Here is a 144179-nt window from a genome sequence, read left to right on the forward strand (position 1 = left end):
AGCCAAGGATGTATAAGGACCGAAAACGTTGCAGAGCTATAAACCAAAAGGTCCTAAATAAAATAACCAAATCCATCTAAGGCCAACTTTGCCTGAAGGAGTTACCTTAGTTTCGGTATGATTTTTTAATTTATAAACGAGCAATTTAGATAGTCTGTTATAAATCATGTCAGTACAAGTTTCAATCAAGTGAGTCAAATAAACAAATAAAGTTGTCGAAATTTTCCTGTTACATGTAAGAATCCTAAAATATAGCTTTGGTTTATCCATAAATTCCAGATTTTTTCAAACTGAGCCCTGATTTTCCAAAAAGTATGCAGTTGCCAAATTAATGGTCATATTGTAACGTTACGAATTAAGACACATACAAAAAGCAGCGTATTTGTTAACGAATGATTATCTTCTGAACGTACACAATCTACATAATAATGCAATCAGATTAAGGAGACACACTTCTCTATAATTCTATTTAAAGGGCTTGACCGTTAAATCGCGTTATCAGAGGATGGCAAAACTTGTGACAGTTCATGCTGAGGTCAATTTAACGCGCATGTCCTAATTCGATGACACGGCATATCAATGGTAACAGCTATAGCACTCCTCATAATATTCTGAATGCACGGTTTGCTAGGAAGTTACTGAATATATATAAGGTCAGATTGTTGAGTTTATTGTATGCATAATTAATGTAAATACTTATCTTATTTATTTTTCAATTTTCAACATATTATTGATTGATTAATTAAAATCGGTCACATTTATAATTTATACATAAGTGGACAATTTACTAAAGCAAGGATTCTTATATTGTATAGAAAATCCTTTACTAAAGTTACTATAATACGAGCGGATTGTTTTTTTTTTATTTATGTTGGATTGTTTGATAAATGTTTGATTCACATAGTTTTTAATTCCAGTTACATTAATATTTTTGTAACTTTATCGAGGTATTAAATAATGAAAACAGGATTCCAGGTATTTGTATTCAATTAACATTTTGTAATGCAGATTATAATGGTACTGTTCCATTATCAGGTATGTTTACCTTTATATTTAATAATGGGATTGCCTTGTGAGACATTAACACCATCAAATGCAATTAATTATGGTACCATTTATTGTTCTTTAGCGTGTTTAGGACAGCATTAAATCGTATTTATATTTCAAAGTTGAACCTTCGTTAAAAGAAATTAGATGATAAAACTTTTGAAATTGCAGCTACAGTGTTGTCTTGATAACCGATTTTTTTTTCGGTCAGTCAAATAATTTTTCGTTGCATATATATTAATATTGATTTCAAATCATATAAAATATATATATGTTCATTTATTTTTCGTAGTAATGTCTTTATAACCGATTGTTTTTTTTTTTCGGTTATCCAAATTGCATTGCACATATTTTAATATTTATTTGAAAGAATAAAATGTATATTATTTAATTATATTAGTTCGTTTATTGGAAGGTTTACTGTGCCTGAGTAGAAAAGGCGTTGAAAGAGGTGTTACAGTTGGGGTAAAGAAAACTGCTTTAGCCACCCGAAATGTCAAAATAGCTACGCATCTGAAACAGAAACTGAAAATTTGTTATTCAACAATACATATGCAGGATTATTTCATTCATCAGCAGGACCATCTATATGTATGTCAGTCGGAGAAGCGACAGTATGCCTTTAAGGATGTTCGCTCCTCTTGTTTTTGAATTTTTGCCAGATATTCGGAATCCTCTGGTTTTATCCATTTAGAGCCATTAAAAATTTTGCCCACCAACCCCTACTTTTCTTTCCATAATTTGATTACATATAGTTTTAAATGTCATCTTTGAAAATCTTATAAAATCCTTGTTATTTTTTCATCGTTTTTGAAAGAAAAAAGGTGTCAATGTTAAATGTATGAAAAATCTAAAGAGAATTATTTCCCGCCAAATTTTCAATGGCTGATATCTCTAAAACAAGCACACGGACCCTACATTTTTTTCTGCTTTTTCAGTTCCTTTATTTATATACTATCAATTTATAATAGTCTTTTAAAAAGCTTGTTATTTTGAAACATAGTAACGAACATCCTTAAGTTATCTAAATACATTAATGACACAGGTACATTTATTATTCTTTAATCTTAATGTAGCTAATTCAGTACATGACATTTGTAGCTTTAACAATGATTTGAGTAGTAACATTTCGAGCATGATAAGGAAAACGATTTTAAATGGCGAATATTATATTGATCCGGATTGCTTTTACTATGAAAGACCGTACCACGAATAAGAATAGGATTAAGATTGATTTATTTATTGGTTTATTATCTATATATCTCATACAGATTAAGATAAACTGAAAAACATTTCAACATTGATTTATTTTATAATCACATTGATTTATTTTATAATCACACTATGGAGGTATAGTCCCGCAAGTCATTTTATATTCAAAGCATTTTTAGTATATGTACATATCACGAATTCGAAGGAACTTTTACAATTATTCTAATGATATCATTCTCACTACAAGTATACCTAAATTTGATTTTATTTTCATCTGTCATCTTTATAAAAGAAAGAACTATTCACTAATTTCAGAAACTAATTCTGCCCTACTTGTGCGAAGTATATACATGTATTTATATAAAAAAATGGTATATCGCAGCTATACAAAAATTCATCACCGGTAAATATCAATGATATCAGCAAGTACACTGATGCATTTTTATATTTGATATGTATCTAACAACCAATTTGAATTAGGCAAGAGAGCTCATCCAGTATATGAGCAAATAAGACTTGGAGCTAGCAGGGTTCAGGTCATAAGTTGGAAACGAGCAGTTTCGGTTAAAGAAAACAATTTCACAGTCTTGTAATCGGGGACAAGTCGATTAAGATCTATGGCTATTGTTCATGTACCATGATCACAACAAATTCATTCAGACCCTGTCTGTATTATGTATAAATAATGTGATCAAAACTATGGCTCTTGCACTAGGATAAACCGTCATTACTCACACAGCTTTTTTGCACACATTTGAATCGTGCTCAGAAAAATTAAATGCTACATGTAATGAACAAGATAATCAAATGTTGATTTCCAAGATTTCTATAACTATAAAACATTTACATAAGCTGAAAATATTATTGCCATCTATTTGTAGTTCAAGTAACGAATCTTTATTGTTTTTTGGGGTTTGTTAAGTCTAGCTTTTTTGTATTTTTCATATAGTGGAACTAGTAGCTATCAATACACTTGCGCATTATCACCTTTAAAGTTCAAAAGATATTAGTTTTACAGAAAACAATGTTTCCATTGGTCTCAAATTTTAGAAAACTGATCAGCAATGCAAGATAGTTTTACTACTATACTTGGAAAAAGTAATCGGTGGTTCATGTCTGTCATATTTGTTTTTCGTAAACTGTTTCGTTCTAAATTAGGCCGTTGGTTTTCTCAATTGAATTGTTTTATATTTCATGTCGGGGCCTCTTATAGCCGACTATACGGTATGGGTTTTTCTCATTGTTGAAGGCCGTATGGTTGCATATAATTGATTACATTCACTTCGTTTGAACTTTAATGGATAGTTTTCTCACTGGCAATCATACCACATCTCCTTAATTTTATATTAGAGAATTTTAGTTTAGTTGTTTTTTTTAGAAAATTCATTATCTTTTAATAAGCATTAATAACGAATAGAGAAGAAATAGTAAACACTATTCTGAATTGCAATTTACGTTTACAAACATTATCACCAGATGTGTATATCATTGATAAAATTTCGTCTGAAAATTGTTGATACAAATTTACAACCTCAGCGAGTTAATTGTCTGGGTTAATGGTTTTCTTAAATCTTATTAGACGTGTTAGGAAAGGGGTTTAAATACGGCGCTGATGTTAAATACCAATACCGATACAAGATTTAAGTGTGGACTTTCTCAAAATATAATTGCATTCAAAAGTATCCAGGCGTAGTATATTTTACCTTTGTGGTGTGTTTATACAATTTAGCGAACAGTTAACGTCGATTCCAAATTTTAAGACATGTACGGGCATTTCATATATACTGATATATGTATTTGTATTTGTTTGATTTAGGAGTGCAAAACAAAACTCTAAAATATATATATAAGGGGAAAAATTGAAATGATGGATTTTACGGCAACAAGAATAATTGGTATATGTAGAATAATTTAATAATCAAATAAATAAGTTTGTCTCTCTACAAGTCCAGCACATAGTTCTACAATTTGGTTTAACTCGTGCCTTGAATGTCTCCACAAAGTTCCAATAACCCTAAATATTTTTAAACGTCTGATGGCGTGTTCCACATACACTCTACACTCTGACATTCTTCTATTAAGTTTTTTACATTTTCTTTTTTCCCTTCGCGGCTTTTGTCTTAATTGGTGTCTCCTATATGGCGTCACAATCGGTGGACGGTTCGAATAAATCTTATCAGCCAAAATAACAGGATTTGGAGGAAAATCTAATTCCAGGTTAGTGCCAATTCGTGGAAGCAGATTGTATTGCTGTGCATCGTTTTGGTGTCCAAGAAAACCACTTTTAACGAGCCGTATGTGATTTTTATTATCTACCACTATCTGGGTATGAATGCAATATATATGCCGATGTCCCAAGTAAAATTGCTCCTGTGGTTCAACCTGTGGTCTGTATATGACATGAGAATTACCATCTATGGCTGCCAAAGCATTTGGAAGCTTCGGCCAGTTTCCACGTAATTGAACCCATTCTTCGCGATTAGGCCAGATTATATTTGGCGAATATATTTCCAATAAAATCGGTATAAGGACTTTTATATTGGTCGAAACGGTATGAGAAGACACGTCAAAAAGTAAACTTAAAAGATGATAACATGGGTAACTACGAAGCCACAAAAGTACTAACAGCAGACGATTAATTGGCGAAAGTTTGTGTGGTCTTCCAGAAGGACTGTCGTGTATTCGTGGTCCAATCGATCTTAGCATTTGTAGTATAGTTTCTGGTGTATCTTCATACGAGCGATAAAATTCGTATCGATGACTTGAAAAAAGGGAAAATATATCTTTTCCATGCCTCATTTCATTCATACCTTCTGAGACCCTATGATGAATTCCTAAAGTAGGCTCTGGAGGTGGACGAATTATTAACAGAATTAAGGTTACAATATTCTGAAAAATATTTGATGTGTCTGGTGGTGGAGTCACCAAATAAGGAATTAAAGCTGATAAAGTTGCAATGTCCATTATGACCTGAAACAATATTATAATTTAAGTAAGAGCAAAAACAAGAGTTTCAAGTATTCCTGGTAACGCTTTCCAAAATCCTATGCTGTTTTACATTTTGAAAGAGACACAAAAAATTGTAAACCTAGTGAAATCGTATTTTCGAGTGCGTGGCTGATGCAAACTTTGACTTAGGATAATCAACAATACATTTGTATTTTTTTATGTTGCATGATACAACTATTCTTTAATATTTGATAGAGTTACTGTTATAATACATTAAAAGGAATAACAGTAATCGCAGAGCGTACCACACAGTACTCTATATTATATAAAACACACTTTGGATAACAGTCGTGGACAGAATGCATTGAGTTTACCCCCTCCCTCTTTTTTCTTGTATTTGGGCTTCAATGAGCACTCTTAGGCGTAAAGCTACATATAAATCGAGTACACCGAATATTTTTTAAAAAGAGTTGGATTGCTGGAGAAAGTGAACGTTGAAACAATGGAAACAGAGACAGTATCTGCCAGGTATGTTTATAAGAATATGTTTAGCATATTTGATTATTTGTATATGTTTTCTTAATGCACTGCTGCTGGCAAAAATAGTTGAAGATATTCTCTGGAAAAAACGCATACTGTAACATATAAAAATAAGGAGATGAAGTATGATTGAAATTGTAATGTCCATTAACCTTTTTGTGACTTTTACACAATTTAGGGCTCTTTTCCAGTTTTTTTTTTTTATCTAAATGAATGTGATAGACTGTATTATAGGTATTACTTACTCTTATAGTGACGTTTGTGCGGATTGTTCGACGTGTCTATGTGACAGACTTTTGCTGAAAGAATGGTATTTGATATCACAATAGGAAAAGAAGTTCTATGTCATACCGTTATTTATTTTATTTTTTTGGGGGAGAATTGGGAATTAATGGCACATCTTTGATTTGTATTCAAACATGTATAGACTTGAGCAGAATAGTCTGCACTCCGAGTAAATTTCGTGGTATAAACCATGTGTACTTAATGGACACGACAATTTATTTTTGCCCTCCCCCTTTTTCCCAAATCAGTTATTTTTGTCTATCAATGTAGTTTACTATAATAATTTTATTACATATATAAATTTTAAAATCTTTATTTCAATATAGCTTTGTTTTTTTCATGTTATATAGTTTTTATTTTTAAACATTGAAGTTTTAAATGTAAGAGTTTCTCCTCTTACAAACAATTCGCATAATCAAAATATTACATAGTATATAAGTTTTATTATGTTTAAGATAAAACTAAATAGAGTTCGTATGTTGAAACTTTAAGATATTTATTTCCAGGAGATCAATTGACTATACTTGCTGCCAAAAGAAAAAAAGCCTGTCCCGATTTTGAAACCAGAAATAATGCTGTTATTTACAGCATACCTTAGCTATCAATGTTCCTGGCCAAAATCATCCGAAGCATGAGGGGAAACATGCAATATCTGTCAGAGGAAGTACAAGAGCTGTACAAAGGTGCTACAGAGAAACAACTTAAGACCCGGCTTTCCACTCAATTTGGTAAATTGGTTGCTACAACCCTGGAGATGATACCAGATATTGATATATATATAGTCTAAATGGAAAACAACGTTCAAACCTATGATTGCGTTGGATAAAAACCGCAATTTTTATACGTGTGCATGCAAAATAAATTTTTTGGTAGTGGGGTCTAAATACAGCACAAATCGTTATTTTTATTTTAATTAAAAATTCAAAGGTATCTGTGTTATCTCAGCTTATTTTTGGCCATGGCGTTGTCAGTTTGTTTTCGATCTATGAGTTTGACTGTCCCTTTGGTATCTTTCGTCCCTCTTTTGTAGTCTGTCGTTGTGTATGTCTATCAATACAATTTTCCTGTTTAAATCTAAAAAAAAAAATATTCTGTCCGCAAATAAGAACTTTTTTTTTTATTTTTAGAAATGAAGTAGAAAAGATTAAGAACATGAAACGGCCGATTGCGCAAAATTCTGCCAGTGTAAATGAGGCTTCGACAAGTTCTGACATCATATCTAAAATCCCAAAGATACCTGATGATGAAATCATTATTGCCGTGGCTAATGTTTTACAAACGCAAAATATGCCTGCAACGGTTCCGGTTAAACCTATTGCCATGGTGTCAGATGAAATGGAACACAGCATGATGTCAGATGAAATTGAACACAGCATGATTCCAGATGAAATTGAACTCAACATGACTGAAGAGGAACCTATTCTAAAGATAATTCCGGATGAACCCCGTGTAACAACTACAACTACCCAGAATAAGACAATTTTAAGGGAAAAACTTGTGGACGACATTTCATCGTCAGACTCTCAGACCAAAAGAGCACAACCACAGAAAAAGAAAAAGAAAACTGAAAAGAACAAAAAAAAAAAAAAACCACAAAAACAGAAACAAAAAACAAAAAACCATTTGGATGTGATTTATTTGCAATGTTTTTTTTTATTCATTTATTTTGATCATTTTTTTATTGCATGATTCTCGTCTATGTTTTGTGGAATAACATGCCATTTAAAAAAATCCTATTCAGCAGTTTCAAACGCACCCATACAGGTAACTATAATGTATGATTATCTGATCTTTTGAGATGGTCCCCACTATAGCCTGTAGTGGTATTGGTATTTAACATCAGCGCCAGATTCGTATTGACTTTCCTAACACGTCTATTTATATCATTACAGAGGTCAAGACAAGTTCAAATAGTAGTCTGCATTATAGCTATTTGATAAATTGATTTTATTGCTTTTGTGATTTAGATTTAATAGTAGCGTATATCTCAGATTGTAAAACTGCTAATTAATACGATTTTGTTATTTGAAAGAGAAACAACGAAATTGGGTTAAATACTGTGAACTGTTATACACGGAATATTATGTATATGCGTAGTTTAGAGAATATTAGTTTTTGTAAGCAGTCATTAATGATTTGGGATAACAATTGTCGTCGAACGCCATTCACATGATATGCAATAAAAAAAAAAAACAAAAAACAAAAAATACCAGAAAGCTGAAGGCGGCAAATATTCCATCGGCTAATTGTTTTGGAGGGGGGGGGGGGGGGGGGGGGGGGGGGGGGTCTGAACTGCATCTCAGTTAAAAAAGTTTTTGCCTAGGCAACATGATTCATTAACTAGTTTTAATTGGCTCTGAACTAGCTTTCAGTAACTGCGAGTACTCTTAGATGGGTACTTGGTGTCTTTAGTCTATTTGTTAGTTGTTCATTGTGCTTCGTGTCGATTTGATGAGTCAAACCTACCTCAACTTTGTTTTATGTTGTGTTGTTAACCACTGTTCCCGGTTACGGGAGGACTTTATTCTCACAAACTTGATGTTTGTCGCAGTCTTTTATACTTGTATTACATTTAAATTGATTTATACTTAACTATGGCCTTGATTTCTTGTTTGGATTGTTGCCGGGCCTTTTATTGCTTTTATACTGTATGTACTTTGTTCAATGCTGAAGGCTGTACGGTGGCCTATAGTTGTTTACGACCACGCCATTAAGTTTTAGGCTAATAGTTGCATCATTGACATTCATGTCAGATCTTCTTGTTTTTATATTTTCTGATGGTAAAAGTCAAAGTCAGTCATTGGAAATATAAAAAGTATTAATCATACATCAGATTACCAACAGAACAGTTGGCAAGTCAAATATCTTTATCTGTTATGATATAAATTTTAATTATTTGTTTATAATGTAAATTATCAATCTTGAGCTGATTATTGATTGATTGTCAATTTTAAGATCTTTCATGTTTTCAGAAGTGTGATATGATAGTGGGATTTTCAATCACAAAACATGACTTCGTTCGTGCTCGGAAGTGTGTAGTTGCTTATGCTTGTGTTCTCTTATACATTTTTGTATTTCAATTTGTTAGCAAGGTCAAAGTGATATGAGGTACTTTAATTAAAGAGATAAACTAATTGTATGCTCATTCTCGAAGAACCCCGCAATGTTAAGTAATCCACTAAAATGAACATGACATCGGACTAAGCGTTATATACGATAGGACTTAACTTATAAGAGGTATTGATTTTCTCCAAGATTTGTTACCTTAGTCAATTTGCTTGGTACCAATGTTACCAAGATTGTAATACAAGAACAATATTCCAAATAAGTGATTGAACCAAACTACAGTGAGAAGGAATAGTTTATTTGTCAGATATTGAAATTTATCTAATTTTATACAAGACTTAGACACAATTTTAGTTATGCTTTTATCAATTTTCACCATTTATTATCCAGTTAAGCTATTATCATCCATTTATTGTCCATCAAACGATGAAGTAGGTCATTGGCTTCGGGAATCTGATAGATAGTAGTTACTGCGGTCAGATTCTTGTTGTTACAGAATATTACAATCCGAGTTATATCCACTCTCAATTTATGGTACTGGTTAGCGGTAACAAGTTCCAAAACATTCTTTATGAAATGAATGTTTTTGAACTTGTTTAGTGGCGGATTTTATAGGCTGCACCAGTACCGATGAACTTGATTTATCACTATATTGTTATTTAATTTAGAACATTAATCCATGTTATCTTCATTTCCACCTCAAACGTAGTTTCTCATGTTGATTTTGGACATCTGTTGCCAGGGTTCAATTCAGCATCCCATTTTTTCAAAATTTCATTTCATTTTAGTTTTTCTTTTAATTTTGAATTTTATTTATCTATTTTATTTTAATGATTTGATTTGCATTTTGAATTTGCATCTAATTTACGGTTGCCCAGAGACCCTTTATTTATGGGTTGGTAACCGACAGAAGCCATGATCTTACTTCGCCAATAAAATATATTTTGACTTTAATAACGTTTTCTCTCTTGTGATTCGATTTAAAGGGCTTGACCGTTAATTCGCGTTATCAGAGGAAGGCAAGACTTGTGACAGTTCATGCACAGGTCAATGTAACGCGCATGTCCTAATTTGATTACACGGCATATCAATGGTAACAGCTATAGCACTCCTCATAATATTCTGAATGCACGCAAGGTCTGCTAGGAAGTAACTGAATATATCTAAGGTCAGATTGTTGAGTTTATTGTACGCATAATTAATGTAAACCCACCCATCCCTCCTCTTTTAGTTTATCGATACTGCTGTTTTATGTTTTATTTTACAGATTTCTGCTTGTCTCTAACTTCAACATAGAACTCCTGTCACGGCTTTTGGATTTACAACTCTTCGCCAGACTATAAACACAATTAACCACAGTACGACGTCCATCTGACGAGTGATAACGGATTAATAGTCATAGTGTACCGATAAATAAAGTTATGACAGTCTTTTAGCAGAGTTCATCACTAGGTCGGACTTTATAGGCTGCACCAGTACCGATGAACTTGATTTATCACTATATTATTATTTAATTTAGAACATTAATCCATGTAATCTTCATTTCCACCTCAAACGTAGTTTCTCATGTTGATTTTGGACATCTGTTGCCAGGGTTCAATTCAGCACCCCATTATTTCAAAATTTCATTTCATTTTAGTTTTTATTTGAATTTTGAATTTTATTTATTTATTTTATTTTAATGATTTGATTTGCATTTTGAATTTGCATCTAATTTACGGTTGTACAAAGACCCTTTATTTATGGGGGGAGGGGGGGGGGGGGGGTGGTAACAGACAGAAGCCATGGTATTACTTCGCCAATAAAATATATTTTGACTTTAATAACGTCTTCTCTCTTATAATACCATTCCGATTGATAAGTGTATCCGAACAGCCTACAGTTACAACATCACACTTGTTTAAATTATAACAAACAGATGCCTTACTATGCCTGTGATGTTGATTTAAAGGGGAATTAGTTAATATTTTTTATCGTTATGAAAGTATTCATTATACAAAATCCAAATGTTAGACTTAATAAATGAAAAGAAGTGATACTGTACAATGATTAAAAAAACAACTTAACACAGTATAAAATCGATATAAAATATGTGATATATATTGTAAAAATTTATTCAGAAAAAAACTAATTTTAAGCTCTTTACATGAAAATGTTTTGAGACGTTTAAATGGATAAAATCAGAGGATTCCGAAAATCTGACAAAAATAATTCCAAAACATGACAAGCGAACTTCCTTAAAACACTAGAGATTTTCTGGATTTTTACGATTTATTTCATATCAAATAATTTATTACTGATATCCGACAAACAGACATGATGAAACAATATTTTTCTTTATCATAAAAAAGGTTGTCGTATCATATTTTGATACATGTATGATAACAAATATTTGCCATTTGACGTCTTAATCTAATTACAATCACTTCTATAGTTAGAATAATGTTTCTTGTAATTATGAACTCTCCAGAGGAGATCAAATGACCAAGAAATTCAAAAAGCTATAAATCACCGTTCGGCCTTCAATAATGAGCAAAATCCATACCGTATAGTCAGCTATGAAAGGATCAGAAATACAAATTCACTCGAGAAAGAAAACGACTAGATTCATGTACAAAACAATGAACGAAAATCAAATATGATATACAGTAACAATCGACAACCACTCAATTACGGGTTCCTGACTGTTAGACAGGCACATGTAGAACTGGTTAAACTAGTTTGCTGGCACCAAACCAAATGGTTTTAGTGTAAAGACGTCATTTACAGTAAGAGAAAATAATGAATTCGTGCAATGCTGAAATACAGTTAATGTGCATATGTATATAACACTTATATTTAGTTTGGTTTTAATTTACTGATAACAAAATCAACAATATTCAAAGGTCTTGCCTTTCTTTCGATACGCCTTTGCCAGAGCCAAAGACCTCTTTTTAACGCTATTGGTATTATTATTCACATGGTCTCTGTGAGATTGTCACAAATAGACCTTTTTAGAAGATTAATAATACAATGGTCGGTGTAACGTAATATGAATAATGGCTAACCCTTAAATGTTTAACACTGAACATTATATTACGCTTACATTGTTATGAGACGAAGGTATTTGTTGAAAAAAGTAAAATCACAAATCGGGTTTTTACATTCATGAGCAACACGACGGGTGTCACTAGTTGAGCCGGATATGCTTACTCTTACAGAGCACCTGATATAAGTCCAGGTTTTCGGTGGGATTCGTGTCGTCAGTCTTTATATGTTGTGTTTTGTATACTGTTTTGTCTTTTCGTTATTTTCGTTTTTTTGCCATCCCATTGTCAGTTTGTTCTCGACTTATGAGTTTGAGTATCCTTTTGATATTTGTTGCCTTGGTTTTGAAATACATGTGAGAGTTGGACTTCGTTTAATGACAGATCAGACATATTTTTTTATTGATTTAATATTTGAATTTGAATATATTCTTGAAAAATATATAATTACATTTCATGCACGAAAGAATCCTTGTAATTAAAGGAATAAGAGCTAACCAAATAATTGCAATGATTACAATTTTGAGATATTTATCTGTCGTTTTTTTTTTATAAATGGAAATTACATGCACACCACTTAGACGGAATATGAGCATCTCGGCATGATCTATTCCTTGGAATTTTATTGAAAAGGGAGATACCTTTTTGACGATAGGTTTTCATTACATGCTGATTGTTGTCAAGATCAAGTAAATGTAAAAGAGTAGAATGTGTGTCAAAATGTGTCGTAAGTCTTCTTGCATTTGTTCTTAAATTTTTTAAATAGCTACAATATTTAGTTTTGAACCACGGAGGAACATATATAAACATCATTGGGAGTCTCTCCTCTAATTGGCCAATAAAGGTTGGTCTAACTTTTCCAGATCGTATACCATGATCCCCGAATAGAGCGAGAAATGTGTTGTTTAGTATGCTATTTTTGTGTAGTCTTTGTAGTGTCTTTGAAATTAGTTTGTCAATAGTTACAGCACGAGTTAGACTATCATGAATCATTCTTATATGCATCGACAATGAGAAAAAAGAATTGTCTTTCAAGTTTGACACTAAATTAAACATTCTTTCGTTGACGTATTCAGATGTCGATTTTCCATTTAAGCACAAATGCGAAAATAGTGGTTTACCCTGCTCATTAGCGTCATGGAAAGGCTGATCATAGTAATCTGTTGGTTGATATTTAAAGCCAGACATGTCCTTGGAGTGAAATGTGCCATATGCATCCTGTCCATAATGAGTTGTATAGCCTAATTTTGAAAACTCTTTCCAAATAAACGGACATTGATCAACTCCTTCTTTATTTTTAAAGCACGATAAGTTTTCTAAAAATTCTCCAGTCAACAAAGCAGCCATATTTGGTTGAGTATTTAACGCTACTTTGTTATATCCAAGTAGTTCTGTTGCGTCTAATGTTTCCAACAAATACTTCCTAGTCTTGCGTAAGTATCGACAAGAGTTAATTCGTGAAGTCGACTCTAACATTATTAGTAACACATTTAGACGGCTTTCTCGACGATTACTCGTATTCGTTATATTTTTCCTTTGTACCACATGTTTTCGTAAGTCAGCTGCTTTCTGGTTTGAATTTTTTATTACAAATACGGTGTGGAAATTCTTAGCTATGACTTTATTAGAGGAATCAAAACATTGAACTTTGATAAATTCATCTGTGACCCGTACAGATTTTCTGAAATTTCCACTGATTTTACCGAATTTGAACGAATTACTAATGTAATATATAGGTTTATATGAACAATATTCAACTTGGTTTCGGCTTTTCGTAAAATTGATATATAGAATGTTATTGTCAACATATGTTAACAAATTACTGTCATTGCATAAAGATATTTTTGGATTATAAGGTAAAAAATCTTTTATAGATGGGTCAAACGGATCAACACTACGTATTTTACAAACCTCTGACTCCACAAGAAAATTGCTTCTTTTGGTGAATTTAGAAACCATTTCAAGATTACAACGTGACACGTAGTCTTTTTCTCGAAAAGTGTATAACTTTTTTATTTGCATCCTTAACGTTGTACCAATTAGAAACGCAATGCACACAAATACAATTACACACAAATAAGAAAAATATATCTTTCTAACTATACGGAACAAACGAATCATCGTAACGTTCATGTTAGGTTTCAGAAAATGCAATAAAATATGTTTTGGTTAAGTAATTAACGAATGGATTTTGCTCAATTATGCTAACTCGATAATAATATGAATAATATTGATCGTAATGAAATCATGAAATCAATTCGCGTCAAACAAAGTTCAAATTAAAAGTTCAAACTGAAAAATACTAGGTAAACAGCAGGTAGCAATACAAGTGATATGTAGCAGGTTGCCTTCAAATGCGGTGTTGTAAAGTTTTTATTTTTTTATTTATTTTTTTTTTTTGATTTACAATACAAGTAAAACAGAAATATGAAAACTATTTTAAGTTATTACCTCTAGATCATTTAAGTGTAAGGACAAATATCTCATGTTTCTAGTAAAACTTTGTTTTAGCATCAATATGAAAATGGAACATTTGATAACCTTTTTTTTTTTATTCAATGCAAATTACTTAGAAGTCAATAACTGAACATTATATTGCATATGTATCATTTTGGACTTCAACACAATGGAACGAACAGCCCTTACACTTACATCTATCATAAAGATGCCATAACAACATCGCTGAAAAAATAGGAAGTTATAACTAGTTTATAGTTAGGTTTCTACATGTACATACAACCTCCTAAATCACCTTTATTTCTAAGAAGCTTTACATACCAATTATATTATTATTTTTCACACCCCATGGCCCTGTTTATATTGTGATTTTTTAAAATTTGATAACAATACATAAATTTATATTCACTAAAAGATACAAAATTATATATTATGAGTGAAATGCTATTTTCAGGTTTTTTACAGTATGTTGGTATTTTACTTTATCATGTTAATTGCATGTTTTGCAATATTTAGTTATTTGATATACATGATTGGGGATTGTGTTTTAAGTTGACAAATACTTAATAGCTGTCACACCCAGAATACATCCTGATACTCTTGGCATTGACAATAACTGTTATTGCATATATATGTACACATGTTCTATAAAGTAACTTGACATTTCTGTTGGAGCCTGAAAGTGCATTTTTTTATATTTGTATACTCAGAAAAACACGGTCTTTTATTTCCTTTATCATATTATTAAATTTCAGCAATTGAAGGACTGGTGGTTTCATTCAATAATAAATGTTGGACGTTCTTAATTTTCTGTTGCAAAATAGGAATTGTTGTTATCTTGTTAAATACAGTCATGACAACTCATGGAGAGTGTACATTGTGGATGGGTATGCATGTCATATGCCAAACTCTGTATCTCTTCAAGTCCTGATAAGTTCTGAATGATTAAAAACAGAAACAACTACATTTTATACATGTTTTTTTTATAATTCCTCTTTTCTGAAATGAAACAACGCATATTAAAAACATGACAGGATGACAGGTTTGTAATCACTTCCAGGCCAAAGGTCAGAATAGAATTATAGAATGAAAAACCTACAAAGAAAAAATACAATTCTGACTTTAATTTGTTCACGAAAAGATTTTACTTTTTCACTCAGTCTCTAAATAAAGCCCTGATTATATTTTTCTTAATTTTTCTTACCTTGTTATATTGCTACCTACATACACACAGAAATAACATGTTTGGCGAATATATGGGAAGCCTTTTTATAGAGTACCTTGATATTTCTATTTGTAATAAACATTTTCATAGGTATCATATGACAGTGAACAGGCGTTGTTAGATTTCAGTGTTCATCATTAAACTTCAGATACATAATATTTTTTTTAGTTATTGCATATATAAACATATGTAACACCCATTTAGAATGGAAACAAATCTTTAGTTCACAGATATAACTGACAATGGATCTTAACAAAAATTCTCTCAAAATGTTACTCTAGAATAGAATATATAAAACATGTACATTTTATACCCTGAATCTTTATAAAATATTTGTTCATGTAGATCTGAAAGAATCAGTGAATGATGAATCAAAAAGAAGTATTTATGTGTATTCAAGAATAACACTTGATTCTTCTTAGGAGATGTATGCATTGAAACAGTAATTTCTATCAAAGTATGAAAATATGGAGGTAAACATGCAATCAGGGAAAATGCTGCAACATTTTCCCCCTTCATTGCTGGAAATTGTTCACCTATTCTTGGGATCAGTATTTTTTGTAATAATTGACTGGTCCAAAACCCCTCACTTTATGTAATTATTTTTTACCACATACTTTTTTTTTCTTCTGAAGCTAATTGTGTGTAGTATTAAAGTTCAAAAGCAATGTATTTTTTTTCTAAACTGAATGTAATAATTGGCAATGTCCCTAACCATCTCCATGATTTCTAGATGATTATAAATTTTTTTTTTGGATTTTTCGATAAAATAGTGATTTACTAAGACAGACATACATTCTCTCACTGTTTAGGTCATGAAACTTGACAGATGCCCTCATTCATTATAATTAATTATAATTTCTAAGATATTTTTCATATTAACACATCTTACTATCGCATACGGATAAATTATTGGATAATATGCCCCAGTATTTTTTTTCAATTACTGAAATTGAGCGAAATGCTTATTTCACTAGTTTCTGATCAGCCATCCCTGCGAGATTTGGTAACAATAGGCATTTCATGTTCATAATATCAGAAGGTATCATCCCTCTTAAGGAAAATACGTTGCCATTCCGTGTGTCATTTCAATTTACATTTATTTACTGAGAAGTGTCACGGCCGCGGCACGTTTTTTCATCTTTGCCAATCAAATAATCAAGGAAATTCTGCATTTTCATGTTTTAAAGAATAACGTAGTGAAAGTTTGAAACCTGCCGTAACAAATGATATATTTGTTTGAGCATGGTGAATACTAAAAATATCTTTACGCATTCGATTTCGTGGCGTCATTGCCATTGCTAAAAAATGTAATTTTTTAACCGAAAATCACTTGACCAGAATAATTAAATCGACGCCATTATGAGATTTGCTGTCCGGCTGTTCGTCTGCGCACGGATCGCGTTAGGCAACTCATTCCAGAGTGTAGCTCCAGCATACCTTAATGAATGAAGACCAACATGTTTGCTGCTTTTAGAAAGAGTAAGTAGATATAAGAAGATGTGGTATGAGTGCCAATGAGACAACTCTCCATCCAAGTCAAAATTTATAAAAGTAAACCATTATAGGTCAAATTACGGTCTTCAACACGGAGCCTTGGCTCACACCAAACAGCAAGCTGTAAAGGTACATTTTAAAAATTTAATAATATCATGAAGATACACTGATGCCTCTTCGTGTAATATGTTCAAGGGTCTATGGCCATCGTTCGTAGACGTCTTATTTCTAAGGAAAGTAAACCAGACTTTATCAAAAAAGTTTCATAGTCACTACTAACATCTTCATAGATGAACTTCAAGGCACGTTCTTGTATTTTTCCATTGTATTTAGTATTACCATCCCTACAACCACAGGACAATAGTTGAAATTAGACATAATATATGAGTGATAAATAGTTAACCTTCCCAATTTCGATAGCTGTTTTCCAATTCTTGTTAGTACATGTAGCTGCCTTGATGCATTATTTGTTTACAAATTTCAGAAATATGAGTTTTAAAATTAAGTGGATTATCTAATATCACTTCTATGAGTGTAACCTCAGTCATGTCAGCGTTATGCAAATTGAATTCAATATCCCATTTTTTTTTATTCCCAATGGCAATAGTCTGATTTTTTTTCGGATTAACTTTAATTTTGTTATTTGCAAACTGATAAATTTAAACTGCACTTTCTTTTTTTCAAACATTTTACGAATCTGTTTAGAGCTGGTCCTGAGTGTGACAATGTATTGTCATCTGCATAGTTATATAATTTGTGTTCTTAAACAATATTGAAACTGTCGTTCAGAAAAATATTGAAAAGAACAGGACCAAAGATTTAGCAATGCGATACACCTTTATAGATATTTGCCCGGTACTTAAAATATTCTAATGACCTTTTAAAAACCAAGCATAACATAAATCAAAACGCATATAAACGCTGTATGCTCGTATCTCGTTTATTTTCTCTATCCTCCAAATATTTAAAAATAAATGCACGTTTACTATACATTGTAAAAAAGTACGACAAAAATAAACGAACTCAAAGTCAAATTCAAAAAATGAGAACTCCATCAAAAATGACAAAATCAAACACTATCATTTAACAGAACAATTGAATAAGAACTGCCATATTTCTGACTTGGTACAGGCATTTTCTGAAGAACATAGATGGTTAAACCTGGTTTGACAGGTAGCTAAACCTCCTAATGGTATGTCAGTTGTTTATACGTCCGTTATGTTGAACATAGTTGTGGTGAACTACATTAAGCGGTCCAAATAGAAATTTTTAATATCTTACCAAGCAAACGGATAATTATGATGTGTCCTTTCAATCTGCAAATAACGTGCTTTTACAACAAATACGCCTACGTTTACTTATTAAGTGCATTTGAATGTAGCCGCGCAGTTAATTTTTGCGTTAACATTTAAAAAAAAATACCTTTTCTAATACAAATTACTTTTCATGTTATAATTTGCATATAAAAACATAATGATTTACAAACACTTTTTATTCGATTATCGTGAAATGTTAATCCAGATTACAACTTTTCAAATTTCTTGACTTAAACTGATTTTCTTCATGTTTATAAACTTCTTCTCACCTTCAAAATGATAGAAAAAAAAGTGATGTAAAAAAAATACCAAACTCCAAGGTACATTCAAAACGTGAAAAGTTCATAAAACCTTACAAAATCAAACGCTCGACTATGTCGACCAATAAAACGAATGCAATTCAACTGTCATATATAAAGACAACAGTAGTATACCGGTGTTCAAAAGTCATAAATCGATTGAGAGAAAACAATTCCGGGTCACAAACTAAAACCGAGGGAAATACATCAACAATAAGAGGAAAACAAAGGAACAACAGGAACACTGAGGTGCAACAAAAACAAACGCCAACATATATAGAAACGACCTATTTGATAACAACTACCATATTCCTGACTTGGTACGTGACATTCTAAGAAAAAATAGTGGGCTTAACCTGGTTTAATAGGTAGCCAAACCTCCCGCTTATATGACAATGTTAAAAAAATCGCTAAAATGACAACACAACGTGACAGATTCCTGACATGGATAAAAAATTCCTTCAAAGATATTCATACCTGCAGACCATCAGCTCTCTTTTTTTTAAATCTGCTGTGGAAATAATTTTACAAGTGGACATTGATAATACTTTAGACAGGGAGATTTGCTTTTATTTATTAGTAGAAATTGGCTGTTAACTAGCTATATAGCTAAGAGTACTCTTACATTGGTGATTTTGTCTATTGTTTAACTTAGTGTTAAGTGATTTGCTTATGATGTTAACAGTTCTTCTGTTGTGCTGTTACAAAACTGCCAAAGGTTCGGTGGGGGTTGAGTGCTCTCGAACATGTCCAACCCCGCCACATGTTATGTGCCTGTCCCAAAAAATTAACCTGTAGTTCATTTGTTGTCGTTGGTTCATGTCTCTCATATTTGTTTTCCTTAAATTGTTTTGTTATATTTAGCCGTTAGTTTTCTCATTTGAATCGTTTCACATTTTTCATGTCCGGGTATTTTATAGCCGGCTGTACGGCATGGGTGTTTCTGTTTGTTGATGACCTTACGGTGGCCTAAAATTGCTTACATCAATTTTATTTGAACTCTGGTGGGTAGTTGTCTAACTAGCAATCATACCATATCTCCTTATTTATAAATTAAGGTATGTGGATTTTCCAGCACAGCAAAATAATGTATAATTTTGACAAGACATGATTTTTACTGTTTTTTTTAACTTAAGACAAAATATATAAATGCTTGAAATTGCAGATTTTAACATAGATACAAATGAGACTATGAACTAGTGTTTTTTTTCCTAAAAGTGCAGTTTCTGCAAAAGTGAACGACCGTCTATTTCTTTTTCATACGGTTACGTATCATATCTTTTTATAAATTAATCAGGATTGCCAATTTGTATGATGATGAGATTGTTGGTTCTCATCGAATATTTTCTCAGTTCTTTCAAAATAAAATAGTACCATGGCATAACAAGACTGCTAAAAGTGGATTAAAATAGTTAATTAAATTATATATAGCATATACGTTAATAGTAAGTCATTACAACATCATTTCATTTATATTTTTGAAAAATTAAGAATTGCAAATGGTGTTTATACATTTGAAAATATGACATATTACTTACAATTTTAAGAAGCAGATATGCTATTTGTAACTATGTTACTTTTCTGGGAAAAACAACTGTTTATTCGTTTTGACACATCATGTTCAACAACATACAAGATAATGAAAATATTCTACTTGTATATCTACACCTGGTTAAGATTTATATTGTAACAATTACATGAATAGAGTTGTGATATTACTAATCAACCACGAAAGAGATTAACAACAAAATAAGCAAGTATTGTCACAGAGCAGTATATCAAATCCTTTTATTCCCAAAGACATTTAAAAAAAATTACTAAACAAACAATAAAAAATTAGAATTAAAGATTGAAAACACAGGATGTAGTATAAGTAGTTGGAATTTCAATTTTTCATCCATCAATTAAAGACACTATTAATTCAATTTATGCTCATCGATATACAAAAGTCAGTATCACTAAATATCTTTTCAATCTTTTGACGTAAATGAACTTTTGATTAATATTTCAAAAATAAATAAATCAAAAAACAAAACGAAACGAAACGAAACGAAACGAATAAAACAAACAAAGAAAACTATCAAAAGAAATAGATAATAAAAAAAATGAAAGACGACATATATCATATGTATTATTGTATTATAGCAAATTAAAACGACACCATTCGTATTCAGAAAATAAACAAAAAAGTCACACAAATGCGAAACAATTAACATGATATAGTGGATGAAAGTATATTACAACTAAAAAAATATTACCACACACATATGGAAGTATATGGCATTAAACGTAAACAAGTATATTACAAAAAATACAGATAGAAGAGTATTACCACAAACAGACAAAAGTATACTACAACATGCATAGTAAAGTATACTATTCATGCTATTATTAATATAATTTCAACATATGAGTATTGGCCAATGTCTTTGTTATATATTTAATTACAACAACAAAAGAATTATCCAAACACATTAAATATACAATACAAAGTTGATGCTTGATTTGCATCAATTTGAAGTCAATGATAAGCAATTTTCCAAGATGATATATCATAATTTGAGAAGTTAAACTAACTCTTGTAGACAAATAAAGGTATACAATAACTAGCCTGACTTGCGTAGAGAAATGTGTACTCCGGGACCTCTCCAATTGTGACATAAAGGCCATGGCTAAAGTGAGGTGTCCAATTAACTGCACGGGATGTATAAATACAGAGCTACGTTCAGTCTTTATTGGATCCGATGCCTCGTATAAAGAACGAAGAGGTCTTTACAGTGTATGTGACCTGTTGTAAGGCAAATGTTCTGCACCTATCTAAACATACACTTATTTTTCAGTGGCTAGTCAAAATTGATACAGAACCTGGCTATTGAATGTTTGATAATTTGTTCTCGTCATGAAATAATTCTCCTCGGACGTAAAGTAACCAGTAATCAACAATCAAGTCATATACAGGTAATTTTAGTTCTTTCGAAAATTAAAATTTCTTGTAATCAGCCCATATCCCTTTCTTCATAAGAAGCAGTTATTGTATATCAAAGGCCCACAATAAGACATCTATTTTATATACATTACTATAGATGTACATATCTGTTTTTTAAACTTTTAATATACTGACTAGTACTTCGTGCATGCCTCATGAATTGATATAAACTACAAAACACGCATCTGCCGTAACAAATCTAGTCCTGCTATATGTGATGCGTTTCTTATAAAAATTCTTGGAACGTTATTTCTAAAATAGACCATCTTCATAGTTGTTAACTTCTATGTCATTTGGTCTCTGGTGGAGAGTTGTCTCATTTGAAATCATACCACATTTTCTTATTTTTTCACATCTTTACAATACTTAAATGCTATCAACATGATCAAATGACAATTCTAATATGACGTGCTTCTTTCGCTTTGAAAACAACACCGTGATAAAATTCTCGATATATCTATACTTAGCGCAGACTCAGGGATATACATAATAATGGCGGTTACAATATACCTTCCACGTAAATCCACATGTATCGTAACCTATTTTCAAACGCTATGCCATCTTCATTGTCAGTGTTAAATATTGCAATTGAAAACGATTACAGAACCTTTATTCTTATTCTGATGGATAACAAAAAGAATTAATGCATTAGAGCTCGGAGAAACGTACATAATCAAAATAAAATAAAATTCCGGGAAAGTCTATTGATGCTTTTGGCGCATTAAAGTGATTTCAAAACATGACGTCATACAAATAAAAACGCTTTAGTTGAAGGTTTTTCCGTGACGTGAACCATTGAAAATCGGATAATATTGCATTACAATGGACATTAACTGAATTCAGCAAGTCAACATGGCGGCTCCATAGTTACGAAATGTCAACTGTGGATTTGACGGTAGCTTACGAGAAAAAAATGTAAATTAAAAATAGCAAATGTTGGGATTGAGAATTAAAAGAATTAAACACATTTTTTTCGAGCGGTTATTTAAGAAATAATTCATGCAAGCTATAGAGTTTAGCTTTATCTAACAGGGGGTAAAAAAGAACTGCCACACACACGGCATACTCACCCTCGCTTCAGTTTTTTAAATTACTGTAATTGTCCTATTAGAATTGGATAACGCTCAGGATAAAATTCGAATATCACGGCCCAGGCCATGTGTAAATTTCCAACAAATCTGTGGCTTCCATGAATTATTTCTTAAACACTTTGAACATTAAAACAATTACAAATGGCAATCATCACTTTATGGTGTTTACTCTAAACATAATTTTTTTTTTAAATGACATCTATTTGGTTATTTTTGTTGGTAAAAATTTTAGCGGTTTAAGTTTTAAAAATATACGAAAAATGTCGGTGTTTTGTATTTTTGCGGATTCCAAATTTCTTAAAAACCAATTTTGGCAGATGCTGATCTGGGTTTTATCTAAAGGTTCTAAAACGGATCGCAAAACACTGAAATATATTTATAAATCATTGAGTTTTTCTATGAATAAAGAAATACGAAAGTTATTTTATTTTAATAAAACAAAAAGCGGCCTTTGAATGAGCATGCATAATGATATTTTGAAAAGGTGACATTCACAAAATGATAAAAAGTGCCATAAGAATATCAATGATACTTCTAAAAATTGTTAGTTCTGGTTCATCCTCTAAAACTAGCGAACATTAACATCATGTAAAAATAACCCGCTATACGGTTTACTTGTAATATATAATATAAATTCTGAAAACACTGAAATTTTCCTTGTAGTTTTTAATTTAGTTTTTTTTAACGGTGAAAGACGTTGATACACGAAAATATATCAACCGCGAATAATTAACTTTGAAGGTGGTCGTTTACTTAACTCGAAGTTGAGTGAAAGAAATAATTGTATGCAGACGACAACTGTATAAAAACAATCAATTTAAAAAAAAAAAACCAACAAAATACATTTACTTCAAAAGTACAAATGCAAAAACAGGTAGAAATGACACCATTTCTCAATGCCAAATAGTTAACAAAAATTCCCAAATTCAAGAGAGAGGGCAGTGATTGCATTGTTATTTCAACAATATGTTTTACCGTAAGTTGAAATGCATCAATTATTTTTCTTGGGTAATGATTACTATCGTGTAACTGTCACATAGATCAAACAAAGTACTGATTAACAGTAATTCCAACGGCTTTGATAGCGCCAGAAAAAAAATGTTCTTCTTCTCTTCAAAGTGGTTATGTATTTACAATTTAACTCCAATTGTTTTCAAAATGATATGAATATATGATATTGATCTATACCGTACTATGTTAAAACGTAAATGTAAAATGTACACAGTAATTAATCTGTGATATAGGTCCTCCTTCGACAGTTATAAAGTTTCAAAATATACTTTTAATTGGCGTATGCTAACAAAATACAAGCGCGCCATGCATATTCAGACCAACATTATCAACACAGGTCTGTGATGCACATATTTAGAATAACGAGCCCTGTCTTTAGATGTTTACAACAATTACGTTGTAACTACTATTTTCCAGTTGTCAAAACAATTAGAAAAATAGAGTTTATTGTAGTGTTTTCAAGGAGAGATTTTTTCTCAAGAAGATTTACTGCATCTGTATGCCCTCCTTCGCATGCCACAAACAATGGAGACCAACCACAGTTATTACACAGAGAGACATGGGCATTGTTCTTTAGCAAAAGTTTTACTCTATCTGTATATCCTCCTTCACTAGCAACATACAGTGGAGACCAATCACTTTTATTACAAAGAGAGACATCGGCATTGTTCTGCAGTAAAATTTTCACTATAAGTCCTCCTTAACATGCAACAAATAATGGAGACCATTTCCACATGTTACTCATAGACACATCAGCATGGTACTTAAGTAACAATTTCACTGTATCTTGATGTCCTCTCTCACATGCCACATATAAGGGAGACTTTTTATGCATGGTACATTTAGAGACATCAGCTTTGCTATGCATTAATAGATTCACTATATCTATATGTCCTTCTCTGCAGGCAACGTACAATGGAGACTTTCCAAGCTTGTTACACTGCGAGACTTCAGCTTTGAAGTACAGTAACAGCTTCGCTATATCTATATGGCCTCCTTGACATGCCACATACAATGGTGACTCTCTATTAATATTACAATGAAAGACATCAGCATTGTTTTCCAAAAACAGTTTAACTACATCCGATTTTCCCCTTTCAGCAGCTTCATATAAAGGTGACCTTCCTCTGTAGTCTTCCTTGTTGACGTTACATTGAATGGTAACAATCAGAAAATTAACTATATCAAAGTACCCACAAGATGCTGATTCGATAAAAGGTGTCGTGTGGAATGATTGTTCATGATCTGCTCCTTTTTTGTATCCAGCGTCTTAAATATATCTTTTGCTTCATGACTTTTCCCCAGAAAGTAAATTAATTTATCTCTAAACGACTGACGAATCAATTGTTTGTTATGGAATGTACAAATAATAACAAACTCTTTTAAATCACGTAACAATCTTTGTGAATATTCTTCTTCAATGTCTTCCGATAATGTAATTAGATCATCATTTTTCTTGTCTTCTGTTATAGATTTAATTATAAAATGATCCCGTATAAATATAGATGGAGCATGTTTTAAAAAACACTCTGTAAGGCGCTGACTACAGATAACAGCTGCCATTTTATATAGTTTGTCGTGTATGATTCTATACTCTGTATTTTTTTTAGTTTTAAGTATGTTCCATCTAATGTAGTAAAACCACATATTAAAGCATTTCTTGACAGTTCTTTAAATATGTCAATCTCAAAGAGCTTAACATTGTCTTCAAGTTTGCATTATATTTTCTCTGGAATTGATTTTAATTTTAGCCAATTTGTATCGAATTCATCATAGAATACGACATAGAGAATAAAAGCACAAAATTGGCTACTGTTTGAAGAAATGATGTCCTTTATGATTTTTGTAATATTATCCACAGGAGCTGTAAATTGTTGTATAACTTCGTCAGATGATTTGTTGTTTGACAATTTACAGAGCAATGAAAAGAAATCCACATCCTTTATGACTTTTATTGCATTGTTGATTATGTCATCTGGAATGTACTTTTGCGCTATAAACATTTTTCTTCTTGAAGTAGACACAACTCTGCTGACAATAAATTGCATTCCTGTCCTGATAGCGACGTTTAAAGTTGAAACTGTGAGTCTTTATATATATATATGTGCAATCTACAAGAAATCAGTAATTTTGGACTTGATAACTTTGAAACAGTGTCATCATTTTTATTTGCAACATCTCTTTCTGCAATTTTAATTTTTTTCTCCACTTTTTCTGAATAATGGATCCACAATTTTAATACCTGTTTGTTGATTGTTTCTTTTCTACAAATATCATAAACAACGAACGCTTGATTTTGGGTTCATTATAATAATTAAGAATGTCTGTTGGTCCTATTAAAACAGGTATTATCTCATATCCAAAACTGTCACGTGAGTGTAAGGCTGTATGGTGTATGTTTGCAGATTTACCACAACCTGAGCTCCCTGTCACAACAATACAGTTATTTAATGGTAAACAACCCAGTATGTGACGTGTTGCTCTGGTTTCAACAAAAGTAGTTTGGTCTTGTTTAAATTCGCTTATTTCTTGTCGATGTTGACTACGAAGAAAAAAAATGATAACCAATGATGCGTTGTTTTGCAAATTAAATTTTGATAATAAAGCATATTCGTTTCCGGTAAGACAGATTAGTATCACTCTTACATGAGTAATAAGAAATATCTCGTTTGATTTACAAATCATGGCTAAATAATGCGTTCAAAAACTCTAAGATCGATGATATTTTTTTTGGAATAGCGTAACTTGTTTTATCTTATGTAGAAATGTTCTGTGATAATAAAAAATCTTTGTTTTTGGCATAGAAATGAAACTTTTTTTTTTCCGAACAAAACATTCCATTGCCTGATAGCCCTAAAGTTTAATATACAGTAATGGGTGGAACAGAGTCCAAATCAGAAGGTACAAAACAGAACTCAAAACATGCCGAACAGAACTGGTTTACCTTTCTGTCAATCAATTGTGTTGGTTAGAGGAAGTCATTGCCTTCGACGATGACATATCCTAAAGTTAGGGAAAAAACAGGGTTTCAGTGCATACCACATGATTTGAACATTAAACATGGCGTTATCAATAAAATTTTTGAACTTCAAACTTTTAGTAAACAATGAAGTAATGCATGCAATGTATGTTTTCACTTTCTTCGTTTTTGATTTTGTTTCCTAACTGTTTTGATTAAAGCCCCACTGACAAATTTAATGTAGAAAAAACTTACGTCAACGTATTAAATTGTCTTTCGATTTTTACCCAACTACTAGTCATCCGATTGATCGATTGGTGTATTTTTGTTTTCTTAACGTGTAGTGGCCAATCATTCATCTTGTTTCAAGACTAAAACAAGTTAATCCTAAATTGGTAGGAGATCTCATGTAGGTCGACCGGGATGAAAATGTTGGGATAGGGACATACATATTGTATTCCTTGCAATCGGCCACAGTGGCGGATCCAGCCATTTTAAAAGGGGGGTTCCCAACCAAGGATAAAGGGGGTTCCAACTATATGTCCCCATTCAAATGGGAGGTTCCAACCCCCGGACCCCCCCCCCCCCCCCCCCCCAAACCCCCTTCCCCCCATGGATCCGCCACTGGGCCACATACAGAATTCTTCGAGATGTTGCATAGGTTCTTTAACTGCAGGGTTTGTTGCTCGTGCTGTGTGGATGCAGTAGAATGTGTCCCCGTGCTTGTGGTGTATGCCCTTATATTTTTTAATTATGGGTTGTTTGCCTGTGAGAGAGCTTTCACATGTTTATATCTTTGTTCTTTATTGTCAATTATATATTATGGTGTTTGGATGTATAAATACTCATCCACGCCTGCTATTTTTATTATTGCCCCCTGCTATGGTTTTACTAAGATTTCTTACAATCTCTGTTTTTGCCCTGTGTTTGTTATATGTCAGTATTGTAATACTTAAGTCTTTACGTCGGGCCTTTTATAACAGTTTCTGTAAGATTTCTTTTACTGCTTTGCCTATTATTTCCTATTCCGTAATTGTGATCCTTATTCATTGGTACAACCTCCGGTCTTTTTTATTTTTCCTATACCCCTATTTAATTATCATGATTTTACGCAATGGAAAGAAAATTATTAACAACACAACTTCTAGGATATCCACGTGCTTAAACAAACGTATTTGTAATGCCTCTACAGCCAGATTGTTTAACTAAAATGCGCGTGGATATCCACAAATTTTCCCGTGCAATGCCAAAAAGTGACTAACCTGTTTTAGAATAACTTCACAAAATACTGTACGGTCAACAGTGAACGGGAGAGCTTTTTCGCTCTCCTTTTCCTGTGACATTACCTGACAAAATCAAAACCTTATATATGTGGTAACTTGAACCCAACCTAAGTGTGGTATTCAATATGTGGGACAGACGGGACGAGCGTATTACAAACGAAATCAAGAACACCTTTACCGCATTCGTAGACCTAAAAAATTCAAAAGTTTGATATATCAACATTTAGATAAGCATAATCACAATCTAAAATTTATTAAATTCCAACCACTTGAAACCGTTCAGAAACAACCAGGAGAATCACACAAGCAATTTGAAAAATCACGTGAAGTTCGCGAATTATTTTGGATAAAAAGACTTCATACAGCTTATCCTCTCGGTCTTAATGACAAAATATTAGGACAAGGGAACATAACTAAAACTTCAATCGATGTCATTAATATTGTCGATAAACGACTTAGAAATAAAAGGTCTCATGGCAAATGCAAAAACCGTAATCAACGTATTAAACATCGTATAAATTATACACTTGCTGATCTGTTATCTATAATAAAAATAATGGCAGACATCAAGTATTATGCAAACTGGGTCAGATACCAATAAGTAAATTATATGCTATTTTTCTGGGGTGTGATACAATTTCTTTTTTTAGCCCAATGTATGAATACACCCGTATTATTACAGCCTTTTGTCATCATAGGCTATTTCCTAGTATCGATAAACCTGAAAATCATAAACGGCATTTTCTTAAATTAAAATATATAAATAGAGGTATTGATTTTATTAACTTATCTAGTATATTCAATGACTCTACCATCCAAAGCCAAATACCTCCATATTTTGATAATATAGAACCACCTTTTATTTCGTATTCTTATAAAAAACCAAGCAAAAGTTTGATTTTTAATTATACGTCAGTTACATCAGACGTCAATATAGAAAATAATGTTCCTTCCACTTGAGATTGTGAAACATCTAGTTTTAGATATGTTCCCTATGGTCATGTCCTTACAGGAGACCTCAACATCGTCGAAGACCGTGAGGTCATAACTTTTCTTAAGAAAGGACCGAAATATCGTCCTCCATCTAAAATAGATTGAAAACAGTGTCGTCAGATCATTAAAGACGCTCTGTCTGTCTACTGTAAAAATTGGTGTAAACGTGAAAAATCTGATAAAAAATCTCTAGACAGTTATTTGAATAAAATTATGAATACTGTTAATATTCGTATATCTCATTTTGAAAACAATTCTGAAATTAGTAATAGGGTCCATGATATTCCCATTTCCAAAATAAAAAATAAACTCCAAGTACTCGCAAAGCGGTTTGTGTTCGTACCGGCAGACAAAGCAGCAAATAATGTAATGGTGGTGTGACGCATATACTACACGGAAGTTCTCCAAAACGAAATTACAAATTTATCTACATTCAGGTCCGTACGCTCCACAGAGAGTCAAATTGTAAACAAGCATATCACTGCCACTACCCAGCTTAAAGCCTCTTTCGAACATTTGAAAGTCCCTACTATGTACTGGTTACCTAAATTGCACAAAAAACCATTTAAATTCCGTTTCATCTCCGCATCTAGTAAGTGTTCTACTACTAATCTATCAGTGCTTCTAACTACCTCCCTTACTACTATCAAAGAACTTGTTATTAACTTTTGTAATAAAGCTTATGAAAATAATGGTATTAATTATTTTTGGAGTGTTAAAAATTCTTTAGAGGTTTTAGATAAAATACATGCTTTTGATGGTCCTTTTAATTCTGTTGACAGTTATGATTTTTCTACTCTCTATACTACACTTCCACACAATCTTATCATGAAAAACTTTTCATATTTAATTAAGTGGTCTTTTGAAAAATCTCATTACAAATTTATTTGCTGTAACTCGTTTAAAGCCCTTTTCTGTTACGAAAAAGGAAAGTATGCTAGATACACTTACTGGAAATGTGAAGATATGATTGAAGCTTTAAATTTTCTCCTGGACAACATATATGTACGTTTCGGCGATAGAGTGTATCGACAAGTAGTAGGTATTCCTATGGGCACTAACTGCGCCCCTTTAATAGCAGATTTATTCCTGTATTGCTATGAATCTCAGTTTATGACCAAATTCAGTAAAGACACGTCATTGTTACATTTTGTTGATACATTCAACAATACCTTCCGTTATCTAGATGATATTTTTTCGTTAAACAATCCAGAGTTCTCTAAATATACTACCGAAATTTACCCAATAGAACTTACTTTAACTAAATCTAACATAAACAGTAGTAGTTGTCCTTTTCTGGATTTGGACATTTCAATCTCTAAAGGAAAACTCCATACGAAAATTTACGACAAAAGAGACGATTTTTCATTCCCTATTGTTAATTTTCCTTTTTTAGACGGCGATGTTCCTTTGGCTCCATCATACGGTGTTTATATATCCCAACTCGTTCGTTATGCCCGTGTGTGTAGTGATGTCATAGATTTTAACGAACGTAATCAATGCATCACTGGTAAATTATTAAATCAAGGATTTCGTTACCATAAATTACGAAAAACTTTTGCTAAGTTCTTTCATAGATACAAAGATTTGATTAGTAAATTTAGCTGTACTTGTAGAAAACTGATTAAAAACGGTATTTCACATCCTAAATTTTACGGTAATATTGTACTTAAAGCGCGGAAATCACTATGTGATCCGTGTAAACTCATCGAACCTTTAAACAAACTTATTAGTAAAAGTTATCTTACCAATGTTGTAATTAGATCTTTGAATATAGTTTACATTGGCACTAATATCATCAAATTAGCAAATAAAAAACATAACTAAATTTGTATGTTTTTCAAGCGGGATGTATAAAGACACACCCACGTTCGTTTAGATCTATAAAGAGGTTAAACTCCTAACTATCCTACTGTCTGTCGATACATTTATTTTTGGCATTGCACTAGTCATGTCTTCTTTGACTGTACATGACGTTAAAATACTAAATCCCTGGGATGTGTTTTAGTTGATTTTAGTCTCTGATGAATGATTTTTTATTATTAATTGTTTTGGCTTTTAACTAGCTGTCAGTAACTGCGAGTACTCTCAAATCGTACTTTCTTGTTTATTTGACCTGTTGATACTAATTGTATTGCTTTTTTGTTATTTAATGTTATTCAGGGTTATATCTGGTCTATATACTCAGCTTTGATAAGTGTTTGGTATAACTAAAAAAATTTCACTTCGTACTATGAACATCAAAATTATTTATTTTGTAAAAATATTTCCTTTCTCTATTGGTACTGTACACGTATACCTAACAACAAATTATTTTCATTTACTTGTGTTTAAAGTTTTTGCAAATGGCTGATATTTTTGTTCGAGCATATTGTTTTTCTTTAATTGAACATTTCTTACCGATATAACATGTTACTTTTATTATTCTTCCCTTAGTTTATTTATTTTGTATTTACATTGTGTCATAGGTCAAATTTATTTGGTCAGTGTATATTCAGTGGTGTTAATATGTCCTTTGATTGAGTTAAGCTATTTCAGTTGATATTTTATAGTGTGTCTTTCTACAGTGGAGATCACTTTTAACCTCTCACTAGAACTGTCAGAATAATCTGTCATAGAACTGTTCTAAACTGTCCTAGAACAGTTCTACCTAGAACAGTTCTGCCCTAGAACTGTTCTAAGTAGAACTGTCAGAATCAGTTCTAGGTAGAACTGACTAAATCAGTTCTAGGTAGAACTGTCAGTATCAGTTCTAGGGTAGAACTGTCTAAAACTGTTCTATGTAGAACTGTCCAAATCAGTTCTAACCGTAGAACTGTCAGCAGAACTGCCTAAATTAGTAAGGACTGTAGAACAGTTCTAAATGACGTCACTGCAGTTAGGGCATCTTAGAATTTAGAAAAAAAATCAGTTCCAATTACTTTACTGTATTATAGCAGATTTTCTATATTTTTGCTGATCAAACGTTACATGTAACGTACAAATATCGAAGCGGATAGAAAGGTTATCCAACTCATCGAAGAAATATTTTTATATGATTGCATGTACAAACATCATGGTTTACCTTACTACGTTCCCCGTTTTTAACAGTCTTCCTAAATATAACTCTGCATTTAATTCATGGAATTTTAATCGTAATTTACCTTGTTTGCCTTGGATTTACAATCATGATTTAAGATTCTTTTTTGACAAATGTTCAAACGAAAATTGTACAGTGGATGAATTATGGGATATTAATGAAATACGTGTTGTATAAGTATGTACATTTGCACCATCTCGTCAATTTAGGCAGACTTATCCATAACGATTATAAATAATATCTGGGAGTCTGGGACGTCAGAAAAATATACTCGATCTGAACATGAATGAAACATTTGCCCCTGGACGAAAATAGGCTACACACAAAATCAATCATTCTTCTTTGCCTTCTTCAAAATATATTAACAGTATACTATTCCAAGAAGAAAACTTCTCATACATGTACTTTTCATTTTAAAGTATATGAATCAGTCATGCAGGAACATATATACTGTTCCCAGAGTCATGTGAGTGTTGGATGATGCCGTTAAATAGTTTTGTTTAAAACAACAAACCATCATGAACCACTGACTTTAGTGACGGTTCATTATTATGGATACAGCATGTACAGAGAGGAAATAATGGCACTCTAAATTGATGTGGACAAACTTTTGTAGTCATGGTAGTCATTGTGTTACAAAATTGGTGTCATCTTTATCATACGATCCGTCCTGACATAGAAATATTATTGGTTCACAATGAGGCCATATATATTTACATGATAAAGTGTAAACACGTTCTGTTTTGGTTAATGCGGTCAAATACTTTTGTTAAAACGACTCAGTCTGATATATCAAAAGTACTGAAATTTGTTTACGATTCAATATTTTGAATAAAAAGAGGACATGCTGGTACTCTAAATTGATGTGGAATTTTTTTTGTAGTCAATGTGTTCCAATATTGCTGTCATCATGGTCATTTGAATTATACAATCCATCATGATATGTAACTATAAGTGATTTACTATGCGGCTATATATATATATTAAGATTTACATAATAAAGTGCAAATATGGTCAGTTTTGGTTGATGCTGTCACATATGATCAGTTTTGGTTGATGCGGACAAATAATTTTGTTATATGAGTCAGTCTGAGATATCAAAATTACTGATATTAGTTTACGATTCAAAATTTTGAATAAAAAGAGGACATGCTGGCACTATAAACTGATGCGAGCATAATTTTGTAGTCAGTGTTTTCCAATATTGCTGTCATTTGTATTATACAATCCATCCTGTTATAAAAATATAGGTGATTTACTTTAAGCCTATTAAGATTTACATAATAAAGTGCAAATATGGTCAGTTTTGGTTGATGCGGACAAATAATTTTGTTATACCAGTCTGTCTGAGGTATGAAAACTACTGATATTTGTTTATGATGCAATATTTTGAATAAAAAGAGGACATGCTGGCACTCTAAATTGATGCAAACAAAATTTGGTAGTCATTGTGTTCCAATATTGCTATCATTTGTATTATACAATCCATCCTTGCATAAAAATATCATATAAAAAAGAGCAAATATGGTCAGTTTTGGTTGATGCGGTTAAATATGGTTAGTTTTGGTTGATGCTGTCAAATATGGTCAGTTTTGGTTGATGCCGACAAATAATTTTGTTACACGAGTCAGTCTGAGGTATGAAAACTACTGGTATTTGTTTGGTCAGTTCTAGGTAGAACTGTCTAAAACTGTTCTAGGGTAGAACTGTCAGGATCAGTTCTAGGTAGAACTCTCCAAATCAGTTCTAGGTAGAACCATGTGAACTGACCAAATTAGTTCTAGGTTAGAACTGTTCTAGCTAGAACTGTCTAAAAGGTGTCAGGCTGACAGTTCTACTTACTGTCCTAGAACAGTTCTCCTGACAGATTCTGACAGATTTAATGAGAGGTTAGAAGTGATCTCCACTGTATGTTGTGATGTTACACTATTGTTTCAGAAAAAAGGGTGAAGGTTTGGTACCATTAAAACGTTTAAACCCGCTGCATTTGTTTGCACCTGTCCTAAGTCAGGAATCTGATGTTCAGTAGTTGTCGTTTGTTGATGTTGTTCATTAGTGTTTCTCGTTTTTCGTTTTGTATATACATTTGTAGATTAGACCGTTGGTTTTCCCGTTTGAATGGTTTTACACTAGTAATTTTTTGGGCCCTTTACAGCTTGCTGTTTGGTGTGAGCCAAGGCTCCGTGTTGAAGACCGTACTTTGACCTATAATGGTTTACTTTTATAAATTTTGACTTGGATGGAGAGTTGTCTCATTGGCACTCATCTTCTTATATCTATTTGTAGAGTGAAATTCAAGGTCATAACGCGTACGAACTTTTTTGAGCTGAATTTCAGTATTTAGGGAACATTTTTCTTATAATTTATATCAGTTTCCAAAACATGTTCACATGGTTAAGTAATACCAATTTAAAACTGTACATATTATTATTTCATTGCACTTCTTCTTCTTTTTCTTCTTCCTTTATAGTTCAGGCCTCCCATGGGAGTATTATCGTACTGTTTTATGTACATGTTCGATGTGAGAACAACAAATGTGCGGGTATGTGCGAATTATCTACAGTGAAACGGTGCTTCTTTAAAATAACGTTAAAAACAAGGTTGAACATCAAGCTGCACCACTTGCACACCCCTTTTGAATGATTCAAGGGTAATGCAGCTTACAGCTGTGGCAGTCCATTCCAGATTGTGATGGTGTCAGATATTAGATTATAATAAAAAAATAAAGTTACACAATTAAAGAAGGTATAGATGAAAAAAGTAATTTTCAAAATTTTTTTTTTTTAATTGTTCTAAGGTAGAAGAACGGTAAAAGTATAATTCTGCTATGTTTTTGCATTCAATTTATTCTAGGTAAATTTAAAAAAAAAACAAACAAATAACATAAGTTTAAGGAGTATATTGTGAAAGGTAAAAAAAGGGGAAGTAACTCAAATTGTTTTTAAAACAACTTTGAAATACACAAATTATTTAGGACCTAAAGCTAAGGTAATTGCTGTTAATTAACAGTGTGTTTGACACCAAAGCTGTCAAGTGAAGCCATGCACTGAAATGGGTCAGTTGATTTGAGTTTACACAGCTAGTTAAACTTCTTGTGCAAGAAGAATTACGAATTTGTCGGTATTTCAAAGGAAAATCACTTATGAAATCAGTCTGAAGGCTTTTGAATCCGGGTGAAAACGGGTCATTTTCGGAATTCCCGGATGACCCCTCAGATTTCGCAGGATACGGGTTATTTGACAAGTATGAAGACGTCATACTGATCGATTTGACAATTTTTTGTGTGAAAAAAAAAATAAATTTACAATCGTTCCATGTCTATATAGGCATATTTTTCAGAGACCAGTGACTACGCGTCGCACTATTGGGCTGTCGGAATATAGGACTGTCGGACTACAGGACTGTCGGATTATGAGACTGTTGGATTATGGGTCTGACCCCATTTTGCTGGTCAATATCGAAAGTTATAAATTGGAGTTCCCCTATTTTCTATAAAAAGATGGTACGATTAAATTCTAGCATCAAATATTCTGAAGGTATTAAATGAATATCACAACGAACTTAAATTCCGCAACTGTGTTCATTATATCATGGCGGTGTTTTTTTCACAAAATAACAAGGTTTTTAATCTGGTTGTCAAAAATATGAATAGTATACCATTACTGTGTTTTAATGAGGAAAATACGAGGTTTTATTGTCTTTTGAAAAACTACTTTTTACTGAGGTCAATGACCGAAGTGAATATTAGTTTTTTTACAGTCAATTTATTTATAACCACATATTTAATAACCGATTTAAAAGACAGTCTTTTATTATATTATATTATATCATTGTATTATATATTGATAGTTCGAAAACCGGATTAGATTTAAAGTCATTGCGTACCTTTACAAAGTTACACTAAAAACATGTAGACTCACCTGGTTGTTTTACGTTAACAATAATAAATGTACGGTATCGAACATAAATTTCGTCCTGAACATGCATAAAATATTTGCCGTTTAGCAACCGACAATCAATCAATCGAAATTGAATTACACTGGCGAAATTACATCTTTTCTTATCTTTATCCGATCTTCATTTAAAACTTCGGGAACATAAACAACAAAATGTAACCATTATAACAGGATTTTTCGCTTCCATTTGATTTTTGAAAACTCACTGGAATAACTCACATACTAAAGTCAATAACACTCATAGTGTAGATAATGTTCTTTTTAAAAAGTAAAATAACAAAAATACCGAACTCCCAGGAAAATTCAAAACGGGAAGTCCCTTAACAGATAAAAAAATCAAAAGCTCAAACATATCAAACGAATGAAGCGAATTTAAGAGAACCTTCAAAATGATGCAAGAAAAACAATTGGTTTCATAAAAATGGTTTACTAAAGATAATAAGACTTAAAAATTGGTATTCGCTGCTTCTCCGGTAAGCATGTGGCATTAAGAAGCAATAACAAAAAATGGTCGGCTCGGAGTCAGAATAATGCATCCGGTTAGGGTGACAATTTTTGCTGTGGACTGTTATCTGGTGAACTAGCACGTTAAAAATCCGGCTCATTGTGTTGGTCAAGTACAAAGCAGGGTTCATTATCATATTGCATTAACATGTCTTTGTCCTGAATAAGAATTTAATTTGCCACTGCATGGATAAGTAAAACAGATATCCATCCATCCATCAACTGAACAAATAGTAACTCCAATAACAGTATAAGGGATCGATCAACAATTTTGATCTGTGACCGTATTTGTAAGTTTAAATTTATAGATCAATTTTGTCTTTGTTATTTCTCTGTATTTACTATTTCAGGATAATAGACCAAAAAACAATAAATGGATAATTAACAGCTACGCTAGGAAAACAGGATACGAATGTCTTGTGCATATAACAATTGTTGCAATGATAAAGTTAATTATTCCATATTTATAGAACTTTAGTATGTTTTTCTATATGATCGGAATTTTGAATAAATAAGTATATTCACCTGCGGAAAAAAGTATATTCACCGCGAAAAACGTCGCGTGTTTTTAGGTGTATAATGATGTTAAAATCGTTTGATGTACATTTGGTTTTGGTAAATAATTGTCATTACCTACATTTCTCTCGGTACTCTCTCGGAATATGGAATAAAACAATTACTGTCTTTTGTTTCGGTAAATATGTGATGTAATTGACTTTTGAAAAACTGATAATCACTTCGGCCGTTGGCCTCAGTGAATATCAGTTTTTCAAAAGTCAATAAAACCACTTATTTACCTCATCAAAAGACAGTATTTGTATAATATTTAAAAGTCATTTGATCAATTTATTTGAGACTTCATTCACAAATCTTAACAACTGTAAAATTAGAATTTTTAATTTAACACAATTATAGAGTGTTGACTATAAGAGAAATACAGATCCCACCACTGCATCAAGTGTGTTACAATGATATTTCTCTAATTTTTGTGCTATTTTCACATTTCTTGATCGGTGTGAGAAAAATATTTCTCCTCACTAGTGAAATATCTGTTCTCGGCAAAAGATTGGTCGAAATTAATAATGACGTCAAATTTTCTTTGGTTTCTTCAAAATTTTCTATTGTGACGTCATGAAAAAAGGCGACCATGCCAGATGACGTCACATATAAAGAACACAACTTTCTGCAAATCTTTGAAAAGAAAGGATAAAAATCATCAGAGAAACAGATTCCACCGCTATAACTTGTGTATTACGATATTTCTCCCCTCTCTACAGTGAATTTTACTTATTTAAAAAGCTCGGCAAGCCTCGCGCTTTAAATAGTAAAATTTAACTGTCTCGAGAAGAAAAATATCGTAACACACTTGTTGCAGTGGTGGAATCTATATTTTTCTACTCGAAACAATTAAAATTTAACTGTTGAGAGTGGAGATATATCGTAATACACGAGTTATAGTGGTGGAATCTGTTTCTCTAATGATTTTTAGACGATATCTAAACAAAATTTATCCTTCCTTTTCAAAAATTTGCACAAATTTGAGTTCTTTATATGTGACGTCATCAGGCATGGTCGCCTTTTTTCATGACGTCACAATAGGAATTTCAGAAGAAACCAAGAAACTTTGACGTCACAATTGAATTTCGACCAGTCATTTGCCGTGAACAAAGTTTTCTCTAGAAATGAGAAACATTTTTTTTTTAAATTCACACCGATCGAGAAATGCGAAAAAAAAACATGAAAATTAGAGAAATAGGTTTTAACAACTCGTGATGATTAGATATCGCTTGATATCAACTCTCGTTATTGATTAACCTAAATAGCTGAAGGATCGTTTATTATTATGTTGAATTTAAATAACTAGAGTTGATATCAAGCGATATCCAATTGCAATTCTGAAAACTTATAATTAATGTCCCAGATTAAAGCTACAGCGTGACTTGTGAAAAAATACCTCAAATCTAAAGGTAAAAGTCCAAGAACTAAAATTTGAATGACAACCTGAAAATTTTAAAAAAGCAAAAAGCAAACCTTACATTAAACAACTGTGTAATGTTTCAAGTAAACTGACATAAGTATGGTCAAATTTAAGTACTAGTATACAGCATGGGATAAATTTACATTAATCTAAAAGTTAAAGTCCATTAACTCTGGAACAATTAATCATTCTGTTAAAGATCAAAAGGGAGATTCCTATGCAAATAGCGTAAAGTAAATGTGTAGTAGTTGGAAAATTTCTGTAATATATTATGATTTAAGACCAATAACTCTGGAACGACATGACAAACAATACCAACATCAAAAGGAAGCACTTTCCTCCAAACATCAAATATTCTATACTTGTTTCATAATGTTAGATTAAAGCATTCTCTATGGTTTTGTTTAAACGTGAACAGACGAACAGACAGACGGACAACTTTATATCATAATATGTCATGTCGGTGATGAACGTATAACGATTGTTATTCAAGGATAAAACTCATACTAGGAGCCAGTTTTCTGGTCACGTTTTGCCTTTTACAGTTTCTCCCTTCTTATTAGAACTATCAAGGAAAATGTCAAAAGCGCAAAAAATAATAAAAAATATCATCCAAAGGCAACAGCTCATTTAAGGAGTCGATCGACAATTTCAGTCATAAGACATTTTTGTAGATCTTTCCCAGTTGATCATTTTAGCTGTTACCTATAATAATGTTCAACATAATTGCAAATACATGTGTAAATTGTCAAGAGGACAAAATACGTCATTAAATGAATATACTAGGTGATTTAATGATAACTCTTTAACGGAGTTTTCTCGTTATATTAGTGAAATAGTATGTAGGTAGATCATGACATTCTAAGCATGTCCCTTTGTATTACAGTTTTCAAATTATTAGACAGTTACTTGCAATAACGCGTATGTTACATTTGCAGCCATGGCGGTCTTGTTAACTGATTGGCACGAACAAAACTAAACAAACTTAACACAAGGTACCCTAAGGGTCATACACTACAAGTCTGTCCATCGTGACATTCTAAGCATGTTCTTGATGTATTATAGTTATCAAATTATTAGACTTTAACTTATATATAATTACAATTCCCTTTATGTTTGTTGGCGTCTTTGTCAAATTTACTATCAACTACAACATCCTTTTTGTTGGCGCCTTTCTTAGATTTATTTGATTGTTTGTTTGAATTTCTTTGTCAGTTGTATTGTATGTCTGTAATGCATGTTAACACAGATTTGGCTGCTGGATCCCAATTAGTGTCACATTAACATATCCTGCTCACCTAATATTGTCAATACAACGGAACAATCATCAATTATCATACAAGTGGGAGGTTTAGCTAGCTATAAAATCAGGTTTAATCCACCATTTTCTTCGGAAAAGACCAAGTCAGCAATATGACAGCTGTTTTCCATTCGTTCCTTTGGTTGATAAAGTATAACGTTGATTTTGTCAGTTTTTATGGACTTTCCCTTTTTTGTATCGTTCAGTATTTTTGTTATACTTTTTTATATGTTTAGCCATGGCGGCCTTGTTGACTGATTGGTAAAAACAAAAATACATAAAATGTTTACTAGATACCCTATAGATCCTACAACCCAAGCCTGTCCAGCTGCTTTAGGGGAGAGGATATTAAAAGGTTTATGGTGACAGATGACGGATGTAGATAACAAAAGATTTTTTTAAGATAATGACGACAAATGACGTATGCTAGTGACAACTGACTTCAAATATAAATTATGATAATAGCCAACTTGGCCCATAAACCCTCCCGACATTTACCAAAAAGGAATCATCATAGGTCTGTTTGGAATTTCAACCAAAGATGAAGGTCTGAAACTTCCTGCATTGTATTGGATACATAAATTACATAAGTGTCCTTACATACAACGTTATAGTGATGAGTCTTCCAAGTACTCCACAAACTTCTTTCTGAATTATAAAAATCAATTCTATCAGCAATCAATTGCCGGCTTCAAAATTATAGTAAACCAACCTACATCACGGCTAAAAAAAAACAATAAACAATCAAATGACAAGCAACAGCATACAAAACACAACATAGAAGATTAAAGACTGAACAACACGAACCCCACCAAACACCTGTGGTGATCCCATGTACTATGGAAGGGAAAATACCCATACCAAGTCACGAATATGACAGATGTTTTACATTCGTTCCGTTGGTTAAAGTAGTCAAGCGTTTTTGTTACACATGATATCCGGGCCGACAATCAAACGGATATATATTTATTAATCTGAATTTATTTTTTATTAAATAGGTTTCAGATATCCAGTTTACCGTTTTCAAGAGTTAAGCGCTTTGAAATTCTTGGTTAACAAATTGTTATTTTTTAAAACTTTTTTTCGTAAAAAAAAAGGTTAAAGTCCCTAAACTGCCTATAAAAATTGTCAAATCAAAATGACTGTATAGAATTGTCAGCCAACAGGAAAAGAGTATCAGAAAATTTAAGTTCATAATGTGTAAAAATGTTGCAAAACTAAACTAAATGGTAAAAGTCTTATATAACTTCCACTTTTAAAAATTGTCAAACCAAAATGTCGATATAAAATGAGCTGCGTCGGATAGAAATCGACCTTATGCAAATGACTATCAATACATCCGTTAACTGATTTCGGTTTGAAAAAATCGCAATGCAAAGTCTGGAACTGTTTGGAAATTGAGTTGATATAAGAACCCTACAAAACCGACTAAAATTCATCTTTTATTTCGTATTTGAATGTTCCGAAATCAATCAAAGTCTTATACATGCACATGTACATACGTGCACTTGCATAAGTTTGATTGCTATCTGACGCAGCTCAAATGATAAAAAGAATATGATGAAACATAATACTAATATAAAAAGCTTTTGGCAATGGTGTCTGAATATTAGTGTGTTTTAGAAGGACGAACACTTGGAGAGGTAGACGGAGACTTTTACTATATCCACCACTGAGTGTGCGACGGACGAGTTAAACACATAGACGAGTACTCGGTTATTGACAAAGATATTTCTTAACAAACAATACTGGAACTCTTATATTGGGATAAAAAAGATGAAACATTATGAATGTTAAGGTTTTAAAAAATCATAAAGTAACTGAAACATGCACTTTTTGTTCCATGAACTTTCAACAGATTAGGACACAACTCTTTTTTTAAATATCATCATGATGTTTTGTGAGCAAGGATTAGTGAACCATTATAGTTTTCCATATTGACAACACCTCTCTTCTTAACAATTAGTTTGTTCTTTTTCAAAAGTATAATGTCGTTATTTTCTGCACACGAATATGATTCTGCTTTTTATTTCCTATTTTTCATGATGAATAAAATAAGCTTGTTGTTCTCCCTATCAACCCCAACATTGCTGAATATTTAATAGCCTTATTTTCACGTAAAGACTTGGGATTTTGTAAAACGTCAATTTTTAAGCAAGACAAAACTCTTAACAAATATCACTTGAATGAGGAAATCACGTACTGCCTATACTCAGCACTTAAAGAGGTAAAGTTTCATACATAAAACTGAATCAAATCACGTCACTTCACGTTCGCATAAACTACATCAGTTTTGAAGCCGTGGTTGCATTTCACCTGTGTCTCCAACAGCGAAATAAGATCTAGAAACCGCTCGACTCCGTTCGTAATTTCGTGCGTACGTCCAAATGACCTTGGGTAGAAAATTTTTGTCATAGTTTTCTTGGCTTCTGTGACAGGAATTGATTCTATATTTGATATGCAGCTTAATAATGTTAAAAGTTGTAGTGTGTAAGATTTTCAGAACTGCTGTGTAACTTATTGTGTTTGCCGATAGTTTGAAATTTTACAACACTCAATGTATGTACGATTGGTCGTCAACTTTTCTTGGCTTCTATAAAAATGTATATTTGGTCTGGAACCTAATAATGTTGAGTTGTAGCGTGAAGGCAATTGTTTACATCTATCGTACAGCAACTTCCTGTTTTCCAATAGCTTGTAATTTTACAACATTAGGATTGATAGAAGAAGGCTGGGTGTATAGTTGCTTCGCGTCAGCTTTGAATATCAGTGCATATTGAAGACGGGAACGTATAATGAAATAGAAATAGACATTGCTTTGTACTAGACCGATTGTCCGAGATGGATGTATGTGCTCACAAGGTAACAGTTCACACGAAAACGTGTTTCCGTACCATGTCGAACATGCATGCAACATTTGCCACTGGACGTTAAGCAAACAACAATCAATTAATCAATCCTTACCTTGTCACGTAATTCGGACTCTGTATCAAACCATTTTTTTCTTTTAAGCCTAAGTTTCGCTTTCTTAGCGGCGAAGCAAATACAAATTTTAAAGTTTTTGGTTTGACACGACCTGGGATCGAACCAACGACCCCGCCTTTGAGTTGATCACGCTATCAGGATGTCACCTATGCGGTTACGTGGTTTGAACAAAGAAGAATTATTGGAGGTTCAACATAGAGTTTTGTGTTCAAAGGAGTCACACATTTGATTTAAAATTATTTGAAAAAACAACACTTCAGAAAATAAAAAACTAATGCATGTAATTGTTTTTTTGCTGTACACTTCACTGCAAATATAATATCAGGCGATATAAGTGAACTATTTATTATAAAATGTTCTATTGGACAAGTTGAAAGTACAATATCTGCACATTTAGACTTTAGACTTCTGAACTATGTGCAAATTACTTCTTTTCAGTGTTTGTGTGAAATCAACCACGCATCGCCCATTAATCGGATAGCCTTTTCCTGAAATAAACAAAATGAGGGTACACAAATAATTACATACGATTGACAGTTTCCGTCGAATTCATTAACAAATGTGTTAGCATCTTGACATCTGGCTATATTGGAGACAGCGTGTTCCCCACAAGATCTATTTTGTGGGGTTTTTTATCGTTGGGTTGTTGTCTCATTAACGTGTATTCCACATTCTCCATTTATTAATGCCAATGAGAGTTAAAACTATTATGGACAAGGGACACTTGTTCAGTTCCATCTCCGGAACAAGTAAAGAAAAGAACAAATACGTGTTGTGATCTGTAATCAGATACAATAAAATCTTCCACGCTATTATCAAAAGTAGTTTATATTCATCATGTCTTTACCAAAAGTTGGCATACATTATGGTTTGGTGAATATATTAATTTAATTCCATTTTGGTATTAAAAAAATGTAATTAACACTTTATAAATTTAATGCGTCCGGAGCGCTTTTGTGGATTAACCTTCATTAGGAACACTCAAAGCCGAATATTTGAAAGCCAATGATGTATAAGAACCGAAACAGTTGTAGAGCAGTGTGATGAAAAAGGAACTAAAATAAAAGCCGAATCCATCTAGGGTTAACGTTGCATGAGGGTGTTGAAACCTTTGCTTCTTAATAATTTATAATTTTATCAACAGAAAATTTAAGAAAGGTTTGTTATAAATCATGTCAGTACCAGTACAGAAGTACTGACTACTAAGCTGATGATATATTAGGGGAGTAATAGTCCACCAGCAGCGGTATCGACTTAGTGCTGTAAAAAATGAAAGAAAAAAAACACCAAATAGATGTAATGCGTCCGAAGCGCTATTATAGATTCACTTTCATCAGGAGCGCTCAAAGCCGATTATATATTTGCAGGCCAATGATGCTTACGAACCGAAACAGTTGAGGGGATGAATTAGTTTAGTAGGCATTTTTACACGAATTGGATTTGAATAAAACAACACATTCACCTGAAGAAAAGTGATACCCATCGCGCTAAAAGTCACGTGAAATTCCTATAAAAATTATTCCAAAGTTCCCATGTTGAGATCCCGAATACCATATACATTTTGTACATGTAATATAATTAACAGTTTAGAATGCTTACTTGATATGATTGTTCTTTCGACATGATAGAACTCCTTCGTATTAAGTACTGAAAGAGAAATAAGAAATAAAAAAGCAACGTAACTATTAAACCGAAAGTATCTATGATATAATTTTCCTCGTCCTTTTTTGCTCAAAAATTAAAACCCCCAAAAGTGTGAAATATACTGTAATAAATGTTTCGTATGACCTAGCGTATATCATCTCTGCGGGAAATTAAACAACGCTATCATTCTTGATATTTGATTATGAATTTAATCATGTTGGTGCAATCGAAAAGAATGTGATTTATTTTAAATTTCAAAATTATCTTGTTGTCTTTTGTGTGTTTTAGGTTTTTTTGTGTTTGCTTGTTTTTTTGGTTTTTGTGTTTTTTTCAAATATCGCTATAATATTATTAACTTGACATGCTTGATAAATTTGAACTTCACATTTTTTAGCGGGAAATTAAAACCTCGTCAAATGTTATATGTTCAGTCAGCCTCTTAGATGATTAGTGAACATACCTTTATTAATACAATGGAAATAAATATTAGATGATAAAGTGCATACAATATAACAAGAGAAACAAACGCCCAGAGGTCAGCTGTACTTTGTGTGTCATTGTCATCTATTCTGGACAGTATACTGTGCCAAATAGTGCACAGGAACATGAATATCATACAAGCCAATATGTATTTATCCTACAAAGAAAATAAAGACATTGTTTGCTTGCTTATTTTTTTACCCTTCTGTTGATGTTACATACAATTTCATAGATATTTAAAAGGATGTCACAATATGATTAAAGAACGTTTTTCCAACTGATTTTTGTAGTTTTGTTCTTATGTTGTACTGTAACACCACTGTCCAAGGTTAGAGGGAGGGTTGGCGCCTTCATACGAGTTTAACCCCGCCACATTCTGTACGATGACATATAGTTGTTAATTTCTGTGTCATTTGGTCTCTTGTGGAGAGTTGTCTCATTGGCAATCATACCACATCTTCTTATTATATTTATGCGGAAAGCTGTAGACAAATCAGCTTACAATCTAATCATACAGCCCTCAAAAGCATCAATATTAAAAAATGCCTGAACAGAATAGGCAAAACAATCTCTATTCCTTTTTGTCTAGTTTCAGTACACTTATCGTTTAAACATTCTACAGTAAGAGACTAGGTACAATAACCTTAAAATATATATAAAGACATTTTGTAAAAGGGATCTGACAAATATACTTAATTATGCCATTGGATCGATTTCTCACAAAAGACGGGTGTTATATATAAAAGAGGATACACTGTGCTCCGGAAGTACCTGGTATGAAACTCTCATACTGTTTTCATTCTCATACTGTTTTCATTTGTACTTTTATATGTTAACTTTAATTCTCACAAGTGCTCATTTCTGTGCTTTTTGGGGGTGTTTTAAGTGTATCAGAGCTTATTACCACTTCATACATTGTACATGTAAATAAAAAATGGGGGGGGGGGGGGGGGGGGGGGGGGGGGGGAGACAGCCATTAGCAATAACGTTGAGATTAATCTCCATTTGTGCAGCCCTACTCACAATTTTGCATGTTTATCTCTTTTTTCGTAACTGTTAAGGTATCTCATATTTCTTTAATTGCTATTTGTTATGATTTTTTGTATATATTATCAAGGAATGTTTTCTCATATTGATTGAGATATACACTTTTTTAGAGCAAGAATAATTAAAGGTTCTGCATCTTCAACAATGGCCACTTTTTAGAAAAAAAAACATCATCATTAAGGGGGAATAACTCTATCAAGAGTTAACTGACAATTTCAGTCATGTTGACGTATTTGCAGATCTAATCCTGTTGATAATTTTTCCATTTTCAAGTGTCTATCTATCTATAATTATTCTTTTCAACATAATAGGCAAAATGCATTAACTTTTTTTTTGGAAAAATCGTTATTAAAGGGCAATAATTTCAATAAGGAGTCGACTTACGATTTCGATAATTTTTAACTTATTTGTAGATCTTGTCTTGCTGATCATTTTTTGCAACTGAAAGTTTATTTCTATCTATTATGATTTTCGTGATAATTGGCAAAAATTAAAAAAATGGTAACATTCGTCGTTGCATGGCAATAACTCCCATAAGATGTCATATGACAGTTTTGATGTCAATAGACAAAATGTTGATCTCATCATTCTGGACATTTTTCTCTTCTCTGGTTTTCTCTATCTATAGTAGTTATTAAGATAAAAGACATAAACTGAATTTTACCCATATGTTTTATGCTTAGCCATGTCGGCCATGTTTGTCGGCAGGCGTGTCATAAGACACTTTTATTAAACTAGATACCCATTGATGATTGCGGCCAAGGTTGGTTACATTTAGTCCAGTAGTCTCAGAGGAGATGATCTTTTGTAAAAGTTAACGGACGACGGACAACGGACACCAAGGGATAGCAAAAGCTGAAACTGGACCTTCGGGCCAGGTGACTAAAATATATGCAAGGTCACGAACAGATACGAATTGCGAGGTTTCAGACAAATGATGACATACAAATTTTCTTAGAAACTAAAAGAAATACTACATGCATACTTACAAGTGTTGTTAAATATGAAATTTTCGGTAGAACTTTATTTGTGATGAATCTAAACGTTACACCAATTAGTATCAGTAAAAATCCGAGGAATATCCTGTTCTCTATCAGATCACGACTTACTGCAAATATTGTCAATGGGAGACAACTAATAAAGGTCTGAAATATGAAGCGGAATTTCTATGTAACCTTTATGTCTGAATCTGCATTTAATTCGATAAAACGCAAAACCATGTACATATAAAATATCATTAAACAAAATTATACGGTTTGTGTTTTGTTCATTGTTGAAGACAGTACTGTGACTTGTATAACTGTTCACACCTTTGTCCTTTTTCCGTGGATTATTGTCTCATTGGCAATCATTTTACAACTCCATATTTTCTTAAAGACAGGAAACTGTCATCAATGTTTTTAATATAAAGGATTAGATATTCAATGTTTGTTTAAATAGTTTAAATATCATCCAATCGGAAAACTTAGGCAGATTTCAGTACGCTATCTTCAGAGGTGTGCCAAATGAAATATCTTTTTTTAATTATTTTATTGATCTGTTTGGTGTTCAAACTACAATGCATACATACATTGAAACATCATCATGGGAGTGAAATTAATCAGAATCGCATGAACTCTTAAAAAGTGAGACTGGTGCTTCAACAGAATATATATACACACCTTCTGCTTTGCGTGCCTTACCTTGAGAAAGACATCAAATTTCAACTAAATCATACTCCGTTGCGAATTAACATATCATCCTGAATATGCGTGGAATATTTCCCACTGGACGTTAATTAGACCAAATTAAATCACGTAACAATGTATATGTACAGTACATTGTGAATTGTAATTAAGCACCATTCGGCATCTGTGTCTTGCTCATATAGAACAGTATTTTCAATGTTTTAAATAACCCTTCTCTGTAACTCACCATTACTAAGAGTATGTTCAATATAAAATAGCCAAACTTTCTTCTAGCCAAAGTCTTCAGTTTTAACAATGGAAACGTTGCGGAAACGAAGTCTGAAATGTCTTTAGAAATTTCTTTGATTTCAGCTTCAACAAAATCTCTAAGTTCCCATTCATGGTCTCCAGTAAAACACGTGACTGTCAGAGAACTAATCTCGTTTTCATCTTCCAATAAAACTACTTCGTCTGAGGGATGTTCAGAGGTTACGGATACACTTATTTCCTTCAATTAGGTGAATGAACATAAGTTAATAAATATGTAACTGTACATTAGGGATATTGGTTTTGCAAGTTATGACCCAGTCCGTAAAAGTATGAAATGAACATTTAGACAGAGGACAAAAATTGGCTATTATTAGCCCATACAATTGTTTACTTGTTGTTTTTTTTTTTTAGATCTCTACAGAAGGCCGTCTCCCTAATAGTATGCAGTCATTAATTGATTATCCTTCATCGAAGAAGTGCAAGAACGCAAAATGCCTTTTATGTTTTTGAGTGGAAACAAGATAAATGATGAAATAAGATGGATTTTTAAGATTAATGCTACTAGTTCTGAATCCGTTATGCTTTAAGGACACTTTGGCCTTGCACGCATGTTGATTAATGCATAGACTAGAATGGACTTCGCGCGTTATACAGTACAAACCATGGTGAGTGGATCAAAAAAATGCTATTCAAGATGTATAAATAAGCTGCCACGTTAAGTCGAAATAGGGAAGTTGAATGCCCAGTGCTTTGTATTGGATTATTTCAACACGTTTGTGTCTTTTTTAATTTTATTTTGAAATGTATATGTAAACTGTTATGTAAACTGTTATGTAAACTGTTATGTATATGCATGTTTAAGAAACATAAGAAGATAGCACGGGAACAAACAATTAAAAGAGGCAGGAAAACTGAAAACACATCTGACAAAAGACAATCATTCTAGTTCAAAAGACAATCATTCTAGTTCAAAAGACAATCATTCTAGTTCAAAAGACAATCATTCTAGTTCAAAAGACTGAATAAAACATTAAAGATTACACAAACTGAAATTACTGAAATATCGATTGTTAACTCATGCGCCATGTTAGTCGGAAGGTATATGTAAGCTATAAAAAAAATGTTCATTATCAATATATCGTTTACCTGACAATAGATTTTCCCTAACAAAATACAAAATGATCATACATTATTTTTAAACCAGTATTTATATATATATTTATAACCCATATGAACATGCAATTAAGTGTCATGTCCTTGTTACTAGCTGAAAACATTGTTACTTTTGAAATTAGTTTCTACAGGTAAAACTCGAAGAAAAAATTACCACAGGCCTTTCAATACTAAATTTCACCACATGTTTACATGTACAAAAATGTAGATGTGCACATGTGTTAAGTGCAATTTGTTCTCCTGCAGTGAAATGTGTCTTTGAGATGCATTTTTTTCACATAATAAAACTTACTTGAAAGTCAAAAGGGAAATCATGCAATTCTTGTCTTTCTCTAAATGTTCCTTTAATCCGCCGTTTTTCTACAATGTAAGCCTCGTTATTTTTATCAACCGTAACTTCCTTCCATACATTGTTTAAAACACTATTCTCTAGATTTTGTACCACTAGCTTCGGACTCCAGTACTCGCTAAAGTTGACTTTATCCTGCAAAGTTATTATGTAAAAGAAAGACTTGTGTATTAATTATTTGCACGTATATGAAACAAGACAAATGTTATGGATGTTCTGCATGCCCTATCATGTAAATTCGTCAGTTGGTGAAAGTGAGAGATCGCCATGGCCATTACAAATAAACGTTTATAAGAAATAACTGTCTTTTTAAAAAATAACCAATGATGATATTATAGAAATGACATTAGGAATGCTTGCTTCTAACGTTTCCCTCTGGAGCTTGACTAGCATATGCATGTTGAAAAACTCAGCATGTCGGTCTAGTACAATTAATATTAAAGAAATAGATAATTTAGATACATTTAAGATCAAATGTTCAAACTATTTTCTATCTGTACAGAATGAAGATGCCCGAATCTAATGTATTTTTCTGCTTCTATTGAATGCATATTATGTACTTAATCAATGTTATATATAACTGTATTATGTATTTTATTTTGTTTGTTTGTTTGTATTTTTTTTTTCTATTTTTTTTTGTTTTAATAGTTTTTGAAGGCCTCATGGAAGATTAACATGTCATTGTTAAATGTGTTACCTTCGTTAAATAAAGAATTTTATTATTATTATTATTATTATTACATGTATACTACTAGAACCAGGAATGTAGGCAAACCAAGCGAATGCGTTTAGTGGCACGCCACACGGTTTTGTTCATATTGTGTCCCAAAAAGATTCAGTGGTTACTTTTTATTTGATGGCGATGGCAAAATTACTAGTCTTCGTTAAAAATTAATAAATTTCTAGACTCTGGACGATTTTGAACTAGATACGGTATGGACACTCGTCTATTATGTAAATCGTATAATTCCTTTTTTCTGCTTATGTTTTTGACATTGTGTCCCATTGCCATACAGTCAATCTCTGCTTTTTTCATATAAAATAAATCAATAAATCTTCAATGTGGCCCTATTTTATATTCAAAATTGTCATTGGGTTTTAGGACTTAAACTAGAACATTATATCATTTAGACAGGAAAATAAACTCAAAGGAGAAATTCCAAAAAAGGGTATTTAAACAAACGACAACAATTAAATCGACTAGTGAGAAGGATAGTCAAGCACTTTCGTCGGAAACCTTCGAAATAAAAACTCAGGAAAGTAAAAATTACAAAGGCCTTAATGTTACTGACAATTAAAAGTTTTTTATGATGAATCCTGGTGATGTATTTCACATTTTTCAACAAAGCAAATGTTTGTAAGCAGTAATAGATTTTATCGCTTTTTATAATTCCAATATTTAGTGTTAACCCATTAACAAAAGGTATGCAATCCTTTATCATTGATTATTGTAGAAACAATATTTGGTACAAACAATGCAATAAATTGACTAAAAATACAATTAACTCCGTATGCGTTCAATTAAGTTCACTTGTTACCTTGTGTCAAGAAAATACTACAAAATGGCAGCTACCGTAAAGATTGAAGAATATAAAACTACAAATAGTAATGGGGAAAGGAAACGAAAACCAAAGGTAGGCTCATAAGTCTTTTCTGATATTTTGTAATCTTATGGTGTCACACAGAGGCTTACATGTAAATATAGGTAATACAATATTTGGTCACATTTTATAAACATTTAAAGTCCGAGGCGTAGTCGAGAGTTTTTGTTAGAGTTTGAAACAAAATAAATCTAATTTTCAATTGATAACTGAAAAGTATCAAAGCGTTAATTTTGAAAATGCTTGAAACAACTAAATGGTATTTAAATAAAGTCTAGAATGTATGTCTAATTATTGATTAGTTTTACTAGTATACAAAGAAGCGTGTGTACACAAAATATGTTACGATTAGTGTATACTGAGCTTGTCAGTTATAATGCGGATGTAGTATGGGTGTTACGATCTCACCAATAATCTGGTAATAGAGGAAACTATTAGTATTAAAAGTTTACCTTTGTATTACCATCTAACTTCTTCTCTCTCCATCTTGCCTGGATGAAAACATTAGCTGCATAGTTTTCTGCTACAGTCTCTATATCGGTAATTTTTAAGAAAACGATTTTTAAATATACCCTTTTCTGTAATAAAATAAGATATGAATATTACAAAACGTCATGTTTGGTCGTAAACAAAATATGTCATTTTAGAAATTGCAAAAAGTAATGCCAATGAGTGTCGGTCTCGGTTTTTTTAAACATTCCAAGAGCTACAGAGGACTGTTATGCATCATGTGAAGAGTGTCATTTGCTATATATTGCATAGTTTTGAAAATATGTAAGCACGATGCTCACGTATGATTTTCCCCCTAAATTCAGTTCTTTACCGTGTGACACATATTAAGAGCCACAGATTTAAATATCCTAGAAAATATTCAACACGAAGGCAATTTACGAAATAAATAAAATAAACAATCTGCCAATTAAAGTTCTGGCAACAGTACGTCGCATTTGGAAATATTTTTTCTTTAAAAAGCAACGGGTTTATTAGGACCTTCAGTTTTTTTTTTTTTCATTATTATTATTATTTAGATACTGCTAGGTCTTCAACAACGACACTAAATAACCCAAAAAATATCAAGATCTTGGAGAGGTTCGAATGTAAATTACCAACTCATTACCCGACACATTTCGTACTTATTTGGCCTTTTTAACTTGTTTGATTCGGGTTTCACGGATGAGACTATTGTAGACGAAACGCGCGTCTGGCGTACACAATTTATATCCTTGTATCTATGACGAATTTATTTGGTATGGGAATAAATAGCTTTTAGGTTCTAAATTGATATTTTGTTCCCGCTCAAACATCTTTGAAAAATATATAGCTGTATAAAAAAACAAGTATCCTAAACCATGAGGACTTTGCATTCGTAAAGCCATGAAAAATATCAGATTGCTAATGCATCTAGATATACAATTACACGTGCATGTATACCATATAGGTACATGTATACTTCATTTTTTAAAATATTGAACCTGCATTGTATATAAATGTATTCATGCATTTAAAAATAAACCCTTAAAGTTTAATCTAACTTGGTAATTAATGAAATAAATCCACCATAATTTCTTATGGTTAATCCTTCTTAATTAAATTACAGTTTCAGCTTTAGTATTGTATAACATCATAAACAATGTCGAATTCTAATGCAGTAGTCATTGTTAAAAATAGTATTCGAGATCGGACTGTCTTACGAGCCTCGAATGTAAGTAAATATTTAGGGAGTTAGATATCATAATACGAAATCACAGCAATTATGAAGTGATGATCACCCACTTCGAATTTGTTTGACATACGTTTCGGTAAGGAGGTTAGGGGTATTTTTAAAATATAATTTAATTTCGATACAATATGCATGTTCTTTTTGTATTGAATGCAAAACAACAAACCAGAGCAGTAAAAATCAACTTAACTATAAGTGTAATAGTTATTTTCAAACCATTATTGTATATTGATCAGAATTGATATATATTTACCGTTATTGTAAGTAAACATTTGTTAGTTAAATATAATATGAAATCACATTAAATTATAAGGTGGTCATTACCCCTCCCCCTCCCCCTTTTGAATTCGTTTGGCATTAGCAATAGCAAGGTGATAATAAGGCTATATAAACAATTATTTTCTATTTGGAAACCAGGAACATGTTTACATCCATGGGCTTAGTAATGAGAGTAAGAATATAAAACCAAACCAAATACGGTACGACATACCCGGTACCAGACCAGTATAAAAAAATAACTCACCGCTTTTTCGTCCATTTCATTCCATAGTGTATCTAATTTAGTTATTCTTTAAACCGTTATTGTGGGTTTATGTATTGATCAGAATTGTGATATATGCCCATATTGTTTTCATTGTCCACTGTACATAGAAGACATTTAAAAAATCAATTATGACGGTTTAAATTTTTGCGAGGTTCAAAATGGGCTAGTTAACCATATAATACATCGACGTTCAACTTATAAATATTATCGTACAACTGTGAGTCTACAAGTCAGTAAAATTATGAGAGAAAGGGAGAGAGAGAAAGCTTACAAATCTACTGTAGTAATTATGAAAGAGAGAGATATAACATATCTGCTGTAATAATTATGAGAGAGAGAGAGAGAGAGAGAGAGAACTGTAATAATTATGAGAGAGAGAGCTGTAATAATTATGAGAGAGAGCTGTAATAATCATGAGAGAGAGAGAGAGAGAGAGAGAGAGAGCTGTAATAATTATGAGAGAGAGAGAGAGAGAGAGAGAGAGAGAGAGAGAGAGAGAGAGAGAGAGAGAGAGGGGGGGGGGGGGGTGTTACAATTTACGGATCCTACATTGCCCTCGATAAGTTATTGCACTGGATTATCAACTTAGCAGAATCGGTCGAACAGTGGTTTTCTGTACAAGCGATGTCTTGTTCAAAGCTCAGCGAAGGGAGAGGGGGGATTTGGGGTTTGATGTAAATTATAACTTTGAATGAAAATCAGCAATACATTTCGTCAAATGTTGTCATTAATTAATGTATCATATCGTGTCGTTTCATTTACAGGAGACAAAATCAAAATTATGATATTGCCATTTTTTGCAATAAACTCCAAAGACCTAATGGGATCCCACCAGTACAGAACTTTGTTAAATAATATTAATAGAACTTTAATTTCTGTTGTCAATAAATAAAATATACAACGCAAGTTTAAAAGTATTAGGTATACATAATATCGTATGTTTTCTCTACTAAAATTACCAAGTGTAATTTAAAGATATCCCATTTTGTCATAGTTATAATAGTTGACATGTAGAATGAATTGAACATGGCCGAAATAGTAAACGGGGAGAGTAAATCTACAAAACCAAAACCCAAGGTAGGCTACTGTGATCATGATATAGAAAAGTATCATATTACGAGTTATTAAGACAAAGAGCGTCGGTAATTGCTTACTGAGTAAATCATAATGTAGGAACATGTTAAAAACAGTTAACTTATAAAAACATATCAACTGAATTGATATTATTTGAAATGGAATGAAGTGTTGTGTGCAGTCTGTAAGCACGACTGCTTACACATATTTGTATGTAATGTAATTGAAACGAAACTAGTCATACATTGGGCCTGTAGTATGCATGGACTAATTGCGACTTAATTTAGGGAACATCGAACGGGTATATCACATATATGTAGATATGCACTTTTTGTTATTATAATATATATCCTATGGAACCCTCGTCAATTATTGTAAATAAAGTTCTAATAGTAACCTTTGTAATACTGACACGAACTTATTTAAATTATTGTTCCTTGATCTTCGTTTTGAATTCTAGCTTGACTACAGTGTCTATCATATAACATTTTTATAAATATAAATTTAAACTATATACCAAACAAAGAAAAATAAAACAACCTTTAATGTTTTGTATGTATAGTTGTTATGCTACACATGTGTGATATTGATATAATTAAACTTTATAATGGAAAATAAGGTAGGCATATTTAAGATATATATTTCATAACTATATTTTCTCAGGAGTAAAACCCTCCAACAATTCAGCTGTCTCCCTTGTTAAATACTTTATGTAATCAAAGTAAAACTAAATATGCACGTGTATGTCTTGTTCGATGAGTATTTCTTAGTTAACCGTGCATCACAAGGGCCCAGGGTAAAAAATTTGGACACCCAAACTATAATGTAAATTAAAACACGGGATGCTTCTAAAGCAAATTTAGTAACCTCTATCAACTGATACCGTCTCGGTGGTCTGTTGGGAATGTGATTGCCTCCAGTGAGGTTAGTGCTGGAGGTCTTGGGTTCGATCTCCAACCGGGGTCAAACCACAGACTTTCAATTGGGTATTTGAAGGTTCTCCGCTAATTATGAGTAAGAGCAAAGACTGGTTGGCTCTGAGTCAGAATAATGTTTACCGATAGGGTGACATGTCTGCCTGTAGGCCTGTGAACAAGCATATGCCAAATCCGGCTAAGCGTGCCTGTTAAGTACAAAGAAAGGTTTATAATCGTATTACATTAATACGTTATCGTCCTGGATAAGCAATTAATTTGCCACTGGACGTTAAACAGTCATCTATCCATCCTTTATCAGCTTTGTCTATTATATAGTGCAATAAATGTAATCATACCATGTAGCAACAAAAAGGCCTATCGATATTAGCAAATTTCTCTTCTAATCTAGCTTTGATGTACCACAAAAATGTCAGGTTCGAAGGTAAGTACTACTAAGTGTCCATCCATATATCCTTAAATACTAATTTCTTTATAAACATAGTAACAGCGTTCGACTACCTTTGTAAACAAATTCCAAATCCTCAACTATTAACAAAATAATAATAAAAAGTATGTCCTTCCCTCGACGTATATGGTGTTCTGTCCATAGTTTATAAATCTTCTAACATGATGTTGAAGAAATATGATGTAATGTTGTTTTTATTTGTAGGAATATATTGGATAGTATTTAGTAATACGTAATACTCTCCTATTCATGCATATGTACATAAATGGTGATATGTATCTGTAACATTTAGTTATTTAATATCACATAGTAAACGTTTAGATATATATAGAATTATGGCATTTTTTTATTTTGATAATGACTTTATCAGCAAGAATATTAAGCGAGCCCGTATAGGCCGAGCTGGTAGTCGAGCTGATGAAGCCAGTATCAAAAAAAAAATGCCATTATTCTTTTTATCGGCAATTTGTCTTGACTGTATGTTTTTTGGGTTGAGAATATGAAGTAAAATGAAATAGTTAGTAAAACTACTTTTACGCGTTCAAAACGTTGGGATTGTTGTTCGGTTGAATGTATCAATGCAGTTGGAAAGCTGGTCACGGTTTGACCCCAAGTCTATCAGCAACAATAGAGTCACGTGACCGTGAAAATTTAGCAAAACTACGGATGAGACAAACCTCACTTTTACACACTAAAATACCACTGTCATTGTAAAAACTTATTGATCAAAATAATCTTGAATATTCATAGTTTTAACTCGTCAAAACTTACACAACAACTCAAAGTCCTTTATTCTTTATTTTATCTTCAAACTTGAAGTTTGTGTGAAAATTGTCTGGTCTCCTGATCGAAAAATCTAAATATTTTCGAGGAAACTAAAAATGATGGGCTGAATTTAAATTTAATAAAGCATCTCATTAAGAAAAACACTCGATATGAATATCTAGGTAATACAGTTTTGGATACGCAAACGTCAAGTTATGTTCAACACGAAGCGATGGTTTTTTTGCCGATTTGTGCAAGTGGTTATCTCCCCTTGATACCACCAGTCAAAAATAAAAACCCACTAAAATGAATACAAAGGAGTTTATTTTACAAAAATCAAGAAGAAAATAAAAGAAAGTCGATTAACAACTATGTTATTATAATATTAAGAAGAGATACTTCCCTACTTTTCAGAGAAGGATTAAATGTAAAAATTAAAAGACAAAAAATTGGTAAAAATTAGATCTAGAAACCTAGCTGAAATGATATAAATTAGCTCTGGCTGATGTTTACTTTCAGTTTGCAATTTTTATAATGGGATATGGGATCACTCCTAATGGATTTTTTTAACTACTTCTAACAATGATTAATGCAATAAAACATACTGTATACAATCAGTTAAATAATCTTTCTGAAAAAAAAAAATAATACTGACCATTTATATTTTATATTTTAATAAAGTGGGACCAAGAGTCAAAATTTAGTTTCTTCAAAGTAAATAAACCTTTTAACTCAAGCCTATGTTTCTTAGTTGAACAGTACAGTACTGCCTAGAAAATATCCTACAGATAAAGGAAAAGTTTACCAAAAAATGACCAAAATTCTGTAAAAAAATAATGCTTAAAATCATAAGTGAAAGTGACATAATTTTGAATTTAAAATCATTATTATTGTAAAATTCAACTATTAGTTTAGCTAGCACAGTAGCATTTGTCCAATTTCTCAGGGTAATTTATAGATTATGAAAGTAAACTTTTTGAGAAAAAAAATGAGGCTTCTTCTCTTCAGGTTGCTGTATCTGCTTCTTTACATATTTATAAACAAAGTATTGTATATTTTACCTGAATAATTGGATATTAATTTCAGAAAGGAAAGTTGGTATGACAAATCTTGTGCATTTTACTTTAATAATGATCAATGATGATTAAATTTGACAAGATTTTGCCATTTGAATAAATTCAATTTTGTAAGAACACATCTCTATGAATTAATTTCTTGTTTGACTTGAAAATCTAGACAAGTGCTCTTATTAATGTAGCTTTCTTAGTAAAGAGATAATTAATAAGCAAGGTTTTTAACTTATAAAATATAAATATAATTAACTGACCTTCATTTCCTTTTTTCATGTTTTTTTCCTCCAGAAATTTTCGTTGCAATGCAATTTCTATTGCTATTTTTGTGCTTTTGTTTATCCATAGGCCATCACTAATTTGTCATATTTGCTTCCAGCATAAATGAAATTTTCTTAGACCTATAGTTTCAAACGCTATAAAGAAGAACTTTGTTTGTTGTTTCACTTGTCCAATGTGTAAATTTTAACTATGTGCATATGACCCTGACACATATTTTGTAAACGTTATTTGACGTATGTTGAAAAAGAAAACAATGTCACCGTCAATTTGTGTAGGGGATCAAAAAGGGTTTTCATTACTTTAAAATGGAGGTATCGTGTGGAATTGTGAAAAACAACAATTTTTAATCACACTTTCATTCATATCTATAATAAAATCAGTATTTCAGAGTACTTTGGAAACAGGTACATGTACAATAAAAAGAAGTTGAACTTTACTGTTTTGAAGTAGAAACGCAGCCAAAACCAGGTACAATTTGACATAACTGGTGGTCACCAAAATTGATGTATAATAGTAAAAAATGATGGCTTCAAAATTGTGTAGAAATTTGAAATAGTTTACCCGGTTTCATTTAAGATTATTACCGTTCTCTTCCGTATGTGGATACGCAAACGTCAAGTTATGAAAAATCGATGTTTTTGGCGAACAAAAAAGATGGCTGAATTTTTTTAGAACGGACAGGATAAAGAAATAGCAATAACAAGCTATTTGTGATCATGTTTGTATGACGTATTGAATCTATATTGGTCGCAGAACCTACAAATTTTAAAATTCAATTATAATAAAAGCATGACAAGTTGAAATAAATACTTTAAACGTCAATCTTTTAGCCGATTGATTTGGCGGACTTTTTGACGTCACGGATGACTGTAGCCCACCTAATTAATTCCCCCTGCTATTGTTGCTGATAGAGCTTGACGACAACGGACGTTTCCAAGGACTTGCTTTCCAACTGAATGAAGTCGCGTGCATTTCATTGATGAATTGGTGCGGATGGTCTTGACCACGTGACGTTGCTGCACTGATAAATGACGTCATTGCGTAATATTTTCGATTAGCAAGTCCTGTCCATGATCTTTAAAAAATATTACGCAGTAAGATCAAAGGGAAAATGTACAAATTGCCGATAAATAAATATATTATCGACTCTGTAAAAAGCTTGGTTTTGCAACTAGTAAAGGAGTAGGTCCGGTAAGGGCCGATTTTGGCCCCAAATTTCAGGTTCATCTGATGAAAGATTTTGGACACTTTTTAAACACTTAAGTGTCTACTTTAGTAGAATCAATTTATTTATGTGAAAGATTTGAACTGATTTAGTCATTAAAGACGCTCATATTCAAGTTATTAATCTATCAAATATGCCATAATATGTCACTTTTCAGATGGTTTTTGTCAAAAATGAAAGTGGCCGCATCCGTGTTCATCCTCAACCTTTATATATGCTATGTATTATCATCAAATACAACTTATATTTAAATATTAAGAATGAACACAAATGCGGCCACGTCCATTTAAGACGGAAACCGTCTAAAAATTAACTCAAATGCTAAAATTATGAAGATTTCAGTAATTTAGCATGACTTAATGATGCTAGTACCCGATAAATATGCATTGTATTATCAAAAACAGCCCATATGTATGTAACAGAAGTATTCTACTTTCCAATGAATAGCTAAAAGTTTACATTTTAACAATTTTTTAAAACTGCTATATTTTGGGGCCAAAAAGGGGTCTTACCAGTTGAACCTACTCCTTTGTTATTGGATATTTGAAAACCTACATTCTCTCGCAAATTTTAACTTTTGTTCGTTATGGTTTAGTTTACAGCATTATAATTTAATGTTCCTTCATCTTAACGAAACAATGTTTAAAAACATAAACTTTGCTAACAAACTTTTTATAAATATATGATTAGTTTTTGTACTAAATGGATGCATCCTAAGTACATACATGCACATGTATGCAATGCACTTATTATTCCAGATGGCACTTATCAGTATTATTTATTCAATTTGCTCATTTTTATCAAAACTTCACATTGAACAATTAATTTCATCAAGTATGCTGCCCTATATTAGAAAATTATCATGCGCTGTCAAAAAAAAAACAAATTGTCAATTATCATACTATCATAATTTAAGAGCATGTTTTTCCCTTTCAAATTGTCAAATAATTATTATATGTATGAAACAATATTGTTTTTCCAGAAAAGCGTTTTCATAAAGGTAACTTTTCTCAAAATTAGTAACATCGAAACAGTCAAAGAGCAGTTCTCAGCAGACGTCTTTATCAAAGCAAGATGGCGGGAACCAAGTTTGGATCATAGCAAGGTATATGACAATAATAACTAAAGTATCTTCTACTTCCATTTTAAGTTCTCTATTTTTTTTTAGATTTTCTTTATATAATTTATCACTTCCTGAATACTATGCACCTCTTGAAGTCTTTTCATTATTTGTGCAGTTTGGTTACTGTCACACTGACGTATAGATCGTCTTTTATTTGTATGTAATATTTGCAATTGTCCTTGGGTCTAAAGCACTGACCAATCGTTCTGGGATGTAAATATTATAAACTTTTAATGTGGTACATTAACAAAATATAGTATTAGTACAAGCAGAATAGTTTGATGCAAATACATTGTTTTTGCAATGAAAAATATTATATTAGATTAAGAAGTGTTACTCAATTGCATAGCTCTTATTTCTAAGATGACGTAGGTCTTCATGTTGGTTCTTCGTGTTTTTCAGTTCATCAATATTTCTTTTTCCAAAAATATAGTAGCATAAAGCATAAATTTGACCTTCTACTTCCCATTTATCATCGTTACATAAAATCGAGGTATTGTCGAAAGAAAGAAAGATATTAGCATGGTCTATTAAAAATTCTAATGCAACATCGTTTGTAACGTTCATTTTGATTGGATAACGTCACCAATCTTCATGGCATCAATTCACAATCCTAATGCAACATCGTTTGTAAGGTTCATTTTGATTGGATAACGTCACCAATCTTCATGGCATCAATTCACAATTCTAATGCAACATCGTTTGTAACGTTCATTTTGATTGGATAACGTCACTAATTTTCATGGCATCAATTCACAATTGGTGCTATGAAAAGGTACGCGCAAGCGCAGACGACGTATGACAGATTGTAAATGTAAGATTTGACGTTGTTTTCTGTCAGTTTAATTGTAATGGAGATAACAATATTGTATTTTAAGCTCGCGTCGCCAGTAATCTTAATTTGCGACCATCAAATCACCAATTAATGCCGTTGTAGCTTAAAATACAATACAATTATCTCCTAAATGAGATACATCACTCTTTCAGCCTATTTCTGACAATGTTATATAGATCTAGTGTGTGAGTAATTCATTCCACAAAGTATGTCTGATGCATAGAATACAATATTAGTTTGATGTGCAAGTTTACATGATCCCGTCCAGCATATGTAAAAAGTTAACAACAATTGAAATGTTGATTTGTGTTAATGACACAGCTGCCCGACGACACAAATAACATAACATGTATAGGGATTATGATATAACACCAAATACTAGGCAAGTGTATACAAACTATCCTTTTATTCATATTTATTTACGTTATAAAGATTTCACTCTACAAAAAAGGCTAAATGACGTGATACGGCACTGCAAACACGACGCTCAAATTAGGGGAGAATGACAAAAAACTGTATTTGATGTTATTTGTTAATTAAGTTTTTTGTTATTTCAAAGAAAAAACAATATATCCAATTTTCTTTTCAGAAACCTCTTATTTCTTTAATCGTATTTTGTTCTCGTCCCGAATATGCAGTATTTTCCACTGGACATTAGGCAGACGGCAATCAATAAATCAATAAATCAATCTTTTTTTTTAATTTACCTTGGAGTTTTGTACTTTTGGTATACTTTTTAGTTCTTTTTTATAATTTCATGGTCAGAAATTGCAATAGTTATGCTGTTTTACAGGTTTCTGATAATTTGAAGTTAGATCAGTATTGGAGCCCTAAGTTAGTAGTGCAGAATGTCCTTGGTAGTCCTAAACAATCATCATGGAAAGAACTTAACTTTGGTAAAGGAGGAGAGGCGTTTATTGTTGAAAAGAGAAGGATCAAAGGTTCTTTTGCGGAAATGCTGGAACTAAGAAACTTTCCGTTCGATTTTCAGGTATGTATATCTTTTCGGACCTCGTCACCAAGAAAGAAACGAACATCCACCACGGTTTCAAATATTGCAATATTTGTTAAATTTAACATTGAATTTCGTACGAATTTGAAACAGGTTAAAAACTGTTACTAAACTGTAACCTCTATAAACCACCTGCGAATAATTGCATGCTGACTATTACAAATGTTTGCCGTGATCAAAACCGATAAAACAAATAACATACATGCAGTGCATGATATTATTGGTGGACTCATTAACATCGTCTTGGCTTTGATCTCTATTATTGTTTAAGAGATCACTATCGCAATTCATTGTTTTATCTCAATATCGGATTTGAAAATTTCTTCTAAATTAAATTCACATTAAACAAAATGTATTTGTATTACAACAATGTATATTTGATATAAATGGGACTTTAAATTAATAATTGACAATCTTATTCTGTTTGTCTGGAGATATATTTTAAATAAATAGACTTTTTAACCTTTAAACTTTGTCGAAGTCGAACTAATCTGTTACGTTACGAAAAACACAATCAAAAGTATTCGTTTTTATAGCAGACACTGGTCGTTCCCTTTAATCACTGAACTATTAATAACATTCCTATATATATTACATCGAAGAGATTTCTTTAACCCCCATCCCCCGGCACACACACACAAATCCACACAACTCTCCACAAGAGACCAAACGACACAGAAATTAACAACTATTATAGGTCACCGTACTGCCTTCAACAATGAGTAAAACCCAATGTATATATTTGAAAAGGAAGATAATATTTACATGCACTCAACAACGAAAAGAGGTTTATATCATTTAATGCGTCTGCCTTATTCAAAAACAATCCAATAATACACATGGCCGGAATACATGTGTATATCTCCAAATCTTTTGATTTTTTTTATTGAGGCACACTATCACATATCAGTCGTTTTATATCTTTGTTGAGATTTTTGTATATGGATAAAAAATGCGAACTCTATTTATGATTTTTTTTTTATTTGAATACATAACCATATTCTTGATTTATATTTCAGGATATAAGTGTAGTAATTACATCAGAACATCCTATCCAAGAGCTTGAAATATTAGAGGACGAACAAGAGCTTAGCTCGATGAACGTATCATGTTTTGTGGATGTTCAAGAATGGGAACTAAAAGACTTTGTTGTAACAGAAGCTAAACAGATGACAAAAGAATTCTCCGAAACTAAAAATATATCATTTCCGTTATTGACAGTGAAAACTTTAGCTGTCAGACAATTTGGTTTCTTCGTATGGAATATACTAATTATAATGGTAAGTTAAGTAATGTAAGCAGGTATCTTGGAAATATAATTGAAAAAAAAACGTCCTTTTCTTCTTGTATATTTATTTATCATTCCTCCTTCCTTTCATTTTCATTCTCCTATCTTTTCTTCCCGTTTCCCGTCTCTTACTTTCCGCGGTCTCATTGTACCATATCCGCACAAACGTTGCTACATTCTTTTTTTCTTGATTTTATATCTGATTGCCAAAGATTTTGCAACTTTCCTTAAACACAGAGGGGTTAAGGCGAATTTCTTGGTTCATTTATATCAATAACTAAGAAAGTAAAGCTGTTACAGTATGTATTTTATTTCGTGCTCTAGTCTTCTATCTTCTTACACTTCCTTTTGAAAGTGTTCATATATAGGATTCAGTTATGAGGGTCTCGATCAGGTTTACCGAATAGAGATTGATTTAATAATTATTGGTGTTTAAGGACACTTTCAGCACACTTGACTATACAATGGGGACCAGCTTTCATTGATGCAGGAAGCCGGAATAGCCGGAGAGAACATCAAACTTTCGGATTTTGTTTCTGGTTATTGAATACAGAGGAGAATATCAGATAATTTTTTGTATGAATAATATGAAATATAATGTATACGTCAATGAGATAGCAACCAAACCACAGAAATGACGAACTGATCAGACGTCTAGAAATTCCTTGTATTTGTTCAACAGAAAAATAAATATCAAAAGAATTCAGAAACGTCAGTGAGTGACAGTGATTTATCCAGGGAGTGTTGTTCTTGACTTTCTGTGCAAATAAATAAAGCAAATAGTCAGTGGCGGGTTCAGGAGGGTAAGATCAGGGAGAAGCGAGTGTAATATATTTCGCTTAAAAAAACGTCAAAAATTCGGTGATACCTTTATCGTTATGGCCCTTTACGCCCCCCTTTTCCTCCAATCCTTGATCCGCCTGTGATTGTTCTGCAATCTGTTCAATAATAACATATCATATAAACTATTTTTATGACATATGTTAGATATACATGTACTCAGTTGTAGTTAGGCAATGAGAACTACCTGTAATATGAAAATTGCATTATATGTCAAACATAAAGGATGTATTCTTATAAAAAATGGCGGACAACATAATCTCTTAATCAAAGTCTCTCTGGCTTTTTTTTTTATTTTACAGACCATCATCAGCTTGTTATCATTTACAACATTTGCTGTCGATAACACTAAACCACAGAACAGATTACAGCTAGGGTTTACATTAACATTGACGGGCGTTACCTTCAGATTTGTGACCAATCAGAGTTTACCTAAGATATCGTATCTTACTAAATTGGTAAGTAATTGTTTTTATATATGTAACTGTCTTTGAACAAGTGTATGGTTTAAGAATGACTGTATATAAACAATTGGTGATGAATGTTAAAATAAACGAGAGAAGATATCAAATTGGACAATCAAAATTCGTCTAAAAATGGCAGAAAACACCACTGCTTGAAAAATACAACCAAAATGAATTCACATATAGAAAATTAAACATTGAGCATTATATAGGAACGCCTCCACAATCAGGGTACCCATGTGTTGTTTATAAACTCATCATAGATACCAGCCGAAAATTGTGTACGCCAGACGCTGGCTTTGTCTACAAAAGACTCATCAGTGATGCTCGAATCAAAAAAGTTAAACGGCCAAACAAAGTACGAAGTTGAAGAGAATTGAGGACCTAAAATTTCAAAAGTTATGAGTTACATGTACATTTGATGTCCAACGTCGAATACTATATAACACATGAATGTAAACATATATGGGTAGTCTAGTTTTTATTTCGATATCCGTTTCTTATCACAGTTATAAGTAAAAGCTGTGAAAACTTAAATAGGGTGTTATTTCAAAATATAAAAAAAGAGGGAAAAAAATGAAAAAAAAAGTATAAACATTGAGATCAAAATTACACTTTTCACCAAACGAAAACTTTTAAAGGCAAACGAGGAATTTGCCTGAACTTTTTATTCAGTTCTAAAGATAGGTTTTGAATATTTCAATAGTATGCAACATACATGTATCAGATCGCTTAAGGGCATACGATACAGTTTTGATCCCACGGTGATTTTTTTACGAAAGTTTGCAATCAAGCTATTTTTCACATAGGCAACTCAAATATGTAGTAAAAAATATACCTTCATGTGCTACTTTTAGAGATAAATAAGGTCGAAATTTTAGACATTCACTGGACATTTCGGTTTCTTGGAAATTTTTATCCAATGGAAAGACACACCTTAACTTTTTTGTTTCAAAAGATAAACGCAAGCGAAGTTTTGTAAAAACATCTGGAATATCTTCTCTACATAAGTGTGTTTTGAGTTTGTGTAACAATTCTTTGGAAATAATTAATGTTTATCATTTTTTCATTATTTTAGTCAAAAAACGGTATTTTAAGCTGTATATTTATCTAATTCAAAAAAATTTCATCGGTGATTTGTTCATAAAATGTGGCACAAATAATCTTCATACATAGTCAAGATTAATATCATTTTTAAAAAGAGGGGGTCCATGAACCCGTTTTCAAGTTAACTCAGTCTGTATGATAAAAATCAGTCGAAAAATGCTTCTTTTCTCGATATGTCACAGTTTGACGTCGCGAAAAATAACATTTTACGTTAGCGACATCATCACCTCCCCGTAACTATATCGTATGCCCTTAATATATCACTACTGATAGCTACACGATGAAGATTTGGAAACTTTTCTAGTCTTTGACTGAAAATAAAGTTCAAAGTCAGGAAAACTATTTCTAAATATAAGAGTTAAGAACGTATTATTTAAGTATTTGCATATATTATTGTTGTTTGTAAGATGTGAACATATTTTCTGTTTTATGTTGTTTTTAAGGATGTGTACATATTATTTTGCATGATATTCAACTTTTGCATCAGTATATGGCACGCGGTTATAACCCGTTTTAATGACAACTCAGACCAAGATTCAATGGACTATTGGGCATTTATTATCTTTATAATTATATACAGCGTCTTCCAATTGATATACTTCATGATAGTCGTCGGAAGTGTAAGTATAAACTACATGAGTATATATACTTGATGATAGTCGTGGGAAGTGTAAGTATAAACTACATGATAATAAAATACTTCATGAAAGTCGTCGGAAGTGTAAGTATAAACTACATGATAATATAAACTTCATGATAGGCGTGGGAAGTGTTAGTATAAACTACATGATAATATATACTTCTTGATGGCCTCAGACCACAATTATTCTTCCCCTTTGCTACAATGCATTTTTTGGTAAAAGTCAAATTGAATTAAAAAATTTGCACCGCTTCAAACATGAAATAAATTTAACTGCTTAAAGACCATTATTATTCTAATCAAATATGCTTGTCCCAGGACAATCCATCAGTGCTTTTTTCTTTTGAGAGCCCTATTAACATGCCAATTGTAGGATTTGAATCTTGAATAAATGACGAAGGCTAATTTCTACCCTACTTTCATTTTGACTAAATCACTACTTTCACTTTCAACAATAAATTTTTTCCACATGTTTTACTTATTTCAATATATATGCAACTGATATGACCACTTACATGGTAAACATTTCAAAGAAAACAGTAGACAGAATGCTTATGAAGAAATACCCCATATAATAATTGGGAAAGGGAATTAATTGTGGTCTGAAGCCTGATAGTCGTAGGAAGTGTAGGTATAAACTACATGATAATATATACTTCATGATAGTCGTGGGAAGTGTAAGTACAAACTATATGATAATATATACTTCATGATAGTCGTCGAAAGTGTAGGTACAAACTACATGATAATATATACTGCATGATAGTCGTCGGAAGTGTAAGTACAAACTACATGATAATATATACTTTATGATAGTCGTCGGAAGTGTAAATACAAACTATATGATAATATATACTTTATGATAGTCGTCGGAAGTGTAAGTACAAACTACATGATAATATATACTTTATGATAGTCGTCGGAAGTGTGAGTACAAACTCCATGATAATATATACTTCATGATAGTCGTCGGAAGTGTACCACCAAATTACAGACCAAGTTCTAACAAAACGTGGTAGAGTTTGTTAGCGCTCAACTCTCCCTGTAACATGGGACAATGGTGTTATGTTAAAACATGAGAACACAACTGTAAAAATCAGTTGGAAGTACCATTAAGTGCATTTGAAAATTCTTCTGACTCAGATAATACTTAAAACTTTATGTCAAGAAGTGGTAAAGAATTATAATAAGTTCTAGACTAGAATGGTCTTCATTTCTGTATGTTTTTGTTTTTGCCATTTTTCTCCATTCCTTTTATATTTTGTCAAATTATTCTCTATTCTTTATACCTTAGAGCTCTATTATTCTGCGTTCTTTATTTTGGTCGTATTTTCTCTATTCTTTATTAGTATGGCCCACTATTCTCTGATTATTGTCCATTATCCTCCGTTCTGTAAACCGAATCCAGAACCTCTCATTTGTATTTATACAAAGCTTCCTGAAAATTGATATTCATTTGTAACCCACCAGTTGCTATTGTTTTTATTTCATTTGTTGTTGTTTCTTTGTTTGATTATTTTGTCGTTAATCTATTTAAAAAAAAAACGGAATGACATTTCTTTTCGTGTAGGAACATAAACACTTTCGGATATTCGGGGATAGTAGTTAATAACGCAATAAGAAACTACTTGAATATACTCGTGTAAACTATTTTGAATGGATCCGAAGTATCATTGTTTTGATGGAATATATTAAATCATGGGACTTTTCTTTTTCAACTTCCAGTGATTTCCTAAGAAAAGCCTCTGAATCTGAAAAAAGACACCAGTATCAAAATTAAACTTTTATTAAAATAGAATATTACTTTTTTTTAGTTTTCCCTTGTTTCTGCCTTCTATGATTAAAGGTATAATGACATATCTCCTTGTAAATTAACTACAGTGTATTTTTACATTACCCTTCAGTATTTCTGGAGAAGAAGCAAGGTACAGCAACAAGAAAAGGAATACCAGGTAACTTTAACGTAATGAAAGGCATAATACAAGTGTTATATATTTAGATCGCCTTTAGAATTAACGTATTTAATGCACGAAAAGCGTAGCTTTGAGTGTGAACTCCGATATTATTGGCAACGACAAGTATAAATCAAATGAAAAAAAGAAATGAATAATTCGAACAATAATTCCTCGAAGTAGCTGTATTAGTTGAACTCTGAAAGGTGTTTTACCCTATCCGTTTTTCAATAGCAATCAGAAGTGCTACTTTTTCTCAGAATCCACATACGTTTCCGATCAAATAAATTAATATAATTATTCCATTATGACTGCCGATATCTTAAAAAGGGAAATAAGAATAAAAAGGGAAACATTTATTCCTTTCTTAAATTGAAAGTTTGACAGAAAATACAAAAACGTAAAAATAAGTGAAAGAGAAGAAGTAATTTAATAACGTTCTTACTAATAATTGAATAAAACGTTTTACGAATTGTCATTAATGACTTATGTTCTGACTTGTCTTTAAATTTGCACACCACTGTTTATGATCAAAAACTGAAGTACAACGTTTTGATAGAACATGGGTGCAGTAAACCTATCTGGTTCTGATTTATTGAAAAAATGTTGGCATCGAACCATACTGCTATACGATGGCTGCATTCATGCACGGAGGCCTACAAAACGAGAGAGAGAAAGGTGTTCAGGCTAAAACAATTATCGGGTTATATTGTATGTATTGTTGTTTTTTTGATTTAGGAGAAAGCAGTTAAGCTGATAGGAGAATCATGGAAAAGCAATAGAAAAATAACAAGCAGATCAAAAGTTAGAGATGGTCGAGCATCCCTTTTCTTTGGATAAAACATACCAAGGAAATTATTGTTTCACAGTATTTGTAAAAAGAATAGAAAACGATGCAATTTTATAGACAACGTCGGTGCGTGTAAGTTCGCAAAGAAATCAAAATGTATGCAAAATTAAAAGAAGAATCTTTGCATTGAACATTTTAAACGCAAAACTATTCATTAAATAATTAGATATTCACATTTTTAAAAGCAAACCTTTGATTGAAAAGGACAATTGTTTAAGTTTGTGTTATTTTTATGTGCCTTCAGACGTTTTTTTCTTAGTTTATTTACTATATCATATTGATGTTTATCATTTCATGTCATGGAAAGCATTATGTACATGTACGGATCATTAACATATTGAGATTTGTAAAATGTCTATTGTAACGTTTGACTATTTTGTTTAATATATAATGATTATTCAGGTATTTCTTGAAACTGTCTTCTTAATTCATTCGTCAGGACAAATCAACCATAGATAAATATGTTCAGTATACTTTTAACTTGTAAATTTAACTCACTGGGTTATCCATCGTCACTTTATTGATTCAATTAATCATGAAAATAAGTATTCCCGTATCATGGCGCGCATAATTAAAATATTTTAAAATTGTTATATATTCTTCCAATATTAAAGATTAACAAATATTTACAACCTTTTTTTTTATGTCAAATCGTAATTTATATTACAGTATTAAACGTCAACCCAAGGATTTATACAGTAAGACTTGTAGTAAGTCTTACTGTGTACATATTTGAATTAACATTTCAACCGTTATCGTGTTAATTACCGGGACCATACGCGTATGGTCGGACCAAGGATTCTTACTATACAAATCCTTGGTCGGACCATATAAGTATATATTCATATACTCATGATCATACGCGTATTGTCCAAATACTCATAAAGTCCGAAGAATATATATACTATTCCATACTTTGAATGAACTTAATTATATAATAGATATTATATATAATGATTTAAAATGTGTTTCCAACTTAAATTTTTTTTAAATGACTAATTCTAACCTTTTAATACTTTACATGTATTATAAATTGTTAGTCAATGTATAACATTCTCATCCATCAATCAATAAATAATATCGTACACAATTTTGCACAGACGTGGTTATATTGTTGAAAGTAAACTTAATTATTTGCGTAGGCCACGTTAGAATGAACAGCAAACGTTTCTTTTTTTTTATTGTGTATTCAAACTATACCAAAGAGTTCCTTTTGGTTTTTGGTGTGTTTTTTTTTAAAGTAATTATTTTGGTTATATTTCGAGATACTGCTATTGTTGTGCTCGATTGTGTGTCTGTTGGGATATTTCTATGCATCGGCAATATTATAAACTTGAATCAAATCTTATAAAGGTTTACTATAATAAGGTATCATGACAGTAGATTAACTGTCCGTTCTGTCAAATTCCACTAGTTTATTTTAGAACTCGAAAGCTGTGGGAGAAAATCTGCGTTTTTTTTCACTTTTTGTATGAAAAATGTAAAAATAAAAAAACGTGGTATGATTGCAATTTTCCCCAGAGACCAAAATGAGTCAACTACAGGTCACCGTACGTACGACATTGAACAATGAGCAAAACCCATACCGTATAGCAAACTATAAAAAGCACCACAAGACAAATGTAAAACAATTCAAATGAGGAAACGAACGGCCCATACAGAATGTGGCAGGGTTTATATGAAGCATTTTTGCGGGCGCCGAATCCTCCTTTAACCTGGGACAGTGGTGTAACAGCTCAACATAAAAATAAACCATATAAAAAAATAACAGCTGAAAAAGGCTCGACTCGTCAGATCGACAAAAACACACAAAAACAACTTTGACACAAAGTACATATCTATTCTCACAGTTACTGAAAGTTAGTTCAAAGCTAATAGCAAATTTAAAAATCATGTATCTAAAACCAAAAAAAAAAAATCATTACACATCCAATGGATTTAGTGTATAGACATCGTACACAGTCAGATAAAAAAAAACATGATCATATGCAATGCTAAAATATACCAGTACGTATCGACAGAATGTAGAACCATGAATGTACATATGTACAGTTGTATATGGCAATAATATTTAGTATTGTATGGTAGATTTTAATTTGTTTGATAACAAAATCAATAGTTGTACCTATAAACCAAATATAAAAAGATCTCATTATAGTGTTAAAAAGATAACCTTTGAGAATAAGAATATTAAAGGGAGTCATTAGTTTACACGGATTAAAACGTACTCTTTGTATGGTTGCCTATCGCGAGTCACCTCAAAGGAGGTAGAATATATTTGAAACGGTCAAATCGGAATTAATGTTCAATTAAGGTTAGATGTTTCTGGTCTTCCCATTATTGCAATTACTCGGAATTCGTTTTTCACTTCACGTCATTTTTCTGATATTAAACAAATGCATATTATGTCGTTTTTTTTCTACCTTTATGATTATTAGGATAATTTAATTAAAGAACAATGAAAATAAAGAAAAAAATAGAACTCAGTCAATTTTAAAGCCAACATTTGGTTGTGTTAATAATATGTCGGAGCGAAGACATGTTGCACTAACAATTTTCTATTACAATATAATGCCACATTTCAATTATCAAATTACTGATTTTTGTTGGTGAAAATTGAAAATAAAAGTTTTTCAATCTTTGAAAAATCGAATGTTTTCATTTACTTTCGACAACTTGAAACTCAAAGGTAATAACATACAAACTATGTCTGTCTATCGTTTTACGTATCTCAATCCAAGATACGCCAAAACAGCTTTCCGTATAGGAGAAGTCACCAAAAACATGCCTACTAATTAACTCACAGAATTCCCGAACAACGCTATGAAGATAGTCGACTGATGTAATAACTTCTAAAAGACTATAAATAAAATGCTAAAGCAGTGCTCTAGTGTACCAGAGTATTGCAAACGTTTGCTGTTTTCTAGCTCCAACATGTCTACTAATAACTGAAGATATGTCTATATCCATTCAAATTATATATATATATAAACTCATCATAGATACAATGTAACAAGATTATAACTGTATTCGCCAGACGCGCGTTTTGTCTACAAAAGACTCCTCAGTGACGCTTGAATAAAAAAAAATGCCAAATAAAGTACGAAGTTGAAGCATTGAAGACCAAAAATTCCGAAAGATTTTTCCAAACAAAGCTATATGTTTATATTCATTTAAATCATATAACTACCGGCTATTGTTGCCGTTTTGGCCTTGCAACATACTGTATGAATTTGACTTGACTGTTCGACCAAACACTATCTTGCCATTAGGTAGGAAAATATTATGATTGGTGTCATTTGACGGACAAATAATTGCTATTCAATATACCAAAAAAAAAAAAGAAAAAAAAAAGAAGTAAATAAAAAAAAAAGATTAGGAAAGTGTTGATTCAAATTTTCAAAGTAACTCAGTTGGTTTTACTTCAAAGTTATGATTGATTGAAAAATTGTAACCAAATTCCTGCTATTAAAGTTAATTAAATAAATAGACATTGGACTGGAAATTCAATAAATGCTACCCTATCTTCTTGACATTTTAAGTAAATCTACTGTACTTTTGTAACAGTCTATTAAATGTTAATTATTTTTTTTATGACAGGCAGTCATTTAAATAAATATATCTGTCAGTGAGTTTTAAATGTAGGTCAGCGAAAGATAATTATCTAAAGAATTGATTGGATAGAAATAGAGTTCTTGTCGATATATATTTTAACGATTTAGTCGAAATACTGTAGTATTTCTCTGGACCATAAATCGATTTAAATAGTGAATGACGTACTGAACACTTTCATTATTGTAATTTAGTTTTTACTTATCTAAACAACATCGTTTTTTTTTAATGTAGGTACACTAAGTCATAGGCTTTACTATATTAATAAAAATGATCTCCATAAAATGTTAAGTGTAAATTTTGAAAGCAGGTGAAAATATTGCACGGGTTGTCAAACAAAATGGCTGTAGCTTTTAATCGACGGGAGCTAAAATTGACCGATACTACTTCCGATACGACCATACCGGATGATGATATCGCTAAACTAATGTATTATTTATATTCAATGTGTGTTGTGTTGCAACTAGACGCAACAGAGTATGGAATTCAGAGATTAAAAGATTACAAAATATTTCATTTGCTATTAAAGCATGAAGAACAGGAACTTATAAAACTGTGTTGTTTACTATCTCCTGACAAACTAGAAGGGAAATGCATTTTTCATTCAGAGGAATTGTGCAAAGATGTAAAATACACCAATAGATTCTTTGAGGTGGATTCAACCGAAACTTCATTTCCTGCAACATATACAGTCTTTGTTGGGTCAGTTGAAGTATCGGTTAATAAATTCATGGTTTATCAAACGTCATGGATCAATAAATTCTATATAGATCCCATGAACAGTATTAAAAGAGGACGCAACAGCACGAGGAATAATGCAGCTATGATTACTATGTCGATAGTTACACCATCGAATACCAATAACAATACCACGCAAAACAATGGTAATTGGGCATATACGTCAACTTCGGAATCTCTAGACTGTTGCGTTGTTCAATAAAAGCTTGGCATCCTGGCCGTTATTTGTGTATTTGTCAAACAAATGTATTTCTCAAGTGTATTCAAATTCAATAAAAAGGTCATATAAAAAAGGATAAAAACCACCTTTTACTTCGGAGAGTTGTACGCCACTTCCGATCAAAGTTATATATCTACTCGCATAAACGATTTGAATAAACTTTCAATCATTTTGCAAATGAAATGTAAGACAAAAAAGAAATAACCTTACCAAATAACTATGATCGTCACAGCATAAATTTAAAATAGCCTTTAAAGACCGTCATAATCATGATAATCATTTGGACTAGTATTGTGAAAATAATTGTGAATTGTTGGATCTCGTTCCATATAATTGTATGTATTTCAAGATTATATATACATGTACGTCACAAAAGTACGTCACTGTTTGTGGTGTCCTGTAATGTCGTTAATGGGAGATGTCCGTTGTTATTCTGCGGTTTACATGTTGTAATGTGCTTTTATTTTATTTATTTATGCATTTCTCTGTGCTGAGTGTTCTTTCGTTTGTTTGTACTGTATTCCTTCACGTAGTGTTGTCATTTTAGCGGTATTTTTTTAACATTGCCATATAAGCGGGAGGTTTGGCTAGCCATAAAACCAGGTTTAACCCACCGTTTTTTTCTTAAAATGTCTGTACCAAGTCAGGAATATGGCAGTTGTTATCAAATAGTCCGTTTCTATGTATGTTGGCGTTTGTTTTTGTTGCAGTTTAGTGTTTCTTTTGTTCCGTTGTTTTCCTCTTATAGTTGATGTGTTTCCCTCGGTTTTAGTTTGTAACCCGGATTTGTTTTCTCTAAATCGATTTATGACTTTTGTACAGCGGTAAACTATTGTTGCCTTTACTTTTAATTGTACAGAAATGTTTTCATTCGAAATTACAGGCTAGGGTAAGAACATTATGAACATCGATTAAGCAAATGAACGCTCGTACAAAAGGGATATAGTTTAAGTCATGAGGTCTGCAATATATATAGGTTTATTAGAAATGAATTCATTTATATGGAAACTTACTTAAACCTGGGGTGCATAATTATGAAACATTGTCTTCGTCTCCGCACCAATATGATAGCATATGTGATGTAAAACTGGAAATTAGATCAGCAGGAAGATAACCAATCTGATTGGAAAACGTAAATTTCATGGTTTAATTTAATGAAATAAACAAAGTAAAAAATTGACAAAAAATCATTTCCCACGCATCTGTGTATTACATGTTCATAAATGTATATATGTTACAGTGAATTTGTATAATCAGTGATTATGTAGAATCCCTAACATTTTCAGGGATTATGTAGAATCACTGGTCAGATTAGGGATTATATATAATCACTTAAATTTTCAGGGATTATGTATAATCACTAGAAAAAAATGTCAGGGATTATACATAATAACTGAAATGATGAATTAGTTTTATTTATAAAGAAAAGGAATAAAAGTTAAATAATTCATTCAATAAAATCATATTGAAACATCGTTATAAACATAAATTGTAAAATGTTAAGCACAATGTATTAAAATGATAACCTCAATACATTAAGAGCAATTCTCTGTAACCACCAACCATTTTATATAGGGGGGTCGGTACGCATAGTCACCGATTTTCATGAAACTTAGCCAAATCATGTGATCATGTAAAAAGTAAGAAAAATGCCCACCAAAATATTGCTAAGCCATGGTTGCCATGGCAACCAAGTGAATGAGATTTCCCGCAAATTTTGAGAAATTTAGCATCGAAAAAACAACTAATTTGCAGTCATTCGTAATCAAAACCAGGTTTTATTTATTGATATCTGCAAATATTTTTCAGAACCATAAAACTTAACAAACAAAATAGCAATGTCATATATAAAAAATATTTTTGCTGAATAAGAACTCAATTTCCTGATAAACTTTCTTAATACAGAAATATATTTTAGGTTTCATTGGGACAAAAATCAGAAAAAAAATAATATTAAACATGCAGTTTTCTTTAAGAACACATGTCTAATCCAGAATAGTAAATTATATAGCAAATTCAATTTCATGAGACTGATTACACATTCAAATACAAAAAATTAAAAGATGTCGTCCGATGAGACAACTCTCCATAAGACAAACAAATGTTATTTTTGTATGTAGACAGGTCCTTTGGATCTACAAGAAGACGAGAAAAGGAATATAACTGCTAAGAGATCGACGAGTTTATTTCTTTGGTTGGGATTGGCCTTTCGAGCAAAGAAGTTATGCATAGACAAAATATTCATTTACAATGACACATTTTTGTTTCCATAGCAACCACCCTAAAACCCAATATCACTATATAGTTACATTTATTATCTTAGTATAATTGGTTGTGGATGCAAAAGTGTAAAATTAGCTCATGCAAAATGCCTATAATTTGCCTTCTTGAATACATTGAAAACTCCACTATTTAAATCAGTGCTGCCCCCTTCTTCCCCTTTTGTCAGAAATAAATTTTATCTTTTATCTTACTCATAAAGTGTTATATTTTAATGAATAAAAGCCAAAATATTCATAAAACTTGAAATGTGTGCATGATTACTGCTTAAAATGGGTCATTTTTGTTCGTCAAAATATGCATTTTTGAGGTAAAATCTAAGGGGACCCGTTACCATGACAACGGGGGCATAAACAAATTTTTTGTCAACATATTTCTTGTTTGTTTATCGATAGCTACCAACAAACCAAATTTCAAGAAAATCTGAGACTATGCGCAACTTGGTTGGTGGTTACAGAGAATTGCTATTAAAATGTTAAGAACAAAAATTAATATGACAAAAACAATCATCTATATTTACAGTTTGGATGACATCGACTATTGCACATTTGCACTGCTTTTCTACAGGCACATCTATTTGAATCACATCTGTTTTTACCACAACATCCACATTTTAAAAAACCTTGTCCTTCACATATCGAATCAGATTTTTCTACATGTCTAATAGAGATAAAGTTTTCAATGCAATCATCTGAGGTACCAAAACTAGAGGCTCTTAAGAGGCTGTGTCACGCACCTAATTCTACTTAATGTAAAAATAGACTAAAAGCATAATAGATACTGCCGATCGTTCGTTCTGCCTGTTTTTCTATACATCTAGTTGCTTCAGTTCTCTCAGTTTGAATTTCTTGTTCATTTGAACACAATATACACAAAACAGATGTTCAATAACCTTTTTACCCATTGTTTTAACACAAATAACATACACTGTGGATTTAGTACTTGTTCTTTGCTAACGTAAGGTTAAACAACAATCTCAAACCGGATCAGCACAAAAGTATACTAATGAGACGCTAATCCTAGAAATATGCATAAATTATTATAAAATTACACTTTTATTTCTGTATATCTAGTTTTTATGACTTTAAGTTTGCTATTCACAAAAATATTTTTTCGTCAGATACTAAGTATTTAAGATTTATTATTTTCCTAGATCCATGCCCACCAGCCCCCATCTTATGTTAATGTATAATGATGTAATAGTGTAATCTGTATGAAATATAAGAGATGGAAGGAGCATTTAAACAATTTAAATCGTGACTTACTGTTCATTTAAACTTTCAAGGAATAAGAAAAAACAAATAATGATAAGTCTATATTTATTTTTTATCAAACCAAGGATCTTTGAATTATTGATAATCCCTAAAATCATTTCAGGGAATTTGTAGAATAATTATAAAAATCTTAAGTGATTATGTAAAGTCACTGGTCATTTTAAGGAATTATATATAATCACTAATGATTTAAGTGATTCTACATAATCCCTGAAAAATCAGGGATTCTACATAATCCCCGATTATACAAATTCACTGTAACATATATATGATATCAATTTAAATGAATTTATCATAATTGTGTTCAAAAATTTAATTTCAATTTATGAAAATAAAGAGATGTTGCATAATTGCACAACAAACATCAGTATCTACCAGGAACCAAATGACGTGATTGAAAGCCCCTATATGTCATCATACGGCCTTCAACAATACGCAAAACCCATACGGTACAGTAAGCTAGAAAAAAAAACAAAAATGAACAATAAACGGAAAAACAAATGTGACAGATAGCAAACGACAAAACACACTGAGCTATAGGCTCCATTTTTAGTTTCTATGACACGTTCATGCATTATAAACCTTTATTTGTTTTTCGTCTTTAGTTTTCCATGTTGTGCTTTGTGTACTGTTGTTTGTTTGTTGATCTTTTCTTTTTTTTAGCCTGGGCGTTGTCAGTTTATTTTCGACTTATGAGTTTGAATGTTCCTTTTGGTATCTTTCGCCTCTCCTTTAAAGGTTGACATATTGACCAACTGAGATACACTCAGAATTTGAACACACAATTATAAAATGTATCTAAGGTGGACGAGTGTCCTCGATACGTTACTCATATTTGAACATTTGATACTGAATATCGTGCGCACGATATATTTATAAATATCCTTCAACAGAAATTTAATTTTCAATTTTTGAAAGCCTTCAACCTGCTTTACCTGTTCATACATAAGAGAGCATTGTTCGGTTAATTGACTGTAGCAAAGACTCGAGTAAGTGTTTGAAGTGAATATCCGAAGAGATGAAGATGAATGAGTCCGTTGATGTATGACAGAGATTACAAAATCTACTTCTGTGCCTCTTCAAACGAATACCTTTGCACCAGTATAGCTCAAACTTGTGCGTAGGGGCTATGCAGAATATATATTCTACATCTCGCAACAAGAAATTATTTTGGTTTAGGCATGTTTAATGTACGGCTTTGTTTAGTTGCGCAATTCAAAGACAATAACAACAGCACAATGTTCAGGAGTGAAAATAGAGAGGGTCAAGGTAAACTTTCAGCTTGAAAAAAGGTGGGGTTCGTGTTTCGCAGTCTTTATTTTTTTATGTTGTATTTTAATAGAATAGAAAAGAAAAGAAACAATATGGGGTATACATTCATGACACAAAGTCAGTACATGCACAGCAAACAAATACAAAGAAACAAAGCACCGGTTTGAGCGGAATAATTTGCAAACTGACGATCACGCCACAACTGTGAATTGAAGAACAAAGCCATGAAGTAATATCAATAAAATAAATCTAGCAAATGAATCAAACATTTACTGCTATAGTTTAGCACCAAAATCACACTAAGGCGTGCAAAAACAAAACAAACCACGGGACACATCAATTATACTTGTGTATACTTTTGTTTGTATGTTGGTAGTTTTTTTTTGTTTCTGTCATGGCATTGTCAGTTTGTTGACGAGAGTCAAAGGATACCAAAGGGCCATAAACTGACAATGCGATGGTTAAAAAGAAAACAATCAGACAAACAACAGTACACAAAACACAACATAGAAAACTAAAGACTGATCAACACGAACCCCACCAAAAATGTGGGTGATCTTAGGTGCTCCGGAAGGGTAGGAAAATCCTGCTCCACATGTGGCACCTGTCGTGTTGCTCATGTAAGTACAAATCCGGTATTCGGTAGGTCACATTCGACTTAAGAGTTTTTATAATGATCCCTTTTGTATCTTTCGCCTCTCTTGAATGTGACACGATATAGTACATCAACAAGTTATGTAATTTTAGCTTGCTTTCAGTAACCATGTAGATCCCTTTTCAGCTTTGTTTTACTTGTATTTGTGTTTTGTTGTGTATCCCAGATAGAAGTGATTTCACTGCAATTATGGTTATCATGGATGAAACGAATAACACATGTGTGCGTAGTACAAAGCCTATGTGCTGTGCCCAATTAGATGCGACTTGGACAAGTTCATGAATATAATTTGATTAGATGATCTTCTATGCTCATTTATCATTTTTTTTAAAGATAGAATAAGGTTGGATGATTTCAGAAAAGGTTGGATCACGGAAGCATCCTCTTGATACTGTGCTGTATCTAAAATATCAACAAAATGTCTAAAGAAAAAACAAACAATTTCATTAATATAAAACATTATTAATTACAACAAAGACAAAAACACTAAAATACGTACATACATGTATGTACGTATCACAATTATACACTGCACAGTATAATTTTCAACCTGCAATTATACTAGTAAAATCAGTTCTCACTCGGTTTCTCGTGACTGCAGTATTTGATGAAAAAACACAAAACATCAATAAGCATAATGTCTCCATGAATGTATAACAACCTACTTCTATCCTTTTCAAGCGGGTTACGTTGCCACACATCTATCAAACAAGACTAGGCCGACCAGTCTGAGAGAAAGAAATCAAATGACATAGATAAGTGATAACGTTTGATGGTTATAAAATATACACAGACTTTTGGCAAGTCCAAATCATATGTTAGTCTACTGAATAACACAACAATCTAATGACTCGGATGTTGAAGTATAAATCCATTCATCATTGTTCCTTGTTGTATTATTAACAACTCTCGTTAGTCTGTCCATAGGTGCTCTGTAATGTTCGTTTATCCAGCTAGTTTTGTAGACCATAAACTCTTTAACGGAAACCCGAACAGTTCCAACGAAGACACTTTGAGAGGCCACAAATCCAGTCTCCGTTGAATCCACTCTAAAAAATCGGTTACCGAACTCTGTATTACATATTTCGTCGGAATTAAAAATACATTAGCCTTCTAATTTATCTGGGGAAACAAGAAAACACAAACCGATTAAATCCTCCTGTTCATCTCTTGTCAAAAGGTAATACTTTTATAATCTCTGAGTCTTTGTATATTGTATTCGGTTACTTCTAACTTCTAACTTCATAACATCACATATTGAATTCAAGTAATACATAAGTAGTGCTGTATCATTTTTGGGAACAGAAACTTCAACACTATTATCCGTTATTTTTAGCTCCTGTCGTATATTTGTGAATAATCTGAAGCTATCCGTATATAATTTAACTGAATTATTCATTGAGTTATTTACACTGTTTGAAGAAATATGATAATGATTAAGAAAACTATTGACTATAGAAGAACAAAGAAGTAATATATCGATGTGGAAATAAGGCACATATAGTTGCTGCCTACTATTTCATGTAGTTAATGTAAAAAGATTGGCTTGATATCAAACTAGAAATTGGCAATAATTTCATAAAAACTTTAACGCTTTAACGACAACTACTGAATTACCTACTTCTCTCTTGGGGCAAGCACATACATAATGTGGCGGCGTCAATTTGGATGTGCGGGACATAGGATGCAAACATACACAGCAACATTATGTCAACTTAAGATTTCATGCAAGGCAAATCCACACAACTTTTTAACAATCCCGCTTTAACAGATGCAAGTCCAAATCCGATCGATTTTTTTGAAGACCATGAATAGTTGAGTTGTTGAATTTGCTTAATACTTGCATATGCATGAAACATTTGCCACTGGACATTAAACAACAATAATCAATTAATCAATTATTGTTTCGTGTATTAGTATACAGATGATGAGTTTCTTATAGCTGGTTTGACTCCTTTGTGTGAAAGATATGGCGTTTCAATTACCATCAAATATTTTTATTCTAATATAATTGTAATATATCGATTGAAAATTGAAAAAAATGCACATCTGATTATTCTGCGAGTTAATCTCTGTCACAAGGTCGAATCCGTAACGTCTTTATTATCGGAAATATTAGTATCAAAGAGTCTAAAATGTTATTCCGTTTTGACCCATAATTAAGTGACATTTGAAAAATACGCCATAATGTTGCGGTTGTCCCCCATTTTCTACATAAGGAAATGCCTGTACCAAGTCAGGAATATGACAGTTGATTTCCATTCGTTTGATGTGTTTGAGCTTTTGATTTAATCATTTGATAAGGAACCTTCCGATTTGAATTTTCCTTTGAGTTCGGTATTTTTGTTATTTTACTTTAGAACTTTAAAGTAGACATGACCTAATGCTATCAATCATACTTTGAATTTTAATAAGTTTGAAAACTCTTTGAAAATGGCCGTCCTGTGTAATATATTCAGGGACATTTGGCCCTACCTTTTGTAGCTGTAGATACAAACAGAATAAATCTACTTGCATGGTATAGTATACAGTGGAAAGCGAGTTCATTCTTTATAAAACCCATCTAACTCAATTATTGAGCTAAATAAAAGACATCAAAGCACACAATATAATGAAACTGTTCATGTTACAGGTCTACATTTTAAACTTAACATTTAAATCGAAGGCTGCACACATGCTTATTATTAAAGACGGGACGGGCCTGTTATTTTGTTTGTTCGGTCTGTACTTGCAAGACATGTACAGTCGCGATTGATTGATTCTCTTTATTTCCTCCATTATACTGAAGATTACATTTTTTAACACAAGTATACAATTACACGAAAAAAGAACAACATATAATTACAACCTTCAATTAAAGCACAAAAAACAAAACAAACAAAAAAACAAAAAAAAAAACAACATACATTTTACATATACATGTATATCTATATGTTATATTTGCTTGATGGCAAATATTTTAGTGTCCAAAATTAAATCTATGCTGAGATAATTCGCCTTTAAATTTTCCGTACAGATGAAATATATGATCTGCCAAGCAGCACATTATGTTTCTCCAGTTGTCAGAGTTCACAGATTGCATAAAATCTGTAATACCACCAAGTAAAGCTACGACTATATCGCCATCATCTTGTTGAAAAAAGAGTACAGATTCCTGAACTGGTAAAACATCAACAATTCCGTAGAACATGTTATTTCTTGCATCCAAAAGTTTTTCACAGTACAAAATTAAGTGTTGAACGACATCAGTGGAATGACAACCGCATATAAAAGAGCATTGGTCATCCTTTATTGCTATTGAGCCCAGTTTTACCATGACTAATACTTTATCATTCAAATGCGGATAGACAACGGCAAGACGTAAAAGTCTGTGAATAGATAATCTGTTTTGAATTTCGTAGTAAGACAAAGTTCTGATCGACACTGAATAGATGATTTCCAAATATCTTCTTCTCGGATTTCAATTGATTGACTCACAATTTTGGACCATATTTTTTTTTATCCGGGATATACAGATCATCCTTGTAACTCTCAAGAAAGGAATGCATGTCATATTTAATCAAAGTTTTTATTATTAAGTCATATGTTATTGACCGCTTATCGGATTCGCCAAGCAACAGTTGACTGAGACGTAGAATAAATAATTGTTTATGAGTTGTATTGGATTTAGCTCTGAACAACCGTCCAAGGAACAATAATTTGAATTTATATACTCGTTTTTCCTGTGTGTGTGTAAAACTGATAGTCGAAATTATGTTTCAAAATATATTTTATGTTTTTCCCGTCGTGTATTTGCATGAAATATTTGCCACTGGAACTATACCAACAACCAATCAACCATGTAAGCATCCAATCCAATTAATCAATCGATAAATTTAGATCTGAAAATGACGCGAGTTTTCCACATGATAATCTTGTTTATCTAATTGTAGTTCAACAGTCGAAGTGAAATCATGTAAAATTTAATATAATGATAGTATATTTAAAGGTTGTATTTAAACTGTGATGCTGGTTTCAATGGCGATTATACCATTAGTCTCATGTTATGCAGTTTGCTATACACGTGTAAATAAGCACAAAATTGTAGGGATTTCGACATTGCAGTCTCTGTAATAATTATTTTATTCTCCTTATCAATCAATTAGTTAGTATGAGAATCTTCGCAGGACATCAAACTGTGAAATTATTGTGTGTCGATATGCTCATTAGCGTCACTGTTTTAAACTTTAAGTATTAGATACAATACAAAGGTAACAAAGAAACAGGCCGGTAACAACCGTTGCCGGATAGTTTTTCTGCACGAGTAGTCAGGTCAAGGTCCGAGGCGATAGCCGAGGACCTTGACCTGACTACAAGTGCAGAAAAACTATACGGCAGGTTGTTTCCGGCCTGTTTTTTTGTTACTTTTGTTTTGTATCTGACTTGTACGACGTTTCAAGAAAGTAATAATACATTTTGCAAGACTAAATATTTGAGAAACTTAGATAGCCATAAAGCAGTAAATGTAAGTTATAGTATAAACACACTTTTTTTTTCATTTCCCTTCAACCGAGAGTTTTTTTCAAGAAAAAAATCAGGAATCTAATAATTTGATAAAAAAGAACCATATCAAGTAAAAGATGAATGTTGTACACATTTAAGACTTTTTAAAATGCAACTTCGTAAAAAAGTAATATATTAAAGAAATATTTTAGTGGTAAGTAAGCTAACGTTTGATTTTTATGGATGAAACGGAAAGCGGGGAGGGGGGCCTAATTTAATTTAAAATAAACATACTGTGATCTTTATTTTGATGAAAAAATGCAGAATGTGCCATTCCATCCCCCCATTCCCCCTTTAAAAAAATCGTAAAAATCGCACGTTTGTTACCAAATACATGAATTCAATATTCAGTGGTGGGGGTCCCGGGGGTTGTAACACCCCTTTTTTGAACGATCAATACATTTAAATGGGGACATCTAGTTGGACCCCCCTTTTTTGTCCTGGATTGGGAACCCCCTTTTTTAAAATGGCTGGATCCGCAACTGATATATATGTATATATAAATTCAATAACAATATAAATGTATCAAAAGAATGAATTTCCTACTTCATTAGTGAATGAAATGTTATGAAAAAATGGATTTTGTCTTAATATTATATATATTCAGGCATATACTTTGATTTTTTTTTAAATTCATGCTCGTCTCTAGATCTGCAAGTGTTGATCGGGATTAAACACGTGTTACTATATGGTCCAATCGCAGCTTACCGTCCAAAATTGATGACATAAGTTGAATGATTTTCTTCTAGATTTGCTGCTTATTTGGACGTGTATTACACGAACACTTTTTTTATAGGATCAATCGTGCATTGGTGAGTTGATAGGGATTTTATCTTTTGATAAGATTTGATTTTTATTTACTTATTTCCTGTCTTTTTTTTTATTGAAATATGAACGTCGGTATCATCATTTCTTTACTTTCAGCATTGTCCAAAATACTATTCATGTCCATATATCGAAGAAAACATTTATTGACCGATTATTTTGCTTCATAAATGGGGCGGTATGTTATAAGAATGTAGGACAGAAAGTCACAGGACAAAAAGTCACGGACGAAAAGTCACAGGACAAAAAGTCACAATTCAGTTTTGAGATTATTTTTCTGTGAACAAGAAAACACTAAGTTTAAAAATATTTTTTTGATTTTTTTCTTGAACTATAATATATCAAGCAACTTTATAATTAAAATTTATTCAATAAATATCAATGATGATCAAATAGTTGTTATGATAACAAAATGTCAAAGTGGTTTGGCACTTAAATGGATTCATGGTGCCAATAAATATATCATTGGCATGATTAAAATTTAATAATTTTTCATTTATCAAGGCTTATGAACAATTTCCTAAACTTAAAAATGATTAAATGTAAAAAAAAGAAATTATTCAAAGATCTTTCTTTTATATATTCAGACAATTGTCAACACATTATTTGTGACTTTTTGTCCTGTAACTTTTTGTCCTGTGACTTTTTGTCCTATCAAATTTGTGACTTTATGTCCTGTGACTTTTTGTCCTGTGACTTTCTGTCCGTTTACCGTTCTTTTCTGAGTATATTAACTATTTACTTTTCAACGCCATCACCCAAATATTTTTGTTTAAATTAGCACTATACGGTATTCGGAAAATCAGGAATCATGCAGAACATTCATTTGTCATCTGCTGGACCATAGTAAATTTTTTCTCATAAAATTTGGGATCAAAATATCTTTTTTTAGGAGAAAACCATACCCCCCCCTTTTAAAGTTAAATGTCTAATCCCTTAGTGTACTGATATGAATAGTATTTTACTGAAAATGTTTGAAAAAAGATATCGATGCTAACGTAAATATTTTGTTTAATAAAAAGACAGGAAATATGTCGGTGAACCAAAAAGTTCAAATCTAATTGAAAGTTAAAGTGCCCATGAACTCACTGATCACGCACGAGTGAATCTATTCATAAAAAGTGTCCGTGTAACAACTAAAAAGAGTCCGTGTATCATCTAAAAAGAGTCCGTGTAACACCCGTTAATGTACTGTTTTTCTATAGCTCTGCGGGGGGCAAAGTCGTACAACATCTGTTACAAATCTTGAGGTCAAATATGTTAAAGGGTCCTGTCTGGTGAATGTTATCTTAGTGTAGTGTTAGCAGACTGTAGATTCAATAATAAATTTTGTTCACGGAACCATTGATACTAAACAAATACGGTGTAAATGTAATATATTTATTATGAATATTACACTAAATAAAATGAAAATGTATTTTCTGTACTAAATATATAAAACATATTAAATTGTTTGGCCTTGGGAAATCACTCAACTATCTGAAGAATAATTTTGCTCCAGGACTTTGTATGGAAGCGATTCTTTCGTGGAAAGTACACCAGCTGACAAGCCACTACGCTCAACTTGAAAAACACAATTGACAAAAGAATGACAAAACGATTAAGCTTCATTTGACGGTCCATGCGTGGCAGTGGACCAGCCCCCGCGTGACGTTGGGCTACAATGTTTTAAGGTGTTGAGTTGAGGTTGGAGATGTTAAATGAAAAATGCTTGGAAAATTAATGAAAATTATGAATGATAAGTGAAATATTTGAAAAGGTGCCAAGAAACTCTGACGAAATAGTGATTAGAAATCAGATGAGTCTGAGTGACCCCAAGTATTTAGAATGAGGAATCCCCCGGGATCACCTTCAATAAGTCAACGAATAACACAATAATAAGGTAAATAAAAGAAACAAAATATACATATAAAGCAATCATGCATGCAGTTCTCCTGTCCATAAATTCGAAGTTGACTATAATATAATTAATGGTAAACAGATTCAGCAAGCTGCTATTGTGCATGTTTTATAGAGGTTGGTTGAGTGCGAATATAACGCAAATAGCAATCTGAAGACCAACGACCTAACGTTTTAATCATGTGATCCTCTATGTTAGCTTGAGCAGTTGCGGTTCCAGCACCTACTAGTATTCCTAATAAATGACCTGAAAAGTTTTTTAGGATCATAACCGCATAACTCTAGTACATGTCTGATTTTTTGTTATAAAGAATTCTCTTTCCATGGCTAAATGGCTTAATTTTGTGTAACTGAATATCTATACCCTTACGAAATGGATCAGTTTTTGACTGTTTCAAGTGAAGGTTAGCAACATTGTCTGTGAATGAAATGTCTGATATACATAAATTAATTGCAGGTTCAAATTGTTCGGATTTTGATAACAGTTATTTCTCCGCATCGGAGAAAGCCAAACAAAGAAATCACGCTAGCTGTTTCTATCATGAGGTCAATGAACTTTGAAAAAACTCCTTTTTGTTTTCTTTATAATTTGTTCAAGAATATCAAAAGTGATTGGTAGCCTTACTCTCTTGTTCTGAGTTTGGGATCGTTTGATAGAATTTAAGATCAATGTAAGCCTAGAAAATGGTTTGCCGTTATATAGTTCTAAGGGATCACTACAATTTTCCTTCAAATAGTTGTACCTGATTCACCAGAGATAAAGTTTAATTGTAGAATAATAAAGTTTCAGAACTGTTTGACAATGGGCAACAAAATATATAAGGATTTCTTCCGAAACTGGGGCCAAGTTATTTGTAAATGTCACATTATTTAACAGTAAATATCTCTTAAAATGCAGGAAACCAATATCATACACGTCCTTAGTCCTTTTAGATATAGATGTCGTCCATAATTTGTACGACAGTTTGTTTTAACACCATATTACTTCTGAGATTTTGGGACACGGTTCCGGAAGGGGGTCTGCATCTGGTGCCAGGCTTCTGAATCGTTGTATCTGAAATCGAGATAAGGCATCACTTATATCGTTTTGTAAACCTGGCACGTGTTTTGCACTAAAAAAGAAGTTGTTTGTACATGCGCACCATGTTAATTTTCTCATTAACTTCATAATATACAAACATTTTGATCTGCCTTTCCTTATAATCTCGACTGTAGACATATTATCAGACCAAAATAACACTTTTTTTGTTTTCCATGAGGCGCCCATAAAACAGCTGCCACAACGATTGGGTACAATTCAAGAAATGCCATTGAATGTTTACTGTTTGTGATGTTTTTTATTTCGGTCGGCCATAACGAATAAAACCACTTTCCACCAAAATATCCATCAAAACCTATAGTTGACGATGCATCCGTGAATAATTCCATATCGTAATTAGATATAAATGTAGAATTATAAAACATATTAATTCCATTCCAATTCTTTAGGAATCGTAACCAAAATTCGAGATCTATCCGACATTCTCTATTTAAACGCACATAATGATGTAATTCTTTCGCTATGGTTGATAAATTGATTAGATAAGACACAAATGACCTGCCCGGTAGTATAACTCTTGATGCAAAATTTAAATGCCCAAGCAGCTGTAGAACTTCTCTTTTAGAACAAGAGGATTTGACACTTATACTTGAAATAAACTCACAAATCCGATCAACTTTTTCCTGCGGTAAACGAGCTTCCATTTTTTGTGAATCGAAAATGATGCCAAGATATTCAAGAAACGTTACAGGGCCAACAGTTTTGTGCATTGCTATTGGAACATTTAAGCGTTTAAAAATCATCATCATTAATGCCATTAACCGCTCTCCGTCAGCGTGTGGTGGATCTATAGTTAAGAAATCGTCCAACAGGTGTAAAATGTTATTGACCTTGTAATTTTTTGTGGCAATATAAGATATTGCTTGTGACAAAGTATCGAATATAATGGGACTAGATCGGCAACCGAAAGTTAATCGCACATAGAAATAATATTTTTCCTCCCATTTAATACAAAACAAAGGCCATCGTGAAGGTAAAATAGGACAATTTTTGAATGCATTGGAAATATCGTACTTACATAACCAAGAGTTTGTCCCGTATTTCAGGATAATATCTATAGCGTTGTCGATCTTGACGTACGACATAGAGCAAATATCTTTGTCAATTAATTCATTGATGCTAAAATGAATATCACTTTAATGAGGTGCCGATAAATCCAATATAAGTCTTTTTTTCGTTGAATATTTTCAGGAATCGATCCATGTTCCTTTACGAAACCAAATTGCAAGCCATGAGGAACAACATTGTTTATTTTTTCCAAAGCTTTTGAATACGAGACAAAAATATTTTTTCTAAAAGTTTTCCTAAAACTGATGTTAATGTCACAGCTCTGTAACTGTTGGGTTTAGTTTTATCTTTGTTACTTCCTTTATACAGAGGAATACTAATACCATGTCGAAAAGAAACAGGTATATATTCGGTTTTCAAGATCATATTAAAAAGTTTACACAAACATTTGATCACTTAATCACCGCCATATAGTATATTTTCGTTATTAATACGAACCGGTCCCGGTGCTTTCCCACACTTTAGAGTATGTATTTGTTCACAAATTTCTTCAAAGGTAATTTGTTTTTCAAGTTCTGGAATAGATGCTTTATCACTATTTTTAAAATATGTTTGCACTTTCGACGAAATTTCCTGAACAAAAGTTTCATTATGTGTATACAGCAGGGCAGCAACGTAACCACACAAATATATAAATCAAATTAATAATTTTTTTAAAATAGAAGATCAAAGTACAAATTAAGCTTAAGACCCCTATGGATCTGTAGGGGTTCAGTTAATGACATATCGGTATCATGACGTCATGTCTACTATATTGATTATGGCGTCATCTATTAATGTTATTGTATTTACTTGTTTATTTTTATACACATCTTGGCAGGAAAAGTCCCGTGGGCGATAAATTCGTTATAGGGTTCACTTTACTGACCCCTACGGATCCATAGAGGGTTAGTGAAATCCCCTAAGCCTATCTATAACTAATATGTATGTTCGTTCCTATTTAAAAGAACCCCAGCACCTTTGGATGATGTGCCTTTACAAATAGAACTATAATACAACAGTTGATCATAAATAAGAATTAAGTCAATGTTGTTTATTTTCTGCATTATTCACTCTGGTCAGTACAAAAGATCGTGTTTCCAGGTATATTCCGGATATTTTGATATAAGAATAAGAAGATAATGTGAATTTTACTCCTTAGTACAGCCGCTGATATTAGACTGGGACCAGCCTCGGAAAGTTAAGTAATCAGTAACTGCGAGCTTTCCTTAAATTGTATTATTTTGTTTAGTTTTACTTGTATTTGTGTTTTTGTTATACATTATACTGGGGTCAAAACGTTAACTGCTTTTACCTATATTGTTTTATTTTAAGATCTCCCTTACACATTTGTTATTTATGACATTTGGGTTCATGATACACTTTGATAGTCTGTTATATTGTATTCAAAACTTGTAGAGCTTTAGAGCTTGTATGTCTTATATTTTTGCTTTCACTAGTCACCGCCTTAAGGTTCATCATAACAAATGGACATAAATGGCTGTATTTACACCTTAAAAACTACTCTGTGTACAGACTTACCTGTCCAGTTTGGTAAGTTTTAAGGCCTGGCATCCACTAGATATATAAAAGTTAAATGCATTTTTTGTTTCAGAAAGATATAATCACTTTTGGATTTTGATGGGCATTTTTTTTCCTTTCTGCAGAAGGTTTAAAAATAAACAAACACCTGAATTGCTTTGATACTGTCCACTCAGTTAAACCCTTTAACTCACCTATAGTTGTGTAGATACCTATTGTCTGTCTATTGTCCGTGTCAATCAAGGACAATCAATACAATACAATACAGTTTTTACCTGAGAGGGAGCATCTCAAAGTTTTATCCCAACTTAGTTCATTTTTACACCTTCTGCAGAAAGGAAAAAAAATGGCCATCAAAATCCAAAAAAGATTTCATCTTTCTGAAACACAAAATGCATTTAACTTTTATATATCTAGTGGATGCCAGGCCTTAAAACTTTCCAAACTGGACAGGTAAGTCTGTACACAGAGTAGTTTTTGAGGTGTAAATACAGCCATTTTTGTCCATTTGTTATGATGAACCTTAATTGCAGTTCGATTTTTTATTTTTATTTTCGTAGCTCCCTTGCTACAAATGTACGCATTTTTGTTTTTATCATAATACATAATGCATATATTTTGTATTGAGCTAAATTCCTTTATATTTAACAAACCATTCAAATCATAGGAAAAATAGTTCAAATGTCTGTTAAGGTATTTTGTTTCCTTGTTATGTTATTTAAATCGTTGTATTGTGTGTACATGTGTAGTGTCAAATTTAAATGAAAATGCTAATACATGTGTGTTATATTGATTAATAGTTACATAGCTACATGTAAACAATACCACGTGAAGGTTACTCTAAACACTTTAAAACAGAAGTTATTTGGAGACAATATAATATGACCATCACAGTTACTATAGAATACCAGTGAGTATACTAATCTGCCTTATAATTAAAAACAAATATTACACTTTATAGATATGCTGGTCAATTCATGACATACTAACCCGAATAATTCAGTCGTTATATTCCGCTGATCTACGATTACTCCATTAATGCCTGAATGCATTGACAATGAAAAATCTTCAATCAATCATTCGGAATTAGCTCGGGACTTACCTATCTCGATAAAATTGAGCTAATTGATGATTGGTCACCTCTTCTACAGGGCACCAATCAAAATTCAGGATTTGTGAAGAGTTTTTATCGTGTAAGGAATTCAGGCCCTCGCAAGTAGGAGAGATCGATTACGGGGAGGGACTGAATTATTCGGGTTAATGACATACATGATGATGTATACTGATACAAGGGAGATCAATCTTAAAACTATGCGTTTCGAATTGTTCTGGGGAAAGATTTATAACTAATTTCATAATATGTCATTATATTCCATTGAATGACTTGGTTGGCTACAAGTAAGTTTTAGGCCAATTCTGCTCAACACAAGTTTTATCTGAGTTACTTTAAAGTTGTTACATAAATAAAGAAAAAAGATATTTTAGTAGACGTAGGTGAAATATATTTAATGAATACCTAGTTTTAGATTTAAACTAAACTCTTATGGTTTAAAGAATCATTTTATATACATTTTCAGTTTCCTACTTACGTTTGCAGTAATATTGGTTTAAATCAGACTCGTCTCCAGTTTTCACAAGGCTAGCCTGGCATAAAGGCGAAATGCTTTTAATGTTTTAGCTCTTTCTGCTTCGATGTGGATTTAAACAGTCACATTTATATAGAGAACCCAACTCGAATTAATTGCAGTATTTATTTGAACGAACACAACCTTTTGGTAACAATTACTTCTTAACTAAAGATTCGGAGTAACCTAGGACGCACATACATGTAAAAGCATGTGTATTTCATCTTATATGTCTGTCAATGAAACTTGAAACTGATTTTCATACGAAAAGTGAGAAATTTCAATACACCGAAAACAAACTCTTATCTTTTAGAGTTTTCTTTGTTTTGTAGCGTGAAATTGAACATTTCAGTCGACAAGTGACCTGCAAATGTCTTTGGTTTATATCATTTGTGATTATTACTGTGTTTTTCAGATTTTCCCATCAACAATTGTAATTTACCAAAGAGGTTAATACTCATAACGTCCTAATCTTTATTTCGTGTAAAACTTCAAAGAAAAAACAGTTCATGTTTCATTAATTTAAGGACGAGAACAACTCTGATCGATCTATTTGTTATTTTTGTTGCTTCACATTTATATAGGTATGGCTGATGCTCTGGTGGAAGATTTGAGAGATTGAAAGAGGAAATTCTTGTCGTCTTCCCGGATGCAGTCGTGATGAGCACAATGGGCCCAGAATGTAAAATTTATATATTATAATATGTCAACTTGTCGATCAGTAAATTAAAATCAAACTAACCTGTATCTTGGTATTGCACAAGGTAATATCTCTGCCAATTTTTCTGCAGAATTGGTCAATTAATCTCTATTCTGTAAACCCCAAACTAGACCTTTAGTCATAAATAAACGACAATTGTATTGCTGATCATGTTTTCTGTTTACAGTTTCTCTCTGTCTATTTTAGTTTTTGCCCAAAACACCAAAAAAAAAATGGTAAAAAAAAATGCCATTTAAGGGCAAACATTCCTTTAAAGAGTCTACTAACTATTTCGGCAAAATTTGACTTGTCTTGTGGATCATTATTGCTATATAAAGTGTCTTTCTTCCTTGTATAGATTTCATGATAATAGCCAAAAACGTAAAATATTGGAAAAAATCGTCATTAAAGAGCAAGAACTCCGATAAGGAGTGAACTGACTATTTCGGCCAGTAGACTTACAAATTGTTGATTTTGTCTTATTTAAATTTTTATCTATCTATTATATTTTTTTCAGATATAAGTCAAAAACGCAAAAAATGTTAAAAATTGCCATTAAAGGGCAATAACTCAATAAGGAGTCGTCTGATGATTCGACCGTGTATCTTATTTGTAGATCTTATCTTTTATAATGTTCAATATAATAGGAAAAAAAACCACTAAAAAATGGTAAAACGTCTATAAGAAGTCGTCTGACAGTTTTGGTGTAAATAGACAATAGGTATAGATCTCATTATTCTCGGAACATTTTTGTCACTGTCAGATTTTCTCTATTTGTAGCAGTTTTCAAGATACTAGATAAAACTTGCATTTTACCCCTTTGTTCTATTTTTAGCCATGTTGGCCATGTTGGTTGGTACGCGGGGTCATCGGACACATTTTTTTTTAATAGATACCCTGTGATGATTGTGGCCAAGTTTGGTTTAATTTGGCCCAATAGTTTCAGAGGAGAAGATAATTGTAAAGTTAACGAAGACGGACGACGATCGACGCCAAGTGACGAAAAAAGCTCACTTGGCCCTATAGGCCAGGTGAGCTAAAAAGTAAATCTTCATTTTAATGTTGTCGTTCTACTAACTATTTTCGACTTCATATTATTCATGCGCACAACAATAAGTGACAGGATAGTCAACCTGATGACGGTGGTCACTTAATTTTCATAGATGGTCAGGTGTAATATAAAAATGCAAACCACATATCGTAGCTCAGCTTCAAGAAATATATAATAAAGAAAACTTCAGTCAAACACTCATATGTAAAGGTTTGTACAGTACGATACTGTGCATAAAAGTTACCAGAATTGTATAAATCACTGCATATGCAATTAAATGCTTGAACCAGAGAGCATGAAGATTGACAGCCAATACTTAAGAAATCAAATATATTTGAAGTACAAAGTCAGTATTATTACAGCAGAAAAAAGTAATTTAGACTTTGACAGAAAATGAACAAATATATAACATGATAACATTTGATTAAAAATTAAATTTCGTCACTTATTACAAGTCATTGAAGAAAGAATAACAGGCTCATGTGCTTTTAACCAATTCTTTTGATTTATTTAGATTAACTACTATATTCTCCAAAATTCATGTGTACGCCCGGGCGTTTTTACTTAAACGTAGCTACGGGCCTGACAAGCTTGCTTTTCCACTAATTTCTTATCACTTATTGTCTTGCAAATTGTGTATCATATATAAGAAAGTTTTTATTGTAGCTTCATATGAAATTACAGTAGAAGGTCATCTCGTTTTCTCAAAACTAAAGCTCGGAGGTTATCCATATAATGACGATGTAAGTACCTAGTATGTTAAGGCTAGTTCTCTCCCTTGCAACATACAGGTATCTGAGTCACCCTTGTTGTCAGAGCCAAACAGATAAAGGACAGGGAACCAGTCTACTAGTATTCTATAATCTGACATAATAGTATTTTTACTCTTGATAAATTCTTGATTTTTATGATCCATGTAGTCATATAAGATCCATTTCCATATCAAAATAATGGAAAAAAATGAATATTGAAATCTGTCAACGGAAAAAAACCCATCGAAATCTGTTTTGATGCATGAAACTGTTTACTCAGTAAGACTCGAAGCACGCAGATACATGTAAGACCGAGGCACAAGAATGATACGTTTGTTGTTCAAATGTAATTGAGACAAGTTTGAGCTTTCTTAAAAGCTGTGGACTGCTTCGCTCTACCCTAATTTAAGGGAATATGTGTGCACGTGGTTGATGATTTAGTATTAGAAATGTGGTATTTTTAGATATTGATTGATATAAAATGGATTTACTTTAAGAGTGTGCGTTATGGGTGAGCCTCTCTGGAGGTGTGCCTAGATAGGCAGAAGTTATAAACTACAGATAATGCATTTTTATAAACATTGTAATTAATTTGTATAGGAACATTGTTTAGCAAAACAAATCGTGCATATTGCAGATTGGCAAAGCAAGTAAATACGTATTAATAGTTGATATTTCAATATATGCATAATAAAACGAACGTGAATTGAAGACAGTTGATCGGAACTGAAATACACATAGTTAATATTCCGGCATTTAATATCTTATCCTGAGACGAGAAAAGTCTGTTATTCTTTATCCCATTTAGGCCAATAGCTGTTGCTGTATCTCAGCCGCATCATCAAGCAACCAATCAGAATCTATATGTGATAAGTTATTATATCAAGATGGCGTGTATGTCAACTGAAACTAATAGCTCCGCACCGTGATGCGAAGCAATATTTATAGTAAACATAATTTTAAAAGTCAGAGCCATTATAAGCTGTAATTACACGTATATGTCATATTCAATAAAATATTGTCTCAATGTACGAGGGTCTTGGTGTGGTTTAGAGAATAATGGTCAAACATCACTGATCAGAAAAAGGGTCAAAAGTGAAATAGAAAAAAGAATAGAGAATAATTGAGTGCTACGGAATAGATACAGAATGGAAAATAATTGAAGAGGAATAAAAAATTAATAAAAATGTCTTTCAAAATTAAAGTTTACAGAAAATAAAAATTTAAAAAGGACCAAAGAGAGGTCCAGAAAAACGTTTGAGAAATATTTTTTTTTGATATGATGACACTGTAAACGTTCACTAAAACTCCATTGTTTTGCCATAAAGGTCCCGAATGCCACTATTCCTTGTGTGTAGTGTCTTATATTGTATACCAATATTTTGCCTTGAATCGTGGTTATTGTTTTTAATCACAGCGCATATCTAATAAAGTGCCAAACTGCCAGTTGAATCAGGCAGTGGTGAAAACATGACAAACAAAAACCCGCTCAGCTTTGTATTAATTTAAGTTCAGAATGTATAATGGTGGGATGAATATAACATTCATTTCCTTTCCTTGTTCTGGTAATATAAGATATAATTTGGTTGAAATGCACTAAAAAGTTAACAATTAAGGGGAGCTAACTCCGTAATTTGCTATCATTCTAACCAAAATTTATCTAGTCAGATATTTCCCGAATTACTAGACAAGCAGAAACGAAAGACCTATCATTTCTAACTCAGGATGAGGGTACCTTCAAAATAGGGTGGTTAAGTCGGTGGGTCTTTTTTCTGCCATGTTTCGAATTTTTCTAAATTGCCTGATTCTTATCTTCTTACAAATACTGGCACTTAAATCAAATTAAACGTATCGAAAGTACTCCCTATTCCTGAATAAAAAATGACACGTTGTTTATTTTAATTATAGTGGTAACTGAAATATGTATTTTGAGATATAATTGAATCTTTCATGGTTGATTATTTACAGATAATGCAATGTTTACGACGAGTTCACGCTGGAGGTACACCGGAAGTTGTAAAGCGAGCTAAAAAGCCCACCTTTCTGAAATAGAGAAAAAACTGGAGGAACAACAACTGCTATACCACGTTTATTTTACTGTTTCAACAGTGCCATTAGATCAGATGAACTATTAATTCACCATATAGTACTGTCCAAAGTGCACAAAACAGACTACACCTATCAAGTCATTACGGTCATGTACTTATATATCCACAAATCTAACTGACATATGTTGTTTCGATAAAGTTTATGAACATCTACTGTAGGTATTTTTTTTAATACAGATCAATATGCATAAAATTGTTTCTTAATAAAATGACATCTAAACTTAAAAATCTGAAAATAAGATGAGTTTAAATTGATGAATTATAAGAAATACATTTTTTGTGCTGTCTTCTAAATTTCATTTTTGTTTTAGAAATAAAATATTTTCAATTTTCTCTCATTTATTCATTTCTTAGAAAATATGTCCGAGTAACTTACAGTTACCAAAGACAAACAAGAAGCTATTCAATGTAGTGTGTAAGGGGGTTGGGGTTTTTTTGTTTTTTTTTGGGGGGGGGGGGGGTCTTCCACCATCTTGGGTGCATCAATAACAGAACACAATTGGTCTCGGTATTTCAATAAACTACAATTTCTTAGATAGGAATATAACTCGTTTGTCAGACATTTAATTTAAATGTAGGAAATTATATGATTTTATCTTTTATATAAACTAACTGTACATTATTTGATAGACTTGGGGCCTCGGTGGCCAAGTGGTCTTGGTAGTTCGTCTACAGTGTTTAATAGCCTATCAACACACTTAGGTTGCGAGTTCTAATTCCGCTTATGACAATGTGCGTTCGACTTTGATCTTATTTTAATAGGATTGCAAGTATCCTGTCGAAGGTTTCATCGGATACTCAGGCTTCCTTAACCAATAAAACTGATTACCATGATATAGCCAAGAGTGTAAAAAGTGGCATAAAACAAGAAAATTGAATCAATCGATTGATTAAAAAAATTAAACTATAACTTAAAAAGAATAATTAACCCAGATTTTATTTAGAAATGTACATTTAAATTTTCTGTTTTGTATCATAGCATGAAAACAAATATGGTGACCCAATGCTTGTAGAGTCGCACAAATAAATTTCAACATAGCATACATCCAACATATTTCATAAGTTTATTGTCAAAAGCCAATGGCTTCTAAACTTAAATTCCTGTTTCTTTCATAGATACAAAGATTTGGTTTTAAAGTTTGGCTTGTCCTATACAATTCTTATCAAAAAAGGAATATCACATCCATAATTTTACGGTAACATTATTTATAAGACCTGTAAATTATGAAATAACCCCTGTAAACTCAGTGATACTTTGGTTAAACTAGTACTCTCACAATAATACATTATTCTACTGAAATTCAAAAAGGTGAAATCTATAAAAACCTATATTTTAGGATATCAAGTAACATCGTAGTAAGATCTTTGAATGTTGTTTTTATCGGCACTGATATTGGTTTTATTTTTTTCTAATAACTTTTAAATGCATAGCTAAATATGAATTGCATTACATTTATCAAATTTTTAGTCCTAAATCCTGTCGATATTATGTACTTATGTTTTGACATTGGACAAGTTGTTTTTTGCAGGACTATTTTATGACGTCTTTACACTAAATCCGTGGGATATGTATGCCTAAGAGAAAAAAAAAGATTTATTCATTAGTTGTAATTATTTTGAAACTAGCTTTCAGTAACTGCGAGTACTCTAAGATCGGTACTTTGTGTCTTTTTGCTTTATGTAAGTGTTTTTTTTTTAAATCGTTTGCAGATCGGATAAGGTAAACCCTTTCTAAGTAATTTTTACAGTTTATTCTCATGTTGCATGTTACACCATTGTCTTTGATAAGGGAAACGTTCAAAAGTGTTTAACTCCACCACATTCTATATGTGCATGTCCCAATTCAGGACTCTCAGTGGTTGACGTTGTTTGCTGTCTGTCAAATTTGTTTTCGGTTATTGTAATGTCATAAATCAGGCTGTTGGTTTTTAGTTTGAATTGTTTTACATTTTGTCACGTCGGAATATTTATAGTGCACTATACGATGTGACTTTTGCTCATTGTTGGAGACCGTACGGTGACCTGTATACATAATTTTGCATGTAATAAGAAACACTTTACCAAGTTAAACAACTTATGTATTTCCAAAAAGAATATCGAAAACAAATACATTGTACAGTGCGGAATAAGTATGTTTTAAATAAGAGAGTGCGGAATAAGCTAAGAAGTATGTTTCAAAAAAGGGAAGGCTATATAGTGCAAACTATGTATAACAAAATATAACATAGTTTTTCTTGAAATTGCAAGCTTTATAAAACTTGAAAAGATCAACACAAAAAAAATCATTGCTTAATCGCTTCCTTAAACAAGTTGAAAATTAAATGGATGAGTAAAATAATGAAAAAAATCTCTTTTTGAACTAATAAATAGTATTGCTAGGAATAATATATAAATATATAAGTACTCTCATCTGGTGTTGTAACACGAGATAAAACGGAAAATCTTTGAAAATAGATTGAGTGATTGTTGGTGTTTAACGCCAATTTCAGCAGTATTTACTATAGAAGGAGAAAAGGATGTTTTATTTCCATCACATGGGCTCACAAAGAGCATATTACAATATAAGACATTATTTTAGATACTGAAACTGAATGAAAAGACTGCAGAAGATGGCCCAAGCATAATGAACATTTGGCAAGAACATTTCCAACAACTAGCTACGCCAACATTAGAAGAAAATTTTGACACTGAAAAGCTAGAGCTTGTAGAAATACAAAACAATATAATAGAATCCATAGAAAGGGAAAAAGGTCAAGGCATTGATCATGTCAATGTAAAGGAGGTTGATAAAGCTATAGAAAAACTTAAAGCAGGAAAAGCACCAGATGAGGATGGAATTTCGGCAGAACACTACAAATATGGGATGGATGAGTTAACTCCCTTTATAGTACATTTGCTAAATTTAATTTTAACATATCTGGATGTACCAATCTTCCTAAAGACAGGGATTCTTACACCAATCCTAAAGAAAGAAAAAGACAAAACATTACCATCTAGCTATAGAGGAATAACTGTGACTAAAACCTTTGCAAAAATATTACAAAGTATACTGAAGGATAGAGTTGACTCTGTATTTAATAACATACAAAACCCCTTGCAAAGAGGCTTTACAGAAGGAGTATCATCACTATGCGCAGCTTTCCTCACATCAGAAGCAATCAAAGAAAGTAAGAAATTAAAGATACTGATGATTTTAATAACTCTTGATGCAGAAAAAGCATTTGACAAACTAAACCATGAAATACTTTTCAACAAGTTATACTATTATGGAATAAAAGGAAAACTCTGGATACTACTGAGAAACATGTATAAAGGCATGAGCATTAAGGTCAAATGGGAAGGTCAATGTACAGAAGATGTAATGGTGTTACAAGGAATTCAACAAGGTGCAAAACTATCTACAACGCTATATAAATGCTACAACAACGTCATACTGGATAGCATTTTAAAAAGTGGACTTGGAGCATGTATTGGTAATATACAAGTCCCTGCACCCACATGTGCCGATGGCATTGCTGTCCTGGCAAATAGTACTGCAGACGCACAAGGCATATTAGACATAGTACAGCACCATACAAGCAGAGATCTAGTTAAATCAATCCAACTAAATCTGAAGCGGTTTTATATAATGCAAAAGGCTCAAACATAACAACACTGCAATTCGATGACGATGACATCAATATAACCAATGAAACCAAACATCTAGGTATCAAAAGAAACGAGCAAAACCGGGCAAATATCTCTGAAAGAATAAGAACCGGCAGGGCAACAATATACAGCCTTCTCGGAGCCGGTTTACATGTCAGAAGGGGATTCTCACCCATGGTCGCATACAAGCTATGGAGAACATATGCAGTACCAAGAAGCATCTACGGACTTGAGGTGATGAACTTACTTGCAAAAGAAAAGGATATGCTAGAACTGGCAGAGAGAAAAATTCTCCGACAAATTCAAGGGCTTCCAAATAATACAGCAAATATGGCTGTCTATACCCTGGTAGGAGCAGAACCTATTGCCATCACATTAGACAAAAATCTACTTACCTTCTTCATGAATATTGTTTGAAATTCAGGAACCATAGAATGTGAAATTCTGCGTCGACAAATAGCATTCTCAGACCAAAGAGGAAAAGACTTTATCAACAGAGTGGAAAAAACTCTATCAAAATAAAATTTGAAATCTAGTAGTTACTACATAGAAAAACCACTTAAGAAAATCGAATGGAAAAGACTAGTAGGAATAAAGATCTAGGAATACTGGAAAAATGAATGTCACTATGAAAAAATGGAAAACACATCACTTAAATACATAGAGATACAGAACAATCCATTAAATGAAGCACACAATATATGGAAAAGCGTAAAAAACAATAGTAAAGATGTAAAGCCAGGAGAAATAAAAGCAAGAATAAGTACTCAAACGTACATATTGCAAGCCAAAAGAGCTAAGTTCGATCCGAAAGTTAACCCGATATGTACAATCTGTGAACAGGAAAATGAAGATCTGGAACATTTTATTCTACGCTGCAAAGAATTGGAGCAAATAAGATCTAAATATTGCTCAAAAATAGAACAGACAATGGATGAAATCGATACCTCAACATACAAGAAGATCATTCATGAGATATTTTTTTAAATTTTTACCGTACACACTCCGATTCCTTTTTGTTTACAGCACACAAAGTGATTCTTTTATTTTTATTTTAATATCTGCATTTTCCGACGGATATAGTGAACAAATTAAAGTATATAACTTAAACAGTAAAGACAATATATAGGTGTACGCTTATTGACCTTTTACTATCTACGCTAAGACTAGGTATATACGATGTGTGTATTATTCTCTGGCAATACTCGTGGAATGCTTTTTAAAAGGTATATGGTAATTTACAGATCGACAATTAACAGGGCCTCTAGGGCACACCGTGCCAGGTGTGACTGTCAATTCGAATGGATTATAAGACGGAAAGTCGAGTTTAATACACAAAGTTAAAATACATATTAAAGGTGGTGGCAAATACAAATAGATCGCCGTGGAATATTAAATTATACTTAGGGTAGGGTTTGGGCCGTTGTTAAGCGAATCATTATTTTGAACATGTATTTCATATACATGTAGGATGAATAAATCCAATGTTATAAAATGATAAATAATGTTCAAATATATAAATCTAATAGAGAAGTTATTAAAATCAAAATGATTGTTTTATTTGATAAGTTAAAAAACGAAGAAATAATCTTGGGAAAACTAATAATCAAGTGTTATAATAAGAGTATATCATTTACTGATCAAAACGAAAAAAATGGTGTATCCAAAGCACTTTTGATTTATCTCATACGGTTACAAAATGTACGGAAACACTCTAATCTAATTATTTGAATTCTTGGTAGGTGTTACCTGGCCAAAAGATATTCAATCTATATCGGAAACCATCTAAAGTCAACTTTGCCAATGTAGAATGGAACCGAAAAAATACATAGTTCAGCTGAAACGTGTTTCTTATATAGTATATAATGCAAGAAAACGTTTGTGATTTGTATTTAGGACAGACTGGAAGAATCGAATTTTCAATGTGCTTTATATCTTGTACCTTTGCAAGACTTGTCATTCATATCCTTCAGTAGGACACATTATTCCCACTCTAAACAGACAATAAAACTCCTTACTACCGGACAAGCAGTAGTATTTTAAATTTTTTTGATTTAATACCGAGTTAAATAAAAACCACCGAAATTAATTTGATACTCAATATGTTTCCTTGAAAATAAACATATTCTCATTTGGTCTGAAAATAAAATATGAAATTGGTATACAGAACATTCAGATAAGTGAATGTCATAAAATCTTGTTACATCAGAAAAAGGTTGTGAACGCCAGTATAAACGTGAACCTGTATACGAAAGGGTCCATGGGACGGCACCGTACCATATACAGGCAATTTATATGTAGCTCTGTTATACCCGGAATTGTCAAGATAAATCACTACCTATACAGAATGTACCATGTCAAAGAAATTCTAACGATTGTAAAGCATGACCATTCATGATTTAAGAGGGATCCAGGGTGGGGAGAATGATTTAAATTCTGAATAGATTTTTTTTCTCAACTTATATCACTAAATTAAAAAAAATAATTACATCCAGGAACAAAATTCTTTTTGTAAATTCATAGAATACTCCGTATTATCGGCTACAATACTTAATGACAGTATTTTTAAATTTCGATGATTTAATACTTAGTGAAAAACACCGAAATTTATTTGATAGTTTATATGTTTCCTTCAAAAATTACACATCCTCACTCGGTCTGAAAATAAAATATGAATTTGGTATACAGAACATGCAGAATTGTTAATGTTATAAAACCTTATTATCATGAATAGATATTGAACCCCAATATAAATATATAAACCAGTATATTCGTGAGACGTCATGGGACATTACCTACCATATGCAGGCAATATACATGTAATACCCCAAAATGTCAACGTAAATCACTACCTATACAGAATGTACCATGTCACAGTAATTATCACGATTCTAAAGCATCACAAGTTATCTTATAAGAGGTATCCTAGGTGTACCCTACCTATGGTTTAAATTCTGACGAAACATTTTTTGCTCAACTTTAATCACTTAACCAGAGACATATAATACAAAATTTTATGTGTTTGACTAAACTAAAAAAAAAATAGTTTTTCAAATTACATCCAGAAACTGTTTTTTTTTTATGTAAATTTACGTTTTTCATCTGTTACTTTCGATAGAAGTGAGTTGTTTTTTAAATTCCCTTTTTAGAACAATGCTTTTTCATTCTTAGTTAAGTTAGACTCTACAATTAAACAATGTATAACCCCCCTCCCCCAAAAAGGCAGAACAGATGAACGGTAAGTCACATCAAATTCAAATATTGAAATATTTTTTTGTTGTTAACCATAATTTTATATACGTATATATGTCTCTGATTTAAACTATAAAAAAATTACAGAAATAAACTGGAAATATATGTATTGTGTGTACTATGCAACTGCGGCTATTCACACATTTTCTAGGAAGTTGAATAACCACTACTAACCACAGCGTACATGCATTTTTTTTAAATGACTCCTTCCATCATTCCAACTAAGAATGACAATTAAATATGAAATGCTATAGTTGGTGAGACTTTATTTTCTACCAGATGTGTGTATTTTTTATATTTATATACCAAATGTGTGCATTCTCCCCCTAAAACATCCAATAAAATTTTGGTATACCCGTTCCTATTATGTATAGAAAAATCCTATAATTATGCAATTTATATGATTATTTTCTCTCTTATTTTCAACATATATTTTAAATTGTGAGTAGTATCAAATTGCCGGTTCTGCCACAAATCTATTTTAAGTAGAAATATAGCATAAAAATGATAAAAAACGAAAAAAAACTAAAAAATGTAAATGAATGACATACGACAAAAAAATCTATTTTTTTTTTTTTTTTTTACACAAAAACCCAAACACCTGAAAAGAATGTAATCCTAGGGTAAATACAAATATGTCTTTTGTTCAAAATATGGATGAACTTAGAAGTTCAAAAATCGTAGACAACGAATTTATCAATGATAATTTTTTTGAGGAAAAGGCAAAGGACCAGAGCCTGGAAACCCTGAAATGGAAGGAACTCCCAATCGGAGTGATTTATAAAATCCTGGAAGTGGTAGAAGTAGATGGGAAGTTTGGGAGGAGTAAGATCCTCACTTTGAAAAACAGAGAAGGAGAAACGACAAGGGTGTGGGCTTGCAGTATACTGAACAGAGAGATGGAACCCTTGGAAGGAGCCTTTGTGAGAAGTACAGGCTTAGAAATCAGCAAAAAGACCAAACAGGAGTAATTTTCTTGCAACCTTGTGAGAAAGTAAGTCAAAAAAAAAAAAAAAAAAAATGGGCCGGCTGGGGTACAAAATTTTTTTTCGATCCGACATTTTTGCCGGATTGGAAAAGTTTTTTTTTTATGCTTGAAACGGAGCACATCATGAAGTGAAGCGGAATGGCGCACATCGGAAAACGATGTGTGGAGTGAAGTGTAACGGAATGATGTGTGACGTTTTTTACGGCGCATGCGCAGTACGAAGAAAAAATGAAATAACTTAAAGGGAAGCATCAGGAGAGGTAATAAGAAATATGGCATCATTACAAAAAATGAGTGCTGAGGAATTACCAAATGTCTGCGGGGCCAAATTGAAGAGGAAAGATGGGCACAATCAGAACAAACCAAGGGAAGATGGGAAATGTTGGAGGCACAGAAGGCAGTTCAACCATGATAATGATGATGGGTTTATTAGTAATGGTAAACTACAGATTAACAAAACCATCAAGGAATTGCGACAAATTGCTAGGGAAGGGGACTTAAAAGGTTATAGTAGATTGTCGAAAATCAACCTGGTAAACCTCATTGAGAACAAAACAAACCAACGATTCAAGCGTGAAGAGGGTTTTACCATGAAACAGTTGAAAGCACTCGCCAAAAGGTGGAAGATTTATAACTATTCCAAACTAACAAAGAAAAATTCAAGTACCCTAATCATCAATAATATCGAGAATGCTTCCATTGATGAAGAACTAGAAATAACGGACGGACGTGATGCATTGAATGGTGTATTTGGCACAGTGAAAATTGGATCAAAAAAGAAAAATTATGTGAATACATTTTTGAAGCTGTGTCGAAGCACTATCATTAGCAAGATACAAGGGGCGTTGACCAAGAAAAAAGGGTTGAAAGTGGATTTGGTTTTAATAGTTGAAATGATGAAACCAAGCACTACATCACCTGATGAATCCATAATAACGGAACCCTTTTTTAGATCCTTGCAGATGACCATTCTCGAGGCAACAGACCTTGAGCAGGAAATTGATGACGCGGTCGAAAAGATCAAAGAAAGAATGTATAAATATCAACGCGAGGGCAGTGGGTGGGTGTTTAGTCAAATCAAACGGTTAGATATTAAATTTAGTAAGTTCAAACCGCTAGCCGGAAGTTCATTCATAGCACTCCCAAAACAACTATTGCTAAAGAAGGCAATAATCAACGTAAAAAATACGGATGAGCAATGTTTTAAGTGGGCTGTTCTTTCAGCACTTCATCATAATGAGGTAGATCAGAAACAGACCGACCGGGTGAAACAATACGAGAAATGGACTGACGAACTCGACTTTAAAGGCATTGAATTTCCAGTGTCACTCAAAGCAATTGATAAGTTTGAAAAGCTTAACCCAAGCATCAATGTGAATGTGTTAGGATACAAGATTACCCAGGATAAGGTTACCAAGAAACGCGAGCTGGAAGTTTATCCCTCGAGAATATCAAAAAACAAGTGTGCAAATATGGTAGACCTCATGTTACTGACAAATGATGATAAGGAGGGTGAAAAACAGGAGCATTATTGCTGGGTGAAGAGTCTATCGCGACTTTTAGGATTACAAGTATCGTCAAATAGTCATGAGCTTTTTTTCTGTCGTAGGTGTTTGAATCATTTTACCAGACAAGACATTCTAGATTATCATCTTGACTATTGCAGTCAGAACGAAGCGGTAAAAATAGAACTGCCAGAGCCAGGGACCTTCACACAATTCGACAGTTACAACCGTGCAATGAGAGTTCCATTTGCCATTTATGCAGATTTTGAATGTTTTGTGGAGAAAATGGCCACATGCCAGCCCAACTCATCAAAACCATACACGAAACAATATCAACATCATGAACCATCAGGATACTGTTATTACGTGAAATATGAACATGGACAATATAAATCACCGGTCTTGTACCAAGGGCCTGATGTGGCTAAGAAATTCGTCAGAGAAATGGAGAAAGAGATGTGGGCGATTTACAATATTTACCAAGATAAGAAAGACATGGTGATGACTGAGGAAGACAAGAAAAGACATGAATCCAGCATGACCTGTCATATCTGTAGTAAAGAGCTCGATGGGGACACGGTTCGAGATCATGATCATATCACAGGTAAGTATCGTGGTGCTGCACATAATGAATGTAATTTAGCATTTCAACTTCCAAAATTTATCCCCATTGTATTTCATATTCTGAGCGGGTATGATGCGCATTTGTTTGTCAAAGAACTAGGATTTAACGGTGGGCAAATTAACTGCATCCCCAATACAGATGAGAAATATATCAGTTTCTCGAAGAAAGTGGGATCAATGGAGATGAGATTTATTGATTCATGTAGATTCATGCCAAACTCACTAGACACCTTGGTAAAGAATTTGACGAAGGACCAATTCAAGAACACTCGAGAGGTGTTCAGCAAATGTTCACTGGATCCTGAATTATACCGAGTGATACCTGCTAAGTCTGAGAATGAGCGAAAAATTACGTTGCGAGAAGTAATTGACGCGCGTAAACTGGAATATATCGTATCACACCCTGATGATTTTCAGCTGGAAAGTCGACACATCAACGGAAAAAAGATAGACAAAAACGGACAGCTGACACTAATGAAAAATTATCTGGAACAGGTCAATGGGAAAGGTGAAAGGCTGATGAACTATTATCAGATAAATAAGTTTGGAAGGTACTGGGCTGAAGGTGACATAGGTATCCAGAACATGAGTAGGAAGATCAGACATACATTGTGTCAGGACTTCATGTATGACATTGATATGAAGAATGCCCACCCTACACTGCTATCCTGGTACTGCCACGACAATGGTATCAACTGTACAGGACTTGATGCTTACATAGCGAATAGGGAAGAGTATATGGCAGATTGGATGATGCGCACAGGAAACGCACGAGATGAAGTCAATGCGCATTAACTGGCAATCATTAATGGAAGAAAGATCAAGCTAGAGCCTGAGGATCCAGAATGGTACAAGGAATTTTATAACGGGATGAGATATATCAGTGACTTGATTGTTAAGTTGAGACCTGACCTCTATGAGCTGGCAAAGAAGTCAAGGAACCGTAAAGGCAGTGATTACAACATCGAAGGGACCATGGTGAATTATGTGATGTGTAGTCTGGAAAACAAAGCCCTTATGACCGCGTTTGATTATTTAACAGAGCAAAGTATTGAAGTTGGATCACTTGTGTTTGATGGCCTCATGATTTACAAGGACAATGTGTCATCAGAACGACTCTCAGAGATACTCGCTGGGTGCTCACAGAATGTCAAGGAGGTCATGGGATGTGATATTACCTTTACCAACAAAGTCATGGATGAAGGCTATGATATACCAAAGGACAAATCGTCCAAATCAGTGAGAGGGAATTTTCATGAACACTATGAACTCCTCTTGCGAAAAGGGGTGTATCCTTATGAATACATGGACAGTCCAGAGAAATTAATGGAGACTGAACTACCTCCCAAAGAGGAATTTTACAGTAGACTCACCGGCGAGGATATTGAAGATGATGACTATGAATACGCTCAGAAAATATGGAAAACGTTCGAGTGTAAGACAATGGGAGACTTTCACAATTTGTACCTACTGACCGATGTGATGTTATTGACGGACGTTATGGAAAATTTCAGGGATGTATGTATGAAAAATTACCAACTGGACCCTATGTGGTATTACACATCACCAGGATTGGCCTATGATGCAGCACTTAAAATGACAGGTGTTAAATTGGAATTGCTGTCTGACCCTGACATGCTGCTCATGTTTGAGAGAGCTACCAGAGGAGGGGTGGCTATGATAACCCACCGACATGGCAAGGCCAACAATCCCTACATGAGTGATTATGACAAAATGCAAGCAACTAAATATTTGACTTATTTGGATGCTAACAATCTTTATGGGTATGCCATGTCACAACCTTTGCCCACGGGAAAATTTGAGTGGATTGAACCCGAAGAAATCGAAAAGATTCTGGACCATGCGGATAATCATGAGAACGGTTACATGATTGAATGTGACCTCGAGTACCCCCAGGAATTACACGACGAGCATAATGATTATCCATTGGCGCCCGAGATTATGGTGATCAAGAAGGTACCTAAATTAATCCCATCTCTGAATAATCGTACCAAATATGTGCTCCATTATAGAAATCTCAAACAAAATCTGTCATTGGGAATGAAATTGACCAAGGTCCATCGCATTATTGGATTTGAACAATCTCCATGGCTCAAACAATATATAGATTTCAACACCAACCTTCGTGCCAAGGCCAATAATGATTCTGAGAAGGATTTTTTGAAACTGATGAACAATTCAGTATTTGGCAAAACCATGGAAAATATCCGCAAGAGGGTTAATGTCAAACTTGTGACATCGGAAAAACAAGCATTGAAACTTGTAGCCAAACCTAATTTTGATCGTAGGGTTATTTTCAGTGAAAATCTGGTCGCAGTGCATATGAAAAAGACTAAGCTTAAGTTCAACAAGCCAGTATATTTAGGAAGTTGCATCTTAGATTTGTCAAAGACCTTGATGTATGACTTTCACTACAATTTTATGAGAAAGAAAGATGGTGATAATGCCAGACTCTTGTTTACCGATACCGACAGTTTGGCTTATGAAATTCAGACAGAGGATTTCTACAAGAATATTACCCCATACGTCCAGGACAAATTCGACACATCCAATTTTCCGGCTCAACATCCATCGGGAATTCCAACGGGTGTCAACAAGAAAATCGTTGGCATGTTTAAGGATGAATGTGGTGGAAAAATAATGACGGAATTTGTAGGCCTTCGGGCAAAAATGTATGCATTTAAGGTGGGTGAGGAAGTGACCAAGAGGGCTAAGGGAGTCAAAAAGAATGTAATCAAGAATTGTATCAACTTCGACGAATATAAGCGATATCTCAACACACAAGAAGAGGTATATAAATCAATGAACATTATCAGGAGTCGCCTTCACAACATTTTCACTGAAGAATTCAACAAGGTTGCTCTCTCAGCTAAGGATGACAAGCGTCATATATTGCAGGATGGAATTAGCACACTATCCCATGGACACTACAAAATAAATGGATAAAATTAGTATTCATGGCATAATTCTTCCAAACAAACCCCTGTCCAACATTGAACTCGAAAAGGCTGCTCAAAATTTAGGAATTTCAAACTTCAGAGGGGTGTTTATGCTAGAAACCCTACCACCCAGCCCGCGCCGCATCGAATGTGGAATCTTGAATCACGATAGCTGGGAAGGTCCTGGAACGCATTGGACCTGTTGGTATAAACGTGGGCCGGTAAAGTATTACTTTGACTCCTATGGATTACCACCACCTGACGAAATGGTGAACTACTTACAGCCTGAAATTCGATATAGCACCGATGAATTACAGCAGCGAGGCTCGGTGGTGTGTGGCCACTTTTGCCTATTCGTGTTGAAAGTGTTGGCGACTGGAAAATCGCTGGAAGATACAATCTTATCACTCACTCTATAACTAAATGGATAAGTTTGGATTTCATGCAAGAAAGCGCGAATCCGTCTGGTGGATGCTGCAGGATTTGGATATGAACGACAATCGGATTACTAGCCTAGGACATCCCAAGGATAGCTCAGATGCCGTGACAAAACGGTGGGTGACCCAACAGTTAAAAGATGGTATGAAAGATCTTGACGAGCTAGAATCGGTGTGCAAACAGATTCAGATGACCATCAAGCGGCTGGAAAGGGACTTTGAATCATCGAGCAAAGAACTCACCAAAAAGCTTATGGCCGTAGAAAATGGTAAAGTCTTGAATCACGATAGCTGGAAAGGTCCTGGAACGCATTGGACCTGTTGGTATAAACGTGGGCCGGTAAAGTATTACTTTGACTCCTATGGATTACCACCACCTGACGAAATGGTGAACTACTTACAGCCTGAAATTCGATATAGCACCGATGAATTACAGCAGCGAGGCTCGGTGGTGTGTGGCCACTTTTGCCTATTCGTGTTGAAAGTGTTGGCGACTGGAAAATCGCTGGAAGATACAATCTTATCACTCACTCTATAACTAAATGGATAAGTTTGGATCTCATGCAAGAAAGCGCGAATCCGTCTGGTGGATGCTGCAGGATTTGGATATGAACGACAATCGGATTACTAGCCTAGGACATCCCAAGGATAGCTCAGATGCCGTGACAAAACGGTGGGTGACCCAACAGTTAAAAGATGGTATGAAAGATCTTGACGAGCTAGAATCGGTGTGCAAACAGATTCAGATGACCATCAAGCGGCTGGAAAGGGACTTTGAATCATCGAGCAAAGAACTCACCAAAAAGCTTATGGCCGTAGAAAATGGTAAAGTCGACAAGTCAGAATGCGTCTCAACCAACGGTGGTAAGATGAAAACAGACTTGGACATGCAAAAGTTTCATGTGCTGAATCTCCCACTCCCACGAACTGACAACGAACCCATCACCAAAGCCCTTTACGATCGTCTACAGATTTGGATGCATTGATGGTTTTTGTCGAATTGAAGCATGCTTAGTTTTCCAAATCTTTCCAGTCTCAAGGTTGAGACTGGAAAGGTTGTTGAGGATTATTGTAGATCTAATTGCGGAACCCACGAGTTAAAATTCTTAGGATAACCCTTCCAATTTACAAACACCTCATTAATTCCGTTCTTGGTTCGCCTGCGGAGGATCTTCTCTATGCGGTAGACGTCCTGATCAGTCTTTTGAAGTTCGGGCTCATAGAAGGATCCCTGAATTTCCTCGCCACTGAAATCCTTGAGGCGATAGGTGGGCGGCTGAGTGTTTAACACTAGGGAAATGGTAAATACTTCCTCAGTCCAGCGGGGTGTGTATCCCTTTTCGAATGTACCTTTTTTCTTGGTGATTCGGACTTTATCGCCAGCACGAAATCGTGGTGGTTTCATGGGAGGTATGCTGCCATAAAGGTTCCAATACACCTTGTTTTCATGCTCCTTGTGACTTGCGGCGACAGGGGTCATTTTGATGGATCGGTGCTTTGTGGTATTGTACTGGCGAACAAGATTATCCAAAACATTGATGTAGGTGCGTGTAGAGTTGGCCGAGAAATATTTGAACATCATCTCTTTCATGGTGCGATTCCAGCGCTCAACCACACTCGACTTCTCCTCATTTTCGGTGGAGTAGAGCTCAATATCATGCTTTTGAAGCAGCTGATTTACATCCTTGTTGTAAAACTCAGTGCCTTTGTCTGTCCAAAGCTTCTTGGGCACACGCTCCTTGAACACAGCTTGAAAGGCATCCCGCACCGTCACCCCTTCTTGTTTTTGAGTGGTATCAACCAGCCATATTTGGAGAAAACATCGATGATGCTCAGGATGAACTTATTTCCCTTGTTGTCCCTAGAAAAGGCAATCATATCAACAAGGTCGGCCGCCCAGGTCTCATTCACAACACCCACTACCACACGGCGTTTTTGAAACTTACGTCGAACTGGTTTGTGCAACTCCTCAGCTAAATCATCGGTCCAGCGAACTTTTTTTTTAATACCCAGACCAAATCGAGCTTTGGTACCGATGATGGGTCCGACGATGCTGCGGTCCATGCGTTCGCGAGTAGTAGGGTTGGGAATGGTGTTAAGCGAGGCTAGCATAGCTTTGTCACAGATGGAGTTGCGTGAAGTGGTATCCATATGCTGGGCATAACAGAGATCGTGGTGATATGCAGCTTGGTCCACTCGATTAATGGGTTTTGACCAAGCCTTTGGGGTGCCATCGGGGAGTAGTCGCTTGCTAAGTTTAGTTCCTGGCAGGGTAAAGTTGTGTCCGGGTAGATGCATTTCCATGGGTAATCGATTGATTAGTTTCTACTTGTGTCAGAACTACTTCAAACTACCTCGACAATCGATCCGAGAAAATGCAAACTTTATCTGTCTCTTTCAGCAAGATGCAAAGAATCTCGACCACATCCGACGCGATCACTGTAACGATCTCACCAAGGAACAGTTCGACGCTCTGTGTAAGCATTGCTGGTCCCAACCCTATGGATTTGTAACCATCGATCTCACAAGCCCCAAGCAGGAAAATACTGATGTAAATTAGAAGAGTTTTATGTAAACTAATTATAATAAAGGGATGGCATCCAATATTGTTGATATAAATATGGATCAGTATGAAAACTTCTTTAAAATTTTGGAGAATGAGGAGTGGGACAGTGAGGAGTCGGAGAATAAGATGGAACTGGAGCTGGAGTTTGGTTCTATGGATCCTATTAAGCCAAAGCGTATTTGGTTATGCATAAAATGTAAGTTTGAGTGGAACCCAGTCGAACAAAGGAGTATATGTTTCAAATGCGGTATCGTGATCACCCGCCCAATCTATAGCGGTGGAGGTGTTTTCGACGCATGGAACTCCGACCGCCAGTACGGGCCTGTACAGCGTCCCCCACAACCCAAATGCCCTACCAAGACAATTCAAGGCCATCTGTGCACACACCCATGCAAACCGGGTAAAAACAAATGCAAAAGACACTTGAACCTTGAATTTAAAAAGGATTTTTCTCAACCCCAATGCCCTACCAAAACAATTTGAGGCCATCAGTGCACAAACCCATGCAAACCGGGTAAAACAAATGCAAAAGACACTTGAACCTTGAATTTAAAAAGGATCGTCCGGAATGAGATGCTAAGTTGACACCTTGCAAAGAAGATATGTCTGAATTTGTCAAAGTAGATATATGCATACCCAAATTCGTAAAACTCTGGTCGGGTGTAAAAATCAGGAGCAAGGGTTATGACTTCCTCAAAAATGTATACAGACATTTCAACGAACCTCCTTGCAAAGAAGATATGCCTGAATTTGTCACATGTACCAGTGTGGTGTCAAAGTAGATATATCGATGCCCGGATTTATAATCCTGGTACTTTTGATAACTATTGTAAAGCTCAGGTTAGGTGTAAAAATCGGGAGCGAGGGTTATGACTTCCTCGAAGATGTATACAGATATTTTAACGAACCTTTTTGCTCCTCGGATTGTTTGAAGGATATCACTCACATTTGGGAAAAGCGTTTGGGGCTTCCCTACGGTGCTTGGAAGCGTTTTACCTAACACTTAGGGGCGTTCGTTCAAACGCTATCAAACGCTATGGGACGTTAGAAGGCGTTCGAACCAACGCTATGGGTCGTTCGAACCAACGCTTAGGGGCGTTTACACCAACGCTTAAGGGCGTTCGAACCAACGCTTAGGAGCGTTCGAACCAACGCTTAGGAGCGTTCACACCAACGCTTAGGGGCGTTCGACAGCGTTCGCTCCTATAAATAAATGACGTTTATCAAGATTACCGACCCTAAGCAGCGTGAGGCGCTCGCAAAGGAGTTGCATGAAACTAAGCGGAGCATTCAAGCCAGCAACATGCAACATCGTCTCGACAAGATTGGACTCAGCCGAGACCTTTCCAGGGTGTTTAGGCCTGTGGTTGAGGCTCAGCGGGAAGCAGCTTCAAAAATCACCAAAACAATCGAAGATTAACCTGCAGTTTAAAAAGGATCGTCCGGAATGAGATGCTAAGTTGACACCTTGCAAAGAAGATATGTCTGAATTTGTCAAAGTAGATATATGCATACCCAAATTCGTAAAACTCTGGTCGGGTGTAAAAATCAGGAGCAAGGGTTATGACTTCCTCAAAAATGTATACAGACATTTCAACGAACCTCCTTGCAAAGAAGATATGCCTGAATTTGTCACATGTTACCAGTGTGGTGTCAAAGTAGATATATCGATGCCCGGATTTATAATCCTGGTACTTTTGATAACTATTGTAAAGCTCAGGTTAGGTGTAAAAATCGGGAGCGAGGGTTATGACTTCCTCGAAGATGTATACAGATATTTTAACGAACCTTTTTGCTCCTCGGATTGTTTGAAGGATATCACTCACATTTGGGAAAAGCGTTTGGGGCTTCCCTACGGTGCTTGGAAGCGTTTTACCTAACACTTAGGGGCGTTCGTTCAAACGCTATCAAACGCTATGGGACGTTAGAAGGCGTTCGAACCAACGCTATGGGTCGTTCGAACCAACGCTTAGGGGCGTTTACACCAACGCTTAAGGGCGTTCGAACCAACGCTTAGGGGCGTTCGAACCAACGCTTAGGAGCGTTCACACCAACACTTAGGGGCGTTCGACAGCGTTCGCTCCTATAAATAAATGACGTTTATCAAGATTACCGACCCTAAGCAGCGTGAGGCGCTCGCAAAGGAGTTGCATGAAACTAAGCGGAGCATTCAAGCCAGCAACATGCAACATCGTCTCGACAAGATTGGACTCAGCCGAGACCTTTCCAGGGTGTTTAGGCAGGTGGTTGAGGCTCAGCGGGAAGCAGCTTCAAAAATCACCAAAACAATCGAAGATTAACCTGCAGCAGTGCCAGCCCTCCCTCCTCCACCGCCCGAGTTTGCCGACCCACTACCCATCGCACCACCTACAGACACCGTCCTCGGACCTCGAGCACAGCAGTATTTGCAGCTCAGTATGACTCCTTCCGCCGACCACACCTTTGGATTGCGATCTGAAAACGATGGTCTCTTCATCGGAAGCTCACCAGTTACGTTTGATGGCGATGATATTTTCGTGGATGGTGTGAGGTACAAAGGAACCCTTGCCCTCTGGGAACTCATGGTGAAAAAGAATCCAAAATCGTTCGAGCCCGAAGACCTTGACGACTATGCAGAGATCCTGAAAAGTTCCGGTGCCATGTATCAAGGCAATTCCACCCTCTCAAGAACCCCGAAGGCGAATTAGGGTTACAAGTGGAAGGAAATCGTATCCCACATCTACAAGAAGGATAAGTTTGGTAGTGGGCTGCAAACCATATTTCTTCCTTCCAACTTCAAGCAGCTTCTCGATCGCTTAGAACTGTGTGCTGCAGCATACCAAGCAGGAAATAATGGTGTGCGCAACGAAATTGTGTCGATTATCGATACTATGAAAAAGGGTAGACATATTAGTATCGATGAATATAAGGCGCTTCATCGTAGTATCCTATAAATAAATGTTGCAAATCAAGAAAGGTTATGCTCGAAAGTACGCCTACGGTGGTGAAGGACTGTTTGACACAATCGCCAGTTTGGCTGGACGCATGTTTACTTCCTCTGCCGCCCAAACCCTAGGAAGTAAGGCCGTGAGTGCTGCCACCAATGCGGCCTTGAAAGGTGTTGAAAAAGGGGCTTCCAAAGCCGTCGACCATGTGGTTGGTAAAGTGTCCCGCCCCAGGAAACGTATTAAAACCCCTCAACAGCCTAGTGTTCAACGCAAGAAGCCAGAGCAAGTTCGGTTAAACAATCTGATCTCCGGCTCTGGTATCAAAACCATGCACGACTTCGTCCAACGCTATAAATAAATACATTATGTCTGACATCCTTACAATCACCGAAGGGTTAACCTTCAACGAAAGTCTCCAGGAATATCAGGTTCGAGAATACGAACCACAAGCCGGTGCCCAGCTGAACAATGCCGGTGCTGAAATCCGAATCAACATCGAAACCCAGGATTTGTTCCTACACCCCGCCGACAGTTATCTCGTGGTAGAAGGTCGACTTCTCAAGAATGATGACACAGCATATGCCGATGGTGATCTTGTGTCGCTCACCCATAATGGTATACTGTATCTCTTCAAAAGCATCAGTTACAGGCTTTCCGGTCAGCAGATCGAACATATTAACGACCCCGGCATTGCCACCACTATGCTCGGAATGTTAACCTACCCCGACGACTTCTCCAAATCGCAGGGTCTCAACCAACTGTGGTATAAGGATTCATCCACCGATGCTGAGGCTGACAACACTGGATTTGCAGCCCGTCATGGATACATTATCACCAAGCCCACCAACAAAGGATCATTTTCGTTTGCCATTCCCCTAAAGCATATTTTTGGATTCGCAGATGATTACAACAAAATAGTGTACGGGTTCAGGCATGAACTTTCACTCGTTCGCGATTCAAATGCTAATGCCATTCTGAGAGCAGCTGCCGTCAACGATCCGGCAAAAATCGTCCTGAGTAAACTATCGTGGTTTGTTCCTCACGTCACCCCCTCAGACGAAAATAAAATGCAACTGTACAAAACCATCCAAAGTAAATCCAAAATCCACTGTGGATTTCGCATGAGACAGTGTGAATCCATAGCCGTTCCCCAAGCCTCACAGTTTAAATGGCGTCTAGCTGCCAAGAGTGGTCGAGAAAAGCCTAGATATTTCATTGTTGCCTTCCAAACCAACAAAAGTAGTGACCAAACCCATAATGCTGCCGTGTTCGATCACTGTCGATTGCGAAATATCAATGTCACCCTCAACGCTGAACGTTATCCAGCAGTCGACTATAATGCAGCTTTCAACGAAAATAGGATCGCTAGAGTGTTCAAAGAGGCCTCCGACTTCAGAAAGAAATTCCATAACATGGACACTCACCTCAGTAATGGTGGTATCAATCCTTCCGATTTCATCGACTTGTACCCCTTGTTTGTGATTGATGTGAGTCATCAGTCTGAGCGTCTCAAAGAATCTACTGTAGACATTCAGATCCGAGCAGAATTCGCCCGTAATGTTCCAGCCAACACCGAAGCGTTTGCACTTGTCATTTCAGATAGAATCTTATAGTTTGAATCCGATGGTCAGAAGATGAACGTTGTGTACTAAAAAGTAAATCGATAAAATTCACCTACAACTCCTCTTTTCCAGTCGCCCCGCCGAAGTCTATGCGATCGTAGTGAAGGCTAGTAAACAACTCAAGGAGCAGTATGACGGTATCGAAGAGTGACGGCAAAAATATGTGACAATGGTCTACCATAAATAAATGGATAACACATTGTTGCAGCAAATTGTCGATAATACCAACCCAAAGCATGGGTTTTCCTTCATCGTCTCTGGAAACGATAGCCAAATCCTTACCAGATTCAACCCCCCAATACCACTCAAGGAATCTAAGACCTACGAAATGGCATTAGTAAACCTGGAAACCTATAACTCCATCCCAAACATTCATACAGGTATCAATTCCTTCCGCTACTCCCCCGACGATGGTGCCAACTGGTTTCCCATCGCACTAAGCACAGGTTCCTTTGACATCGAAGACATCAACAATGAGATCCAGCGGCGGCTACGGCTCAACAAACACAAAACGAAGATCATCATCGATGCCAACCGGGCGACCCTAAGAGCAACGATGACCCTCGCCAGACACTATCAAGTAGACTTCAACGTTGTCAATATCATCAACACCGTCTTGGTATTCGAGCGGCAGATTTACACGTACGATATGATCACAAACGGCTATACGGAATGGTGAACACATTGTAAATATCATCAGCATCAACAGCATTCTGGTGAATAGTGATATCATCCATGGAAGTTATGTAAATGGTACAAAGCAGTCTACCATCTACAGCTTCTTTCCCGCAGACGGTCCTGGTATGAAGATCATTCAAACCCCAAAGAATCTAGTATACTTGCCGGTGACCTTGCGAACCATCAATCGCATGCAAACGTATCTCACCGATCAAGATGGTAGGCCCATCGATTTCAGGGATGAACATCTCACCATCCGCTTTCATCTTCGTGAGGTATAAATAAATGACTTATCACGAACATGATTTAAACTTGACAAAAGGTCAAGCTGACAAACTACAGCAGGCAGTCAAAAAGGGTTGTCCAGTCTCCATTCGCTTGTCCCACGCAAACCTGCAAGGCGAACACAAGATGATGCTCACCAACCGACAGATTCAAAAGATTGCTAAGCTCCTGCAAAAAGGTTCTGGTGGTATAATTTTGGAGTTAAGTAAAGCCCAAATGAAGGAGAATATGCAAAAGGTGGGTGGTTTCCTACCCATGTTGGCGGGGCTGGCAATGAGGGCACTCCCCATGTTAGCAAAAACCATTCTACCCGCCTTGGGTGTTGGAGCCTTGAGTGGTCTTGGTGGTGTAGCCGTCAACAAGGCCTTAGGGTCTGGATTGTACCTAAAACGTGGTGGATGCGTTTGCATCGTAAAACCTAGTGGCAACGGTCTCTACCTCAAACCTTCAAACGCCCGGATCACCTATGGTGATGGACTCTATTTGAAGCGTGGTCAGCAATTCCACGACGGAGCTGGTCTGATCTTAGGTGCTAACAGCCCCTTCAAAAATATTCCCCTCCTTGGTATGCTCCTATAAATAAATGGATAATTTAAACTCTGGATACCGACAGACCAAAGTCAAATGTATGGAAGACCAACTCAACGCGGATATTCATAAGTACATTTATAAACATACCTTGAATATCTACAAACGTGTGGACAAATTTGTATCTGTAGCACTGGGTGCTTTTTCTGTGGGCAGTTTGGTATTGACCAGCTGCACCATAGGTTCAGCTTTGACCGGTATAGGTATTAAAGCCTCCATTCCCCCTAGGATCCCTTGCTTGCTTGAGTGCCACTGGCGTAATCTTATTCACACTGATCTCAAGGCATATCATGAAAAAGAGGAAAAAACACCTCAACACCTTGCAATTGGAACAGTTCATAAAATTTTCGGTCGAACAATGTTTTAGTACTGCTTTGACTGATGATAAACAAATTCATGATGCTGAGTTTGGGAAAATCACCACCTGCCTCAAAAACTACTACGATGAAAAAAATAAGCTCCAACAACCCCTATCCAGTTTCAGTAAGGATCTTTCAAAGTGCGGTTCTTAATTCCCAAAAAAGGCTTTCCAATGAAAAAATATCCCCCTCCTAGGTATGCTTCTATAAAATAAATGGATGATTTAGATTCTGAATACCGACAAACCAGAGTCGAATGTATGGAAGACCAACTCAACGAGGATATTCATAAGTATCAATATACCTTAAAGATCTACAAACGCCTGGACAAAGTTGTATCTGTAGCACTGGGTGTTTGTTCTGTGGGCAGTTTGGTGTTGACCAACTGCACCATGGGTTCAGCTTTAACAGGTATAGGTATTATAGCCTCCCTTCCCCTAGGATCCCTTGCTTGCCTAAGTGCCATTAGCGTGATGGTACTCACACTAATCTCAAAGCGTATCATGAAAAAGAAGAAAAAACACCGCGACACCTTGAAATTGCACAGTCCACAAAACTTTTGGTCGAACAATGTATTAGTACTGCCTTTGCTGATGATAAACAAATTCATGATGCTGAGTTTGGAAAAATCACCACCTGCCTCAAAAACTACTACGATGAAAAAGATAAGCTCCGACAACCTTCCACCACTTTTAGTGAGGACCTTAATGCGCATGCGCCGTAAAAAACGTCACACATCATTCCGTTACACTTCACTCCACACATCGTTTTACGATGTGCTCCATTCCGCTTCACTTCATGATGTGCTCCGTTTCAAGCATAATAAAAAAACTTTTCCAATCCGGCAAAAATGTCGGTTTGAAAAAATTTTTTGTACCCAAGCTGGCCCATTATTTTTTTTCTTTTTTTTTTTTTTTTTGACTTACTTTCTCACAAGGTTGCAAGAAAAGTACTCCTGTTTGGTCTTTTTGCTGACTTCTAAGCCTGTACTTCTCACAAAGGCTCCTTCCAAGGGTTTCATCTCTCTGTTCAGTATACTGCAAGCCCACACCCTTGTCGTTTCTCCTTCTATGTTTTTCAAAGTGAGGATCTTACTCCTCCCAAACTTCCCATCTACTTCTACCACTTCCAGGATTTTATAAATCACTCCGATTGGGAGTTCCTTCCATTTCAGGGTTTCCAGGCTCTGGTCCTTTGCCTTTTCCTCAAAACATTATCATTGATAAATTCGTTGTCTACGATTTTTGAACTTCTAAGTTCATCCATATTTTGAACAAATGACATGATATTTGTATTTACCCTAGGATTACATTCTTTTAAGGTGTTTGGGTTTTTGTGTAAAAAAAAAAAAAAAAAATAGATTTTTTTGTCGTATGTCATTCATTTACATTTTTTAGTTTTTTTTTCGTTTTTTATCATTTTTATGCTATATTTCTACTTAAAATAGATTTGTGGCAGAACCGGCAATTTGATACTACTATTGTGACTATCTATAGATCCGTAACTTTTTATCTGTATAAACCAATGATCGACAAGAGCAAACATGTTTGTGAAATAAATATATATAGGCTATGTTTCAAATTTTCCATAATTAGATAATTATTGACAACGAGCTTATACTGACATTTTTCCAAATTTTACCGTAGGAAGTATCTGACTCGATATTATTTCCTCAAATCTTTAGCTAGAATTATTTTGATTTTCATAAATATCGTTCTTTACACCAGAAATGTTATTCATATAAACAAGTGGTAGTGAAATTGTATACACTTATGAGTTTAGCAATGACTTAGTCTAGTATTATATCAATGTCGGACTCAAGACAAAAAATGTACAAATGATGTATATTACATCTAATAGTTTTTAAATGGAAAGTTCCAAGTTTCCGGCCGTGTTCACTGATACGCTCAGCAGTACTGCGATGAATGAACCTGCATTATGTAATTGTGTAATAAAGAGTTTTTTAAGCCCGACAGAAAATCGCTTGAATACCTGGACGTGTCACCTCATAATACACCTTGCAATAATTCCTTTAGCCATGCTGATGATCAAATTAGAGAAGGACAGACTTGAATAAATATATTGCATAAAAGACTTATGACCAAATTAGATTTTTGAAAAAAAAAAACATTTACACGGAACTCTGCTCGTTAATCAAGACTTTAGACTTTGAAAGAATCCATAAAAGTAATTGTTCTGAAGTAATTATCCTATACATTTTCATAAACTTAGTAAAAATAACAGTTTAAAAAGACATACCATAGTTATTTAGTACAAAATAGATGTCCAATCGGCCGACTTTCCGACTCGTTATCCTTTTTTAAAACATTGTTCCGTATCAAGTTAATTTTAAAATTTTGCCGATAGGTAATATACAACCATGTTTGGTATAATTTTTTTTTTAGGGTCCGGGAATCTTTTGTCATTAAATTGTCGGGTTAAAACAACCGTACGCATATCAAGTGATTTCGACACTGAATTACGACCACGTTAGTCCCTGCATGTTTTGGTACTTTGTGGTTTAGAGATATCAAGTGGTTTTTTAACCGAGAAGCCGTCAAGATGGCGACATTTAGAGAATTAATAATCTCAATTTAAAATCGATGCTGATCTCTTATCTAGGGGAATAAAACGTTAATATTAAAGATTTTGTGCTTTTTTTTTCATAATGAACATAATATAAATTTTTCAATTTTTTGCGATGTTTCCCTTTAAAATGTACCCAAATCACATTTTATTAAAAAAAATAAATGTTATAAGAGGAACGCATTTCAAGGAGGTGAAATAAAAAATGTATTCTAAATTCATATGTTAGGTATTCTTTTATTAAGATATATAGGTTACAAAAACACCATAATGCAAACATACGTTGCCTATATAGTTCACGTCGAATTCGAGATGCTGTGACATTTTGGTAGATCATCATGTGACCGCTTTATTTTGATGATTTGTACATTAATCTTTATTTTAAATATATCGAAATGTTCCTTTTGCAAAGGAATTTGATATTATAATTTTTTTTTCAAACTGATGTTGTTTTCACTCTTTTTTAAAGATTTATAACAACTTGTCTCTAATAATTCAAAGAAAACCTGAAGACGTTAACATTATGAAATGTTGGTATTGTAGCGATTTTAGTTTGACAGTTTAATTTGTTATTATGTAAGATGTCTTTCTTTTAATACGTTTGAGTTAAATTACATTTCAATAGGGCACCGCCCGCTATTTTATTTATCTGAACGGTGTCTAATTTATTTAAATTCACCGCCCGGTATCTTTAGAACCGCCCGGTACCCCATCTTTGGAACCGTCGGGGTACCGCCCCGTATCTTTAGAACCGCCCGGTACCCCACCTTTGGAACCGTCGGGGTACCGTCTGTAATTATGTATATAAGGGGAAGCGAGAGAGATCAGAAGTGAATTGATAGATAGAAAGTTAGAGAACGAGAGAGCAGTGATATTGTGTTAGTGAAATCAGGATTATTGTTCAGCTGTTTTATTATGTTAAACTGATATTATACATTTCACAGATTACATTGTCATTTGAATTGAGACTTTGTGTTGTGGTTTGTTTTCTTTGTGCCATTTGAACATGGATTTTACGTAATTTACGCTACCTAAAAATAACACATCGACAAACAAGAATCCATAATAAAAAACGACAACGCTACAGTATACACCCTTTCAACGCATCGATATTCGATACTAATTGATAAAAATATCATTGAATGCACAGAATATTTTCTTTTTTATTTTGAATTTATCATACTGGCTTCATTTCTCCGTTTTAAAATGCATAACACATTATTTTCATTTGTTTTCTGTAACCCACCCCGGAATTACTAACGTAAAACGATGGTTAAAAGTTGTTTTACAAAAAGACCATAAAAGACCATAAAAGACGGGAGACCTTTGGAAATTCGTATACTTAGTATTTTTTTGTTTAATGCTAAAAATGAGATTGCTGTCCGAATAAATGCCGTTCAAATGTTATAGATTAGGAGGCATGTTACATTTACGGACTAGATGACATTTTTTGCAATGTTTTACTCAATATTGATATTTTTTTATAGAACAGTTTTTTTAAACGTTGTTGTGACAGTGTATTTTGGGCTAGGTGTTTGGTAATGATATCGAAATTTTCATGGGATTTGCTCTTTTACATTGGATTTCTTTACTTTCAAAGATTTTTCCAAACTTGTTTTATAAAACGATATGCGCTATCATCAATTTGATAACATAATACTCTCGCTATACATGGATTCGGAACTGAGTGATATTTTTCCTTGGTGTCTACAATCAATAATGGCTTCTTTCAAGGTCTACTTGTTCCGAAAATTGCGTTATTTACGTCTTACACACATTTCATCGTAAAGCCCCAACTTTTCTCTTCCAAATGGAATAGCATTGTTATATTTATATACTTTTAAGTACCCGAAAATAGGAATACTCAAAGAACCAAATTATTATGTTACCGTCTACACGAAAAATATAAGATTTTTCTCGTTAGTATTCGGACAGCTGATTGACAAAACAAATAAAAAACGATAAGCCATCTGTAGTTTAAATTCGTAAGTGCTTTTAAGATTTTTTTTTACATAAAAGAACACTTGATCTTTCCGGTATTTTTCTTATTTAAAGCCGATTTTTGGTCACAGATACATAAAATCAGAAAACGTCACCAACATTGTGCGTAACGTTGAAGTCTTTATTAAGTACATTGTAGCTTCAATGAATTCACAGAATTGGCCAACATTACTAATAAAGTAACAGAATCACAAGTTTAACTTTTCTAAAAAGGTATGGAGTGCTTCGCAGTATCATACGTTACGTTCATATGAAGCAATAGTTGTCGATTTCGGCTTGCATTCCCATACTGTAATTTGATTCCTTGTCTTCCGTATTTAATACCTTCTTCTGATCGTGACATGTTCTCAATGCTATATCTCAATCTAGCCAATTGAACCTTAGCCACACCATAAGCAACTAATCAGAACCGATATGTGTTATAGTATGTACAAATTGCATGATGGCGTGAATATCGAATGTACCTTATAGCTTCGCATAGTGATGCGAAGCAATACGATTTGGCATTTACTTACCGTAAACAATTAACGTCTCTTGAATTTATGTAATATGACGAATGTCACTGAGTTAATTTTCAGTTTTCTGTGGGGTTTGCAACAGGAAATCCAAAATTTTCTTTGTAGTATTTGATTGTCTGTTCGTGTATTCTTTTGGTCGTTGTTTATATTTGTTTCGTTTAATCCCCCCTTTTTTTTACAATCATCACACAGTTAAATTTATGATTAGGGGATGATCATGTATATGGAATCGTACCGAATATTATCGATGTTGACAGTTGTTATTTTTAATTGAAATTGATTGGAAAACAAACTTTTGATAATATAATTCGTATTATGACTATTTTAATGTCATAATCAAACATATTCAATTAGTGGATTTTCCACCAACAAATTGGTAACCTATGGCAGCGATATTAAAAGAAGAAAAAAAATGTATGTAACCACTGAACATTCTTTAGCAAAATACTTAATACGATCACAAGTAGAAAAGCTTTATGCAGAGATGCTGTAAATGAGAGACCAATCTCATTTCACCCAAATTTCAAAAGTACATTTTATGTTCGAAAGTAGAAAGACATAAATTTCAACTTTATTGCACATCTACAGGAAGTAAGGATATATGAACTGCCAAAAATAGACAAAAAAAATAGACAAACATTTAAGAAAGATTTATCGTTATAAGCCGACAATACAAATTTTACCCTTTTGGATTCTCAAATTTGAATCGTTTCAAACAAGTAATAAGACAAACAAAATTTGTTCCTAAAATTAGTCTATCCGTTCCTCGAAATAGTAATTCCGTTCCCTGGAAATGGATTTTTTTTAGTTTTAAGGATAATTTTCCTACATTTTGTTGCTCCTTCTAAACAGTTATCTCAATACACGGAAATATTAATTCCATCCAGATCAATATTTCGTTGTCTTGAAGAAGGGAATACTTAACTATTTGACCAAAATGTCCATTCTACAGAGATTCTACTCCATGCGAAATGTCCCCTTGCCGAAAAAGGGGTGCTCAGTGGCCGAGTGGTCTTTGTTGTCCATTTACTATATATCACTAGCCTGCTACATGTAACACTGAGGTTGTGAGTTCAAATCCCACACGTGGCAGGCGAATTCGACCCCTAATCCTAATTGACTAGGAATGTCAGTTTTCCTGCCGAAGGTCGGTGGTTCTCTTGATGGATGTGAAGTTAACAGCCGGTTCGTTATTCGATATTCGATATTCAATATCCAACCGGCTGCTAAACTCTCGTTGTCCTCAAATATAAACCCTTATCAATGCTTATGTAATTTGCATATTTGTCTTTATGTAATATAGATTTTAATCAATAAAACGACATCAAAACTGTAATTTTATATCTAATATTTCTTAAAACAAAAACAAAAACCGATCACTCTAAAAAAAAATTAGAAATATAAATAGAAATATATATGGAAAGCCCCAAAAAAGAAATACATAGTGAAAACCTACCTGAGACCGCTTAAATGACGGTGAGACCCCCCTGTTCATTCAATGTCCATAACATTCGACGAATTCATAGACTCTGTATAAATAAAGATTGTATCAAAAGGATTTCTCAGAAAAATGTCATCTTTGATATCTACGGAGGGCTTAGATTGTCACTTTTCAGCTAAAAATTGTCAAAATTTCAAGACAAAGGGCACAGGGCAATGATGAGAGCCCCCTGATCTCTCAATCTGCCTAATATTAAGCAGAGAGTTAGTTAATAGGTAGATACAAACGTTAATAAAAGGAATTTGGGTACACTTCTTGTCTTCTATGTTTACGGAGGTCCCAAAGTGCCAGTTGGATATTCAAAATATATAGCGAAAACCTACCTGAGACCGCTTAAATGACGGTGAGACCCCCCTGTTCTTTCAATGTCCATAAAATTCGACGAATTCATAGACTCTGTATAAATAAAGATTGTATCAAAAGGATTTCTCAGAAAAATGTCATCTTCGATATCTACGGAGGGCTTAACTAAATGTCTGCATAATATTAGAAAGATTGAGAGATCAAGGGGCTCTCACCGTTACCCTGTGCCCTTTGTCCTAAAATTTTGACAATTTTTAGCTGAAAAGTGACAATCTAAGTCCTCCATAGATATCGAAGATGATATTATTCTGGGAAATCCTTCTAATACAACCTATACATATACAGAGTCTATGATTAAGTTGGATTTTATGGACATTGAAAGACCAGGGGGGTCTCACCTTCATTTAAGCGGTCTCAGGTAGGTTGTCACTATATATTTTGAATATCCAACTGGCACTTTGGGCGCTCCGTAAACATGGAAGACAGGAAGTGTACCCATATTCCTTTTAGTCACGTTTGTATCTACCTATTAACTAAATGTCTGCATATTATAAGAAAGATTGAGAGATCAGGGGGCTCTCACCGTTGCCCTGTTCCCTTTGTCCTAAAATTTTGACAATTTTTAGCTGAAAAGTGACAATCTAAGTCCTCCGTAGATATCGAAGATGATATTATTCTGGGAAATCCTTCTAATACAACCTTAACATATACAGAGTCTATGATTAAGTTGAATTTTATGGACATTGAAAGACCAGGGGGGTCTCACCCTCATTTAAGCGGTCTCAGGTAGGTTTTAACTATATATTTTGAATATCCAACTGGCATTTTGGGCGCTCCGTAAACATAGAAGACAGGAAGTGTACCCAAATTCCGTTTAGTAACGTTTGTATCTACCTATTAACTAAATATCTGCATAATATTAGAAAGATTGAGAGATCAGGGGGCTCTCACCATTGCCCTGTGCCCTTTGTCCTAAAATTTTGACAATTTTTAGCTGAAAAGTGACAATCTAAGTCCTCCGTACGTACATATCGAAGATGACATATTCTGGGAAATCCTTCTAATACAACCTTTACATATACAGAGTCTATGATTAAGTTGAATTTTATGGACATTGAAAGACCAGGGGGGTCTCACCTTCATTTAAGCGGTCTCAGGTAGGTTTTAACTATATATTTTGAATATCCAACTGGCATATTGGGCGCTCCGTAAACATAGAAGACAGGAAGTGTACCCAAATTCCGTTTAGTCACGTTTGTATTAACCTATTAACTAAATATCTGCATAATATTAGAAAGATTGAGAGATCAGGGGGCTCTCACCATTGCCCTGTGCCCTTTGTCCTAACATTTTGACAATTTTTAGCTGAAAAGTGACAATCTAAGTCCTCCGTACGTACATATCGAAGATGACATTATTCTGGGAAATCCTTCTAATAAAACCTTTACATATTCAGAGTCTATGATTAAGTTGAATTTTATGGACATTGAAAGACCAGGGGGGGTCTCACCCTCATTTAAGCGGTCTCAGGTAGGTTTTAACTATATATTTTGAATATCCAACTGGAACTTTGGGCACTCCGTAAACATAGAAGACAGGAAGTGTACCCAAATTCCGTTTAGTCACGTTTGTATCTACCTATTAACTAAATATCGGCATAATATTAGAAAGATTGAGAGATCAGGGGGCTTTCACCATTGCCCTGTGCCCTTTGTCCTAACATTTTGACAATTTTTAGCTGAAAAGTGACAATCTAAGCCCTCCGTACGTACATATCGAAGATGACATTATTCTGGGAAATCCTTCTAATACAACCTTTACATATACAAAGTCTATGATTAATTTGAACTTTATGGACATTGAAAGACCAGGGGGGTCTCACCCTCATTTAAGCGGTCTAAGGTAGGTTTTAACTATATATTTTGAATATCCAACTGGCACTTTGGGCGCTCCGTAAACATAGAAGACAGGAAGTGTACCCAAATTCCGTTTAGTCACGTTTGTATCTACCTATTACTAAATAACTAAATATCTGCATAATATTAGAAAGATTGAGAGATCAGGGGGCTCTCACCATTGCCCTGTGCCCTTTGTCCTAACATTTTGACAATTTTTAGCTGAAAAGTGACAATCTAAGCCCTCCGTACGTACATATCGAAGATGACATTGTTCTGGGAAATCCTTCTAATACAACCTTTACATATACAGAGTCTATGATTAGGTTGAATTTTATGGACATTGAAAGACCAGGGGGGTCTCACCCTCATTTAAGCGGTCTCAAGTAGGTTTTAACTATATATTTTGAATATGCAACTGCAACTTTGGGCGCTCCGTAAACATAGAAGAAAGGAAGTGTACCAAAATTCCGTTCAGTCACGTTTGTATCTACCTATTAACTAAATATCTGCATAATATTAGAAAGATTGAGAGATCAGGGGGCTCTCATCATTGCCCTGTGCCCTTTGTCCTAACATTTTGACAATTTTTAGCTGAAAAGTGACAATCTAAGCCCTCCGTACGTACATATCGAAGATGACATTATTCTGGAAAATCCTTATAATACAACCTTTACATATACAGAGTCTATGATTAGGTTGAATTTTATGGACATTGAAAGACCAGGGGGGTCTCACCCTCATTTAAGCGGTCTCAGGTAGGTTTTAACTATATATTTTGAATATCCAACTGGCACTTTGGGCGCTCCGTAAACATAGAAGAAAGGAAGTGTACCAAAATTCCGTTTAGTCACGTTTGTATCTACCTATTAACTAAATATCTGCATAATATTAGAAAGATTGAGAGATCAGGGGGCTCTCACTGTTGCCCTGTGCCATTTGTCCTAACATTTTGACAATTTTTAGCTGAAAAGTGACAATCTAAGCCCTCCGTACGTACATATCGAAGATGACATTATTCTGGGAAATCCTTCTAATACAACCTTTACATATACAGAGTCTATGATTAATTTGAACTTTATTGACATTGAAAGACCAGGGGGGTCTCACCCTCATTTAAGCGGTCTCAGGTAGGTTTTAACTATATATTTTGAATATCCAACTGGCACTTTGGGCGCTCCGTAAACATAGAAGACAGGAAGTGTACCCAAATTCCGTTTAGTCACGTTTGTATCTACCTATTACTAAATAACTAAATATCTGCATAATATTAGAAAGATTGAGAGATCAGGGGGCTTTCACCATTGCCCTGTGCCCTTTGTCCTAACATTTTGACAATTTTTAGCTGAAAAGTGACAATCTAAGCCCTCCGTACGTACATATCGAAGATGACATTGTTCTGGGAAATCCTTCTAGTACAACCTTTACATATACAGAGTCTATGATTAGGTTGAATTTTATGGACATTGAAAGACCAGGGGGTCTCACCCTCATTTAAGCGGTCTCAAGTAGGTTTTAACTATATATTTTGAATATCCAACTGGCACTTTGGGCGCTCCGTAAACATAGAAGAAAGGAAGTGTACCAAAATTTCGTTCAGTCACGTTTGTATCTACCTATTAACTAAATATCTGCATAATATTAGAAAGATTGAGAGATCAGGGGGCTCTCACCATTGCCCTGTGCCCTTTGTCCTAACATTTTGACAATTTTTAGCTGAAAAGTGACAATCTAAGCCCTCCGTACGTACATATCGAAGATGACATTATTCTGGAAAATCCTTATAATACAACCTTTACATATACAGAGTCTATGATTAAGTTGAATTTTATGGACATTGAAAGACCAGGGGGGTCTCACCCTCATTTAAGCGGTCTCAGGTAGGTTTTAACTATATATTTTGAATATCCAACTGGCACTTTGGGCGTTCATCAAACATAGAAGACAGGAAGTGTACCAACATTCCGTTTAGTCACGTTTGTATCTACCTATTAACTAAATATCTGCATAATATTAGAAAGATTGAGAGATCAGGGGGCTCTCACTGTTGCCCTGTGCCCTTTGTCCTAACATTTTGACAATTTTTAGCTGAAAAGTGACAATCTAAGCCCTCCGTACGTACATATCAAAGATTACATTATTCTGGGAAATCCTTCTAATACAACCTTTACATATACAGAGTCTATGATTTAGTTGAATTTTATGGACATTGAAAGACCAGGGGGGTCTCAACCTCATTTAAGCGGTCTCAGGTAGGTTTTAACTATATATTTTGAATATCCAACTGCAACTTTGGGCACCCCGTAAACATAGAAGACAGGAAGTGTACCCAAATTCCGTTTAGTCACGTTTGTATCTACCTATTAACTAAATATCTGCATAATATTAGAAAGATTGAGAGATCAGGGGGCTTTCACCATTGCCCTGTGCCCTTTGTCCTAACATTTTGACAATTTTTAGCTGAAAAGTGACAATCTAAGCCCTCCGTACGTACATATCGAAGATGACATTATTCTGGGAAATCCTTCTAATACAACCTTTACATATACAGAGTCTATGATTAATTTGAACTTTATGGACATTGAAAGACCAGGGGGGTCTCACCCTCATTTAAGCGGTCTCAGGTAGGTTTTAACTATATATTTTGAATATCCAACTGGCACTTTGGGCGCTCCGTAAACATAGAAGACAGGAAGTGTACCCAAATTCCGTTTAGTCACGTTTGTATCTACCTATTACTAAATAACTAAATATCTGCATAATATTAGAAAGATTGAGAGATCAGGGGGCTCTCACCATTGCCCTGTGCCCTTTGTCCTAACATTTTGACAATTTTTAGCTGAAAAGTGACAATCTAAGCCCTCCGTACGTACATATCGAAGATGACATTGTTCTGGGAAATCCTTCTAATACAACCTTTACATATACAGAGTCTATGATTAGGTTGAATTTTATGGACATTGAAAGACCAGGGGGGTCTCATCCTCATTTAAGCGGTCTCAAGTAGGTTTTAACTATATATTTTGAATATCCAACTGGCACTTTGGGTGCTCCGTAAACATAGAAGAAAGGAAGTGTACCAAAATTCCGTTCAGCAACGTTTGTATCTACCTATTAACTAAATATCTGCATAATATTAGAAAGATTGAGAGATCAGGGGGCTCTCACCATTGCCCTGTGCCCTTTGTCCTAACATTTTGACAATTTTTAGCTGAAAAGTGACAATCTAAGCCCTCCGTACGTACATATCGAAGATGACATTATTCTGGAAAATCCTTATAATACAACCTTTACATATACAGAGTCTATGATTTAGTTGAATTTTATGGACATTAAAAGACTAGGGGGGTCTCACCCTCATTTAAGCGGTCTCAGGTAGGTTTTAACTATATATTTTGAATATCCAACTGGCACTTTGGGCGCTCCGTAAAAATAGAAGAAAGGAAGTGTACCTAAATTCCGTTTAGTCACGTTTGTATCTACCTATTAACTAAATATCTGCATAATATTAGAAAGATTGAGAGATCAGGGGGCTCTCACCATTGCCCTGTGCCCTTTGTCCTAACATTTTGACAATTTTTAGCTGAAAAGTGACAATGTAAGCCCTCCGTACGTACATATCGAAGATGACATTATTCTGAGAAATCCTTCTAATACAACCTTTACATATACAGAGTCTATGATTAGGTTGAATTTTATGGACATTGAAAGACCAGGGGGGTCTCACCCTCATTTAAGCGGTCTCAGGTAGGTTTTAACTATATATTTTGAATATCCAACTGCAACTTTGGGCACCCCGTAAACATAGAAGACAGGAAGTGTACCCAAATTCCGTTTAGTCACGTTTGTATCTACCTATTAACTAAATATCTGCATAATATTAGAAAGATTGAGAGATCAGGGGGCTTTCACCATTGCCCTGTGCCCTTTGTCCTAACATTTTGACAATTTTTAGCTGAAAAGTGACAATCTAAGCCCTCCGTACGTACATATCGAAGATGACATTATTCTGGGAAATCCTTCTAATACAACCTTTACATATACAGAGTCTATGATTAATTTGAACTTTATGGACATTGAAAGACCAGGGGGGTCTCACCCTCATTTAAGCGGTCTCAGGTAGGTTTTAACTATATATTTTGAATATCCAACTGGCACTTTGGGCGCTCCGTAAACATAGAAGACAGGAAGTGTACCCAAATTCCGTTTAGTCACGTTTGTATCTACCTATTACTAAATAACTAAATATCTGCATAATATTAGAAAGATTGAGAGATCAGGGGGCTCTCACCATTGCCCTGTGCCCTTTGTCCTAACATTTTGACAATTTTTAGCTGAAAAGTGACAATCTAAGCCCTCCGTACGTACATATCGAAGATGACATTGTTCTGGGAAATCCTTCTAATACAACCTTTACATATACAGAGTCTATGATTAGGTTGAATTTTATGGACATTGAAAGACCAGGGGGGTCTCATCCTCATTTAAGCGGTCTCAAGTAGGTTTTAACTATATATTTTGAATATCCAACTGGCACTTTGGGTGCTCCGTAAACATAGAAGAAAGGAAGTGTACCAAAATTCCGTTCAGCAACGTTTGTATCTACCTATTAACTAAATATCTGCATAATATTAGAAAGATTGAGAGATCAGGGGGCTCTCACCATTGCCCTGTGCCCTTTGTCCTAACATTTTGACAATTTTTAGCTGAAAAGTGACAATCTAAGCCCTCCGTACGTACATATCGAAGATGACATTATTCTGGAAAATCCTTATAATACAACCTTTACATATACAGAGTCTATGATTTAGTTGAATTTTATGGACATTAAAAGACTAGGGGGGTCTCACCCTCATTTAAGCGGTCTCAGGTAGGTTTTAACTATATATTTTGAATATCCAACTGGCACTTTGGGCGCTCCGTAAAAATAGAAGAAAGGAAGTGTACCTAAATTCCGTTTAGTCACGTTTGTATCTACCTATTAACTAAATATCTGCATAATATTAGAAAGATTGAGAGATCAGGGGGCTCTTACCATTGCCCTGTGCCCTTTGTCCTAACATTTTGACAATTTTTAGCTGAAAAGTGACAATGTAAGCCCTCCGTACGTACATATCGAAGATGACATTATTCTGGGAAATCCTTCTAATACAACCTTTACATATACAGAGTCTATGATTTAGTTGAATTTTATGGACATTGAAAGACCAGGGGGGTCTCACCCTCATTTAAGCGGTCTCAGGTAGGTTTTAACTATATATTTTGAATATCCAACTGGCACTTTGGGCGCTCCGTAAACATAGAAGAAAGGAAGTGTACCCAAATTCTGTTTAGTCACGTTTGTATCTACCTATTAACTAAATATCTGCATAATATTAGAAAAATTGAGAGATCAGGGGGCTTTCACCGTTGCCCTGTGCCCTTTGTCCTAACATTTTGACAATTTTTAGCTGAAAAGTGACAATCTAAGCCCTCCGTACGTACATATCGAAGATGACATTATTCTGGGAAATCCTTCTAATACAACCTTTACATATACAGAGTCTATGATTAAGTTGAATTTTATGGACATTGAAAGACCAGGAGGGTCTCACCCTTATTTAAGCGGTCTCAGGTAGGTTTTAACTATATATTTTGAATATCCAACTGGCACTTTGGGCGCTCCGTAAACATAGAAAAAAGGAAGTGTACCAAAATTCCGTTTAGTCACGTTTGTATCTACCTATTAACTAAATATCTGCATAATATTAGAAAAATTGAGAGATCAGGGGGCTCTCACCATTGCCCTGTGCCCTTTGTCCTAACATTTTGACAATTTTTAGCTGAAAAGTGACAATCTAAGCCCTCCGTACGTACATATCGAAGATGACATTATTCTGAGAAATCCTTCTAATACAACCTTTACATATACAGAGTCTATGATTAAGTTGAATTTTATGGACATTGAAAGACCAGGGGGGTCTCACCCTTATTTAAGCGGTCTCAGGTAGGTTTTAACTATATATTTCTTTTTTGGGCTTTCCATAAATATTTCTATTTATATTTCTAAATGTTTCTAGAGTTATAGGTTTTTCTTTTTGTTTTAAGAAATATCATATATAAAAGTACATATTTGAAGTTGTTTTATTGATAAAAATCTATATTACATAAAGACAAATATGCAACTTAGAAAAGGGTTTATATTCGAGGATAACGGATAACGAGAATTTACGACAGCTTGAAGAGGTCATTAAACGATTTCTTATCTTATCAGTCCTCTTAACTATGAAAATCGTGCTTTTAATGTTATCAAGTATTTAATTTTTTTATGATTTTCAACTAAATTTTGAATATCCAACCGACTGCTAGCAGCCGGTTGGATATTGAATATCGAATATCGAATAACGAACCGGCTGCTAACTTCACATACATCAATATATATATATGTGTTGTAAAAAAAAAAGCCACACACACATACATACACAAAACATGAAATCTAATAACTTTATTGAAAATATTTTCTTAACTGAAAAAATATTGTCAAGATAATAAAAAGGTACATTTAAATGGATTACTCAAAATGTTAAGAAACAATAAGCATGTAATGAATATACATGCTGCATAGTGAATGTTTAACAAATACCTGCACTGGAAAAAAACATTAAGACAGGGGTAATCCGTAATATATGTGTCATTCAGGTCTCAGACAGGGTATATACTGTGACATTCCCGGCTTAGGGCTTATACCCCCTTCGCCTTCGGCGAAGGGGATATAAGCCATAAGCCGGGAATGTCACACTGAGACCAGAATAACATATAATATCCACCTGCTAGTCAATTGCGTTTTGTTAAAATATACTTTTCTACTTTTTTGGTCTTTTAGAAAATGTTGTTAGTGCTGTATTTAGACCCCTCTACAAAGAAATTCGTTTAGCAAGCACACTTTTAAAAATTGCGGTTTTTATCCAACGCAACATAGGTTTGAACGTTGTTTCCAATGTAGACTTATGTATATATTTATCATATACATAGACTAAATTACCAATGATTTTTACCGTATGATAATAGCATTAAATTTGTGTAAATTCCATATTTTTCGAATTGGTGCTTAGCGGGCTGATATGAAAAGTTTATCACATGCTTCGACTTTTATCACATGCCTTTCCGTAACGTTATCGCATGGCATTCCGGTGATACTCGGCAAAGTCCGGAAAAAAACACATCAATGGTACGTTTTCAGTGAAAAACATTACAAAGTAGGGTACAAAGCAATTATTTTGATACTGGAAAGTATATTGTGCAAAATGAAAAAAAAAAAAAAAAACAAATGATAAAATAAATGGAGTTTTAAAAGTATAAAAATTGTGGGTTTTATCCAACGCAACATAGGTTTGAACGTTGTTTCCAATGTAGACTTGTATATATATATATATATAACGTCTGGATATTTGTCAACGATCTTTCTTGCGATGGCACTGGATAGTTACGAGTGACGATACATGTACACAATAAATAAATTATATAAACGCCTAAAAAGTGAACAAAACAACATCAATAATAAAAAAAGGAAACATTAAATGTAATTATCTATAAATATTTCGGATAACAGATATCCTTCATCAGTATGATTATGATTTAAAATGAATCATATATATATTTATGTATTATATGTGAAACAAAAATATTGCCATTAATGGTACATTAACAAAATGAGTCAAAAACGCAACAGTACTATTAAACCTAACAATAAGGTGTCAAAATGACAGCAAAAGTTTGTTGGATAATTCCGGGCACTCTGGCTTCCTCCACCAATAAAAACTGACCGACACGACATAGCCAATAGTCTTGAATTAAATCATGTGAACAAATACAGAACTTAATTATTTTTACCTTTCCTCTGAAGAACTTTTCAGATTTGATAAACTTTCGCCTTGTGCGTCTGCATGTCCAAACTTTGAAAAATCTATAAAGCACAGGTAAAAAGACTTGTAAAATCAAGATCGAAAAACAAAAATCATAAAACTATATCAATTTGCGAAATTCAAATTAAATATTGAAAACGTGAATACTAGCTAGAATCATTTGCTTAACCGAAAATAATGTGTTCATTGCTTTTTCTTTAAACATTGTTAAAAGCCAAAACTATAAGCATATTGATCTTACGGTATATTAGATGTTCCTATAATATATGCATTGCTGCTGACTAAGCTGATACCGTCATGGTGTCTGTATATATCTATACTTTCGACAGAGGCATAACGAGAATTATGGAAGTGATAACCATAATCGTGCTCCCCATAATTCATTTTGTGATACTATGATCCGTCTTACCGTCTCATCCCTGTATGGTTATTGGTTAAGTCAGAATTTCTAATGTCTTTGAATGGCACGCTATCATCTTCTGTCACGTGTGTGTTCTTGGTTCTGTGTTCCCGGCAGAAAAGAGAGGTTTGAGAAAATATCGCAATCTTGATGACAAAGTGTATGGCTTACAATATGGTTTATAATTCCTTAATTTATATCTATACAATGTATAATCCTACAACGAGGAAAGACTTAATATATTGTTTTTAACAAGTTGAAATAATATACATGGTAAATTTCTTTGTTAAAAATTAGGATGTTAGTTTTCTCAATTGATTGTTTCATATTTGTCATGTTGGGGTCTTTTCCCGCTGACTATACGGTATTTGTTATTCTCGTTATTGAAGGGCAAACGGTTGCTTATAATTGCATGCGTCCACTTTATTTGAACTTTGGTGAAAAGTTGTCTCATTGGCAATCATACCACATCTCCTTATCTTTATATGTTTATAATGCTAGTGTGTTTTTGATTACTACATTCGCAGATGATACTAGTTGTTACAAACAATACTGGATGAATGTGATTAAAAGTAGATATATGGTAACGCAACAAAACATCAACCCAACGACATGAAAACAAACGAGATATAGTTTAAGCATGCGAATGTGATGTTTTAGCATATTGTTGGTGGTTTTTTTCGTAGCATCTAAATCAGTTTTGATTGTGAAGCAATTATCCGAACTCGCAATTTAATTATATATTGCATGCCTTGCTTTTGTTTATAATTGATTATATTTAAAATGTATGCCTGATTATTACATTTACAGTTTGTATTATTGTATGTACAGGACAATACATTGTATTATCATATGAAGTTTTGGTCGCGTTTGCAAGTTTGATGTGCTCCAATTTTGCAAAAACCATTACTGATTGTCAAATTTGCGCCTCATCAATTCATGATTTTGAACAATTAACTAGTTAAGCTGACCTGACCCAAAAGGCCAAGTGAGCTTCTCTCTTCATTTGTCGTCGTTGTCGTCCGTCGTCTTCGTCGTCGTCTGTTTATTTTTACAAAAATCGTCTCCTCTGACACTATAGGGCCAAATTTAACCAAACTTGACCACCATCATCATTTGGATATCTAGTTTTAAAAATGTGTCCGATGTCTCAGCTTAGAATATGGGGATACAATACAAGTTTTGCCATTTATTCTGAAAAACCGCTATGAATGGAGAATTCTGACAGAACTTAAATGTTCAGAATGTTAAGCTCTATTTATTATCTTTTACGTGAAAACTGGCAGACAACTTCTTTTGGAAGTTTTTGCACCTAAAAGACAATTCTAACCATTTTTTCATCTTTTTCTTACAATAGAAAACGACCAGTAAAATCTCAAAATGTAGCACCAAACAACTAACTTTAATAAGAACAATATGTTTCATTTTGTACCATTATAACAGTTGATTTAATATGAAATATTTCTACCCATACTAGATTGATGATGTTTTAAGTAGTGGACATAAAAGGTTGAAATGAAATTGACAATGCCATGGCAAAAACAAAAACGAAAAATAAACGAAAGACAAACAAAAGTTCAAAACACACAACCTATAAAAATAAAGTCTGCGCAATCTGAACCCCGAAAATATTAGAGTGATTGGAGGTGCTCCAGAAGGTCACCGGTCGTTTCACACATTTTCATTACACTTGTAAGGTGCATCCAGTGATAAAACAGTGATTTTACAAATATCTTCGCTATTTGCAATGCCCTTAATCGTTTCTGTCTGACTAATTACTCGCAAATACCAAGATACTGACGTCCAGTGGTAAATTCAATACATGTACATATTCATGACCAAAGAATGTTAAAGCAATATAGATAAACACATGTTTTTGTACTAAACCGACACGTTGAAACGGTGCAAATTCGCAAGATATCAGTCGTCACACGTATCCTTTCTCACAAACATTATGCTAACTCAGAGCCGACCAGTCTTTACTTTTAATCCCCAAAGCCGCGTTAACAGTGGCGAACAGCAAATACAAATTTCTAAATATTTGGTTAGATCCTACCAGGGATCCAACCCTGGGTCTACCGAAAATTTGAGAGTTCATCATAGTATATGCATTATGCGCTTTATTCTGTGTGAGTAGAAAACAACAGTCTACCAAGCATGCTAAGTGCCTCCCATCAATATCTAATTCTTCAAAAGTCTAATGGGAAAAGTATAACTTCAAACATTCAGAGAGCGTTCTGGTATTAGGATGGCACACAAACCCAATGCAGGAATGATCTTATATAATTGAATACCCATGCTAAACTAAATACTCTCCCCTTTTGGTTCCTCGAACAGTAGAATAATGAATAGCAAATAGAATACCACATCATGACAAATGAGAAAACGTGCAATCAGAAAAGGCTGTTAATATGATATAGTTTTTTTTTTCTAGAATGCCGACAACTGCTAGTATTTTGTTTTCTAAGTCACTTGTGTTGAAGCTGATAACGTTTTTAAATGACATGGCTTTAATCTATAGTTCAATTGGGGCATTGAATTATTTAATTTTAATATTTATTGTTCGTCAACGATTTTTCTCTTCATTTTGTTTCCTTTTTAGTTGTAAACATTACTGAAAAAAAAATTATTTAAAAGTTATCAAAGACACCCTTATAGTGTTATATATCAAATTTGAAAAAATGAAGAGAGAGCTACATATTTGATAATCAAGTGCAAAGGTATGTCTCCTTATACAACTATAATACAGGATTTCTACACTCTAGGAGTTTTTGTTAGAATTGCACTGTTCTATCTCCACACTCTTATTAGATTATTACAGCTTGTTTATCTAGTTAGATCGGAGAAAAATATTTATTGTTCTCCACTATTTTTTTCAGGTATTTTTGATGCAAAATATTTGTTATCAAAATTATCTTAGTAGTATTATGCTTAAAAAATTGTATTGTACATGTATGACTTCAGTTCTATCAAATCCAGCAGTCCAGAATTGGGGATTTTTTGTGGTTAAAACATCCATAGATATAAGAAGATGTGGTATGAGTGCCAATGAGACAACTCTCCATCCAAGTCAAAATTTATAAAATAAACCATTATAGGTCAAAGTACGGTCTTCAACAAGGAGCCTTGGCTCACACCGAACAGAAAGATATAAAGGGCCCCAAAAATTACTAGTGTAAAACCATTCAAACGGGGAAACCAACGGTCTAATCTATATAAAAAACGAGAAACGAGAAACACTTATGAACCACATCAACAAACGACAACTACTGAACATCAGATTCCTGACTTAGGATAGGTGCAAACAAATGCAGCGGGTTTAAACGTTTTAATGGTACCAAACCTTCACCCTTTTTCTGAAACAAAAGTGTAACATCACAACATAGAAAGACACACTATAAAATATCAACTGAAATAGCTTAAAAAAGAAAGACCTGTTAGTGACCTTCTGCTGTTGTCTGTTCTATGGTCGGGTTGTTGTCTCTTTGACACATTCCCCATTTCCATTCTCAATTTTAACTCAATCAAAGGACATATTAACACCAGTGAACATACACTGAACAAATAAATTTGACCTACACAATGTATGATACAACGTAAATACAAAATAAATAAACTAAGGGAGAGATAATAAAAGTAACATGTTATATCGGTATGAAATGTTAAACAAATTAGGAAAAACAATATGCTCGAACAAAAATATCAGCCATTTGCAATTAACTTTAAACACAGGAAAATGAAAATAATTTTGTTGTTAGTTATACGTGTACAGTTCCAATAGAACAAGGAAATATTTTTACAAAATAAATAATTTTTATGTTCGTAGTAAGAAGTGAAAATTTATAGTAATACCACACACTTATCAAAGCTGGTATATAGACCAGATATAACCCTGAATAACATTAAATAATAAAAAAGCATTACAATTAGTATCAACAGGTCAAATAAACAAGAAAGTACGATTTGAGAGTACTCGCAGTTACTGACAGCTAGTTAAAAGCCAAAACAATGAATAATAAAAAATCATGCATCAGAGACTAAAATCAACTAAAACACATCCCAGGGATTTAGTATTTTAACGTCATGGACAGTCAAAGAAGACATGACTTGTGCAATGCCAAAAATAAATGTATCGACAGACAGAAGGATAGTTAATAGGAAATTCTCCTCGTTATAGATCAAAATGAACGTGGGTGTGTCTTTATACATCCCGTTTGAAAAGAATACAAATTTAGTTATGTTTTAATTTGCTGATGACAAAATCGATATTAGTGCCAAAGTAAACTATATTCAAAGATCTAATTACAACATTGGTAAGATAACCTTTACTAATAAGTTGGTTTAAAGGTTCGATGAGTTTACACATATCACATAGTGATTTCCGCGCTTTAAGTACAATATAACCGTAAAATGTAGGTTGTGAAATACCGTTTTTTATCAGTTTTCTACAGGTACAGCCAAATTTACTAATCAAATCCTTGTATCTATGAAAGAACTTAGCAAAAGTTTTACGTAATTTATGATAACGAAATCTCTGACGTAATAATTTACCAGTGATGCATTGATTACGTTCGTTAAAATCTATGACATCACTACACACACGGGCATAACGAATGAGTTGGGATATATAAACACCGTATGATGGAACCAAAGGAACATCGCCGTCTAAAAAAGGAAAATTAACAATAGGGAATGAAAAATCGTCTCTTTTGTCGTAAATTTTCGTATGGAGTTTTCCTTTAGAGATTGAAATGTCCAAATCAAGAAAAGGACAACTACTGCTGTTTATGTTAGATTAAGTTAAAGTAAATTCTATTGGGTAAATTTCGGTAGTATATTTAGAGAACTCTGGATTATTTAACGAACAAATATCCTCTAGATAACGGAAAGTATTGTTGAATGAATCAACCAAATGTAACAATGACGTGTCTTTACTGAGTTTGGTCATAAACTGAGATTCATAGCAATACAGGAATAAATCTGCTATTAAAGGGGCGCAGTTAGCGCTCATAGGAATACCTACTACTTGTCGATACACTTTATCGCCGAAACGTACATATCTATAATAGATGACGATGAACGACTTCAAACAAACGTCCAGCGGCAAATATATGCAAATTCAATACGAGAACATGTTAATGATATATGAATATTTACTCTGCTTTTTACTAGACCGACACGCTGAGCCGTATTTTTAACGTGCTAGTTCAAAAGGTAACAGTCCACAGGAAGAGATGTCACCTTACCCGGACACATTGTTCTGACCCTAATTCGACTAGTCTTTGCTCTTATTCCTTAATGCCGCGTGTTTATTGGAGAAGCAGCAGATACTAATTTTAAAGTCTTTAGTTTGAACCGGCCGGGGTTCGAACCTACGATCTCCCGCACTCGAGGCGCACACGCTACCAAATACATTCAAGGACAATGCAACAACTAACAGAAACCCTTGAATATCATCATAACTAACGCTATCTGTATATTTCTACATGTAAGAAAAGAAACGGAAACAATAGATACCATCAGTATGAAAAAGGCTGCCAGCACTATTGCCAATAAACAGTTAACAACCAATTCACAGGAACCTAAGACTGAGCAAGTCAGTTCCTTCTTAAGAAGCGACATTCAATGTGTTTCTAACAATTATATGATGCAGATATAAGAGTGTCACCAAATTTTAAAATATTCACTAGATGACATCATTTATAAAGTGGAATTTAGAAGTCATATCCTCATGGGATATCAAACCAAGCAGAGCGTACTTGTTTATATTGTATAAATACGCAGCCATCCCTTGCAAAATTATGACGTAGTGGACATACTCATACAGTTATGTAGGGATAATTTGCCATGAGGAATGTACCTAGTAAAATAAGGGATGTTGAAAACAACTGTTTGTTTGAGAAACAACTGAACCACAGAGAATTAAAAAAGAGACACTGTTCATTAATAAATATTAACCGAATTTAAACACAATTTGTTTTTCTAAATAACTTAACAAATTTAAATATTCTAACGTCTACACACGTGTAACATGTGGAGCAGGACATTCTTACCCTTCATGGGCACATGATATCACTCCTAGTTGTGTTCAAAAGGGATCCGTGTTGCTCTTGCTTTAATTTATTCGTGTTGTTCTTTGTATTTTTTTCACATTGTTGGAATGTCTGTGATGTTCATACAGGTAAAAGTCTTGTCTATCCTTTGTCATGAAAATTTCAAATTCGATCAAGTTTCAGGATTAGAACATTTACATGACCGATAGTTTATGAAGTTTGTGATGGCTTAGGGTGAGAAAATTTACCAAGTCGAACATATTTCATATGAGAAAGACGACGGGTGTCACATGTGGAGCAGGATATACTTACCCTTCTAGACCACCTGACACCTACCCCCGTAATTAAAATACAACATCTAGATGACGGAGATACTTCCAACCGGAACTACGTCACCTACATGCTTTACTTTACCTGTACCCCAGTTTTATTTTTTTTCTATTTTTTTGTAACATTATTTCTACTATAGAAAATTTACGTTGGGAGGTAGGGTGGGTAATTATCAGGTGGTAAGTAGAAAACTTCATTCATAAAATCTAAATTTGAAAACAAATTTTGAATTTCATTTTATTCATTTTCTACTTACCATCTGAGAAATATACATACGGATAGATTACAAAGCATTACCTCTCTGGTGGCAGGGTAATTTTCTATGGCTCTGCATCTATATAGTTCAGACGTTGAAAAATATTCAAAGTTTCCAATAATGAGAAGTGAAGGCTCGGATGCCTATGCTGAAGGAGACACTTCTTCTGCCTTACAGGATAATGCTATGGCCTCCGAAAAGTCACTTCCGCTCTCGGGAAGAAAGTTAAGAAGCGTACTTCTTCTCGTAGTAAAAAAGAAAATTTGTCAGACTTAGAAAGTCGTATGATGGCAAGAATGAAAGAAAAGGACAAACAATTTGATTCTATGAGTACTAAAATGGGTAAATTGTTTGATTTACCACAAGGCAAGTTAACTGACACCGAAAATGAAGTTCCATGGTCAGAACATGAGAATCAAAATACGGTCACAGTCGAGGCATCTAGTGCTGCTCGCAGACCACTTATAAAGTTGAACAGTGCTATTAATGCGCAACAAAATAGCGGTGATGGTTTAGACACACTTTCTGTTCGAATTTCTGATTTGGAACGTCAAAATAGTGGCTTTTTATTCAGTGCAGAGGGCTCTGAGAATTCTAGAAATTCTGATCATGATGATTTCGATACTTGTGACAGTAGATCAGGTTAAGCGAAATCTGGAGAACATGACAGGTCCCAGAAATATTTATCGAACGGAAATGAAAAATCTTGTGAAACAGAGAAGCAAGATACATCTGTGAGGCATACTCTAGGTGACAAGTTTGGTCTTGATGCTTATACCTCTTTATTGACTGAGAAAACAGGTTTCGTGTTAGAACAAAACCAGATTGGTGGTTCTTGGAGATCAGAGACTCCTCACAAAATTACAAGTTATAGGGAAAATTATAGACAAAGTTTTCCAATAGATGCAAGTTGTCAGGAATACTTCAGTGTACTGACAATTGACCATACAATAGAAAGTTTACTGATGAAAAGATATGGTCCAAGAGCTGCTTTTGGCAGAGTCCCAAGTTATTTTTACTAAAAACTTGAAGTCTCTTGAAAGGTTAGCTTATCAGGGTCAAGTTGCGGCCCGCATGGGTTTGATCACAACTTGTTATTTGCAACAAGCAGCTAGAAATTTTGGATATTTTACAATCTGATACGCCAAATTTAGACAGTGCAATACAGAATGTAAGAGACATAGTTGCTTTGTAGACTTAAAGTTTAGATCAGACAGCAAGAACTGGAGCTTTTCATCACATGATACGTCGCCGTGCTACTATGTATGATACAGGTCTTAATGAAGTTATAGACTATGCCAACACA

General features: G+C 33.7%; 2 protein-coding genes and 1 long non-coding RNA gene across 6 annotated transcripts; 2 read left to right on the forward strand and 1 right to left on the reverse strand.

Annotated features, from left to right (window-relative positions):
• Positions 1-43303: 43303 nt before the first annotated feature.
• Positions 43304-53661, reverse strand: LOC127722064 (gamma-aminobutyric acid receptor subunit beta-1-like). Of its 2 annotated transcripts, none has more exons than XM_052228916.1 (8): positions 53519-53661; positions 51728-51853; positions 49618-49809; positions 48130-48390; positions 47205-47360; positions 45149-45325; positions 44644-44691; positions 43304-43532 (listed from the first exon to the last, which is right to left on the reverse strand). In XM_052228916.1, exons 1-8 carry the CDS (start codon positions 53531-53533, stop codon positions 43479-43481), a joined length of 1029 nt encoding a protein of 342 aa, XP_052084876.1. In that variant the 5' UTR covers positions 53534-53661; the 3' UTR covers positions 43304-43478. The 2 variants fall into 2 exon arrangements, with proteins under 2 accessions (XP_052084876.1, XP_052084877.1); XM_052228917.1 differs by having other exon boundaries at positions 43475-43532; positions 45195-45325.
• An 833-nt stretch (positions 53662-54494) lies between these two features.
• Positions 54495-70086, forward strand: LOC127722063 (gamma-aminobutyric acid receptor subunit beta-1-like). 3 transcript variants are annotated; one of them, XM_052228913.1, is made up of 8 exons: positions 54495-54616; positions 60321-60443; positions 62090-62287; positions 63328-63588; positions 64739-64894; positions 66451-66627; positions 68552-68599; positions 69338-70086. In XM_052228913.1, exons 1-8 carry the CDS (start codon positions 54566-54568, stop codon positions 69437-69439), a joined length of 1116 nt encoding a protein of 371 aa, XP_052084873.1. In that variant the 5' UTR covers positions 54495-54565; the 3' UTR covers positions 69440-70086. The 3 variants fall into 3 exon arrangements, with proteins under 3 accessions (XP_052084873.1, XP_052084875.1, XP_052084874.1); XM_052228915.1 differs by lacking the exon at positions 54495-54616 and adding an exon at positions 55129-55232; XM_052228914.1 differs by lacking the exon at positions 54495-54616 and adding an exon at positions 55943-55972.
• A 21147-nt stretch (positions 70087-91233) lies between these two features.
• Positions 91234-97022, forward strand: LOC127722073 (uncharacterized). Its single transcript, XR_007991625.1, has 4 exons — positions 91234-91364; positions 92664-92761; positions 94497-94573; positions 96551-97022. It is a non-coding gene; the product is annotated as an uncharacterized LOC127722073 (long non-coding RNA).
• Positions 97023-144179: the final 47157 nt, after the last annotated feature.

The sequence above is a fragment of the Mytilus californianus genome, unplaced genomic scaffold (assembly GCF_021869535.1).
Source record: "Mytilus californianus isolate M0D057914Y unplaced genomic scaffold, xbMytCali1.0.p SCAF_12, whole genome shotgun sequence".
Taxonomy (NCBI): domain Eukaryota; kingdom Metazoa; phylum Mollusca; class Bivalvia; order Mytilida; family Mytilidae; genus Mytilus; species Mytilus californianus.

Bases quoted from the DNA above. Each gene is read 5' to 3' on its own strand.
- LOC127722063 (XM_052228913.1), top strand. From the start codon at position 54,566: ATGGCCGAAATAGTAAACGGGGAGAGTAAATCTACAAAACCAAAACCC. The intron at 60,444-62,089 runs GTATATGACAAT...GCTGTTTTACAG, and splicing joins CAAGTTTGGATCATAGCAAG to GTTTCTGATAATTTGAAGTT. The intron at 63,589-64,738 runs GTAAGTTAAGTA...TTTATTTTACAG, and splicing joins GGAATATACTAATTATAATG to ACCATCATCAGCTTGTTATC.
- LOC127722064 (XM_052228916.1), bottom strand. The intron at 47,361-48,129 runs GTGAGTTACAGA...TTCATATTTCAG, and splicing joins TGAACATACTCTTAGTAATG to ACCTTTATTAGTTGTCTCCC. The intron at 45,326-47,204 runs GTAAGTATGCAT...TTTTCTTTGTAG, and splicing joins TTTCATATTTAACAACACTT to GATAAATACATATTGGCTTG.